Source organism: Cryptomeria japonica, chromosome 11, assembly GCF_030272615.1.
Source record: "Cryptomeria japonica chromosome 11, Sugi_1.0, whole genome shotgun sequence".
In the NCBI taxonomy this organism is placed as follows: Eukaryota; Viridiplantae; Streptophyta; class Pinopsida; order Cupressales; family Cupressaceae; genus Cryptomeria; species Cryptomeria japonica.
The window spans coordinates 422,703,404-422,847,582 of NC_081415.1; the positions used below are offsets into that span (position 1 = coordinate 422,703,404).

At 36.0% G+C, this 144,179-nt stretch overlaps 1 protein-coding gene across 1 annotated transcript; it reads left to right on the forward strand.

Moving 5' to 3' along the window:
• Positions 1-4,456: 4,456 nt before the first annotated feature.
• Positions 4,457-97,250, forward strand: LOC131073640 (uncharacterized). The gene is made up of 18 exons (XM_058010139.2): positions 4,457-4,666; positions 14,318-14,405; positions 14,810-14,899; positions 15,041-15,152; positions 40,141-40,168; positions 45,774-45,872; positions 46,132-46,201; positions 46,344-46,378; positions 70,866-70,940; positions 71,023-71,118; positions 86,544-86,607; positions 88,185-88,238; positions 88,575-88,660; positions 88,765-88,825; positions 88,984-89,048; positions 89,632-89,737; positions 96,648-96,736; positions 96,813-97,250. Exons 2-18 carry the CDS (start codon positions 14,340-14,342, stop codon positions 96,973-96,975), a joined length of 1,359 nt encoding a protein of 452 aa, XP_057866122.2. The 5' UTR covers positions 4,457-4,666; positions 14,318-14,339; the 3' UTR covers positions 96,976-97,250.
• The last annotated feature ends 46,929 nt before the right edge of the window (positions 97,251-144,179 follow it).

Below are 144,179 nucleotides of genomic sequence, written 5' to 3' on the forward strand. Positions count from 1 at the left end.
GCTACACTAGTTTGGAATTTGGAGAGGAGAGGAACAAAGGAGAAGGAGCCAAGAGTATGGTAGAAGGCATTTGGAGATGTCTTCTTGCATTTACATTCATAGTTAAATGTTTTACTTTGTTCTTGGTGTCTCTTTTGATATGCCTATTTAGGTTGATCTTTGGTTGAATAACACTAATCTTAACACTTGTTTCTTATTGTTTGTGTGTTATACTACCATAGGTTTTGATCTAACACTTGCCCTTTTTGTAGAGCATCAAAAAGTACTAGGTGTGTATTCAATTTAAATATAATAAATCAATGTGTATTGCTTTCATAAATAAATTCTAAATGTACTCTTATATCAATTGAAAATATCATAAACAAATTTCATGTCACATGTAACAATTTTAATATCTAAAAAATCATTAATATAAATGTGTCAATTTAAAACTATCACAAGATACAGATAAGGTATATTTCAAGTCACATTGAAAGTAATTGTTACAAGAATATGAGGTATATTTCAAGTCAAATTGAAAGTAGTTGTTACGGGAACATGAGGTATATTTCAAGTCAAATTGAAAGTAGATGTTTCAAGAACATGAGGCATGTTTCAAGTCCAATTGAAAGTAATTCAATTATGCCCATTTGAGTTCATGAGGTATATTTCAAGTCAAATTCATCAAGTGGAAAATTTAATTGTTTAAAAAATGAGGTATATTTCAAGTCAAATTGAAAATATTTGTTACAATCTAACATGAGGTGTATATTAAATCAAATTGTTCAGTAATTGTTACAAGAACATGAGGTACATTTCAACTCAAACTCATCTTGATCTAGTCAATTGCTTGGATCTTAGATTAATTTAATTCACATGTACATACAAATTATAATTTAATTCACACGGCATATGTATAATCATATTTTCAATTACTTGATATGGGAATCAAGGAAGAGATCAATGGTCACATATAGATTATGAAATCATGATCAAGCCTAAGTTTTTGTTTACCATCTTTGTGGGTGCAACAAACCCAAGTGAAGCACTACCATGTATCAACCTCAACCACGTGGATGTAATTATTACTCATCAACATGGTCCAATTATTGCTATCACTACTCATATATATTAAAGGTTCACATTCGATTCATTTCCAATGCATATGCAACTCATTGAAATCTCTAGTTGTCATTGGCTCAACCTAGTAAGCATTCTAAGGTGAATCATAACTAGTCTTATGATAATTCAAGGACTATTTAGTGAGCAATAACTTCATTATTGAGGATTATGCGATAGCTCTTGGTTATAGATTTTAGATAACGATGGTAGTTCTGTTGAATATTCATTGGCTATATAGCTCAAGATGGAAGTAGAGACATCTTAACAAGAATTATAACATAGAGGTACTATCCCTTATAGGTAGAAGGTTCGACCAAAATAAATATAACCAAGCTACTTGAGTACTGTTCTCAATTACCATGAATCCTTTGTATATTAAAGTCTCTACCCAGTTTTTACATTGAAGGCTTGTTGTGTCATTCATTCATTCACATTTGGAAGCTCCCTAGTGCTCTAGGTACATTATTGGGCTTAATTCTTAAAAAAAATTCTTTGATTTTAGAATACAATCATATACACAACTGTAGACACTTAAAAATAATTAATTTAATTATTTTTAATTCCTCGCATAATTAATTAAATATAATTAATATTGTCACTATAGCATATGATTGATTTATTTAAATAAATCAATCCCTTTCTTTATTCTTCTAAAAAAATCAAATCCTCACAAATCTTCCTCTTAGCTAATTAATTTTAATTAATTAGTTAACCTACATGATTCCTACAAATCATCTTCTTAATTCATTCTTCTAGAAACTCCCTAAACTCACTTAACATTATTCTTCTAATTTTTTATTTCCTCCACTCATTCTCTCTCCTAGTCAAATTCTCCCACAAATATTAATCCCACCTAACATTTCCTCTAATCCCCCTCCTAATGAGTCGTTAATGGTTAATCATCATGATTAGTCACGAAGTCAACTCTTTGTCTTTTTCATCCAGCCACTAGCTTTAAATGCTCTTTTCCTAGGTGAATGTAAGATTTTCGAAATCACACATTCCTCTAGGCATTCCCTCTCCCAAGGAATTTTTAATTCCTTTTTATTTCTCCAATCCCCATGATATCCTTTTTTGGAGAATTTTTAATTCCTCCAATGCATCTTGTGGAGTGTGGAGATACGAAATGCCTTTAAGGCATATTTCTTGGTCTCCACACCCTCTCTTGGACCTTGTGTGAGCTCACAAGTAAATCTTAGCCCTTCATCTCGAATTCATCCTAGCCATTCATTTTCCTCTCCTCTTCCTATAAAATAGGGCTCCATCTCTTCATTCAAAACATCTTGAAATTCAGTAAGTTTATGCTGCCCTTTTGAGCCCAGGAAATCATCTTGGCAACTTGATCATCTCATCCTTATCATTTTTCAAATCCATTCCATTTGTGCACAACATTGGAGAGCCATCCAAATCTAGCAATCAAAGGAGCACATCAAGTGGAGCATTATCAAGGGGCGCCTTCACTTCATCAAGCTCAATCCGAAGGAGAAGGTAAAATAGTAAGGTGAAATGGTCTTTTAATGATATTTTAGCATTTTACAGGTTTATTTTGTTATGTTTTGATCATTTGACCTTTAATCTGTTTTCCCCTCTTCAACAACTACTAGTTTATTTATTTAGGTGGTATATTGTAGTAGTTTTCTAGAAGTTGTATGTATGAGTAATATATTTTGGGGGGTTTGTCTATTGTCCTTGTTAGGATCTTCTATTGTTTCTCCATATGGGCAAATGAGCAATTATGTGTTGTATGTTTATAACTAATAAGTGATTTAGTTGCACATGCATATGGTATATACATACTAAACATGAAGTTAATTTATGTTCTTACTCTTCTCATTTTGTTTCCCAACTACTTGCAAAATGTATTAGATTTTTACTCCATGAATGGGGGTAGCTTGGTATGTATAAGGCGATTGTAGCTTCTACTCTATTGTTGGATCTTACATTAAGGTTTCCAAATCTTTATTTGAAATTAACTCTTCTACTCTATGTTTTACCACAACACGATCCTCACATTTTCAAACCCTAAATTTAGCTATGGTTTCATTCATTGGATCAAAGAAACTGCAATCATTTGAAAAACTATAGAAAGAAAATGCTATCAAATTCAAAGCTATTGAAACAAATTTATATCATTCATTACTTCAATAAAAATGCTATTAGTGTTCATTACTCTGAATGGAAAATTGAAATTTGGAAACTTTCACAACAATAATCAAACTTAATAGAAGCAAATGATACTCCAACCCGGTGCACGTCATTGTAGAGGTGAGTGAGAAAGGTAGCATAAGTGATTGAAGTGTTGATTGAACTATTGTTTGACCCCTAGGTGCGGTCGCCTCCTTCGCCTCTTTGCTTCTTTCGTGTTCGTTGTCGAAAATGACAATGTAACTATCATTTTTGACAGTTATACTTTTCTTTTGAAAAAAATCCTAAATAAAAGGGTTCGCTCAAAGGGGGTGTTCGAGCAAACCTAATTAAATATTAATAAAAAATCAAAGCCAAAATGACCTTCAAACGAACATGTCTTTTTTTGGATGTTCGTTTGAAGGTATTAAAGAAAGTATCTTCAAACGAACATATTATTTGGTTCGTTTAAAGGTTTATCTTTGTTCAATGGTCTTAAATTTTTTGTTTTGGCCAAATAACAAAATTTGTTCGTTCCTAAAAGTGTAATCCACTATCATGGGTTCACCTAGGAGGTAGTATGGCGGTTGTACTTCTGTGCCCCTGAACTTGTTGGATAGGCTCAAAGCCGCCTTGTACGATCTCCCATGGGTGCTCCATAATGACGATGAATTGATTGGATGGAACTTCAAAGGAATCTATTGAGTAACTTGAATATTGTAATAGCAAATTAAAACTCTATTGATACATTGTTGAATTTTATGTTTATTTATTTTGCCTTGCTAACTTGATTGTAGGTTCTATATCAAGATACTAATTCAACAAGACACATTTCCAAACATCATTCAAACCTTAATTGAGAAAATTTAAGGCAAATCGAATAAGGTTCCTCTAGGGGACATTATACTTTTCCTAAAAAATAGTAGCCCCTACTTTTTAGAACTACAAATTTAAGTGGGTGGAAAAGGTGGAGGCTAAAAATTGCTCCACCAACTTTAGCTTTTTTCTTGCTACTTATCAATCATCTCATATTTTTCAATATTTATCAATTAATTTTTTTATTATTTTACAACTTCCATATATTTTAGAACCTAAACTTTTAAACTTTAATTGAACTACAATTCATGAAACCATCTACTTTAAAATAGTCTTAAAATTTTTTAAAAATTAAAAATTAGATTTTTTTAAAGAACCCCTCCATGGGGTTCTCTATCCTTAACCTTTAGCAAGATTATTGTAATTTCCTTCATTATCCAATTAAAAAACAAACAAACTTCGTACCAATGTAGAACGTGGGACTCCTTAAACCCTGATAAAGCCTCTGAATTAAATCCAATATCCAATCTCCCTCTGCGTTCATGTGATGCGAAGAGACGGTGCAGCGCAAAACGTAAAGACAAATACAAAGCTTTGCCTTCTATACCGCACCATAATTTTTCAAGTAAGTTCAATTTTAAAATACATTAATCTCATGACTGCTCCACGCGTTGGTCATTCTGGATTCCTGTATTGATTTGTAGTTCCATGTAACATCAAACTTGATAGTTACAATTTATGTTGAATTTTTTTCTTTGTCCACAATACCACTAATTTTGGCTCTGATCATTGGGACATATTCCCAGTGTCTGTTTCAGCAATAAACCCTAATGCTCAGCGGGCACTCCGAAAATATGTGATTCATCCTAAGAATTGGGTTAACTAGGATTTTCGTTATTTAAGCTTAAAACTGTTGCCTTCAACTTTTGTTCAGACTGCTAAACTCTCTGGGGAAGCAGTTGGTAGAGCCCCAGGGTGGAATCGTAGTGAATGTGAAGCACCAGGTTCAGCAAGTGCTTCAAGATTATCTTTACTATACAAGGGATTTTAACTTTACTAATGCCAGAGATATTTCCTCAACGCCCCATGTTTTATACACAAGGTGTTATCCAGTGTACATGAATAGAAGAACTGAACCCTAGCCTTTAACAAACATCTGCTTTATAATGCAATTAATGAGTTTTGAGCCCTTCTTTGAAAGCATTTGTATGAAGCCTTGTGATATTCATAGCTTGTTGCCTCCACATCAATTGTTTTTGAATGAAAACCAAGCTTGCTTGCAACTGTGTCAACTTTGAGCAACTTTAATTTTCCAACGCAGGAGCTTGGGAAACTTTACAAAGAGCACTCAAATATATTCAGTCGTTCTTGAAAAGAACTGCAAAATAAACTGCAATTCTATGAGAAACTTGGAGTCAGTAACACTTCTGTTGTGAGAATCATAATCTGTTGTTCGTTAGTTCTTAATGATGATCTATATGGAAACCTCACGGTAGTTATTATTGGTTCGATTGGTTTTCAACTGGAGAAAAGGAGGAGATCTGTCTGATGGAAATAAATCTGCACAACAGGGTTACTGTTTTAGAAAACTTCACGCTTTTAGTGGGCATTGGTTGCTCTTGGGATGAGATAAGTCATTTCATACCAAGAGTGACCTCCTTAACAATGGAATCTCTATGCTCTATAATAGAAGTTTCATCAAGTTGAAGAATATAGAAGGAAAATATTTGCAGCATATTCTTTACGTGTCCCAAAATTCTGAATCCTGAACTAGTCAATTCTATGCTATGGAGATAGGTGTTGCAACTTGCAATTGCTGGACTATACCAGGAGGCAAGAGAGGAAATTGATTGTTATAGGGTAAATCGATTAAGCTTCTTGAATATACAGTTGGAATGATTCTTGAAAAGCAAAAGTTTTCTGCATTTATTAAAAACATCTTAAGAACATGAAGCCAATCACTCCATTGTGCAAAGATGATCGAGAAAATATTCAGTTTATGCTATCGCATGGAGTAGATGTAGTTGATAAAACTAGTCTAGAAAATCTAGAAAATATTCACTTCATGCTATTGGATGGAGTAGATGTAGTTAATAAAGCCATTCCAGAATTTTTTTAAAGTATAATGATGGAAGGAGGAGATTTAGCTAATAGAAAGAGAGGCCAAGTTGTTGACAGATTTTAACAGAAGCATTCTGCACCAGTTCAAGAACTATAAGTTTGGGAAAATTTAGAGAGCCTTATTTTAATGCATAAGGTGAACACTTTCTTGAAATGTAGGCTTAGCCAAAAACTTTGAAAAGATGACAAAGTTGTCAGAAGGTTTGCATACATCCAATAAGTTGCAGGAGCGATTCAATTATTTGCTGGGACTTGGATTGCCCTTTTGTGTTATTTGTAAGATACTCTGGGCGCAACCTGGTATATTCAACCAAAGTTTGTATTTACTTCAAGGGAAAGTTGATTTTCTTCACAGTTCTGTAAGCAACCCACTCCAGGTCCTTGATTTATATCAAATGTACTTGACTCATCGTCTTGAGCATAGAATTCACACCCAGATACAAATTTTATCAATGGTTGAGGGTTAATAATGTTCTTAAGTTGGAGTTTAGCATCTCTTCCATCATTAGGCCATCAGAAAAAAGCTTTGAGAATAAATATGTAATACTTCACCCTGAAAGAAGGAACTATTTCAGGCAATGCATGCTCACATATGAACATGCTTCATCTCAGGAAAAATTTCAGTTTATTTTATTGGATGGAGTAGATGTAGTCGATAAAGCCAGTCCAGAAAATATTCAAAGCTTAATGATGGAAGGGGGACATTTAGCTAATAGAAAGAAAGACTTAGCTGTTGACAGTTTTCAAAAGAAGCATTCTGCATTTGTTCAAGAATTACAATTTTGTGAAAATTTAGAGAGGCTTATTTCAATGCACAAGTTGAACATTTTCTTGAAAGTAGGCTTAGCTAATTTTTTTTGAAAAGATCAAGATGACTAAAGTTCCCAAATGATTGAATGCAAATGTGATTTGTTGCTGCAGTGATTCAGTTATTTTCTGGGACTTGGATTGCCTTTTTGTGCTCTTTGTAAGATACTGGTTGCACCCTAATATATTTAGCCAATGTTTGCATTCACTTCAAAAGAAAATTGATTTTCTTCGTTATATAGAAATGACTTCAACATTATACCTATAATATCTGTATTACTAGGTAATTGTAGGCAAACACCACTATCCATGGTATGGGCAATAACTACATAGGAATCCCAGGGCCTAACACTACAAAAAGCAACAATTGATACTGGTAAAATAGAAAGACAAGGACTAACATTTATAGCTATATTGAGAGTCAAATCATTAAATGTCCTTTGTATTCTACCAAAATTCTCTTTTGAGTAGTGCTCTAGAATGCAAATCAGTCCATACACAATTATCAGCAATAAAAGAGGAGGCTCAATTACAATCACTCTCAGTATGAAAAAATGAGCCATGCAATTGCCAATCCAATCTCTTCCACATTAACTTTAAATTTAATTTTAAACTACAAACTTTACAATATTGGTCTTCGAAAATTGTTTTTCTCAACCAACTCATTCAAACCTTTTTGGTGTGTAGGTGGATACTTAACAATCACAACCCAACCAAAAAAGGGCAAAAATATTGACTTCTTCTAAATAAATTTGTGGAGAATCTTACTCCAATGCATGGCAAAATCACATGCAAAAGACCAACATCAACTACAAGTAGGAAATGTTACTGGCCGACCTCAATTGTAAATTTAATTATTCTACTTCAAGACTATCTTTGTCATCAATAACAATTTTGTTTGCTATATTATGCATAACAAAAAATATTTGCACTTAACATGTATACAAATATTTATCAATTACATGAATTCCAAATCACACAAAATATGGATTTCACTTCCTTCTTTACTCTAACTCTAATATTACTTCTTGTTGTAGAACCAATTCTATACTCAACAAAAATCAATACTGACAATGTCGATGGGCATGCCATGACTATTGCTACAATTATGTCACTCATTTCAAGACTCAACACGTACTATTGTATCATAACCTGTAAATTATTAATAATAATTATTACACAATTATAATGTTGTATCAATTTTTTTTTAATACTACTTAGAGATTATTAAATTCAAATATAAAACTCCTTTCAAACAAATTTTATATAAAATACAATCGGCGTACCCCGTCATGACCCTGATTATGTCATAGCGAATACAATAACCGCATCCATTGTTGATTTAGAAAATTGTCTTAATTAAGACTTCACAATTTTCTGAACATCTTAAACACCAGAAAGACATATGTTATCAGCAATCTGTAGATGTGGGGCTTTACAGCGATCAAGTTGTCTGTCCACCCCCCGTGACAATCCAGTCAACAAATGAATCAGCAATTTCAATGATTACCATCGCCTGCCTTCAATGATGGAAGCATAGATCTGATATCAGTCAATAAGTGTTTGATCTATAATAGTATTTAATTATTTAAATGTTTGAATCGATAATAATATCTGATATTAGTTGGATCGATAAGACAGTATTAGTTAGCATTGATAATAATAATGGCAAAAGGATGGATTAGTTATGGGGAAAGGATGCAATGGACCTAGGGGCATTGCCCTTACAAACATGCACCACTTCAAGAGACGTTACCTTCTACACCAATGAAAGGTATATAAGGCAGATCGGAGAAGGGGCAGAGGGTAATTGGATGGACTGGTAGATCGGACTCTCTGCAGATCATATTCATCTACAGGCAGATTATTGCTATCATTACTGAGACAACAGATTGTTATGCCGTGTCTTACTTATGCATTTAAAACTTACTTACAGTCATATTATATTGGAATTCAGTTAGGAATAATGGCATATACATAGCCTATAATACCACTTGTTTCATTTGTTCATATATCTATACATTTAATAGATTTATATTTGTTAGTAATAGTGTAATCAGATCTATATAACAATTATATTTAATTTTATTAGTTTATTTATATAATCATAATACCAGAGAGATTAGCATATTAACGTTCTAATCCTTAGTCATCCTATATTGCCCCTCATGAGGGTAGGTTGGTTTTGTTGAGGGAAAGGCAGAGTAATTCCATCCTAAAATAGGTGAGCCCCAAGAGGTGGTATGGACGGGTGTTCCTGAAACCTTTGGGCCTATTTGTGGAGGTGATTTCTTAGCGCCCTAACAAGTAATTCCCCATCCTCTATTAGGGTTAGAGATTAGGAAAAGAGTAAGGATTGGGGGCTAAAATATGGTAATTGTCACTTGTATTATGATTATCAATTGTTCCTTAGTATTGGTAATCTAATTTATGGCATAATGATGTATAATGATGTATGTTAATTATTGGGAAACGGGCAGTCTCCTAGTAGGGGACATTACATACCCATTCCACCTCCTTATGGTGCAAGTGCTACTATTACTGCTATTGAGAAGTACTTGCCCGTATTTGTTTAATTTGAATCAGCTAAACTGGTAGTCTACTCTTTTTAACATTTCTGGAAGGGATTTTTGGGCCCTTCCACGAGTTTGAAGTTTGTGAAAGTGCACTATATGCCACTCATCGAACCACGCAAATTTATATCTTTTGCATATTTAGGGTGTCTGGTTTTTATTTGGAGTTGTCATCATAGCTGCAAAGAATGCTTTGAAGAGGGCTGAAGGTCAGTACCGAGCCTTGCTTTGAATGTCGATTCCTCTTGCTTTTTTATTAATTCTGTAATCTTCAAAATCATGTTTTTAAATCTTTTAAAGATTCAAACTCTAAGGTGAAAACACTGCCGACATAGGAATAAATGAAGATCTCATCCTTTAGGAAACACTTCTAGGTCCTTGAGATCCGCTCATGGAGGTCAAGTGATTTTGGTCAGAACTTATGGAATTTACATATTAGTGAATGTTTGGTCAAATATTCCTCTTGCTCAACAACCTTCTGTATCCATGATGAATTTTGGGACGCCATCTAATTTTCCCTTGTCAAGGTCATCTGTTTCAAACAAGGAACTATTATCCAGACCTAAAGGAGGAAGAAACCCTAAGTGCCAATTTGTCGCTATTCCCAAAGTTCATTGGGGCTACTAGTCGCAAGTCAGAGCCCTCTTTCAGTCGAGTGCTAAGAAAAAATGAATACTTGTCCTTCAAAGAATTCTGTTCAATGCACTGCAACATACCTTTACAAAAAAGATTGCAATGCTCCACAAATAAGAGTCTTTGCCATTCTTTCTGTGTTCCACAAAAGAACTGTAGAAGAAAAACTTAAGATGGGTGGTTAATATAAATGCCAAGGAATCTGCAAATTATAGAAAAATTTTCAGGGGTCCTTTCAACATGAAGGTTCACCATAAGGTTTTGCTTACAGCACTCTGAGATAATCAAACAAGTACACTGGAATATTTTGAATTTAAGATTTTCTAGACAGTAAAAGAGTGTGGAGGAAAAACAGATTGATTGCTCTGCCCTTTGAAATAGCATTAGTATCTTGTTGAGCCAACAATATCCAACGGTAGCTTCTAAGGATAGAGGGAGGAGCAAAATCACATCTAATTTCCATAGAAATATAAATGACAGGGAAACCTGGGGATGGGTCCCCAGCATTTTTCGAGGTGTCCCCATTTCTGAAACAGTTTGGGGACAGGGGATAAAAAAGGTAATGCTTTTTTTAAATTATTAAGGCCTAAAAAAAAATTCTCTGCAACCCCTTGACCTTTGGGGCCTTCAAATCAAAGTAATAAGCCTTTGGCCATGCCCAACTCATATGATTCACTACCATGGTACTTGCCATTAACTGTTTATTGTTTTATCAATGCTCGATATAGAAAACTGACTTCACATGCCAATAACCTCCAAATCCCATGTCGCCCTAAATGAGGAGGGAATAAAATGAAACTTCCTTTGTTTTTGAATTTTCATATTGTAGTTGAAAGTGAAACTTGCATCCTTTGAGCATTTTGTGGTAACTTGTACACTTGTTATTAAAATCACATGCATATTGACAATGAATTATGAAAGCACTTAAGTTTTGACATTTGCTAATTTGTTCGACTCTTATGTGAATTCTCAATTCAACACAAATGTTAAATTAAGGATCTATAATGTATATGATGAATGTTTATCAATGTTATCTAATGAATATTTGAAATTTCCTTATATATTTGAAATTTTTCCCTTTTTATATAGCTGCCCCCTTTTTCGTCCCCTGCAGTCCCCAAAAATGGCCCTTAAAAAGTTGTCATTGAAACTTGCTCCTGTCCCAGAAGCTTGGGGTGACATCAATAAATCATGGACAAATCCATCAATAAATCATGGACAGAGCAAAAGAACAAAGAGTCTAAAGACTGTTCTGTTACATAAACTAAACATACATCTGCAAGCTGAATTATTAATTCAACCCAATATCTAGCTTGTCTTTGCCTCAAGGAGTAACTCCCTCTGCTACCTCAAATGTATGAGATACTCAAAGCGAATAGGACAGCCCTTGGGAAAGAAACAAAAGTAAGTGAAACAGACTTTCAGATGTTGAGGCAAGGATTCATAACTGGGCTTTAGAGCCTGCATAATGGGGGTCCTTCGAAATCAGCCATTATTTCAATTTATCTCCGATTTTCTTTCTAGCCTAGAGGTTGGCATAGATGGAGTGACTATTTACACTACACAGTTGAATCCTAATAGCAATATCATAATTTGACTTGCTGTGGAAAATATATCCTACTTATTATCTTCCAACTATATTTAGCTAACAGAAGTTCGGTTCATACTTATATACATTCGTGGCTGGAAAATTTATCCTACTTTTTGTAATGTCCCCAATAGGGATATATGATATCTGATATTCACCTGAAAACAACAATTTTAACTTAAATTGAGAAATGAAATACATTTGCAAATATAAATTTATATTAAAATTACCAATTGTAATGCCCTTTATATACAAACGATATTGATTACTAGAAACCGACTAAAAAAATTGTTAAGTATTAAGATATCCATGATAGCATCTAAATCTATATAAATGTCATTCATATTTAAATCAATACACCCTAATATCATTAATATTTAGTCCAAGGCATATTCCTATAGTCAACCATATTAGGAATTTATTGGAAATGCTTGCAAATGGCAATCTCAAGGATGGTCGTCTTTGTATTGCAAGAGCATGAAAGGACTTCTAGTCCATTCTATCTCTCAGTCCACCTTGGAGGCTGGCTGTCCTCCTCAATTAAGCCCAGGAATTTCTGGTCCATTCAGCCTCCCAGCCCAGAAGCATGGCAAGATTTTTGGTCCACCATCTTGGGTGACATACTCGATAAGAAGCATGAAGACTATCCTTCTCTACCAAGCTCAAGAGCATGGAATGGATTTTTGGTCCATTTGGCCTCTTGGCCCATGAGCATGGCAGGATTCCTGGTCCATCCATCTTAGAGTGGCATACTTGATATGAAGGATTTTGGGTCCTCCATCTCTTGTGAATTTGGAAGGCTGTCCGTCCATCCTATTTGCAAGACATTTCTATCAATTCAAAATAGATTGCTAAAGGAATTTGCCATACTAATTGCTAATAAATACCTCTTAGTGGAATGCAATAAATTTACTTACAAGCTATTTCATAGGGTTCCCGAATTTTTGACTTCAGGTTCGAAATTCGGCGAACTTAAAAAAAAACGCCTTAAATTTGTCGAAATTCGCCTTCAAATTCATAGGGATATAGGTGAAGATTTTTGTATGAAAATATATGCTTGAAAAAAAATTTCGTCGGTGGTCTAACAATCAACAATGGTCGTCAGGAGGTATGAGTGCCCTTGCTAAGTTCTTAGGGTGCCACGGGCTGATGTGATATCTTGCCAGAAGGATTTTGTGGGCAATCGCTACAGGAAATGCACGGTTTCTAAGTGGCTGCAAAGGGTGGGATGCTGTGTTTTTAATTTATTTAACCGCTTTTCAAAACGACTCGCCAAATAAATGATTTCATATGCTGCCCTAAAAACACTTTGCACGATAAATTAAATATATTATATAATAGAATTTTATTGTTCTACTTTTATTTTTTACTATTAACATTAATAAATTAAAATTTTAATATTTAAGAATATTTAATTTAGATTTTTTATCATTAATATATAAAATTTAATAAATTTAAATTAAAATAATTAAAGAAATTAAACAAATTTTAAATAAAAATTCTTAATTAAATATTATTTATTTAATAAGTTTTGTGGATATATTATTTATATAAAGAATCAAATTTATATAAAGCGAATTTAATAACAATTTTTTTTTCGAATTTTTTCCCCTCTCAAATTTCATCCGAATTTTATTGTTGTCAAATTCGAACTCGAACTCGAACCTTGTAACTTAGCTTACAAGTGACTGCAATATACTCAGAGTATTCTTAAACCTTGTTTCAAAATAATACTCTTGCTGTAAACAATATTTATTCTCAATATATATCTTATGTCTTCACTTCACTTGATGCTTTCCTAAATGAGTCAGTATCCCCTTTATGTCCTTTATGGTGGGGTGAATAGGCACAACTTTCGTTAGCATCACACCTCCTTACAAGGGATGCATCTCCTCTTAATCCAAGTGTTTGCCTTGTTAATGCTAATCGCTGCCAATTAATCATCCCTGTTTAGTTTTTAATGCATGTTTTGGGAAATCGCAGTCCATTAACATTTAGTCAATATTAATCAAACATATTAATAGATCCTTTGAATTTCCTTTGCACAAGTTCGAAGGCAGTGACTCGGAGTTTTTAATGTAGCGATTTTCTTGTGAGAGTAATGTCCTTCATGGCAGGGGCATGACACTTTTTGTGGTGTACCCATTGCAAACTGAACTAGTAGTAGTAGATACTGTATGGTTAAAGAAACAATTTTGACTGCTGAAGAGTTGCACTGATTGGTTATGCATTATGCATACACAATTGCTATAGTTACTTGCACAAGGCATTTCGTGACGGGTTTTATTTCATTTTAACTACCATTACAATTTAGAATCAGGAGCAGGGTATTACCAGAGTTTTAGGACAAGTGGGAGTCAATATTGGTAAAGGGAACTTTAAGCTCGTGTTCTCTTATAGGTAATGGTACAACCTTTCAATATTCATTCAATGCCACAATTGAACTGGTTATTTTGCAAATCTTTTTACAAGTTTGAGTTTCATCTGATAACCTAAATTAGTTTTCTTTTTTTCTTTCTCTAGAAATGTGACAGTGTTTTATCCATGTTAACAGGGGTTTATTGAAGGTGAGAAAGATGAAGGTGAAGGTGATATCACGTTCAGCAGATGAATTTACTCGGGAACGGAGTCAGGACCTTCAGGTAGGCATCACATTAATATGCTTCTTGATTCTTGCTAGCTTGCAGATGATATTTGGTAACGTGTAAACACTACTTTTTCAATGAACTCAAATCTTCATATAGTTTTTTAAAGTTTAAATTCTACATATGACTTAAGCTAGTAATTCCTTAGCATATGCATACATAGGACTTCAGCTAATACTTTCCTAACTTGTATGTTGAGGAAGTGTATTATCAAGAGAAATATACCTTCTCATAGAGTTTTTTTGATTTTTTATGCGAAAACTGCCTCCTTTGTAACTGGAATACTTAACAGATATTGTTTTGTTCCACAATCTGTACATTTCAATGGATTTTCTTCTAAACTCAGTACCTTGATATGCTTGGTTCTTATATCTTTGTACTCTTTGGTTTTGTATCAACAGAGAGTTTTTAGAAATTATGATCCTGCTCTACATGCTCAGGCAAGAGCTCAAGAATACGTCAGGGCTCTCAATGCAACAAAATTGGATAAGGTAGAATTGTATTTTGCAACTGGATTTTTAAAACTAAAAGCATTATAATCTTGTTGGATATTGCTTATATAGAATACAGACAAGGTTTAGATATTTTGCAGAATTACTAGTTTTCCAAATTTGGTTTATTTGGTGAGTCAGATATTTGCAAAACCATTCTTGGCAGCAATGAGTGGACACATCGATGCCATTTCCTCCATGGCAAAGGATCCGCATCACTTGAAAAACATCTTTACAGGCTCTATGGACGGAGGTATTAATAATATTGTTTCCTTTCAGTTTTTTGTTCTGTAAATTTAAATTTTCGTGTGTGTAATTGAAGCTGCATTGCTGTTACCTGGGTTTTCTTGCAATCATGGCACATGTATTGTTTTTCAGTAATAAACTTTAACTCTTTAAAAAGCCCAAAAGTTTTCTAGACTTGATGTAATGAAATTACTTGCACAACAGAAGAATATACTAGCAATAGCATGCAAATTCTTGATAGTCCTTGATGATAATAAGTCACTTTGAGGGGGTCAAACCTCTAAAACTCTTCAATAAGAATAGAATTCATAATATGATGCTTAACAACTACTCACTACCTTTTATATATATATATATATATATTGGCATCATTAGGTAATATTGGTACCCTAATTCCAATGAGGCTAACTTAGCATTCCATTTATAGTTAGGGACTTGTAAATGACTCAATTGAGGATTATGTGAGCTATACGTTGTTATTGTACGTTCCAATCATAGTTGGACTACTCACCAAGTTTTTGGCGAGTTTTTAAAAAACTCGTGAGTATTTTTCCCTAGCGAGTTTTTAGGACTTTAACTCTCCAGGAAAAACTCGCTGAAAACTCGGCGAGTTAGTGAAAAAAACTTGCCCGCTAATGAATAAAGGCGACGGCAAAAATGAGTTTCATTTCATCATTTTGTGTCTTGTATTTTGCTAAGAAGGGGAAAAACACACTCCCAAACACTTGCAAACTGATTTCCATCGATTTTTTTTTCAAGTCAATTTCATTCTCTTCATCAAAATATATACATGAAATATAACATTTAAGTATAAGAATAACTTATATTTCATGCATATATTTGCAGGATGTTTTAGTGTTGGTAACTTGGTATGTTTGCTGTTGCGCCAAAAGCTCAAGCTGTCAACGAATGTCACAAACACCAGACTTACCCAGATCCACGGGAGGCGATTAAGCCATGTCGCGAACCCCATGTTGGCACCTCCTAATTTTTGAAGAAATTTAGAGGTTGTCATATAAAATTTGCTAAAGGTATGAAAAAGTACACCACTGAAAGCTATTTGAGAAGGCCCTTTTGAAAGCTAATAAGTTGGGATCCAGTAAACTTCATGAGAAATCACTTGGAGAATGTGTTGGACACATTCCATTAAGTCCATATATCCATCTGCAAGCTCCTACAATCAGTTTTAACATGTTTTTGATGCACCTACTTTTAGGTGTTTGCACAAATCTGCATGGTTCACATTTCCAGGAAAGCCTGAGTAGCCTACTTTGGAGGCCTATAACTTGCACCCTGTTAATTGTCATGAGGAAATTCTTGTTCCCCTGTGTTCCTTGTAAAATTATGTACTACCCTGCTCATTTTCAGATGCCTATGATTTCATTTGACCTGTTTGCCAAAGCCAAATCATTTGCAATTTGTTGTTTTCTGAAAATCAGACAGTGTAAAATAGCAGTTCAGTACCCTTTTTAGAATTTTGTATTTCACACCCGGTTGACTTGCAATTAAAAGTGGTAGTACACCATGACTCTCTATAGGTTTATCTACCATCTACCCAATTTGTAGCCCCCCAACTCTTCATTTGGTCAGTTTTCAAGGCTCATTCCATATGGACTTTTCCAGTGTTGCAGAAACAACATGTAAATGGGCCACTTTGAGCATCAATATCTTTCATCCGGATGATTATTTTCTCAAACCAATTGGTCCCTGAGATTCTTTGTAGTGAAATGAGTGTGTGTGCCAGTTTCCAGCTCTTCATGATTTCATCTGATATGTTTTCAAAACTGTTTTGAAACTGGGTTTGAAGAGTTTTTTGACAGTTTTCAGTGCAGAAACAATTAAGTAGTGAACTTTGATGATTAATATCTTGCATCTTGGGAATCGTCAAGCAAAATGATTTTGTAGGGTGATTAGCAATATATCAGACTATGTGCCTATCAGATGGCACAATCTCAGGTGGCTGTTTGAATAGTTTTTGAAAGCAGTTTCCAGGGGCCTAGAGGTGGTTTTGATCATTTTTGCAAAAAAATGATAAAAATTAGTTTCCAGTGGTTAAGTCTAACATATTTTTGATCCAGATGAGTGCATAAATGGTTTTGAATCAACGCCAAGGCTCAGTTGTCTGAAAACAAAATTGTTTTTAGCTGGGCCTGCCAGGGACCCAGCTTGCCTTACCAAACAGTGAAGTTATATTTGTAGGGTTGGTGGTAATATTTTATTATTTTAATCATTATTCTGATTTAAATAATAACTTACGTATGGGGTAAATTGGGAAAATGGTTCAAGAAGTTATCTAATAATGTTTAACATTATTAAACATATTATTTGGTATTCAAAATATCATTTAAGTCATTTTATAATGATTTTAAATGAAAATGTGTATAGCATTTGGTGGGCCCGGGAAAGTTAAAAAATTAAAATCAAATATCCATGAAGAATATAAGGCCCGAGGCAAATGATAAAATAATTTGAAAGTAAATTAAAGATTTGCTTTAAGATTAACTGCCGCGCAACTTTGTTTATATCCTAGCTATTGCGTGATCGCGCAATGGGAAGTAAGGAGGCCGATATGCATTGCGGCATCGCGAGCAAGGGTTGTTGCCCTATTTGTGAGCACGACAGAGCATTGGGGTTTCACATAATGTGCAAGTGAATGGGAGCGATAAAGACATCCACCAACGGCAGTAGAGGAATTGCATTGAATGTTATAGTTGCAGGAACGTATTTATTGAAAGAACTTTATTTTTCAAGCAAATATTGGCAGGTTAAGAGTTTGAACTCCCACGATCTTTCTTTTTATTGTATTTTGCCAACATGAGAGCTGTGGAGTAGGGTATCGACATTAGTGCTAAATTTTGAAGTCAAAATTGTTTTAAGTTTTACACAAGATGTATTTGCTGTAAGGGGGCGTTTGAATTTTTGTTCAAAGTGAATACAAATAAGAGATAAAATTAGATTCAATGCCCCTCAACCTGTGATGACATGGGAGTGTTGGAACAAGTTATATATATTCATCAAAGCATACAAGAAAGAGGATTTTTGCTGAATACTATGGTTGCTCTGGTAAATATTTACACAAACTATGGAATCATAGACAAAGCATATAAACTTTTTAATGTCTCAAGAGCACGGTTTGATGCCATGGAGCAGGTTATAGAAAGCCATCAATGCATAGATGATATAGGCACTTAGGCATATGTTGAAAATCACGATGTCAAAGTAGACTGATTTTTTGCAAAAGTGGATGCGCACACATCTACAAAAATGAAGCATTAGGGGTAAAATGGTGTATTGTGGAAATGAGTTTTACTCAGGGTAAAGTAATTGTGCATAGGAAGCAACAATGAGAAATGTTGAAAAATGCCAATTGCTTAGAGGAAAGAAGTCATATCATAACAATATTGATTTTCATTGGCTAAAATATTTTCACAAGGGACTAAATAATGCAGTAAAAAGGCTTTATATAAAATTAAGATATGGTTTTATATAGGCAAGAAGAGTTTATTCTTATTGGAAATATATTGTGAGTGAAAGAGGTAATGATGAATTGCTGTAGTAAGAAAGGTTAACAGTTTTACCGTGTATGGGTAAAATTTTGTGTTGAAAAAATATGCCAAGTAAAATGAATGAAAGCAAAGTGGGGAGAATGGTTAATATGCACCAGTTAAATGTTTTCACCCATAAGTGAAATATTTTACAATTGAAGAACTAGCATCAAGGAAGGAATTAATTTTCATGTGGAACTTAAGTATTGCACCAAATTTTTTTCAAGAATTAAAAAATGATTCCACATAAGTATTTACCCAGAAGTAGGAGGAATGCAATAATACTTTTTGTTAGAAAGAGATGTGTAAATGGAAAATAATGATTATTTGCAGCCAGGAATGAATTGACAGTGTGCAACAGATAAAATGATTTCACAAAGGTAAAACATTTTCACAAAAGGCTCTGAATATGTGAAAATATGATAGGCATCTACCTATTCATGAATTAAGGGGTTTTAAGATACTAAAAAAGAAATAAATATTTTGTCAGATGTGATATTTTCCTTGGATGTATAAAGAGAGATGGTAGTAAGTATATTATTTTATGCCAAATGAAATCATTATATGGATAAAGTTAGCATAGATACAGGTTAAAATTTTCATTATGGAAAGGGTTTTACCCAAAGCATCTGTGTCTTTTGCATTATGAGGAGAATGTAAAGTAAAAGATATTCACAGAAAGGGTTAAAGTATTCATAGGTGAGCATTGGTTTTTAATGGCAAAAGTGAAAATATAAGTGAATTATTTTCACTACAATAGAATGTTGTAGCAAATAAAATCTTTTTTCATGTGAAGAGTACCTCGTGAGAATAAGACAGATATTTGGTAATGAAATGGTAAAATGCAAAGTAAGTGCAGAATGTATTCACGAGAGAAGATATTTTTCAGTCCAAGCATAAAGAGAGCAAAAATGGAGAATATTTTCAGTTAGAAGATATTTTGGGAAAGTGCAGATCAGATTTTGAAAATGCAAGGATTTTTTCAGATGCAGAGAGATGAAAGAGATAGGACACATGGCATCAGTAGGGCAAATTGATGAAGACATGTGGCAAAGCAAGAGCAGATCTGAAGTCTTCTTCTCTTCTATTTATTCTTCCTTCTTCTTTGTTGTAAAAGTTCTGAAAATTTTCTCTTGTACATGGTTTGTAGGTAGTTCTTGTCTAGAGGTTTTAGATCCATGTAGTAGACTGGTTATTTTGAGCAAGCATGTAATGCATCTTGCAGAGCAATTTTTATATTGTGTCCAGTGTTCAAGTTTTTTGCAGGCATTTGAAGAATGGAATGTAAAGTGTTATGTGGTAGAAGCAGCATTTGAAATAAATGAAAATATGGTTTAGGTTTAGCTTCTCTCCATTGTATGATTCTATCAGTTTTTGAGTGAAATCAACCAAGGGTTTATTTTATTCAGTGCATTGTTAAATGTATGTGGTTTTTTGTTTATGCTTTGGCCCAAGGGGTCAATTAAATTGCTTGAATAGAGTTGCAGAATGATATTGCTTATACAAGGATTTAGGTAAGTAGTTCTGGATGTGAATCACTGATGAGATATGTGGTTTTTTGTTTATGCTTTGGCCCAAGGGCTCAATTAAATTACTTGAATAGAGTTGCAAAATGATATTGCTTATGCAAGGATTTAGGTAAGTAGTTCTGGATGTGAAGCACTGATGAGATATATTGTAAGGCAGTGTTATCTTGGATCTAATAGCTGCTGGATAAAATCTTGTCATATGTCATTTTATGTTTTTCACAGTTTCAAGTTGCCCAATGGAATGAGGCACTAACCACAACTAGCAATTGTGCTTACAGTCAGTGTTGTCAAAATCATTAGCTCTTGCTACAAGCTTTGTTTGAATCAAAATATCTTTTATTTTGTGTATGTGTGTTTATGAGCTGAAATGTCTCATGGCTCCAGGAAGTTGAGGAACTTTCTCCTTTTCTGTTGAGCACATATGAGAAACATTAATGTTAATAGCTTGAAGAGTTGTTCATTCTCATTACTCCACTTTAAGTTGTAGATCAATGGACGATTAGCCATCATTTAGCATCTCCTTAAATTGTTGTTGAGCCTTTTGGTGAGATTATCTGCTTTATTTAATGTTATTTACAAGTGTGGTGCAGAGATTGTAAATGCATTAAGGGATCACCCTCCTTGGTTTTGCAGAGCCTAAAGTGCAGAAGGATCTTGTATCCTTGTTAATTTGGTCCAAGTCCTTGAAATTTTTGATAATTGAGGCTGGCAACCTCATAGGAAGTGGAGAGATCAACTTGGTTGTTGCATAAGCGTAAAACCCATAATTGGGAACCAACACCCCGAAGGAGGTGCTGACAACCAAGTCAACAATCTCCCCCTCAGCACCAACTGAGGGTTTCGCACCGACGGAATGAAGGAGACCTCCCAGGATTCGAACTCATGACCCAAGGCTCTGATACCAATTATTGGTATGTTTGCCATTGCGCCAAAAGCTCGAGCTGTCAACGAACGTCACAAACACCAGACTTACCCAGATCCACAGGAGGCGGTTAAGCCATGTTGCGAACCCCAAAGGAGGTGCTAACCACCAAGTCAACATTCAGATGTCTAGGAGTTATAATGCAAATTCTAAGTTTTAGAAGATCTTTTAAATTTTCAGACTTAGTCAAATTTCAGTAATTAGTATGCTCCTATCAACATTCTTTCGCTCTCTCTATTTATCACTCACTTTATCTGCCCCGAATGTAGACCTATCTATCTCCCTTTCACTCTTCCTCTATCCCCCTCTCTACCACTCTCCATCTCACTCCCTCCTCTCTCCCCCAAGATCTAGACCTATCTCTCTACCCCTCTCTTTCTCACCCTCGGACCCCTTCGAGGGGTGCTACCCTCAACCTAGTTTTATTTTGTAGATGCTTGGTGGCAAAGTTGGGGTGGAAATACCCAAAATCTCAAAAAATTTGCCCTCAAAATCTTATGTCAGCCTTGTAGTTCATCCAGTTGTGAGCTCAATTGGAGCTTGTTTGAGGCCGTACGCACAAAGAAGAGGAGCAAGTTAGCTCAAAAATGCCTCAATCGCCTTGTTTTTGTGCAATATAATCTTTGGCTGCACATAAGGAATGTAGAGGAAGCACTAGCTGGTCCAATTGATTTGGATGATATAGATCCTTACAGTGATTGGACATCGTAGGAGCAGCCTCCATTGTTTACAGAGGATGACATCAATGATTTGGAGAGGCAGGCTATGGAGGAGGAGGGAGGTGGATTTGGTTTCACATTGGATGACATTGAGGAGGATGAGGAGTCATTGCCAGTGCCAGGTGCAGCTAGAGGTAGAGCTACATCCAAGATGGAGGAGGGGCCACAGCTTGAGCCAGTCATACCGAGCAAGGAGGCACAATCACGCCCACAACAAACTTCTAGGACTAGACCCTCTAGTTCTACCTCTCCCCTAGTTTTCACTAGAGCTGGGAAGAGGAAGATGTAATTGTATATATTTATTTACTTTTAGTTCGACAAAAACTATTTACTATTTTGCTTCCAGCCATTAGCATTCCTCATGAGGATGTGATTTTGCACCCACTTTGCATTTAAATATATCTAGACTCAACTTGTTTTTTTTGTGTTCTCATTTATTGACTTGTGGGATGCATCTTCTCATTGAATTTTGCAGAAAAAGTGCATTTCTAATTAAATTTAAGCAATTTTTTAAGTTCCCGAATTTTTTGTCGAGTATTGTCCGAGTTTTCCCGAGTTTTTTTTCGAGCCTTGGCGAGTTTTTGGTTTTGGTGAGTAGTTCAACTATGGTTCCAATACACGCTATAGGATAAGGGCATAGCATGCTTCTTTCCTTAAAACTATTATTCCTTAATGTTGATGATCCTTGGATGCTGCTAGAGAACACTACAATCTTTCCACTCTGCATTTTTGCTGGCCAGATTTTTCCTCTTGATCAGACACTTTGTAACCTTTCTCGGTTGCAACCTCTTAGTGCATGTGCGAAGGATTCCCTTGGGTTCCCAAATGATAATGCCTTCCTCATCGAGCTTTGGTAGCTCTATTTGGGTTGAAAGTGTAAATTGATAAGATGGCTGCTTAATTCTGTTCTGTGCCATTGTCGTGCTCTCCTTGAGCCTAGAGAGTACCTTTTGCTGGTGCTGAATGTGTTGTTTCATTGCTTTAATCTTTTGCTGTACCTTTGAAAAAGAGGTGATGGATGGTGGATGGTACCCTAGTACTATTTGAATGGCATGATTAGGGTCTCTTTTGGGAGGCAATAGTTTTGACACATCTACAATTGTCTACAGATTTAGTGGTGTAGGTGTTGATATTATGGTAGTGCTCGTTAACCACAGACAAACATCAGATTTGTTGCCTTCCCAACCATAGATGATAAGCTCTTATCGTCACCCCCGAGCACACTACATATCCTTCATGTTATTGAATTCATTTCTATTGATGCAATCATGACCTTGCATATATATGAATCAATACCTCCTAATAGATCTCAAGTCGGCCATATACTTATGGCACAATGGATAGGGTCAGACCTATATATTACAAGTTACATATGAGTCTCCCTTAGTTGCAAGTTACATTTAACTCAATCACAAGTTACACACAAGTGGTTCACCCAAATAGGGCCTGCCCCAAATTAGACTCATACAATTGAGATATCCAAATGCCAAGGCTGATAGGCCACTTGGCATTTTGTGCACTAGGTGGGCCCTAGAAGGGATCCAATGTAGCTACACAACAACACTCCCTCTTAGCTAGGGAGGATTCCTTTTGAATAACCAAGTCACATAGTGACTACCTCCATGGCTACTCCCATGAATAATACGTTCACCATAGCTACTCCCAAAGGGTGAACAAGCACATCATGGAATCTCTTCCATGATACCCACCATACCTATTCGCAGAGGGTGGGCTCACCATGCCTACTCGCAGAGGGTGGCTCCACCATGCCTACTCACAGAGGGTGGAACGAGGGCTCTAACCTCAGACTTCTTCCAGAGAAGAATGCATCTCCACCATGCCTACTCACAGAGGGTGGGTTGAGGGCTTTCACCTCAAACTTCTCTCAGAGAAGAATGCATTAACAAGGGATTGCTCCTCAAACTTCTTCCTCATAGAGAAGAACTCATTAATAAGGGATTGCACTTCGAAATTCTCCCTCACAGAGAAGAACTCATTAACCAAATCTTCATGATACTGTAGCTCCCTTTGAAGATGAAATGTCAGGCTTCCTCTAAAGGTAAAGCGTGAAGCTCCCTTTGAAGCTGAAATCAATCTTCTGACCTCTTCGTCCAAGGTTACTCCTGACGATATGACAGACTCCTCCCTGAATGCTGATTCTTCCTTTGCGAAGAAATGCAAGCAATCTTCCTTCCTTGAATGCAATCTCTGATTTGTCCTGGAAGCATTTCAGAGAGAGATAATGATAGTCAGGGGAAATGTCAATCCATGATTCACTATTCAATGATGTAGCATGACTTAATGAAAAAATTCATGAACATTATTCAAACATAAAGAGTACTTGTCTTTTATAATTTTGCTCAGCAATGAAATTTCCATTCACTTGGATTGATCACACCGAAACACCTAGTGATGATCTGATGGCTGCGTGGCCTTTGGCCCTCACCATCACTCATCATCCGTCCACAGTATCTGCTCTGTGCATAGCTTAAGAATCATCTGAAGAACTGCCTTTAATACCATCCACAACAAAGTGATGGGCCAACCACATAAATGCGACAGACATCCACCTTTAGTTGCAATATCATCCAGTTCGACAACATTTTTCTGTACTCTGTACTTCTTCCAGTGAAATCCAGCGGTCGCATTCTTGAGCAACCAAGACAAAGCCTTTCTACTCTTCGGAATCAAAATTTGATCGTCGGATTGCTTCTCATAATTCAGCTCCCGATTTTGTTGAAGCGAGAAGCTACGAAAGCTTCTAGAAGCCTCTGGTTGCACAGGAGCGTTGCAGGGACTCGACCTTGAGACCACCGAAAATGCTCTATTTAGCTGAAAAATAAGGATCGCAATTCAAAGGAGTCATAAAGGGTGCTGTCACAGTCCCATATTTTGCCTTCGGACTAATAGCCCTAAAAATGACTGCATAAGAATTTTCAGTTTTGAGCTTAAATATTGATCATTTTGGTTTTATTGTGTCTATCAAATTTTAAAGTTTAGGGTTTAGGGTTCATCAAATTTTCCTAAGCCTTGTGAAGAGAAAACCCTAACCTTGTTATATTTTGTCGTTACTTTTTCCTACAAAGGCCGAGGGTTGGTTATTGTTGGCGGGGCCATTTTATTTCCTAAGCGCTAAGTTGTGTTAGACCGGTCTATCTAATGATTTTCCTAAGTCGTGTGAAAAATTTCCCTATAGTTGATCTCATTTTAAATATTTGTGCCCGTGCCCATAATTTTTCCTAAGTCCAAAATTCTTGAGTGTTCAGCCGGTTGATAAAAGCAGAACGGATCTAACGGTCCGCGTTTCCCCGTGGTTGAAAGTGCAGTGAAGATAAAGACCGCGGCATCACGAGATGATGCCATGTGTCTTCGGTGGAAAAGGGCAAGCTGGCGGTGTAACTTTCCAAAACCTTATGTTATCGGTTCTCAGGCGGTATGGATCGATTTACTCATGGTCCTATCAATTAGCACATGTTCTAAATGGACGGTGATGTTATGTTCTAGGCAAAAAGGTGCCCAACTTTTAAATTTGAAGAGGTTAGCGGGCACTGTGTTGAAGCAATAAAGTGCAAAGATATCTGATGGCCCACGTATCCCCGGGATTAGAAGTTGCAAGAAGATTATGGACCGCGACATCACGAGATGATGCCACATGTCCCGGGCTGACCAGGAAGACTGACGGTGGGGCCGCTGACAGCGTTGGGTTAAGAGCTGTTATGGCACTGATTTGTCATGGTTTTTATGGGTCCACAAGTACCGATGGAAGGTAAATTGGCACATTGATCAATAATGATCGTTTGATTTGCCAGGCTGGGCAGGATCTGCGACTGAGTTTCAAACTGATTTTAAAAAGGGTCATTAGAGGTATTGGCTGTAGCCTGCGCAGGAAAGATAGGATGAGCAGGATGTAGACTTGTGGAAGGTCTTTGTTGGGTAAAGGACTGATTAGACAAGTAAGGATGATATCTCAGAGGCGTGAATGGATTGGGATAGTTTTGAGGTTTAGATATGACGGATCACGGGTTCCTCGATGAAGTCAGAGATTTCTTGTCAACAGAGGTTCAGAAGCAGAAGACTGTACGCTCAATAAGGAATAAGATCAGAACAAAATCATTCGCGCAAGGTGAACATATGCAAGTGGCAATGGAGTGATGGCCTAGAGATGACAATGACCTGAGTTGTAGGCATGCTTGCAGGAATCCATAGCTGGCAAGATGAGCAGAAAATATCAGGATGATGATTCTTCACATGGATTAGCACCACCATTTTGAGTTGAATTCTGATTATAAATTTACTAGGATGGTGATAAAAGGGTAGAAAAGGATACAAACTTCTTCATTTTCTGAGAGTGGTTTTTCATCAGTAAAGAAGATGGTGTTTGAACAGAATTATGCATGGAGTTTTTGCATGTTTTTTGACATTGGATGGATGTTTTTTCTCTGGGATGAGGTTGCTCATTGTCAGAGAGGTTGTGAAAGTTCAGAGGGGGTGTGAAAGCCTTTTCTTATTAGAAAAAGCCACCCATGACATATCCTTTGTTCTTAGTTTGCAAATTGTTGGCAGAGTGTTTGAGGAAGGAGCTCGCAGGGAACGGAAAGAAGGATTTGTTCAAGTAAGGAGTGGAAGCCAGTCGTTTCTGCAACGACATGGAAGCTGCAATGCCCTCTCAACATATTACGTTTACCCTCAAGCTCCTCTTTCCACTTCCTCTGATCCGGGGCATAAAGGTTGGAGATCTTCCTCTAATTCGGGGGCGATTTTACTTCTTGCCAGGATCTGTTTTCCTTTTCAAGAAGGGAAACGTTGTGTAGAATATACTGAGCATCTCGGGGTCCATCCGAAAGTGTCAGGGTGATATCGGCACGACTCAAGTGTTTTTGTTTCTACCGATAATCAGTTGAAGATTTTGTTTCCACCTCATTACGGACACCGGCATATGGATAAGGAATATTTTGTAATAGAATTGTGTACAACCTCCTTGGCTTGGTCTTTTGGTGACATGTGTCTTTAGGCCTAAAGCTTGTTGCTCCCTTGTTTTCTATAAAAGGGAAATCGAGGCCATAAGTTAGGGTTCCAAATTTTTTGAAGAGGGTCTCTTTAGGTAAGTCCGGTTTGCAGGATTAGGCTCCAATAGTTTGAGGAAGTTATGGAAAAATAGAAGGAACTGTAATGTCATTTTGTAGAGCAGAAATAACGAAATGGTTACCAGTTTCATTTTTCAAGTGGGTTATTTTGTGAATGAAATGCTGTTTGTTGTCTAATAGAAGATAACTTATGAGATTAATACAGGTATATTTTCAAATCTTTAATCTCCTGTGTGCAATTTTATTTTCTTTTGAGTTAATGGGATCAAGGGTTTCATTTACTTATTGCATTGTTATGATGTATGTAGTTTTCCATTCTGTGCTTTAACCCAAGGGGTTAATTAAAAATGCTTGAATGAAATTACAGAGAGATAATGCTTATACCAGGATTTTGATAAGTAGTTTGGATAAGAGATTGCAGATAGAACGATATTGTAAGGTAGTACCGTTTAAGATTAAATCAGCTATTAGATAAGTTTCTATCAATTTTCAGTAATATTTCAGAGACTCTATAGCCCAATGGATAAGGCACTGGTACTTGCTAGCATATGTCATTAGGTTTCGGTTTCTTGTTTATTTTATTTGTGACTTGTCAAAAATCTTTTAAATATCAGAACATCATTTCTAAATTTTCATGCATTTTTTAAGTTGTCCCACTCGTCTCATGCTCCAGCTTAAGGTCGAGGATCACTGAAGGGTTAGCCATCCTTGAGCATTCTCCCTTTCTGTCGAGACCTCTTTTATCAGATAATTTGCTTTGTTTTTAAGTGAATTCCTGAGTGTGGTGCAAAGATCAGGAGGTTCATTGAAGGGATTACCCTTCTGGGTTTTGCAGAGCCCGAAGTGTAGAAGGATTTGCAGAAAATCCTTGTCGCAGTTGGTCCAAGCTTGAAGGATATTGACAGTTGGAAGTGGCTTTCCATAGGTATTCGGAGGAATCAGCTTGGTCTCTGCCCTGTGGCAGTGTGAATTTTTTTTCGGGAACCAACACGAACTTTGATTTGGAAATGTGCAGGATATGCCAGGCCTGCGCTGCAGCTTTCTCCTTCACCAGATCATCAAATTTTCCTTCTTCTTTTGCCATTATTTTTTCGTCTGCAAATTACTTTGATTGAACTCCCTTAGAAGCACATGATCTACCTTCAAGCGGTTAGGCTCTATGGAAGGAACCCGCTCTAATACCATGTTGATATTATGGTAGTGCTCGTCAACCATAGACAAACATTAGATCTGTTGCCTTCCCAACCATAGATGATAAGTTCTTATCGTCACCCCGAGCACATTACATATCCTTCATGTTATTGAATTCATTTCTATTGATGCAATCATGACCTTGCATATATATGACTCAATACCTCCTAATAGATCTCAAGTTGGCCATATACTTTTGGCGCCAAGGATAGGGTTAGACCCTTAGTTGCAAGTTACATATGAGTCTCCTTTAGTTACAAGTTACATTTAACCTAATCACAAGTTACACACAAGTGGTTCACCCAAATAGGGCCTGCCCCAAATTAGAGTCATACAACTGAGATATCCAAAAGCTAAGGCCGACAGGCCACTTGGCATTTTGTGCACTAGGTCGGCCCTAGAAGGGATCCAACCTAGCTACACAACAATAGTAGGGACATTTCACTCTTCTTCTTCTTGCATATCCATCTGTCATAAAGTGTAATGTCCCTACTTTGAAATATAATTTAATAATAAACAATAATAATAAAATTAAAATACAAATGAATAAAAATAAAAATTAAATTAAAATATAATTAAATATCAATATGCTTATTTAGTACTGATTATTCATCACTTTATTTCTCTCAGCAATATATTATTAAATAATAAATAATTAAATAATGAATAACCATTTATTAAATAATGACTAAGCATATAATGATTATTAAATAATATATTATTTTATAAGACAAAGGCAGCGGTCCATTATGTTAAGGACAAATTTTTTATTAAGGTTGCGTACTAGTACACAAACAAAAATTAAAAACATCAAGGGAGACATGTCCCTCCACACAACCCTTCACATCAGCATCTAGGTGTATAAGAAGGCCCAGCAGATCATGTTGAGAGAAACTTAGGGAAGAGGAAGTAGGGAGAAGAGAATACGGGAATAGTAAGGAAGGAAAGGAAGTCTGACTGGTATCATCAGTCATCACACATCACAGCCAATATTACACACATACAGGATAGAAGTGAAGGAAAATACGGAAGGATAAGAAAAAGAGAATACGCAGGAAAGAGAAAAAAGAAAATAGGAAGGAGATCGATCCAAGAGACAAAACTGATAAGAAATCAGAATATCAGAATATATATATATATACTACGGGTATATATATATATATATAGATAGGCATTGCATCCATAGTTTAAGGAAAAAAGAGGAAATAAGGAATACATCAGCAGTAACATTGACGGGGAAAGCACTACGGGTATTATTAATACAATAGGCTGCTATCAAGATAATATGATTAATACAATAGGCTGCTATTAATATAATATAATATTGTTAATACAATAAGCTGCTGTTAATATAATAATATTGTTAGAACAATATGATGCTGATAATATAATATAATATTGTTTATTCAATATAATTAATATGACATAAGGGGGGAATGTTAAATACTGTTAATATAATAAAACTTAATGATGTATAATTTATATATTTTATCATTGTTTGCAATTGTGATAGAAGGAAGGGACACAATAAAGGGAACGGCAAGAGATTCCTCGCTAGGCTCAACACCCATAAAGATGGTCAAGGACCATTGGTTAAGGACCATGGGGCCACCTCATGATGATGGTTGAGGACCATCGGTTAAGGACCACACGAGGCCAAGGAGGACAAGGTCTTAACCTTGGGCCTAGGGTTGAGGGTCAGAGGCACCCTATTGCATCTTCCCTACTATCTCCACATGGATCAATTGTTGAAGTGAATCAATCATAAGAGATGGGAGGATGATATGATGGAGGGGAATGGTGTAAAGCCCTCACTAGGTACGCCACCTCATGATGATGGTTGAGGACCATTGGTTAAAGACCATAGGAGGCCACAAAGGATAAGGTCCTGCTGTTGGGCCTAGGGTAGAGGATACTTGGGGCACCTCATCATGTCTTCCAACTCAACCCTCGTTATGGTTGAGTTTACATGTGAGTGTTGATGTTGGTTTATACCTAAGTTACCGATTCGGGTACGAATACAGGTACAGATTCACAGATTCACGGATTCACAGATTCACGTATTCACGGATTCAACAATTTGTTTTTTCGTGGGTACGGGTACGTCTGTACATATATATATATATATATATTCATTTTATATATATATATGTATACATATATTATATATATGTTCAAACATCAAAATTATATATATGTTTTAATGCATTTCATGCATCATAAGGGGCAAAATTAGGGTTTAGATGTTAAAAAATATTAAAAAAGGTGTTTTTTTATTGTTTTTGTGTTTTTATGATTCGTGGGCCCTGTTTTTGGGAACCCACGGGCCTTAGTTCTCTTGGGTCCGCCCGGGTTCTCCCTGGGTTCCTCCTGGGTCCTGCCTAGGTGGTTGGGTTTTCTGTGGGTCCTTCGTGGCAGGTTCCACAGAGAACCCAACCACTTGGGCAGGACCCGGGAGGAACCCAGGGAGAACCAGGACCGGGCAAGAACCAGGACTCAGACCTAGCCCATTTTGCCAAGAACCGGTATCTTAGGTTTATACATATCCTAACCCTAGAATTGGATGTTAATTTTAGGATCAGACTGATAAATATAGATAACAAAATCAGAGAATCAAATCATTGAGCACAAAGAACACCAAAATACCCTGGGAAAACCTCCCTCTTGGAGATGAAAAACCCAGCCAACTAAATCCAGATCTTTATTAGACAAATCAGTATGAGACTTTACAAGTGTACTTCAACACTTGAAGTATTTAGAACAGCAGGGTAAGCACAGTAGCATAACACAATAAGAACTTATCTAGAACACAACTTGCAGATCAAGGAGAATATTCACTGTCTTTCAAGTTCGCTGACTCTAGAATGAAATCGCTGTCATTAGGAATGACTTCGCTGTTCTTGATAATATCTTTGCTGTCCTTAAGTATATCTTCGCTGACCTTGGAGTGGTGTTCGCTGACCTTAGAAGAAGGTTGCTGCTGATAGGAATATAATCTTCGTTGACCTTGGAGTGATGTTCGCTGACCTTAGGAGAAGGTTGCTGCTGAATGCAGAGTGTATTCGCTAAGTGTATATAATGATTGATTGATTATGTCATGCAAATGACTTGCTTATATACTCGACTCGTGGTGTCAAGTCTCAAGTCGGCTTGCCTTGTTAATTTAATAATAATATTATGTATATTGTCCAAATAGGTCTTGACCTATTAAGACGTTATTGCCTGATTGCCTTTACCACACGCTACATGAGTTTGGGCCCAGCCCAATTACATAATCGCTCAAAATACATATTCGATTTGGGCCACAAGTTACATTATACATAGGTCTTGACCTATCCATAGCAAGATATAATTACAAGTTACATGTATTTGATCCCAGCCCTAAGTGGTTCGGATTGCATGAGATAATACATAGGAATTTTAATTGTCATTGACAACATTAAAATCTAATAGTCAGGTATCCGAGCTAGCTACAATTTTCAACACTCCCTCTTAGCTAGGGAGGATAGTTGCCACTTGTCATGATCCATTCATGACCTTCATCTTGCATTGCCCGCAAGGATGAATGTATAAGCTCTATAGAGTGTACCTGCAATAAAAAAAAACACATAAAGATCATGAACTCATTTCATGATGTCCATCTTGCATTGCCCGCAGAGGATGGATCCACCTTGCATTGCCTGCAGAGGGTGGAAGAGGTCTTACACCTCAGCCTTCTCCCAGAGAAGGATACAATGTCACCTTGCATTGCCTGCAGAGGGTGAAAGAGGTCTTACACCTTAGCCTTCTCCCAGAGAAGGATACAATGTCACCTTGCATTGCCCCGCAGAGGGTGACTCCACTTTGTATTGCCTGCAGAGGGTGGAAGATGCAAACTAAATTGCATCACTAAGATTGAAACTCCTCAATCAATGCTGTGTTCTCCACAATTTCAAGCTTCTCTTTGAAGTACTCAAACTTCACTTGAGCTAGAAGCTTGGTGAGAACATCTGAAACCTGTTCATCAGTGCTGATATATTTCAGCTGGATGGCACCTTTTTGTGCCATATCACAAACATAGTGATAATGAGTTTCCACGTGTTTTGCCCTGTCATGAAACACGGGATTATTAGATATTTTAATAAAACTCTGATTATCCTAATAAATAACAGTGGATTCCCAAGGTTGTCCAAACAACCCAACCAAAAGTTTGCGAAGCCAAACTACTTCTCTAGTTGCCACACTTGAAGTACTGTATTCAGCTTCTGCAGTACTCAATGCAACTGATGACTGTTTCCTACTGGCCCAAGAGATCATAGCGGAACCCAAGCTGAAACAAATTCCTGAAACGCTTTTCTTGTCAATAACACTTCCAGCCCAATCATAATCATAGTAGCTTTCTAAATTGATCACTGTGTTGATTGGATAGTTTAGCTCATGTTCTACGCAAGTAACTCAGGATGTGCTTGGCTGCCACCAAGTGAACATGCTTTGGCTGGTTCATGAATTGGCTAAGTGCACTCACTGCATAGCAAATATCTTTAACTAGATACATCAAGGATCCAATCAATTGCCTGTACTCTGAAGGATCTGCAAAATTAGAATTAGCTGCAGAAATACTCAACTTCTTTAAGTTAGTTTCCATAGGAGAAGACATAGATTTACGATCCATCATATCAAAGGCATATTTCCTTGACTAAGAATAAGATCTTTGCCATACTTCTAGTCCTAGACAGTAATGCATTAGGCCTAGATCCTTCATTCCAATTTCAGTGATTAGTTCTTTCTTACATCTAATGATGAGACTATCTCCAATAGTTAGAAATGAATCATTCACATATATATAAGAAACAAAATTTAGCAATTCACTATTGAATACTTTTAAGGTGAGGATTAGAATCAATATCATTCTTGCAAGATCCTAAACTAATCAAATACTTGTCAATCTTCTCATACCAAGCTCAAGAAGTTTGCTTGAGGTCGTGAAGAGCTTTTCTTTAATCTGCACACATGAGATTCTCTATCTTGATTCTCATAACCTTGTAGTTATTCGATATAGACAATATTAAGAAAAACAGTCTTTGTATCTAACTTTCAGCCTGCAACATTAGCTATAATGGTTCTAATATTAGTATATCTAGCAGCAAGAGCAAATGTTTCCTTCTAACTATGAGCTACACATCTAGCTTCATATTTTCTCAAAAACTTCCATATGGAACTCCCTCTAGATTGAGGTAAACAAGTCTAAAGAAGATTGCATAATATAATAATCAATCAAGGAAGGCAGCCATAAATCAAAGACGAGAAATGCCAATCTTTTCCTTACTTCACTTTTACGAAATGAACCCATAGCACAATCACTATGATCAAGGCATACCTTCAAGTGAAGAAACCAAGCTACCTTTTAAGCTTGAAGGCATGGTAATTCAAGAATCAACATGATTAAATATCCCAATAGAATGAAATAACATGTAAAGTAACTTATCTCTTTGACTAGACTTCCACCATTGACAACATATGCCAATATTGCTCAAAAAGGGATATTGCTAGACTATGATCAACTTCAACCATAGTGTAAAGCTACACAACATTGTAAAATTGTTTTCCATAGTTTGAATAATAGAGAGTTAGCTATATCAGAAAACTAAGGCAAGTGTATGACTTCAGAAAACATTTTACAAAATCCATAAGCAAGGTATATAAGCCAAATTGTCTTTCCAGCCAATGCGTAAAATCAGATATGAGTATCAACCACTCAAAAGGAAACACATTGAAGTTGAGTACAAGCGTATGATCAAAAGCCAACTTCGATAAGTTAGATACCTCATTCATCTTAGGTTTCATCATCAAGAGAATACTTCAAAGAATGTAATAGGCAGTATGCTCAAATTGAAGAGATCATGTCACAATGAATATTATGTGATGATGGTGAAAACCATGACAGAAAATGCATTAGAGCTAAAGGCAATCCTCTACGCAAGAGGAGCAGAGCAAGGTTATAATAAAAGTATAACAAAGAACATGAGAGCCTTTTATGAAGAGCTGAAGAGAACCAAGTGTTCCACAGTCACAACTCTACATGACAGCCTTATCCAAACATAAAACATTCATAGAACAGAAAATACAGTCCATACGATGTTAATAGATTTGATGCGAATCAAGAGACACACCATAAGGTTATATAATACCAGAGCAACAAGACTATTGAGCATTTCAAGGCTTAGATAGAGTATGATGCATCAGAATTATGCAACAAGTTTCATAAAGGATCAGATCATAATGTGAAGATAGTAAGGTCAACATTGGGCATGGATACTAAATAGGATGACTAAGACATCTTACCTTTACATGCCTACCATACCAATGACTAAAGTTCCATGTTTCTGAATCTCCTATAAATTTATTCATCTTCCTATTTGTGCTTGCTGTTATATTCATCATAATACTCCTAGATTTACATCTGAATACACATGCTGAAGTTTTAAATGCCAAGGATGTATTTGGATCAATGCATCAATTCGGGTCATCACATATTCGTAGCAAGCCACATCAAATAGGTTGAGAGATAAACATAGGGCATAACTAACTTCAATAATTCAAGCTGGATTAGAACAAATTCTTAACACAAGAACAAGGCTCGAACTAGGGTGATTGTTACAAACCTTAGGAAGAAAGTTATGTAATACTAAGATCTGAAAACAAGTGCACAAACCGACATATGAAAGCACCCTCAGATGAAGTAGTTAACAAGCAAGAGAACTTTGTGCACTAGATAAATTGAGAATAGAGGAATGAGAACACCACACCTGAAATCTTATTCTTGCTATCGTCCTATCAATGCCTTCAATTTGTCAAGCAGACATTGCTGTTGAACTTTCTGATTCACGATAGACTTCTTGAATTGCTTTAGCTCATCCAGATCCGTAGGCTCAGTCAGATCCTTATCTTCTACAAACTGAAACAGCTCTAGTTCTTCAAGAGCATGGTGGACACGAACCTTACATGATGTAAAATTTAGGGCACCTTCAAGTCTGTCCTCTACTTTCAGACCTGTAACCATCTTGCAAAACTAAAACAGCAAACTGAAGGTGAAGGACAACTAATAATCTGATTATTTAGAATGAACTTAAAACTCTGATACCATGTTAATTTTAGGATCAGACTGATAAATATAGATAACAAAATCAGAGAATCAAATCATTGAACACAAAGAACACCAAACTATCTTGGGAAAACCTCCCTCATGGAGATGAAAAACCCAGCCAACTAAATCCAGATCTTTATTAGACAAATCAGTATGAGACTTTACAACTGTACTTCAACACTTGAAGTATTCAAAACAGCAGGGTAAGCACAGTAGCATAACACAATAAGAACTTATTTGGAACACAACTTGTAGATCAAGGAGAATATTCGTTGTCTTTCAAGTTCGCTGACTCTAGAATGAAGTCGCTGTCATTAGGAGTGACTTCGCTGTTCTTGATTATCTTTGCTGTCCTTAAGTATATCTTCGCTGACCTTGGAGTGGTGTTCGCTGACCTTAGAAGAAGGTTGCTGCTGATAGGAATATAATCTTCGCTGACCTTGGAGTGATGTTCGCTGACCTTAGGATAAGGTTGCTGCTGAATGAAGAGTGTATTCGCTAAGTGTATATATTGATTGATTGATTATGTCATGCAAATGGCTTGCTTATATACTTGACTTGTGGTGTCAAGTCTCAAGTCGGTTTGCCTTGTTAATTTAATAATAATATTATGTATATCGTCCAAATAGGTCTTGACCTATTAAGACGTTATTGCTTGATTGCCTTTACCACACGCTACATGAGTTTGGGCCCAGCCCAATTACATAGTCGCTCAAAATACATATTTGATTTTGCCGCCCAAATTGGGCCTACCCTATCTACAAGCTACATTATACATAGGTCTATCCATAGCAAGATATAATTACAAGTTACATGTATTTGATCCCAGCCCTAAGTGGTTCGGATTGCATGAGATAATACATGGAATTTTAATTGTCATTGACAACATTAAAATCTAATAGTCAGGTATCTGAGCTAGCTACAATTTTCAACAGATGTTTTTCATGAGCTATATGTACATTGTTGTCTAATCTTATTGCGGGTTTCGGAAAAACAGGCTTATCTCATCTTATTCTTAAATGAAGATTAAATCCCTAATTATGTTTGCCCTTGTTTCATTCTGGATTTGTGAATTTAGGACAAAAACTAGGGCATTTCAAAAAAGGGACATTACATAAAGTGCCTAGATCTAGCCAAATAATCATTTGTGTGATGGTCTTGCCTTTGATCAAAGTAAGACCCACAAAATTTGTCCCTTTCAAGACTATTTTGTATCTGAAGTCTTGTGGTGTGAAGCTGCTCTCCCAAATTCTCTAGAACTCTTGGGATAAGCTATATGAACATATGTGGGTTAAGTTAAATAAACTTGAGGGATTGCACCAATATCTTCTTTCTTAGCGATCCCCTTCATTCACTCTACAATCTTTCACAAGATTTCATTCTTAATCTTGATGGTTGTTTCCTTTATAGTACCTTCAATGGCTAGGGGATCTATATCTCCCTTAACAATGGATCATCCTTATCCAGAGTCTTTCTAGTAGTGACTGGGTTCCTTCCCTTGCCTCTTGTTGAAGCCCTTGCCGCACTGCTGCCAAAATAATTTTCACAATAACTTTCTCAAAACAATCAAAATAAGTTGAATTTTTTTATTGTAAGTTGGCTCTAGATCTCACTATCTTGAAAAACTCTTCAAGAAGTTTGCTGTTGCTGTAGAAGTCAATTTGGTGAAAAACTTAATTTAATAACTGAAATGATAATTTGATGTTGTTATTAATTAAGGAGAGGAATACTCCTTATATAGAAAATTACAAGATGATCTTTCCATAACGGAAATGATCGAGAATGGAAACACGAAAGACAGAAAGGAAACTTTCTAAAACTAACTAAAGATGAAAGACATAAACGAAGTTTTTAAAAACTAACTAAAAGTCTAAACGACAAAGATGACCATTATATCAATATTACAATATTTTTTTAATAACCTCCCTTAATGGTCATTCTACTAACTACCCTACAGAAGATGTGACATAATTTGCAGGTCATTTGTCCATGAATGCATAGAAGGCTGCCCCCTCCTCAGAATGCTTTGCGACATGAGCTTGCTGCTGAGACCTTCCTTGGTTCTGCAGAACTTCTGGATATGACCAAGTTTAGCATAATCCTTTTACCACAATCCTTCCAACATGATGTTGGATAACAAAGCCATCCCTCCCTTTATCCAGAGACTGAGATCAGCTTCTCAAAACTCCTGCAAAAAACCTATCATGATTTTTTTTGGAAAAAAAATCAGAAAACCCAAAAACAACACCCTTCATGATTTTTTGTGGAAAAAATCAGAAAATCTTCCAACAGAGAAAGAACCCATGGTTTTTTGGTGAAAAAATCGTGCAAAAAACGAATAGAGAAACCACAATTTTTGAAGAGAAAATCGTGCAAAACTCTTCATGGTTTTTTGTTGAAAAAAATCAGAAAAGCCAAAATTTTTTTTACTTCAAAATTTCGCTAGAAAAGAACCTAAGATTTGATACCATGAAATGATAACTTGATGTTGTTATTAATTAAGGAGAGGAATGCTTCTTATATAGAAAATTACAAGACGATATTTCCATAATGGAAATGATTGAGAATAGAAATATGAAAGACAGAAAGGAAACTTCCTAAAACTAACTAAAGACGAAAGACATAAACAAAAGTTTCTAAATACTAACTAAATGACAAAGATGACTATTGTATCAATATTACAAATATTAATTTAATAATAACAACTCTTCCAAAAATGCTTTAAATGACCCAAATCTAATGTGTCCTTGATCAACCCTCAGAATTTAAAAAAGAAACTGCACCTCTCTCACATGCATCCCATTTAATCTTGATTTGCACCTCTTTTTTGGGCCCTATTTTACTACCAACACATGGTGCATCTTTGGGCTCTATTTTCTTATTTCTGTAATTTATATAGGACCTATATGTTCCTGTAAGACCACTCTCATCAAGTAGCCTATATGTGTGAGGTTAACTTTATATTATATTGCAATGTCCCTTGATTAAGTTGTCTATTCTCTTTTCATGTGTAGGAAATGTATATAATTAGAAGGCATTCCTCTAACCGTTTCATTATCCATCCAAATTCATTTTTATCATTTTTTTATTCAAAGTTTTTGGTGTTTAAGTGCCCCACCTGCTCAGGATCATCAAGGGATTCTCTCCAATATTTGCATACATACAAAATTTTTGGCATAAGGGCACCATCTACCTATTTGTATTCTGTTTGATTTGGAGTATTTGATTTATGTAGTTTGAGTTGAGCATCTTCACTTTGTTCCTGTTGTATATGGTCATCAAATTCTTCATATTATCACGGCAAATTTGTAAGCCTTAATTGTCTACCAGTCTAAAAATAACAAGTTGAATTTACTATTAGATTCAAGTGATATGCCACTATCTATACAAGGACACATATAGTTCTTTATCCGTGTTTTTTCAAGACCTTGATCATAGATGCCTTTCTATTTTCTTTGAGATGGTTTTCTTCTTAAATGCAGATCAATATAGGTTGCCCTAGAGCTGTCAGAATGATTACTACCTTCTTCCATTCCAGTACAAGTATTGGGGGTGTCAGATTTTACCTTGATTGCAAATGATTCATGCCCAGAGGGGGACAAATAAGTGTTAGATGTACCTTGATTGCAAACAATTCATACCCAGAGGGGGACAAATAATTGAGAAGATGTCCTTCTTTCCATATTGCTCCTAGAGCAAACTAATACTCTCAACCCAGGTCTACTCTGTTTGGTTGTTTTGTGGACCTTACCATTGTTCACAGTCCAGGTCATGATGACAAACACACATGAACAATTTGTCTCATATACTAGAGATTGTTGGCCTTAGATGTAGGAGAGATTCCAGAGGTAGTAGTTGTCATCCTCTTAGGATTGCCCAATTAAGCTCCCTTATTTCTGTACATTTTGCTAAAGTCATTCAGAGCTTTCTTTGGCCCTTTTGCTGTGATAGACGAGTCATTGACTCTCTTGGGTCAAGTTGTACTTAGATATGTGACAGCATTTTACTTCTTTCACAGCTTCCTACCTTATCTTCAATCTTCATCAATGTGATATTTATTTGGGGTTTCCTTCCTCCTTAGGGATATGTATGCTTGTATCATGTCTTCAGGTACAAATTTTGTTCAGTTACTTTTCCTATTAGAGTGTCTTTCTACCCCAGGAGTTAGTTTTTATTACTGTTTTCACTTTTCGAATGCCATTATTTTTATTTCCTGATAGAAATTAAGAATTTTATCATTAATGGATTCCTATGAAAATCAGAGAAAGCTCCAAAATCTATTTGTGATCCAACATCTTTCCATAGCACGCACAAACTAATTTCTACTCATAATTATTAACTTTTTGATGAAGATAGCTCTGTCTCTCAGTCCTATAGAGAAGACGTGTATGCATACCTACATGCATGCATCCTACACACATGTATGGGAATATCAAGGAATTGGACCCAGAACAAGATTTATTTTGAAGAAATTAATGAAGGTCTGAATTTTTTTGTTCTGGTTAACCAAGCTTGTCTCTTCTTGAGGATGAGTGTGCCTTTTCTCTCTGCCCTTTTTGATGAGAGCATGTTTTTCTTGTGCTAGATTTCTGCGGTGATTAGTTAAGATGATGAGTTTTGATATCCACTTTTTCTTGAAATAAAATACATCCTTGTTCTGCTGGTTAGAAAATCATCTTTAGTGTCAATTGTTAGTTCAGTGCTTTCCTTATGAGTTACTATCTTATTACGACTAAACTAAGGTCTAAAAAACCTTGGGAGATTATCTTTGGACTTATATTTTATTGTTTGAATTGTTTTTTGCTGTGAATTTTGGGCTATTTGGAGTCTATAATTAAAGAGGGACTGATTGAGATCTTCCTTTTTGCTGATATCATTGCAGATATCCGACTGTGGGACATTGCTACCAGGTATGATTATACAGATTCATACTCTTGTTTTATCCTTGTAGACAATTATGTTTCTGTATAGATCTTTTGCTCTTTGTTAGAGACTGAAAATCGTGTGTTCATTTCACTAAGTTTTAAATAGGTTTGTGCACTTCTCAAAGGTGGAGGGCCAGATAGAGGATTTTTGTGGTTAGTTGTTGAAGTCTTAGTATGTTTATGCATTGTCTTGTGGCTTGTTTGAGTGCTATTATTGCAATTTGGCATTGATAAGTTCAATGAGCTTTGTCCAAAAGATGTTTTCTCTTATGCAAGACTCTTCCCTTGCCCATTATTGTTTGTTCTCTTCTCAAGTATGCCTAAGAGTCGCACGTTTTCTTGTATGTCATTTAAAACCTACGTTACCGATTCGGGAACGGGTACGGATATTGGTACATGTACGGATTCACGGGTATAACAAAAAATAAATTCCATGGGTACGGGTACGGGTATGTTTGTACATATAAATATTTTTATACATATATATATGTATACATATAGTATATATATGTGTAAACATCAAAATTATAAAATATAAACTATATTAGTGTATAACTATAAGAAGAGTGATACTCATAAATCCATAATTGCCTATAAATATCAAAAGAGAGAATATTTTGATACCTCATTCATAATTTGCAAAAATGAAAATACTCAAGTCTCAAAATGTCATTACACAATGAACATTCAAATTATAATTGATTTTAATATTCATGTTCTTCATCAAATGCATCAAGGTCAATATCATCATTTGGTTCAATTTCATTTGAACCACAATCAATTGGATTGGCACTACCACTAGCTGTGTCAAGTGCAGAAGCTGGTTCAATTTCATTATTCAAACATTTGACAAAATGCCAAATCATTAACAACACAAGAAAAGTGATTTCACAAAACATAAGCAAACAGCTGCTACATATGCATAATGTAAATCAACTGAAATCAATCTCAGTAATGCTGATATTAGTTTACTAACCCCATGTTCATATGTATAGCTCACAAATGCAACTGAAATGATATTTAATTGCTTGCTTGCTGGCATATTCTGATAAAAAATGATGTCACAAAGTTGTGAGAGTGAAACTGAGGTTTTAATTTATGAAACTATGCTTGGGTATGGCCCTGGGTTCTTCTTGGGTGCCTGGGTTCTCTGTGGAAGGACCCACAGAGAACCCAAGCACCCAAGAATAACCCAAGCCGTACCGGTACCCGAACAGTACCAGTACCAGGACCCGGGCTAAAACAGAAGAACCCGGTATCTTAAATTAAAACCAACTCAATCCAAGTTTTCTTAATCATTGTACAAATTTGTTGTGAGAAGCCAATTGAGAGATAGGAAAATTGAACAAAGATGATGTTTAGCAAGTTTGTTCGCTTGTTTGTTTGAGTTGAATGTTAGTTGGCTGCCCTGTTATGGTAATGGGGGCTTTTTCACTTTCTGTTTTGCGTTTCTGAATGTTTTGAACAATTCTAACCAAATGTGCCTTCTAAAATGCATGCAATAGAGCTTTACTACTTTCTTTTTTGTGCTTTTTCAGTTTAAAATTTGATTTAATTAGCTACTTGCAAATAAGAACTTCTAAATGACTTTTCAAATGAAATCCGTACAAAAGTTCTTTTGTGTTTTCGATAGAGCTTTTCAAATAAATTTAATGAATTTGCAAGGAAAGTAAAGAGATTAATATAAATCTAATAGGCAAGTGTAAGTTATCTAATTACTGACAAATAAAGCTTTGAATAAAAAAACTGCCTTTTCGAAATAAATGAACCTAGAAGAAATTCTTGTGTGTCCTTAGAGGGTTCAACTTGTATCCGTATTATCTTCTCCTTTCTTGGTATTGGGGTGTACTCCACATGATGGAAGGGGAAGTTTGGGATTGGTGAGGAAGATAGGTATTGGGCTTTATAGTGAGGTTTGCAATCTTCTAAGATGATCCAATGTGTAGGGAAGGGATGCAGAGGGTTTCCTGAAGAATTGCAGAGCCAACCTATCAATCTTTCTAATTTAGGGAGAAAAGCTCTTTAAAATGGTCCAAAATTTGTGTATGTGAAAAGCTCTTTAAAGAGGAAGGGAAGATCAAGCCAAAGAGAGAAAGAAAGCTTAACTTAAAGCAAGAAAAAAAGAAGGAAAGAAAACATGTCATCTCCTATTGAAAAAATTGAGTTTTTGGAAAGGAAATTGGAGAAAAACAGGCAAATTGGAAGGGCTTATGTCCATGCCAAAAGATGGCAGGGTCGTCCATGTTGTGGTATGGATTGCTCCTCTTACTAGTGTTGGTCGCTTGGGCGACCCTACAACTTAACACAATGCTCTTGTATGCCTTGCAGCTTAAGGCGTTAGGAGTTTCAGATGACAAAAGATCTAGCAGGTCAGACGCATAAACAACTCTCCCACATGCCTTGCAGCTTAAGGCACCAGGACTTTCGGATGATAAAAAGGTCTAGCAAGTCGGAAAGATGATAACATGGCTCTCTCGCATGCCTTGCAGCTTAAGGCATCAGGACTTTTGGATAATAATAAGGTCTATCAATTCGGAAAGATGAAAACATGGCTCTCTTGCATGCCTTGCAGCTTAAGGCATTACTTTTGGATGACTAAAAGGTCTAGCAGGTCAGGAGGATGAAAAATGGAGGGGGAAAACACTTGAAAATAGGTATGAAAGCACTAGAGGGCTTCCATCAAGTCTGAAAAGGCTGTGAAGAAAATGAGCACGCCATTTGGGCCATGCAATGTGCCACTGGATTGCTATTAGACGTGCATATTGACTCATGCAAATTTGGGTACCTATAGAAGCATGCATTTTTACTTGATCATACAAAAACATATTATGGATGAGACAGATGATTCCACGCAATAGATTAAAACCTAGACACAATGAGAAGTTGTAAATAAGGACAGATAGGGAAGTGTTCAAAATGATGTTTTAGCTAGTGGTCCCTGTGGACACGTACTCCTAGTTTTCTTCCACTCTCAGTGATTGGAGTTTCTTGGAGACAAGGTGGCAGGGATTGAAACACTGCTTTTAGCCATATATTCTCCTAACGTTTGTCTTTTGGCTTTTGCTAAAGCTGTACAATCTGTATTATTTTATTTAAGTTCTTTGGAAGATAAGTCCTCCCTTGCATCCATAAGATCATTACCACAAAAACATAAGTTAAATGGTGGTACATGTATACCCAAGAGAATGTATTGCACTCACATATCCAAGTTTGTGAGGAAGAAAAACTTATCTGAGACTGATAGTTGTAGTGATATGCAATAATTTGGTACGTAAGATGAGGTCAGAAACGTTTTTAGAAAATTAAGATTGTAGGAATTTTTTTTTGTGAATCAAATCACATAGGCGGCCTCCTCTACATAACAAATTATAGAAGTCCTAACTTTCTAAGGACATATGACCACTACTTACATTATGATTTTCTAATAAGATAGCTCATTATTGATTACATAAGTTGTCTAGGTACACCATGTGCCTTCTCCGTTGGGAAGGCTTATCTCTGAAGCTAAAGGTATCTGCTATAGAGACACATGCAACAAATTCAGTTTGCAGGCCAAAATTTGAATGTGTAAAAGCTGTAGTATTCCTTGAAAATGTGCCATATAATGGCTTAAATAACATGTCAAGGCATTTCTTTATTTGAATAATGATTGTCTAAATTGCAGAGAATTCCATCATGAACATTGCTATCTGGCCTCTGAAATATTGAACAACTTTAATGTGTGTAAAATTTGTTGTCTATATTGTTCAGGAAAAACCAAGGTGCTGATTGATGACAAACTTATGAGTTGCTGAAAATAATTCTAACCCTTTTGTGTGACTTACTCAATTTTCCAAATCTCTTCCAGCCAAGTGATTTGTGTTTTCATGATGGGTTTTTGGATACTTAGAAATAGGTCATGGAGTCGCCCTTATAGAATATGTTCCCTTTGTTTCTATTCATCCATTTGTAAGTGTCCTTATATATATGACTCTGACTTTTAGTGCTGGTTGTGATGCCAAACTTTCCCATAACAGTACAGCAGAAATTGTGTTGCCAGATTTTGGAGGTGAACAAGGGTTTTCGATTTCAGGGTTTGAGTTTGTTCCCTTTGTGTTCTGATACAATTTCCTGTTCTTTCTGTTTGAGGTGAAATGTTAGAAGGTTTTATGCTAGCTCAAGTTCTATTCTTGTATTTATTGTACCCTTAGGTTCTTCCTTAAATATCACATTATCTCTTACCTTTTTTGCATGTAGATTCTCATCCCATACCACTTTTGGCTGTTCCCCATCTTCATAGAGATACTCACGCAATACTATGTGTGGCGTTTCCTCATTTCCATGGGGGTTCTTTGTCACATGCAATCTATAGTGCTTCCTTTACTTTATATGGATGTAACTTCTTTAACGAGAGAGAAAATACTTGGAACCATATTTCTTGTGCAAGGTCAGATGATTCCTTCTGCAACTCTTCGACCTTTTTGTACTTGTTGTAGCATGCCAAACTTGTTTACATGACAAAATATGTTAAGAATCACATATTCACAAAATAAAGATATTAGAAAATTGAAATGTAAAGCTGTGAATAAAGTGAATTGATTTCTATACATATCATAGAAGCAGATATCGTTTTTCATTGGTGTTCTTTATCCCTTACAATCTATGGTGCTTCCTTTTCTTCCTATGGATGTAACTTCTTTAACAAGAGTGAAAATATTTGGTACTGTATTTCTTGTGCAAGGTGAGATGATTCCTTCTGCAACTCTTGGACCTTTTGGTACTCTTTTTAGTATACCAAACTTGTATACATGATAAATATGTTAAGAATCACATACTCACAAAATCAATATATTAGAAAATAGACCTGAAAAGCTGTGAATAAAGTGAATTGATTTCTATACATATCATAGAAGCATATATCTTTAATTTATTGCTATATATAATTTATCATCTAGGCTGCCAAGAAAGTCATGAAAATATCTCGTATTCCAAAAATACTGGTCAACAAGATTTTGACTGAGAAATCCTGATTTATGATTTATCATGTTTTATTTCCAAAGATTTTCCCAATTTATTCTGAGATTTTGGCAATGTTTTCATTTTCTACTTTATATGATAATTCCATGGAGTTTCTTGGCTGGGGAGAGGGGGAATATATACTTATGCTTTGCTAGAGACCAACATTTGCCGCCATAGTAACTTTTGAGGACTTGTTGGTAAAATGGAGGTGTTGATGAACTCAAGTCTCAAATTTTAATAGATTTTAGATCAGGACACCTCTTCTTTTTACACTGTATTGATGCTCCCAATCACACTTGTAACTAAGGGGCTGTGGTATCTGACCTAAAAACGTGGCAGGGTGCCTCCTTGCATGTAGATGCTTAATCCCATTCTTTTCCAATCGGGTCTTGCCCAATGACATTGAACTGATTTTGTAAGGTGTCATGAATATTTTTAGACTTAAGTTCTTCAAGCTGGTGAAGCCTTTGGTTTTCTTAAGCAACAGTTTTCCATGTAGGTATCTGTTATATGAATGTAATTATAATGTTTATTAGTCTGTAAGTTCCAAATTTTAAGCATTTTTTTCAGAACTAATGCACCTGTAAGTCAGGCATACAATTCAACAATTTCCAGGGCACAGAGGAGCAGTACGTGGGTTGGCTGTGTCTACAGATGGTGAATGGCTTGCATCTTGTGGAGATGATTGTGTGTAAGAATAAACACCTTGTATTTTTTTTGAATTATTACTATTGATATTTTTGAGCGTACTATAAATGCATAATCGCATTGAAAACATAATATTTTTTAACCTTCAGTTTTTGTTTACTTCAAGTTTACTGATATTTGGAATTTTTATTTACTCTTTTCTTGTATATGTTATTTTAAGAAAAGCTCTCTATTACTTTGTATAACCAGTATGTAAGATAGCATAAATTTTTGCCCTGATATATATTGTTTCTTATGTACAGTGTTAGACTATGGGAAATTTCAGCTGCTGGTATAGGGGAATCAATTGGTGGATCCAATAATATTCAAAAGGTCATTACTTGATGCAAATTTTTTTGTTTTGCTTGTGTGGAATTAAATTGGGATTACATGTGAAAATTGCAATAATTAAAACATATGTTAATTTTTTTAGCGAGATGGTTGACAAGTACTGTTTGTTTATTTTATGCCACAGCCAGCAGCAACATATGTGGGAAAAAATTCTTTCAGGTACTAATTCTAATAACAATTTCATGTGGAATCTTTTTGAAGCATTATTCTTTTCCATCTAAGAGAATTTGTCTGCATTGTAAAACATTTTAACTTTTCAACATTAACACCTGTTGGAAAACATTTTTTTTGTGTTGGTAACATGTTTGTTATTTTGTTTACACAAGAACTGTAGAAAAGTGTGTGTGCGTGCGTGTTAAGAAATAGTTTCTCAAGTTAGGTATATGGTCTCATTGTGTTTCTATGCTCCACCAGATTCTTGCACATATTTGGTTTGCCTGCTACTGAGTGGGCTACTAAAATATGCTGTATATTAGATTACAGTTTTTGGCATTCCAAAGTTCTATCAAGATTGCTTGCTTGCTTTGGTATTTGTCAAATATGATTATTGAAGCGATAATCATTGTGGGACTATGTTACCCCAAGTTTTGGGGATGGGGACGGGAGGGAGCCATTTTTTAGGGGACAGCAGGGGACTACTAGAAAAATAGGGAAAATTTTAAAAAGATAGAAAGTTTCTAATATTCTTTTGATAGCATTCATAAGGCAATTGTCATATACATCATAGAACCTTAACATATAATATTGGACTTTAATTGATATATTCATTTCTTAGAAAGCGACAAACAAATGAATTTTTAAAATAATTTGATTGCATTCATTGACAAAACACATGACATGTTATATAAAAATTATATCAAAATGCCGAAAGCTTGCAACTTTCAATTACAAATGACAAATATATAGAAATATCCAGGTGTCCCTAATCAGCCACTACATAGGATGAATACTATAACAACTTCACTAACTTCTTATCCTAAATGTAGGTGGGCTGTTCAACCACTTTGATTATCTTACTCCTATTTTCACTACTAAATTCTCTACGTGAGTTGTTAACGCAACTCGCACAATATTACCCTCTCACAATAATATAGTTTTAAGTTGTTTCTCAACAACTTAATATTAACTTACCTAACTTTATTTTATAACACATTAAGAAAGACAACTTAAACACCCATGTGGACACTAACAAATACCAACCCCCCCCACACACCTTAATGACAAACCTGATAGGTTTTGTCATTACATCATTTTGAACACACAGTCACTTCTTTGATGAACTTGGACATACAAATAGTTCACTTCTATAAATCCATCCTGAAATCTACAGACAACTTACCAAGCAACCTCTTCTTATGGGCCTATCCCGAAATCTTCAAGTTGCATCATGTGTCAAAGAGCTTTATAATAGATCCATATTGAAATCTATCAAGCTTGTCAGGTCTTCCTTAACCTTTGTGTCAAATCAAGACAACTCATTTTCTTTCAAACTACACATGTGCTATCTCAACATCAAGCTAGAGTACGAGTACACTTGCCACTGTTGTACCTTCCTAGTAGTTTATTCCACAACTTGATGTCGACTGAGATTTGGTACAACACCTCTTTTGTCCTACATTGTCCATCAAGACTCAACAATAGACTTTGACTGACACATTTTGAGAACAACTTTTACAAATAAGTAATAACACTCACACTCAACAATAACATATTAAAATGCAAATTTATCATCGAATGTTTGAGGAACACCATCACCACCTTCATCAGTGTCATGCTCTTCAATGCTTTCAAATACAATCAATGCTTCCGGCTTGAGTTTCCTGCTCAGCAATTCCTTAGCCCTCTGAAAACAGTTGATTTTAATATGACCATCTTTCTTACAATAGTAACATGCATGACGATCTTTGAATGAGGATTCTACCTTTACTATTGATGTGCTGACTTTGGTTGATGGCTTTCTGTTGAATTGGCGTCCCTTGAATTGAGCTGCAAAAGCACTTTCTGTCTTGTGAATGAAAACCTTCATCTTGCATCAGTCTTCTTTCCTTTTGCAGAAATAAAGTTGACACTTTTTCAAAGTCAAAGTGTTTGAGTTTCTGCAATCACGTATAGTGATTCAACAAAAGCTCCATAAGATGCTTGCAACCCTCTTATTCTGACCATATCTTCGTTGTCTATCTTTTTCTTCATAGACACTAATTGATCATGCACATCCTTAAGATTCATGATGTAGTCTGAAACTTAACCTCCTACCCGCAACTGAGAGTAGTATAACCGATTCTTCAAAAACAATGATATGCTTGCTTCCGAAGCCTTTCTACTTATCATGCATCTTGGTCCACAAATCTGAAACAAATTCTTCATTGCGAACTTTAGGAATCAAGCCATCTACAACAGACAATTTCAGCATCAACAAGGCTTCGTTATGACGTTCGGCATCGATATCTGGTCTCTTCTCTCTTTTTTAGCAGAATTTTTGCGAGTTTCCTATGCTCACAAATTGTGAGGATTTTATGAATCCAAACACTATAGTTGGTGCGAGTCAATTTTTGTGACTCCGGTAGCAAAAGAGCCTGGATGTTCCCCGCCATTGACAACTTCATTGACAACTTCAAGTCTGAGTCAGACTCATTTCATTAGTTGTGAAGAAAGAATATATCCTTCCCCTTTGTTGTGAACTTCTTACAAGAAGTGCCGGGTACCACTGATCATGCACTCCAATTACAATTACTATTTTTTTATTTTTGACAATTTTCGACACTCGTACATTTTGATACAGTTTTTATAACATGATAACTAATAACCTGACAAAATAAACCCTATTTTGAACCAAATAATAACTTGATTTGACTTAATGCTAATCAAATAAACTCAACTTTACATATAGTACCATTTCTTCAACTAATAAGACATCCATAAATATAATCTACAACCCAAAATGAACACCTCCACCTATGCCCATACCTTGATAGCATAAAGAAAGGGAATTTGTAACTAAGCCAAGTCAATGATGAACACTACAACAACACACAGATGTAAATGAAATTCTGACCTTGATTCGCTGCACTAGCAGGAAAGATTCGGAATATAAAATAAGAGGCCATCAAATGGAATGCCTATGTAGGAAGTGCTAGGTATTCATACAATGCATAAGAGTTGAATCCACATAAGGTGAGCTTTCACCATGACCAGCAACATCGTCCACAAAACTATGCTACAAGGATTTCTTCACTGCTAGCGGCCAGCATGAATCCTAAACACCAAACATTGAACTTGTGCCAATATTACAGCTCATGCTACCAAGACTATATCCGTACAAGAGTGGAGCTGTGCTTTGGAGAATACTCATTCTCAAGCTAGAAGTTGCGCCACAAAATCCTTATGCCCATCAATGGTGAAAAGTCAAATATTCTGAAAGCTGCGCTAAACCCGTTTCTCTTGCACACAGCAGGAAGGATTGATGCAAAGATATAATGCCTGCGTTTTAGAAGTGCAGGGCATTTGGATGCAAAAACATTCAATAGCTTGCAGAAAAAGATGCACACAGCAATATCTTTGTCCATGGTGTCTATAAAGGACCCCGATAAATCCATCTGCCCATTTTACACATTTGTCGCCAAAGAAAGAGCTGAATGCATATCGCCATAGCCTGTCTGGCCACATCTGCTAAAAAATTGAAGGCAAGGGAGCACCAAATGCAAAGCAAGCCAAAAGATGAGGGTCGAGTTTGTGCAATCTGCTGGCAGAATTAGTGTTTGATGGCTACGAGCAGCTTGATATTGGTTCTTTTGAATGGTTGTTTCAATACGAAGAAGTGGACCCCATCCTTCACTGGCTCTATTTTAACAGATCTCTGCATTATGATAATGAATTTGCAGCTGGTTTCATCTTTTCCACTGCAAAAAATATCCAAAACTTATCTCCACGACAATAGCGAAAGATAGTTCAGGTTTCACCAAAACAGTTTATGATAAACTCCATCGGCTTCAAGAAACAAAGTGCTGGCCTCTAGTTAGCAAAAAAAGATCTTTCAATAACATGTGATGGTAATTTTGGCTTCCTACAATCCACACTAGAAAAAAATGAATGGAACTTTTATGCCATTAAAAACCTAACCGACAAGCAAATGCAACTCTCAAGTTTGGAGAAGTCAGTGGGCTAGACAAGCCTTTTCCATGTTGGAATCAACCAAACACAATTATTTGAGATCAGAGAGAATACCACGCTACGACAAAAGAGGAGACATTCATTGTGAATACCAACTGCCAATCTAGACCTCAGACCTTATCCATGAACTATCATGAGAAGTGCTAGCACACCTCTGGAAGCGCCAGTAAATCTCTCCTCATCACAAAATATAGGCACAGAAAATGAACCTGCTCTGATACCATGTAATAAATTTGTGCAGAGTTCGTAGGAGTCAAAGAAATTTTATTCACAGAATAACAATGCTTCTCTATATTTTCTATTAATTATAAGAGGTTCACAATACAAAAAGTAACACCATCGAGAGTTTCACAGTCAGCAATACATCATACAGATAACCCTTGATGCTCACCTCAAAAAACTGAAACTACCAGGAATGAAGAGTCCTATTACAACACATATCTAGGATCACCTATACATATACATAGTGCAGTTCATTACATTGCATAAAAGGATTAATTAAACTGTATTTCTCCATCCAGGGAGCTAGAATCTCCCGCATTTTCCACCCATGCTGTCCAACCTTGTGATCCATCACACCATCTCAGAACTTTACCCCACAGTATGGGGTCAAGATATGGATGTATGACCGCTTCAGCCACTGGAATGTTCTGTTCCTGAGCTTGCTGACCTCTGTCATTCTGCTTTTTGAGTTCTCTCATGAAGTTTTCCAAGCCTATCTCAAAGGGAGACCTGTCACTGGAGGATCTAGACCAGGTGAAGCCATGAGAAATCTCCCTTGTCAACATCCTAGCAGATCCATCTTGCAGCAACCTTTTAAACTTTCTCTGTGCAATCCTCATTGCTATGGTCAACTGCACATTAATATCATGAAAGATGAGTCTCCTCCAAAGAAATGCGATTCGGACTCGGCAAGGCCGACTCGGACTCGGACTCAGCAAGGCCAACTCGGACTCGGACTCGGTTGGACTCGGGAAAGTGAAAAACTCAAGAAATTTAGAGATTTTTAAAGATTTAAAACTTGTTTCATGCACCCTTTATTGAATACACCTTAAGACACAATAACATCATCAAACTTGGCTCATTTGATTACATACACAAGTATACATCAATCACGTAAGCATAAACGCAAATTGTAGCTAAAGGAAATAACAAACATAGATATATAAATATTGTCAAATGTATACAATATTACAAAACTCATGAAATAAAAAATCCATGTCATCATATGATCATCATCAAATGTTCCATACAAATACCAAAGGTAAATACAACTACAAGCCTATGGCTCAGAGGAGTGTGCACCCTTTGGCCCCGACCCGTTGCGAAGGCGTCTAAGGTAGGTCCTGGATGATTCGGCAGCCATAGTTGCTGCTTGTGACACCATGCCATGCTCACCAACATCAGGAACATCTGTGTCACTATCTACCTCTGAATCTCTTGTCTTTGCTCGTGCTCTTCGCTCCTCCTTTGCCATGGCTACAGCTTCAGCCTCTATATCTACCTGGTCGATCCAATTAGTGTCATCATCACTAAAGACAGCCACAGGATCTGTCTCAGTGGCCCACTTTGCATTAGGATCAACCTCATCTAGAATGATAGGAGAGATGTCAGCTAATGCATTCTTTCTCATTCTCAAGCGAGGTTGTAATGAACAAAGACGAGATCATTCATCTTCTCCATGGATAATCTTTTGCGCCTCTTGGAGTGTATGTGCTCAAACATACTCCAATTGCGCTCACAACCAGATGCGCTGCATGGTTGGCTCAAGATACGAATGGCCAACTTTTGAAGATTTGGTGTCATTGGGCCAAAAAAGCTCCACCAATAATTTGAGTTTGAAATGAGAAAAATAAATAAATTCAGTCTCACTCATAAACTCTTTTAACAATATACAATAAAACTAAAATTAAGCCTTACAATTTTTTTTTACTTGGCATCATAGTTGTCCTACTTTCTTTGGCGATAGGACGAGAGAAGGTCCCCCCTTGTGCATTTGAGAACAATTGTAGCTCTTGAATAAGCTCTATCTGAGTAGAACCAGCAGGTGCCATCTTCTCCATGATTGAGTATAGCCCATTAAGGACCTCCACATCAGCCTTGAAAGCAGGGCTAAAATGGAATGCCAGATTCAGATAATAGGTTGGTGCATGGATGGGCCTATGAAGCTGATGATGCCATCTCCTATTAATGATCTCCCAAATGGGACCATACTTGCTCTCATCTCCTCCATAGACGGATTTGATGCCCTCCTTCGCCCTATCCATGCCCTCATATATGTAGCCCATTGCGGGCTTTTCTCCATCTGCAACTCACAACAAAACCACCAAGGGCTTTAACAAACTGCAAAATTGAAAATATTGTGTAATTTAGAAAAATGAGCAAATAAGAGAATATGATGAATAAGTTATAAAACAAAAGTTAAATTGTAGAATTTATAAAAAATTTACCTTCACTATCTCATCACAAGGGATCCAAAAGTCTCGCTCATAAAAAATGTAGTCTGCTATATCTTTCCCTGCAGGGGTGGCAGCATAGGATGAGGAAGACCACTCCTCACCAACAATCATATGTCTCAAGGTCGACTTACAGCGAAGCATGGACTGCAATGTGATGAAGTTTGTGGCAAATCTTGTGATTCCTGGATGAGCTAACTCCTTCTGCTCTGTGTATTGTCTCATAAGAGCCAACACCCATGAATGATTATATACGAATTTGCACACATTTCTCGCCCTTTCTACACATCTCTTGACCCATGGGAGTTTTCCAATATCCTCCAACATGAGGTCAATGCAATGGGCGACACATGGAGTCCAAACTATAGATGGGTGCCTCTCCATCAATAGTCTACCTGCAACAACATAATTTGTTGCATTGTAATTAATGAAGTTACAAAATAGTAATTAATTTGCAAGCAAAATTAGTTTGTAATCAAAAGTTTACCTGCAGCAACATAATTTGCTGCATTGTCGGTCACCACTTGTACCACGTTCTCCTCACCCACCTCATCAATCACCTCCTCTATCTTCTCACATAGGTAGGTGGCATTCTTGCAATGGGCGGAGGCATCAACGAACTTGATGAAAACGGTGCCCCCTGAAATAAAAAAATAAAGCAAGATCAATGATCATTCAATAAATCATTAAATGAAAAATAAAAAATTAATGACCAAATGAAACTAAAATTAATCAATCACCTGCGGAAGAAACAAGAAAATTAAGTAGAGTTCTATTTCTCCTATCCGTCCAACCATCAGTCATGATGGTGCAACCTTTAGTGCTCCATATCTGGTGTTGTTCACCTAATTCCTTCTTCACATCATTCACCAATTGAGTCAAAATGGGTCCCCTCAAATCAGACTCAGAAGGGGCTTTGAACCCCGCCTCGCTTATGGTAAGGGCATCAACCATTTCTTGCCAATAAGGAGACTTGTCACAAATAAATTAAATGAGACAAGTTAAGTATGTACGGGAAAAACTAAAACGAAGAATCAAAGTATAAAAATTAAAACAATCAAACTTAAAACATTCACCTGGCTGTAAAGAATGGAACATTGTCGTAGACCCAAAACCTGCCAACTACCATTTTAGCGACATCATGGACCTCCTTGTTCCAACCCATGCTCTCAAGCGGTTGTTGGGACCCAAGAGTAGTGCGAGGCGCAAAGAAGGTATCCAACCTAGATTTACGAATTCTAGGTCCAATGCTAACACTCCCACTACCACTGGCAGTGCTAGGAACATGAGTAGTGGCACCTGGAGAAGCAAAAGCACTAGCACCAGCAGTGGCATGGTGAGTGAGACGATATGGAGGCATGGAAGAAGGCCCTTCAACACAACCTAAAGCTGTCCCACTTCCAATGGCCGGGAGATCATCCTTTTGCTTCTTTTTGTTTTCAATTGCTTCAACAATTACATAGCACTCGCGTATGGCCTCAGTCGTTGCTTCAATGCATCAGTCGGCATCATGCCCACGCACACCAATAATATGGTATTTCAATCTATATAAGCCTCCATCGAATATTTTTTTGCAAAAAGAACACTTTGTCTGCCCCTTTTTTGCCCTGGAAAATCCTCATGAAATTTCCAAGTAGGGTCCTTTCTAATGGGGGGTCTAGAAGAACTAGAAGACATTGTATGATAGTTTTGTGAAACTTGAGGCAAATAAGAAAGTGAAGGTTGCTACAATAAAACATTACAAATACAAAAACAAATTAATACATTCATTCTCATTGAACATTTTTTTCATAAAAACTAAGGTAGGGTTTGTAAAAAAAGTTTACAAACCCTTCATACAACCCTACATAGTAACATACAAAAGATTTTGGAAGAAAATGTAGAACTTTCAAAATAAATGAATAGAAAATGGAATTTTTGCATACAAAAAACAAAAAAAACTCAAAAAAAACAATCTTAACTCTTACAACAAGCTTGAAATGAGCTGCAAACTCTTCCTATCCAACTCTTGATACACCAAATCCAAAGACAATGCAGCCCCAATGTGATAAATGGAAGAAATCTTGAGCTTCCTCCTTGCTACTTTTTCTTCAATGCACCCTTGTTTTTCTTCACAACTCACTTTACTCCTATTTTTGCGAGTGAATGAAATGAAGTTCACTTTTAGAGGCTAAGGATAAATAACAAAAAAAAAAGAAGTTCAAAAAACTTTTTAAAATGTTTTTTTTGTCATTTTGTTTAACCTAGCCGGCGGCCGAGTTTTAGGCACGGGACTCGCCGAGTTTGCCTCTTGGACTCGGTCGAGTCCGAGTCCGAGCTCTGTAGACTCGGGAGGCATGACTCGGACCCGGACTCACCGAGTTTGGGCGAGTCCGGGCGATTCTCGTTTCTCTGGTCTCCTTAGAGACTCAGTAAGGTTCCTCTCTCTGCCATTAAAGAGATTACCATTCCTATATTTCCAAATAAGCCATAATATTTCAACAGAAAGAACAAACCAAAAGATGTTAGTATGTTTCTTTAAGCTTTGGATATGACTAGTCACAACTTCTAGGATATCAATATTATTACCAATACAAAGGCCAAATATTTTCCATGTTTCTTTGGAAAACAAGCAGTCAAAAAATATACGCTTAACAGATTCAGGGACCCTGCAACAAGAGCAAGTACTGGCTTCACCATTGAATTTTTGAATAGGAAGCTTATGGAGGATAAATTGCCAATTTAAATATCTCTTCTTGGGTTCAACCAACCTGCACCAGAGAGTTTCAAAGGTCTTTTGCCAAAGAGCAACATCAAGGCTTAGATTCCAGCAAGGATTGACATGGGAGAGAATGGCTTCATCGTCAACAAGGAAACAGTAGATGGCCTTGGCTTTGGTTCTAGGCAAAGGGGACCCATCTGGTCCATTTAAATAGGCAATATCTAGAATTGTCAACAGAGCAAGGTTTGGGAAGACCGAGAGGCGAAGAGGCTTCTCTTAACATGGTTTAGGTTTTTCTTTGGGAGGAGGTCACACTGTATTCCATCATTATATCATTCCAACTCAAGAGATGACTGTTTCCAATAATATCAGATAGTTTCTCCGAACCTTTCCCTTCCCAAATCTTAGCAGAGCAGCCCTAAACTAAATCCAGAGGCTTACCATTATATTTCAAGTTCCACCATAGAGAGCGTTCACCACAAATTTCCCCATTCTCCCAAACAAAGCCATTATGTGAGATATAACTTCTTATCACCTCCCAAGCTTTCCAAATTGATTTGAAAACAGGGGATCCATAGGGTCTAACCTCAAAGTCTCCAGCAATGATGTCACATAAAGCCAAACCTCTCCAAGTAGGGCTTCTTTTAGGAGCAAACTTATTGATATTGTGTCTAATCAGGATTTTCCTAGGTTCCTCTCCCTGCAAAGCTCTAAAAATCCATTTAGCTGCAAGGGAGGTTTCTTGCCATCTTAGATCCTTGAGACCTAGACCGCCTTTGTGTTTACTCATAGCGCACCAGTGCCAACTCACACCATGTCTTTTCTTACCTCCTTTACCACTTGACCAAAGGAACTCCTTGATTATCTTTTGAATATGACAAAATTGATAATCATTGAAAAGCCAAGCTGAAGTATAACAAATGCTATAAGAGAGAATTTTCTGACAAACTTGCACCCTCCCGACCAGAGAAAGAAAATGCTTATTCCATTTCCTAAGCTTCTTGTCAATTTTTCTTTTAATCCATTCCCACATAGCTTTCAGGTTTGGTTCAATAGCGAAAGGAATGCCAAGGTATCTAACCAAATGATTAGGTCCATCCCACACTAGGGAATATCTACCGCACCAAACGACGGGTTGCATCTTCCAACCAAATTGAATAGATTTGGGAAGTGAGATTTTACTCCCAGAAGCTTCACAAAAAATGTCAAGTTTAGTCATTAATGCATCTATGTTGTCTTCTTCCAATCTAGCAAGGATGGCGGTATCATCAACAAACTGAATGTTAGATAAATCTTCCCCATTAGGTAAGGTGATTCTCCTCACCTTGGGGGAGCCAGTAGAGTCTCTCAATAGGTAATATAAGGCATCAGTAGCAATTACAAATATGGCTGGTGCTAAGGGCACCCTTGTCTAATAGACCTAGATAAGTCCAAGCTGTTTGACTTAATACCATTAATCTCTACACAAGCTTAGCATCTTTGATTAATATATTTACCATTCTGTAAAAGTGTCTAGGGAACCCTATGCTTTCCAACATCATATTAACAAAGCTCCATTCTATCCTATCATAAGCCTTCTCAAAGTCTAGTAGTAGTAGAGCAGTATCCTGTCCTGATTCTCTGTCCTGATTATCTGGCCTAATACATGGCTTCCCAACACGTAATAAGATTTTCAAGTATATATCTCCCTTTGACAAAACTAGTCCGTGTAGGGCTGAATCACCTTGGGCAGGATGCTTTTCAACCTTCGTGCAAGAATCTTGGCTAAAATTTTATATGACACATTAAGCAAAGTAATAGGTCTCCAGTTCTTAATTAATGTTCTATCCCCATCCTTAGGTATCAGCTTGATCAATTCTGTATTGATATTCTCCCCTAAAGAACCCATATCCACAGCCTCCTGATACACCTGCAGCAGATCCTCTCCTACCCAATCAATCCACCCCTTATATAATTCAACCGGGAGACCATCAGGTCCTAGTGCTTTCCCATTGCTGAGGGAATAAATGGCATCCTTAATTTCTTCCAGCGATAGAACTTGATTCAATTTCTTAGCATCTTCCATGTTCACCTTCCTAGGGATGATGTTCCTCAAGTGCTCTCTAGCCCTTGCCTTGTTCAAGGCATTATCTTCTGAAGAGAATAGCTTCTGGTAAAATTGAGCAAAAGACCTTAGAATACCTGCTTGATCTGAGATAATATTACCATCCTCCTATATATTGTCAATTTTAACCCTAGCTTCTTTAGATTTCAGCAGTTGAAAGAAGAATCTGGAACCTTTATCTCCATTTTCTAGCCAGGTTACCTATGCTCTCGTTTTGGTTCCCTGGATCCTCACATTTTGAATCCCCCTTAGTGAATTCTTGGCTTGGCACATAATGTCTAGAGCCTCAGAATTTGAAGGATTGGTCTGTAAAATCTCTTCTGCATGGTGAAACCTTAGATAGGCCACGGTTTCCTCTTTCCTTGAATCCTTGGCGAATTGTTTACCAATGGTCTGAAAGAGGGCCCTCCAGCTCTGCACCTTCTGGGTCCAACCCTTGATGGGGCTGTCATGTTTGACAATTAAATTATTAAACTGCATGATGATAAGAACTGCCTGCATTACATCTTCTCTCCCCAGAAGGCTACTGTTAAGGGCAAAGGCATTCCTTTTAACATCTCTTCTTGTGGCCAACTTATTATGGGAGATAACAGCCTGGAATGGGGTGATGATCCGAAAGGGTGTATGAAGTAACCTTAAACTTAAGTCCCTCACCGTCCTTGCAAATATTGAAGAAATCTTTATTAAAATAAAATCTGTCTAACCTGGAGTATATTCTTTTACTTCGCTTCTGAGTATTGCACCATGTAAACCAAATACCTTTATACTCTTTTTTACAGCCTGCCAAAGGATCAATGAGATTGAGCTTACTAATCATTCTGGTCCAAAAGAACTTTTTCTCCCCCTTTCAATCAAATCTACTTTCCCCCCGCTTTATCCGTAGGGTTTTCTATCATGTTGAAACCCCCCCCAAAAATCCAGGGGATATTTTTCAAATCAAACATCCACTTCCATAAGTCAATCCTGCATTTATACTCATTGGGAGCATAAACTGAGCACACCCCATACTCCATATCTTCATACTTCAAAATGACCCAAACCAACCTGTTACATGGCGAACAACCCCACCTCAAAACATGATTAGTCCATTTCTCATAGAGCAGGATAGCTGCTCCACCTCTACCTCTAGTATGCTTAGTGGTAAAGTACCTAGCATCTCTCCATATGCATTTCAGATTAATGTCCAACCAAAAATCTACTGCTTTTAGTTCTTGCAACAAAAGAATGTCCATGTTCTTGTAAAGCTTTAGAAACCTCTTAACAACATATTTCCTATTATTAGGGGTTTCCAAACCCCTTACATTCCATGATGTAATATTCAATTCCATAGGGTTTCTTATGGGGAGGTTTCCATAGGTGCCCGAAAACTAGCATAGCATTTGGGAAGTTCATCCTTGGATATACTCCCCCCTTTAGAGCTATTGGAGGATCCAGTTGGTCTACCCCTCTTCTTTTTGAAAACAAACTCCTGATCAGCACCTAAGGGGGGAGAGCTGGCCATCTTTTTGGCCTTATATATTTTCTAGAACCCTTTCTGCATTTAGCCATCTTATCCCCGAACTTCTTCATAGCTTCCTCCATTAGGCCATCTTTAGATTGACCCTTATACGGAACAACGGCCCAAGAAACACTTTTGTCACTTATCTTATCTTTCATCTCCATAGCCTCAGTCTCCATATTTATCAAAGGGTCACTACCAGGCATAGGGGCATCAGACTTGTATATCTCATCCTCACCACTGGTGGATTTGCTGCCAAATCTGAAAGGGTGGGTAGGAGAAAAACCAGCAGGAAGATGCTTTTCAAGCAAGCTATCAAAGAAACTCTGCATTTTGTGACCAGCGGAAGATTCCATATCCGAGCCTTTAGAGTGTTTGCCATCCTTACTAGGAGGGGGCGATATGGAGCACCGTTCAGTCCCCGCCCCACCAGACTTAGACATCATCCCATCAGAATTGGGGATAGGATGATCAAGGGAGCTGCCTCTGTCACGAGAAGTGACCTTCAATGTGGGAGGAGCAACTTCGTCAATTCTACCTTCCTCATTCTTAGACTTCCAACCAAAATCCAGGATGCCTTGCACCCTATGGCGAGTTTCATTCAATTTTTAAAATTTTTCCAAAATAATTTGCTGCGCATTGAGTTTTTTAATAGCTTGGGGGGGGGGGAAGGGGGGTAAGCAGTTTTAGAAACATCACGAGGGTCGCAGCAGGGTTAGGTTTAGGATTAGTTACAGGGTTAGCAATTTTGTTGAGTTTCTTAATGAGAGGGCAATTTTTCCTGAGATGTCCCTCTCTTCTACAGAGGAAGCACGCATTTAGGGCCCCCAAATATTTAATGGGGCAGACAACAGTTTCACTAATTAATTCAATGTTAATACTGTCAGGGAGATCCTTTTCAGGTTGTAAAGCCACAAGCAGTCACGCCTTCATATGCGGAAGAAGAGATGTAGTTTCATCCATACGCAATACCTTCCCCACAGGTTCAACCAAATCAGGAACAACATTCTATAAATATGGGGGAAATGTTCTTAATAGTTAACCCATCTAGGGTTTGAGAGAACCAAGATTTCTTCATCATTAATCTCAGGGTCCCAAGAAATGGCCCTAAAGCGCCCAGACCCTATAGTCTAGTACTGCCGTTGTATAACCTCCCTCTGGTTATTAGGGTTGTTAAAAAAGATCAGAAATAGATCCTTTTGCACCATCCTACAGAAGGAAAAAGAAAAACCTAGTTTTTTGCCCCCGACATTACGCAACCAGGTATTAAGATAATTCCTAGAAGGCAACTTGTTCAAGTTCAAAGTTGTGAGAAAAATAGCCATGTTCCTAAGTCTATTCTTTTCTAATAAAATAACATTAGCCATTTGCAAATTAGGAAAAATAACCAGTGAGGAGGCAGAGGGAATCTTACCTCCTCTTCCTCCGCTATCTCCATCGTCCAACTGTTCATCTCTCGATAGGAACTTCACACCTTCCGGTAGAACCTCCGTCTCTGCAACAGCCTGCTTGAAAGTTTTTTCGTTTTGCCTCTTGTTGAAATCTTCAAAGCATTGTGTTCAATACCAGGTGATTTGGACTCCATAAAGCGGTGAAATTAAATGCCTGCATTTATGTCCCTCACGCCAACAGGTCCAGCCATCCCCTGGCTTGCACGAGGCAAGGCAAGCCTCACACGAGCGGCTGGTCTTAGAAGTATAGAGCCCTAGCAGATTCCTCGGATGTGTTGCAGACATGCTTCTCTATATTTTCATTCAATGCATTTATAAATATATAGGATGAATACTATAACAACTTCACTAACTTCTTATTTGAAATCTAGATGGGTTGTTCAACCACCTTGATTATCTCCCTCCTATTTTCACTACCAAATCTCTACATGAGTTGTTAACACAACTTACACAATATTACCCTATCACAATAGTATACTATTAAGTTGTTTCTCAACATCTTAATATTAACGTATGCAACTTTATTATATAACACATTAAGAAAAACAACTTAAACACCCATGTGAACACTAACAAATACCAACAGTTATGACCTTCACAACATTTGAGATAATGGAGCAAATATATCTGCAAAGAATGATAATTATTTAGTAAATTTACAAATTAGAAACCTATAAACAAAATTAGAAATTTAATACTAAAATCCGCAATGTATTAGTTAATAATAAAATCAGAAATTTAATACTAAAATCAGCAATTCATTAAACTTAAAAAAACAAAAAAACTCTTACCTCATTGTGGACTACAGTCATCATTGATATGGCATCCTTTAAAATCTGAAATTGGAAGCTTGCATCCTTCCTCTTCCTCGAACATTCAATAGCTCTAAGAAAATAAGAGTCTGTTGCACATGTGACAATGACATTGATGAGTGGCCGATGTCTAATATTGGTTCACCCGTCCATAATGATAGAGCAACCATTCCTTATCCAAACTTGTCTCAACTCCTCCATCACTATACTCACCTTGGGATACTCCTTTGCAAGGAGGGAGGTGTGTAGCTTATTATCTCCAAGGGGAACATATGAACAACCAACAACAAATGCATCTTTGAACATTTTCTTAAAATATGGAGTGTACCACATGGAATGGTATGGCATTAGCATAGAAAAATTTGGCAACAGAACTATCGGCCACATCTCATGATTGCATATCAAACATGCCTGCAATGCTGGTGGACCTCTTGGACTCTCAAGCTCCATAGTAATAATAGCACTAGACAATGATGCACTAGGTTGCAAAGACTCCATTATATAAATGCTTTACCACAAACTAGAAGTGAGGAGTTGTCTCATGCTATTGCAACAAAAAGGGTATAAGGGCCCCCAGAACCTTTTTTTTTAATTAATTTTTGTGTTTTTTTAAATGAAACAAAAATATTGCTGAGCCATAGGGGATGGCTAGCCGTCCTAGGGACGGTTGTGAAATGTCAAGGCATCCTCTATCTGTCCTAGGGATGGCTAGCTGCCCCTTGGTGTTTCCCTCTTTTTCCTAGGTGGCCCCGACACGTTTACTAATTTTGGCAAATTTTGGGGACGGTGGGGGGACATTTTAGACCAGTCCCCACATCCCAGGATGTTGAAAACTAAATCAGAAATACTGAGAGAGGGGGGGGGGGGTTGTGAATTAGTATTTCAAAACCTCTAGACTCAATTAACAGAACTGTATCAAAGCACAATGAGAACACAATTTTTATCTCGTGGAAAACCCTCATGGGTAAAAAACCACAGCAAAAATAAACTCTATTAAAAAGAAATGGGCTCCAACCCAGAATTACAAAAAGAGCACCAACTCAAGACTCCTGAGGCTCCAACCTCAATCTAAGAATCAACACAACAAATTTCAGATTTTGAAGAGATTACAAAAGTTATAACACTGGTTTATACTAAAATATATAAAATGCTTATGACTTAGGCATGTTCGTCAACCCCTTTTTCTTGTAAAAAGAAAACTGCACAGACTATGAAATATACAATATTCTGCTTTTAGAACCACATCTGCACACACACACTGAACACACCACCTCACTGTAGACACAGTCCCTTTGTAAAAGTATAAGCAATTTTCAATTTGAAAACAAGTTATATATAAAATACAATATAGTGTATTTATTTCTTTTATTCACAATGTAATATGTCTGATTGTTTTTTCCTGCAGATGGAGAGAGAACATTAATTGATTCCGATGTCCTTCTCCAAGCAAATGAATCGGGTTATATAAGATAATGGGGAAGACCAAGAGTTGCCTTGGTCGGTTATGTCCTTTGGACATAACCGATCAAGATAACCCTTGATCGCATCCTATCATTACCCAACCGACATGATGCTAATTAACCCGATATAAATCGGTGCCTTTACGTGATTCATGTTAACCGATTGTTATCGGTGTAAATGCATAACCCGATAATATGTATCGGTAACTAAGGCATCCTTAACCGATTCCCAATCGGTGGCAGTTAAACAAGCCCGATATATTAATTGGTGCATTACTAATCACATCCGATAATATATCGGTGGCATCTTTATTAAGTGCAAATAGATAGTTATGAAGGAGTTCGATAGATCATGATATATCAATATATATTAATATACATATGAAGTAATTATTATTACTTCATATATATATTCATACATCTTCAAGATTGAACATATATATATATCTGCATTAATGCTATCTGATGAAAAGGGGTTTGTATCAGTTTTATCTGACCGATGCTATTTGTATCAACACTCCCTCTTAGCTAGGGAAGATAAAGTCATAATGTCTAGCATCTTATTTCTCATGATGGTCAGGATTCCTTATGGAGTCTTATAATCTCACTCTTCATAGGATCATATGAAGTATCACCTAAACACGTGATACAAGAGGTTCATCATTTTGAGATGACATGATATCACCTAACCACGTGATATCAGTATTGCCTAAACATGCAATACTTAGGATAAACATATGAAAATAGTTAAATCTTCAACTTATCCAAGTTGTGGTAAGTGCACTAACATTTCATTCAAATGTTATACCACAACACAATCGTGGCACATCCATGACATACCAAAGATCCAACATGATAACTGGTTTGAACATTATAAGATCGTCACCTTACAATGTCTACATACAAGTGTTCATTATCTGAGAGATCGTCACCTCTTGGATATGAACATAGGGGGTTAAACCCATAAAAGTCCTATCATGACAAAGAAGTTTACACATTAAACATCTTATTGATATGCAAGTATAGATTACAACAAATTACCTTTCTATCATACCTAAACCTTTTCTGAAGTGATCAACGTTCACTCTGGAAAGTGGTTTGGTCAAAATATCTGCAGTTTGATCTCCTGTACTAACATATTCCAATTTGATCACATTTTTGTCTACCATGTCTCGCACATAATGGTATGGAATCTCAATATGCTTGGATCTGTCATGAAATACTGGGTTTATAGAAAGCTTTATGCAGCTCTGGTTGTCACAATGGATGACAGTGGGTTTCATGGGTTCACCAAATAATCCCACAAGCAACTTCCTAAGCCATACTGCCTCTCGAACAACCATAGAAGCTGCAATGTACTCGACCTCGATGGAACTTTGAGCTACAGAAGACTGTTTTCTGCTGATCCAAGATATCATGGCTGAACCTAAACTGAAGCAACACCCTGAAGTGCTTTTCCTGTCAGTCACACTCCCAGCCCAATCTGAGTCTGTAAATCCGTGTAGGTCTAGATCAACTTTCTCATATTTGAGACCAAGGTTTAGAGTACCTTGTAAGTATCTCATAATGTGTTTCACTGCAATCAAGTGGATTTCCTTAGGCTCACACATAAACTGACTTAAGGCATTGACCGCATAACAGATATCTGGCCTTGTATTCACTAGCTACATCAGGGACCCAATCATCTGTCTGTATAGAGTAGGATCAGTGAATTGTGACTTTGCTGCTGCTTCCTTAAGTTTATGTAAATTTGTTTCCATGGGAGAGGTCATAGGTCTGCAGTTATGCATTCTGAATCTCTTCAAAATGTCCAAGGTGTACTTTCCTTGGTTTAGTATAATGTTTTCAGAAGTTTGCCATATTTCCAAACCTAGGAAGTAATGAAGGAGTCCCAAGTCCTTCATATCAAATTCTTTAGATAAATCTTTCTTGCATTGATCTATGAGGTGATCTTCTCCTGTGATTAGTAAGTCATCAACATATAGAATCAATATTAACATATCACCTTTATTTTGTTTGTAGTAGAGATTTGGATCTGCATCATTTTTAGAGAAGCCTAGTTTAGAGAGATAGGTGTCAATTCTTTCATACCAGGCCCTGGGAGCTTGTTTAAGCCCATAGAGAGCTTTCTTGAGTCTGCACACATGAGACTCTGCACCCTGAATTTCAAATCCTTCAGGTTGCTCTAGGTAGACTTCTTCTGAGATCTCACCATTAAGAAATGCTGTCTTAACATCCATCTGGTGCACCTTCCACCCTTTTGCTGCTGCAATGACTAGTACTGTTCTTACTGAAGTATATCTGGCTACAGGTGCAAAGGTTTTTTCATAATCTATCCCTTCCCTTTGAGAGAACCCTCTAGCTACAAATCTGGCCTTGTGCTTTTCAATACTGCCATCTGCAGCATGTTTGATTTTAAAAAGCCATTTAGATGAAACAACAGATTTCTTAGTAGGCCTAGGAATGATCTCCCAAACATCATTCTTCATAATGGACTGATACTCTTCAGACATGGCATCCTTCCATACTTGATGTTTAAGTGTATCTAATACATTGTTTGGTTCAGCTTTAGAGAGATCATTCATAAGAGCAACATAGCTAGTGAATTTATTAGGTCTTTTGCTTTCCCTGAAGGTTCCTGAAGGAGCAGCAAACTTCTGAGCTTCTGCTACAGTCTTGGTGGCCCATAGTGGTCTTTTCTTGAGGTTTTCTCTAGGTGGGTTTGGAGTTTCACCTATAGTTTCCTCAAGATTCTCCCTTTGAAGCTCAGGAGTAGGATCTTCTTCTATGTTAGGAGTGGGGATATAGATTTCAGACTCTATTGTATTTAGGGCTCTTTTGAAGGCTAAATCTTCTTCAAAGATTACATCCCTACTATGTTCAATATTTCTCTGACCATGTATATATATTCTATAGGCCTTGGATGTTTCACTATATCCTACAAGTATTCCCCTTTTTCCAGAAGGTTCTAGTTTTAGTCTTTTCTCTTTAGGTACATGTATATAGACAGGACACCCAAATATCCTAAGGTGGCTGATATCTGGCTTTAGTTTGGTAAATACATCCTCAGGAGTTTTATTTTCAAGATGTGAGTGAGAACATATGTTTTGTATATACACAACAGTGTTAGTTGCTTCTGCCCAAAGATTGATATTTAGATTCTGATCAAGAATCATGGCTTTGGTAGCTTCTACAATTGTCCTATTTTTCCTCTCAACTACCCCATTTTGTTGAGGATTATAAGGTATTGTTAGCTCCCTCTTAATCTCTGAGTTTTTACAAAAATCTTTAAATAATTCTGATGTGTATTCCCCCCCATTATCAGTCCTTAGGATTTTAATTTTATTTCTTGAGTAGTTCTCTGTTAGTGATTTAAACTCTTTAAACCTACTAAGGATTTCTTCTGATTCTTTACACTTCAGAAAATAGATCCAAGTTTTCCTAGAGTAGTCATCAACAAATATTACATAATACAAACATCCTCCTAGAGAGGGTACAAACATGGGTCCACATACATCAAAATGAACTAACTCTAAAACTTTGCTTGTCTTCCTAGTACTATTATGGAAGGCACCCTTGATATTTTTACCTAGGGCACATCCCTTGCATGCCTCTGAATGATATTGCTGCAACTTAGGTAAACCTGTGACAAGGTTTCCCATAGATGATAAAGCTCTATAATTCAGGTGGCCTAGTCTTCTATGCCAGACTTCATTTGCATTTGTTGCTTCACGAATTAGGGCTAGGTTGGGCTCTGTGCATAGCTCATACAGATAGCCTTGTCTTTGACCAATGACTTTAGCTTTCTTGATGGAAGAATTTCTTGGCCAAGCCAACACCTTGTTCTCCATGAAGGTTACTCTGTATCCGTTATCTTCTAGGGCTGATATGGAGACTAGATTTCTCTTGATGCTGGGGACATATAGTACTCCTTCGAGTTGCAATGATATGCCTGTCTTCAGTTTGATGGTGCAGGAACCAATTCTTCTAACTGGATGTGAGGAATCATCTCCGATAGTTACTTCCTCATCATTCTCCTCCGTCATGGAGTTTAGCACTTCTCTAAACCCTGTAATGTGTCTGGATGAGCCATTGTCGATCACCCAAGAGTTAGACTTATTTGATGCATGGCTTGTAAGTGCTGAGTAGAGGACATAGTTCTGGGAGTCATCTTCTCTTTTAGATTTTCTTGCTTTGGCAAATGTGGCTTGTTTGGCTCTCTCTGGACATTTGGCAACAAAGTGCCCGAACTTGTCGCACCTATAGCATTGAATATGTGATAGGTCTCTCTTTGAAGTGTTCTTGCCTTGATGACCCTTCCTCTTCCTAAATTGCTTCTTCTTGGTTGTCTTATTTGTGTTAGTATTTAGAACTTGAAGGTCTTCGTCTATGTTCTTTTGTTTTATTCCCATCTTGTTCAATCTTGATTCTTCTTGGAGACAATCATCCCTTAATCTTTCAAACTTAGGATATTTGGACCTTGCACCGATGCCTTGGACGAATGTACTCCATCCACTAGGCAACCCATCTAGAGCAATGAGTGTTAACTCTTTGCTTTGGATCTCGTAATCCAGAGTTGCTAGTTCATCTCTTAGAATTGATATCCGCATAAAGTAGGTGTTGATTGTCTCCCCCTTGTTCATGGTGATATGATTTATTTCTCGTTTTAATGTCAGAGTTCGACTTGCATTTGATATCTCAAATGTACTTTCAAGTGCTGTGTGATGTTTTCTTATGATGGGCATTATGTTGTTTCTCACCCCATCCCCATCAACTATTATTTTAATTGCCTTTTCATTTCCCTCAATCCATGCTGTTTTGTTAGGTTCATTTTCAGGTTGATCATTTTTAGTTTGAACAAATGAATCCACTTTGTTCTCCTTTAAGATCATTTGGATTCTGAACTTCCAGGCTGAAAAATCATCTCCACCTCCGAGTCTGTCTTCGAATCTGATAGCGCTGACCATTGGAGAAATGTGATGTAGTATATAACCTTGTTCTTAAATTATTCACAAAATTGAATAGCCTTAGGTTTGATCAACCTGGCTCTGATACCATGTAAAAGTATAAGCAATTTTCAATTTGAAAACAAGTTATATATGAAATACAATATAGTGTATTTATTTCTTTTATTCACAATGTAATATGTCTGATTGTTATTTCCTGCAGATGGAGAGAGAACATTAATTGATTCCGATGTCCTTCTCCAAGCAAATGAATCGGGTTATATAAGATAATGGGGAAGACCAAGAGTTGCCTTGGTCGGTTATGTCCTTTGGACATAACCGATCAAGATAACCCTTGATCGCATCCTATCATTACCCAACCGACATGATGCTAATTAACCCGATATAAATCGGTGCCTTTACATGATTCATATTAACGGATTGTTATCGGTGTAAATGCATAACCCGATAATATGTATCGGAAACTAAGGCATCCTTAACCGATTCCCAATCGGTGGCAGTTAAACAAGCCAGATATATTAATTGGTGCACTACTAATCACATCCGATAATATATCGGTGGCATCTTTATTAAGTGCATATAGATAGTTATGAAGGAGTTCGATAGATCATGATATATCAATATATATTAATATACATATGAAGTAATTATTATTACTTCATATATATATTCATACATATTCATACATTTTCAAGATCGAACATATATATATATCTGCATTAATGCTATCTGATGAAAAGGGGTTTGTATCAGTTTTATCTGACCAATGCTATTTGTATCAACACCCTTTACACCAACAAAGATATAATCTGTATGACTGCATCCATTCACATTTTGAATCTTCCTTATCTTAAAAGTAAAACAATATCATCAAAAGTATATACTTAATATCAAAACTGTTACACCACATCGAGACACTCTTACAAATCATCTCCACAGTATCTCAAGCCATCCACTTTGCACAGTCATCACATGAATTCAGAATCGAAACAATATGATGTTTGTTTCTTTAGCAAAGAAAGGGACTTCAACGTCAAAGTAATAGCAAATCATTTATAATTTCTTCTTCAACATTTAAGCCATGGACTTGCAATCTGAAAATCACAGTTTACAGAAGCTTTAAGAACCCAGCCGTTGTCGCATTTCCCCACAAACCAATACCTTCAAGTGCTCAGCAAGAAGAAAAAATACACTTAAAAACATGCACACTCCATTAGTTGATGACACACGAAAAGCATTCAACTTCGCACTCAATATACAAAGGCCATGTTTTTTTTAATAAAACATTCACTCAGAAAACCAAAACTCATATGAGAAGAGTTACATATCTTTTTCAGATGCCATCCCCCCAGAAAACGCCCAAGAAAATTAGGGATGAATAACGCAGCAACAACCATGCAGCTCTGCCAAGTCAGAGAGAATAATCCGCTCAGCAGCTTCAACACAAATTTACCTCAGCCAAGAAGAAAACAGCAAAATCTGAGCAAGCATGATACCCACTTGGAGCCAGAGGCGTTATAAAAAACTGAAAGAGACTGAATGAACTCAGTCAGAGAAATATGTTTCAGATTCCTCCTGACAGATTCTCTCTCGAGGTGACAGTATAGTCTTATAAGAACTGAAAATAAGCTGTGAAGAACATTCTTCAGACATGACTGCGAAGCCAAAGACATCAGATCAGTTACAGAAGGGGCCTGTCACAAACAAGCAATACACACTCAATAGCTGTCATTATATTCAACTTGAATTAAATCTGAACAATCTGAACAGGATGACCGAAATACAGACAAAGCATATTCTGCAACCATCCATATGGCAAGTAATAAACTGCGAAATAAGTGTTGGCACAATGCCATCAAATAGACAGCTGATCTGAAATCATAGACATCAATGACAATAAGTTTTACAGATGTTTCCTGCTGGTGATGCCCCCAATTTGGTTGGGGACGTTACATAGGTTCTGTTGCATTTATTTGTGTGATGTTTGACAATCTATTTGATGGAAAAAGAGCTGTTTGGAGGATATTTTAAATAGCTCCACAGACTATCCCTATGGTTTGTAGTCAAGAGTTCTAGTTTATGTAGAAACTGGTGCTGTTATTGGATGATTCAACTCATTCAAGAACTGGCGACACGCTTTGGGTATATACTTTGATACATGATTTTGTTAAGGAGGTTTAGAATATGGGAACAATGAATTGCTCCATTATCAAAAGACTGCCTTATTTGAATAATCATTTTAAGTCCTTAGCTGACTAATTGTTTTAAAGGTGGTGTTATTGCTCTGCTCCTGGCTCTTTTCTAAAGTAGTGGGTGGACACTGTGCTCCTGGAAGTAATGTGTGTGGCTGTGCTCCCCCAGCACATTTTAAAGGAGTGGGTGTTGCCAGGCTCCCACGCCTGGGTGGAAGCCAATGCTTTTTGAAAGTAGTGATTGAAATGTCATAGCTGGCATCTTATTCCTTATTTACTGATTTGTTTTGGGAATGAATTAAAGAATCTTATTATAAAATTTTGAGTTTTGAAGATATCAAAACAGCTCCTTTTTTGAATTTTCCCCTGATACTCATTTGGTGTGTAAAAATGCTATCACTAGTGTTCCTATCTTACACTTAGTGAGTATTAACTATTGTTTGTAAACTGCTGATGCTTAAGTTTGTATGATTTGAAAGACATTTTTACTTGAAAAATTTCCTTTCTGTTGTCTTCCCAAGTGGAGTAATTATTGCTATTGGCAATTTATGTCATTCAAATGACGCAGATTTGCAAATTGTTCGTTTTTTTTCCTCTTTACATTTTTATTGTGTAAACCACAAAGCTCAAGATTGTGAAAAAACAAAAACAAATAGTTATTGTTTTCAATTTGAATAAGTTATGGGGTTCAAGTTTATTATTATCCACTGTCTTTGAATATGCTGAAATTCAGCTGATTTGAAAGCTAATCATGATCATCACCTGTTTTGTTTTTAAAGTAAGTGTTACTACTCCGTTACAATTTTTATTTTATAAAATATGTTGCTCCTGTTGACAGGGCTGTAGATCACCAGTGGGATAGTGACATCTTTGCAACTGCTGGTGCTCAAGTTGACATCTGGGATCGCAACAGGTTGCTGTTATTTCTCATATTAAACTCCTAAAGTACTCTGTTGCTTAGCACATTCTGACTATTTAACTTGCTTTGAAAAAAGGTCAGAACCAATCAATAGCTTTTCATGGGGTGCTGATACAGTCATATCTGTGCGGTTTAATCCTGCAGAAAAAGATATTTTTGCAACAACTGCTAGGTATGCAATAAAATAGTGATTTTTCATTATAATGTTTGTATGATTTTTGGAACTACTCTTATGATCATGAAACTTGGTTTTGGCCTGATAAAATTAATGATATTTAGAGTTTTCTGCAGTGTATTTATGTGTCATAATGCTATATCTTATGCAGTAAACACTAAGAGTTTTAGATTCCATTGGAGACATCTTTGTATTTCTAAATCAATTGAATTTCACCTCCAATTTCTTATCTGCTTTGTTTTTGCTATTTAATTATTTTGATTGTTGAAATTGCCTTAAAAAGTTTGATGATAGTTTTTTTTTTCCGGTGAAATTGTATATTCATTAGCTTTTGCATTGCACTTAGTATCATCATCATCACGATGATTGGAATGAATACTGGTTCAATTTAATAACAATTTAGATGGGTACACATGCAAGGTTCTCTGATAATAAAGAATACTTGGGAACTACTCTTATGATCATGAAAATTCGTTTTGGTCTTTTAAAATTAATGATATTCAGAGTTTGCTGTAGTGTATTTATGTGTCACAATACTATATCTTATGCAAGAAACACTGAGAGTTTTAGATTCCATTGGAGGCATTTTTGTATTTCTAAAGCAATTAAATTTTACCTTCAATTTTTATCTGCTTTGTTTTTATTATTTAATCATTTTGATTGTTGAAATTGCCTTAAAAAAGTTTGATGATAGATTTTGCACCTTCAATTTTTTTTGGGTGAAATTGTATATTCATTTGCATATTGCACTTTGTATTATCATCATCATTATGATTGAAATGAATAATGGTTCAACTGTAATAACAATTGAGATGGGTACACTTGCAAGGTTCTCTGATAATAAAGAATTAGGGTTTTTGGAAGGGATCACAGCAGGATTTAAATGTAATAAATATTTTGTTCTCATCTTCATATCTAATTATCCATTTTATTACTCCAACTTTTCAAATTGCTTCCATGGTGTAATGTCCCCTTTTGGGATTGCCCTAAAATCACGAGTTCCATTAAAATAAGAAATGTAATATAGTTAGAGTTATAACTTTACCAATTAAAATGTTTTAAGCAAGATAAATCCTGGTTTAGGTTCTGCAATCGTGCTAGACAATATTGGTAATGTAAATCATAAGACCAATTATTTCTACAAGGGTTAGGGATCAAACATGTATATATTAATAATCATCTTTATCCATTTAGATAAATCATGTAACATCTATAATTCATTTTTAGACTTCAACCATAATAGGGGCTGAATGTGGGGAGCACGATAGGGTGCCCAAAGCATCCCTCACACTAAGCCCAAGGGCAATACAACACCCCCTTGGCCCACATGTGGCAGGTACATCAGCCATCCAACATGGGATGGTCTACCTAGTGGGGGAGCTGCCCTCCCAATTCATGTCACCTTATTCCCCTGCCAATGATTGTGACTTCTCTTAATTCAAATCCAACAATCAACCATTGTAGAGGTTGGAGAGGAAACCGCAATAGAGCGCCTCAAAATCCTCTTATCTAAGCCCAAGGGCGGAATACAATAACCCCTTGGCCCACATGTGGCAGGCATGTTAGCAATCCATCACAGGGTGGTCTGCTTAGAAAGGAATTTCGTATCTGCTCTCCCTCCTTGTATTTCCTTACTCACTTCTACATGATTGCTTGTTTGGGAATAAGTAATTTAATGACTAAGGAATAGCATTTCCATGAAATATCTGAAGTTATGCATTATATATATTATACAAGTCATTTGCAGATCTCTTTGATGAATGCTGGCTTCTGTTCTTATTTGATGAGTGCAGATTAGATAATGTTTTCTGATCTCCTTTCCTGATTCGATTCTATATATAAGACTTCTGCCTTCCTTCCCTCCTCTTTCTCCAAATGAAGTCCTTCCTCATATAGCCCTCAAGGAGGATGTAGAGTCGTAACCTCTGCATAAGAGTATCTTTTCCACAAAAGAGATGTCCTTTCTAAAATAACCACTGGCCCTTCACTAATTGTTCCTTAATCAAAGTTAATAACACGTGTATGTGCTTTATCCTATTGTATACTGATTGCTTCAGGAATGCCCAGTGCTGAAGTGATATGCACAACATGAACAACCAATAGTTCCCTGATTCAATATACAAGTTGATGCTCAGAGAAAACTGCAAACTGAATTGCGAGTACTCAGTAGCGAAGACCAGCGTTAAAGATTGGAGGAGCCACCCAAGAACAGACCTTCACCAAGAACAGTCCACACTATATTTGGAATGTGCATCCTAACTCAGAGTTGCTGCCATAAAGGAATCTCTTTGCCACAATTTAGAGAAATTGCACCAATACTCAAAACATTCCATGGACCCAAATAAGTCTAACACTTAGTAGAAGAGAAGTTGCTCACAGCCAAAAGCTCGCAAATACCCAAGCTTACACCAATAAGGACAAATAGATCATGCCAAGTAGGATGAACCTATGATTCATGCCAATATATTATGTCTGCCAGGAACAAGAGAGGATTGATGCTGAGGATGAAGCTTCATAAATACAAACAGTAGCACCAATATGTCCATGCCTTCTCATTTTTAATGAATCGGTTCAGAATAAGAAGCCCAACCTCGCTAAAGCTTCCAATGGTGGATCACGGGTTTTCCCTTAAAGAGACTTCAAACTTCAATGTCTTGCACCCTGCTATTGTCCTCAAAGACTTCAAACTTCAATGTCTTGCACCCTGCTATTGTCCACAAAGACTTCAACGCCATAGAAAGATTGAGTCCCATGCTTAAGTTAGTATCGAGTATTACTATATTTGGGTCAGTCTTGCACTAGTTAATTGTTGACTAATGTTAGCTATAAATAAATATTTATTAAGTTTGACCTGCTTAGAATGTTTTACTTCTCTCTTTACGGGAGGCATGACGCATAGGTAGATTAAGGTAATTAACACACCCATAATATATGTCCCATGCTTAAGGTAGTATCGAGTATTACTATATTTGGGTCAGCCTTGCACTAGTTTTTTGCTGTGTAATGTTAGCTATAAATAACTATTCTATTCAGTTTGACCTGTTTAGAATATTCTACTTCAATCTTTATGGGAGGCATGACACATAGTTAGATTAAGGTAATTAACACACCTATAATATATGTCAACATTTACCCAATGCTATCAAACAAGTCAGGGGATGGATAAGAAAGCTTGAGCAAGGGCCATTCCAAAGATAAACAATGTTTATGTCTAGATTTCAATGAGAATCAATTTAGAAGCATTGGTATTGAAGTGTGAAGCCATTTAAGGTCCAATGTTTATGTTTAGATTTCACTGGAAATCAAATTTAGAAGCCTTGGTATTGAAGTGTGAAACCATTATAAAGCCCAATGCATTCTTCTAACAGTGGTACTGTACACACACACTATTAACGGATAAGCACCTAGCCACAAGCATAAGCAGATATATAGTTTTTTTGCAATGCATAAAAGTTTTGATCAAAAGGATTGAATGATGGAAAGGTTACCTCCCATAGCTGGGGACATCACTGGGCCCCAGCTAGTTAAGGTTACCACTAAGGATGGGAATTTAAGCATGTTACATGTGTCCACAATTTAAACTGCTCTATCACTCTGCCCCCTAAGCGAAGGTTCCAACTTGGTTATTAGGACATATGGAGATAGTGATAATTACTCTTATATCATGACAATCTGCTTATGGAGACTAAATAATTAAAGATAAATAAACTAATTAACTAATGAGATAATATTAATTAATAATCACTGAATGTTAAAATTTGGATTCTTTAGTTTCAAGCGGAATGTATGAGTTGAAGGCTTCAAGGATTCATTGAGCGTCCAACCATTGTCTTCTACTTTTGAAGCAATCCTTATTCTTCTGATATGGTTGGAACCTCAAGTGAATCCTGACTGCCTTAAATTCAGACTTAGCCAGGAAAAAGAAACAATCCTCGTTACATTTGTTTTGGATTTATTGATTAATTATTTAATTATTAAATAATCAATCAATTAATTTAGAATTAGGAAAAAATTAAATGATCTGTGATTATGATGTATTTATTAGGATTGAATTGCATAGGTTTTGATTCAAACTCATTGACCCAAAAACTCTGCAGTTGAACCCTGATAAAAGACATCATAATTTGATATGCTGTGAAATTCATCCTATTTGTCAATCTGGGATAAAATAATGTGGACTAGTTGATTGTTTTTTCAGTTATTTAGTTATTAACATAGTTGCAGGGAGATGTGTCTCTGACCTCCTGGGACACTTCTCGAGGACTGGGATGCGTTTCTGGTGAAATGCCTGTGGAGATGTCTTTGCTTGCAGGAGATGTTACGTTGATGTTTCCCCACTTTTTGATTTAAAAAAAAAACCTGAAAAGCACGAGTTTTCATATGAAAATAAAAAAAAAGAAATTGAGAAAACTGGAAAACATCATGATATTTTCAGTGTTAACCTAGCACATTTTTTAAAATTTATTAAATTGTATTAAAAAATGGCATCTACAAGTAACCCCATCTCCTATTTTTTAAAAATAGACGTATCGGTATTGGTACTGATCTCCCATATCAATACCAGCACCTGTCTCTTGGCAACCATGGTTATTGACTAATAGTAATTATTTATAAATAAACAATTCAATTACTTAATCATTTAATTGGTTAATGAATTTACTAATTCTAAATAATTAATTATTCTCCCTAATATTCCTTTATCTAGGCCATCTTCCTAGCTCACTCCATCCCTTTCTTTTGCTCAAGTATAGGCTTCATTCTTACCTTGATTATGTTGAGACATGGACCAGCTAGGACTCGAACCTAGGACCTTCCATACGCTGCTGGAGTGCTCTACCACTGAGCTACTGGCCCCTCTCTTGGACCAGTCCATCGTCGGTCTGGGTGTGGCTTATTTCCAACACCAACACCCCCCCTTAAGCCACACCTCTCGTGTGCTTGGGGCTCCTAGCCTGAACCTGGCTCTGATACCATGTTGATTAAAATAAAAATCTGACTATCTTCTTTTGTATGGCAGGTGAGAGGAGCATTTATTATTTTCTATGTCCTTTCTAACGAATGCCATTCGATATATGTATATAACAAGCGGGGTACGATCAAGCAATGCCTTGATCGGTCATGACCGATCAAGACATTACTTGATCGTGCCTCTTTGTTAATACCAAACAATGCATATTAATTACCAATGCCAACCGGTATATGTTTATACTTTAACACTCGATGACTATCGGTGTTTGGATAATCTTAACAGACGATAACTATCGGCATATGCTTTAACCCTAACAGCCGATAACTATCGGCGTATGCTTAGCAACCGATAACTATCGGTAAACTTTATCATGCCACCCGATATTAATCGGTGCACATATAACCCAATATCAATCGGTGTCAACTTATATTAACACCCGATACTAATCGGTGTTTGGTTAATTCGATTTATCATTTGTTTACTATTAATTATGTTAACCGATATAAATCGGAATGCATTAGCATGATTTAGTAATCGGTGAACATAAATAATGATATAGGATGATTATCGATATTAAGCATTTGATCAAACTGAATAGATTAATTATATGCAAATGAAGAATGGTTATCAAGTGAAGGATTAATAACTTGAAGGTTTTCATCATAATTATCGATAGGATAAATGATTGAATGAGAGACTTCATTTATCTCTCATTCAATCATTTATCTTACCGAAGCTATCATGCATTAACACTCCCTCTTAGCTAGGTAAGATACATGCAAACAATATATTCAAGCATCACAATTCAAATGATAGTTAGCATTCTTCACTCAATCTGACACTCTAGAAGATCATATCTCCTAATCACATGATATGAAGTATCACCTAAACACGTGATACAAATGTCCATCACGTCAATCTTGTGATGACAGGATATCACCTAAGCATGTGATATCAGTATTGCCTAAACACGCAATACTTAAGGATAATCATATGAGAAAGATTTAAATTCTCATCTTTATCCAAGTTGTGGTATGTGCACAAACACCTTATACAAATGTCATATCACCTAATCACATGATATGAAGTATCACCTAAACACATGATACAAATGTCCATCACGTCAATCTTGTGATGACAGGATATTACCTAAGCATGTGATATCAGTATTGCCTAAACACGCAATACTTAAGGATAATCATATGAGAAAGATTTAAATTCTCATCTTATCCAAGTTGTGGTATGTGCACAAACACCTTATACAAATGTTTTACCACAACAAAATCATGGCACATCCATGACACACCAGAGATCCAACATGATAACTGGTTTGGACATTTTAAGATCGTCACCTTATAATGTCTACATACAAGTGTTCATTATCTTGAGAGATCGTCACCTCTTAGATATGAACCCAGGGGATAAAATCCAAAATGTCCTTTCATGACAAAGAAGTTTACACATTACACATCTTATTGATATGCAAATACAGATTACAAAGCAAATTACCTTTCTATCATACCTAAACCTTTTCTAAAGTGATCAACCTTCACTCTGGAAAGAGGTTTGGTCAGAATATCTGCAGTTTGATCTCCAAGGGAAAACCCTCCTACTTGAGGGAGAAACACCTAGCATAAAATGTCTTCTTTATATATCAAATATGTCTAGCAATAATGCAAGATACAGGCCCAATATATGTTGCTTCACTCCTTGAAACAAATTTCACAAGAACAAATCTGATTGGCCTTCTTCACAGGATTGATCTGCTCTAACTAATATATAAACTGCTCTTAACATAAATTGAATGGATCAGAGAATGAGTTTGCATCTTCTATATATATGAGGGAGGCACCATCTCACAAGGGGTCGGTCCTCAATGACACCATATGTCTCTTCACAAGGGTGGCCAATACAACATCAACACTCCCTCTTAGCTAGGGAGGAATCCTTGTTAATAATATAGTCATGAAATGACATCCACCATGGCTACTCCTAGAGGGTGGAGCACGATTCATCACGGTACTCAACATGATGAGATCCATCATGACTACTCCCATGTATGAGCATGCATATGAACACAAGTGCCCATCACGGAGTTGCTCAACGTGATGTTTTCATCTCATCATGACGTTCACCATGACTACTCCTAGAGGGTGGAACAAGGGCCGTCTCCTCAAACTTCTCTCTCACAGAGAAGAGTTTATTAATAAGGGCTTGCTCCTCAAACTTCTCTCTCACAGAGAAGAATGCATTAAGCATATCTTCATGATGGTGTGGCTCCCTCTGAACCTGATATCAACCTTTTGACCTCCTTGTCTAAGGTTGCTTCTGATGAAATGTTAAACTCCCTTTGAATCTGATATCAACCATCTGACCTCTTCTTCGAAAAACCAGATTGCAAGGACAAATTGTATGGGTTCTTCTTCTTCGATAAATACTTACCGCCATTAACTCAGTCCTATGACTGCAAGCATCGAGTTCTTTCTCCCTTGAATGAAATCTCTTATGCTTCTTGGTCTGTCCTTTCTTTATCTCAAAAGATCACCTGCAAAACATGACTTATAGAACTCTGGCATTTACTTAGCAAATTCACCACCAGTAGCATAAACAAGAGCCCTTATGGTCAACATTGCTTCCTCATGGACTGTTGCACTTCTGCAGGCAAATACTTGATTATAGAATGGAAATGCGAAATCTCAGAATCTCCACTAAAATCCCCTCCACATTCTTCCTGAATTCTTCATCACAAATAGTACTTCAAAACTCTATAGCCTAAAGAGCAACAAGCTCTTCATCACTTTTAACTGCTTTTGTTGTGATTCTAAAGATGTCTTGCATGTAAGGGGCAAGTTTCTCATAGTACGTTGAAGAGATCGAAACAAGATAATCAAATGCAGCTTGTCGTGTGCGGACACCTACTGACAATGTTGATTCACAAATAACACGCATAATGTAATTGCATGAATTAATAACTACATATGAAATTCATGACCATTAATCAAACATGGATTACTTATCTCTTTGTTTATTAGTCTTCCTCGCAATCCAACAATTGTTCATTCCTGATTCTTTTCACTTGAAGATTTAGATCTCATTTGATGGTTGCTCTTTGATACACATACTTTTAGTTGTTGTGTTCATTTGACATAACCAGGATCTGTGAGATGTTGAGCCCATATGCCATGCACAAGACACTCAACAGTATCAATGTGGCATCGATCTTCCTCAATAATCTTACCAGCCATGCATTCAAATGAAGACCCTTCTCTGCAAATCTGTACATGCTATGGAAAGAGAGCATTGAATTGGTTTTGTCTACAGTAAGACCGTCGCTTCTCATGTCGCTCTTTGACTGGCAAATATATGAGTATTGTTTCCAATGTTGTGGCACTAGTGCCAAACAACATTAAAGATAAACCTTAATGCCCACTTGAATAGATGGAACTACCAATCACAACACTTGCTAAGTGATTTGATACACAGACGATCTATCGCCGCCTCCCTTGAACTTTCGTTGTTGATCAATTTTATTTTATTTTTTTTATTACTTCGGCAATTTGCTTTAGTTTCATAAAGACATTTGTGACTGCATCTTGTTTAGATGTAATTGCATCGTCCAGAGGTGTCTGTTTCCGGTCATCTTGAACATCTACTTCAGCTCCCTTCTCAAAAACAAATGAAACGTATTTGCGTGACCCTGTCGAGAAAACAAGATGAAGAGAAGTCTCTCCATCTTCATATTTGTTTGGAGTATTTATCAACTGTTTTCCTCCATTGCATTCCTCTAGCAAAAATCCTACAACTTTTTATAATAGCATCATCTTCAATACACCTTACAACATCTAGGGTTGTCAATGCATTATCTATTAAATAGACTGATCCAACCCGAGCTTTGCAATCTAATAAACTCATTACTGCCAATATAACATGTCCTGCCTTCTTTTCCAACCGACTAGGAGCATGGCCATCGGCTACAACGATTAGAAGCTTGTTTAGAAGATCATAATTTCCGATCTGGTTGTTGCTCTTCCACATTGCATTGCTTTGCAGTGTCTGCTTGGAACATGGAAGATCATCTCTCCTGCATTTTGATGCTACATACTCTATCATCTTTGCAGTGCAATTGTATCCGTAACTGTGTTCACCGGGTGTGTGTACTATGTCATCGCCTTTGCAAAAATTTGAGACAAAAAATTCCAGATCGCATCACAAGGGTTTCAACTCCATTCACAACTAGAAGGAGATGAAACTCACAGAGCCTGCGATAATATCCATCAACTTATGCTTCAACACTCTATGAATGTGATAGACCTCTTCATGCGGCATGTTCGAACCCATCCTCGTACAGAAAGGCACTTGACAAGATAATCTTGTCTCATGGTAGGAATGCCCGACAATTGATCATACAGTCGTTGTCGTCTGATGATAACAAGGCACTGCAAACAGAGTGCACTGGTTACTCCTGTGATCTTATGGACAGTTAGAGACACATGTCCGCCATCAAACTTTGACTTGCAACCTTCCTTATTGCCTTGTTCGATTCACATAGAATTGCTCCCTGGTGATTCGACAGAGAACTTGGCTCTTAATGTGCAAACTGCAGTTGATTCCCTGAGAGTAGAGTCGATCTCCCTTAATATCCAGATTGCATTTAAAATAGGCAATCGAGATATCTAAATCACCACACTCAGAGAAGTTCCGACCTAGATGAGGAGTTGTCTGATTGCTTCAACAAATCTGATGGCGCTAGCCATTAGAAGAGTTTTGATGTTGAATATATGCTTGCTTGAATTTTCCACAAAATTGAACAGCCTTAGGTTCGATTTAACCTGGCTCTGATACCATGTTGAGACATGGACCAGCTAGGACTCGAACCTAGGACCTTCCATACGCTGCTGGAGTGCTCTACCACTGAGCTACTGGCCCCTCTTGGACCAGTCCATCGTCGGTCCAGGTGTGGCTTATTTCCAACACCAACAAATTATGGGTTAGAATCCATATGTCAAACTATTTAAATTATGAGTCACAAGTTTGGGTATGGGTATGCAATTATGGTGAGTTTTTATTTTTAATTTATTTTAATTTGGGGCGGGTGAGAGGGGGGGGGGGAGAGGGGGGGGGGGGGTGTGTGTTGGGTTCATTTTGGGTATGTTTGTTCAAGAAAACATGTAAATATATACATATTTTCAGCCTAAAAGTAGGAATTAAGTTTAGAATACCATGTACCATGCAAACAATGTACAAAACCAGCATGGAAATTTAAAAAACTATTTCAATGTCAATTTGTCGAGCTCGAATGTCATGATAAGATATTCATTATTTAATTGTAAAACAATAAAATTAGCAATTAGCATAATATCTACTCAATAATCACTTAAATAAACATGGAAATTAGTGAATAACATGAAGATCTAATTTAGGAATCAAACATTTGAGTAAATTTTTACTTTTTCGAGACAAAAAATGATTTTACAACTCTTTCTATTAGTACACGTTCATTTCAAAATTTAATAATGACTATAAAGGTCCAATTATTATCATTATGATTACAAAATCACACATCATGGGATCATGTTTAGAATGTGTGTGTGTGTGTGTGTGTGAGAGAGAGAGAGAGAGAGAGAGAGAGAGAGAGAGAGAGAGAGAGAGATCCACCCTGCTACAAAGCATAAAGCTTCCTCCTGCTACTGTATTGGAGAAGCCCGACCCATCACAAAGGTTCCAGCAGTATGTGGCAGACATGCAAGATGGATTTTATTTCACTATGCAAGTCATTGACAAGCTAGTATACCTATATGCTCATGCATCATATATCTGATATGCTTGTCCATTGCTAAACACATTGTAGGAGAGGATGAAAAATCAACTGAAGTAATGAATTGATGCATGGAATTCAATAACATTCAATGTTTACTACATAGAATAATCAATCTTACTGGGTCATTTGTTAATTATTAGGTATACAATCATTGAATAATAGTGTAAATTATACATTTAGAATCTTCGGTATTGTCTTTGACATGAAGAAAAACCTACTATCTATGAGTCAGATCACTAAGAATCCTAATCTTTGCGTAACGTTTCAAGGAAACAAATGTATGGTTAGCTGGTAACTACTTTTCTAGATAACAAAGTTATTGTCGTTGGCATTGGTGAGAGGGGACTATATAATTTGGCTGATCTTGAAACAACAAAGGCACATGCACTAGCAGTAGTTGAGAGTACCGATAAACTTTGGCATGAAAGATATGCTCTTCTTTGTTTATGCTTAGTAAGATTGATATGGTGAATTTGAATCATCTATTCAAGAAAGTTAGAATGTGTGCATAGGGTGTTAGGTTGGCAAACAAGGTCAACATCTGTTTGATGCTGATAAGGCATAGTGAGTTAAAGGGGTTTTAGATTTGGTATATGTTGATTTGCATGGTCCTATGATGACTTCTATGGTGGCTAGCATTGGGTTTTTACTGAAGAAGAAGTTAGAGTGTATATCCAACTTTGTGGCATAGAAAGCTTTTGTTGAAGAAAAAAGAATTAAACACTTAAGATCAGATAATGGAGGTGAGTTGACTCTTACCATTTAAAAAAAAATTGCAAGAAGGAAGGTATACATTAATAGTATACTATTCCGTACACTCCAAAACAAAATAGAGTTATGGATAGGAGGAAGGGGGCAGTTATTGAGATGGCAAGTTGTGTAAGCGATTTTTTAGTTTTCCATTGTATTGCATTTGCCAATATTCCTAAGGAAAAGAGAAGTAATTTAGAAGCAAAAGGCAAATCATATATGTTTATTGGCTATAGTGAACAATCCAAAGCATACAAACTACTGGATGTCGACAAGCATAATTGTAGTTGATAGCGATGTTATTGTAGATGAGAAGTTACCATTCTTTTTAGTTAATGATAATTCTATAAATATTAGTAATCGGGCAACTAAACTTGACTTTGGAACAGGTTTTGATGTTGAAATCAAACAATAAACATTACAAACACCATATTCTAGGGGGTCAATTGGAGAAGAGAGTGATGCTCTGTCTTCACAATGCAATTAGGAGGGCCAACAAAAGAGACCAAGTGGTATCATACCACAACGAAGGATGTTCGAGAGGATGAGCTACCAAAGTCAATGGAAGGACAATCAACACATTTAGTAAAACAACTTGTGCAAGGTGGTGAGATGAACATCTAAGTTTTGCTCTAACTTTTGTTCTTTAATAGATCTTGGAGCCTAGGACATTTGTAGAGGCCAAAGGGAAGTGTGAATGAGAAGCTTCCTTGATGAAAAATTAGACTTGGGTTTTGTCAATGTTGCCCTAAGGTAAGAAATCCATTGGCTGCAAATGGATTTTAAAATAAAGTGTAAATCAGATGGTTTTTGAACAAGTACAAAGCTTGTCTTGTAGCTAAAGCATATGCACAAGAGGAAGTGGTAGACTATGAAGAGAGCTTTGCCTCTACTATAAAAATGGTAAACTTTCAATTGATTATCTCCATTGTTGCTGAATTTGGATGAAAGATATATTAGATGGATGTCAAAAATGCCTTATTAAATGGAGACTTGGAGGAAGAGGGTTACATGAATCAACTGTAGGGGTTCTAGGTTCTAAGCAAAGAACATGTGGTTTGTAGGCTGGGAAAGTCCTTCTATGGACTTCAGCAAGATCCTCGAGCATGGTATTTAAAAATTGATCAATATTTTAGAGATTTTAGTTAAAGAAAAGCTATTCAGAACCTACTCTTTATGACAAAATTGGTGATGGTGACAAAGTGATCCCATTTGTCTATGTTGATGACCTTGCCATCACCAGAAGCATTGCTATTTTAATTGAACAAGTGAAACATGATATATGTTTTGTTTTTGCAATGATTTATATATGTTTAGATGTGGAATTTCGCAAATTGGTCACACTTTTTTTTAATTATAAACTATGCCAAACCTTTTTAACAAAAAAATCAAATGATTAAATGTAATCCTACATCTACACCTATATAAGTTGGGATCAAACTTTTAATTAACATTGTTTCATTATTGGTCAATGAAACTGTGTATCAACAATTGGTAGGTGATTTGATATATCTTACTACTACTAGACTAGATCTTTGTTTGGTAGTTAATTGTCTTTCTGGATTCATGTCTGAGCCTTAAGAGGAACATTGCCAAGCTATGTTAATAGGTCCCTTGAATTTGGCATTCTATAGGAGCAATTTGTTGACTGTTTGCTAACTAGATATATTGATTTGTTTGAGCTAGATTAGTCAATACAAGAAAATCTATGATAGCATATGTTTTTATTCTTGGTTTAGAAGTAATCTCTTGGCAAAGCAAGTTCCAAAACATGGTAGTAGTCAGTATAGGTAAACCATTAAGGCAATGTGGTTAAGAAGGCTATTGATTGAGATTTAATTGGATCAAACTACCACCCCACTTTTTTTATGACAACCAAAGTGTTCACAAGATGGTGAAGAATCAATTCTATCACGCCAAAACTAAACATATGAAGTTCATCATTAGTACATTGCCGGTTGGTTGATAATGAAGAAATTTTGTCTTTATTATTTTCCTACAGAGGAGCAGATTGTGTGCATAATGACGATAATAAGGTATACCACACAAATGGGTTTCTTCAAAATATTCAAGCTTGTATATTTCACATTACATCCTTTACAATTACAAACATATCCCCCACCTCTTGGAATTTGTCATTTTATGTCAACAAATGCTTCCACAATGGTGAATTTAGAGTAGTGGGTTTGGCACATGGAGCTAGATTTACCTGCCATAGTAATCTCTATAGCAATAAGTTTGGATAACAACACGTATAAGAATGAAAACAAAACAAGAGAATTTGTTCGCCAAAGAAAAATGAAGAAAAAACCAAATAAACTGTACCTCAAATCCAAAAACCTTCCTTTTCAGTCTCTTTGGTAGTGAATGGGTTCTTACACACATGTAAGAATAACAATCTAAATCTTAGGAACCTTCAATAATAAAAGTGTCAACTCTATTTGTGTAATGAAAAGCAAGAATGAAAGTTCAACATATGTGTTTGGTTTGTGTTGTTTGCTTTCAAATGAGGTAAAATGAACTATTTTAGTGTTTCAAAGTCTTCAGATGTCACTGTTGGGGTTAGGGCTCATATTTTTAGGTTGAACTGCAAATCTTTTGGTAAAAGAGAAAAAAATTGTCAAATTGATTGCCACTATTATAATATAGCTGTGGAGATCTGTTTTAGCTATTCTCCTTGTGTCACTAATATTGTTGATGACATAAAATTTCCACAGTTCATGATATTAGCTTGAGAAATGTTCTTTTGCTATCTACATCTTGATGATGGATCATGCAGTGCAATCCACAACATTGATGAAAAAGTGCTTATACACAGTCAAATCCAGAAACATTTCTCAAATTATATTGTTGTCTAGAGAATCTCTATATCACACTTTTCTATTTGAGAAAGGTGAAATGTCATGTCTTTTTCTACAAGTGCTTTATGCGGTTGTTCGCATGTGCACACACACATTTGCATTATAACATGTACTATTGTGTATATCAGAGGAGAAATGAACAATTTCTCATGGATATTCCTTCCCATTTCAAAAGACAGGGAACCGATGAATACTTACCATTGTAGCAATCTAAAGGATCAAAATTCATTAATGGTTATTTCTTTCATATCATAGTAATATACATTATTTTCAAATGTTTTTGAATTTCAACTCAACTTCCTTGCACAAAAAATGTCCGAAATTTTTTCAAGGGGGCCTTAGGATAAACATAATTTATTGGACATAATTTTTTTTTTTTTTTAAAAAACTATGCCTGGTAAACTTTTTAACGTGACTGGTGACGCTGGCATGACACGTCCTCCGGCTCCACGTGAACTCTTTTGACCCGGAGCTATGAACCAGTGAGGCCCCAAACGGGGGACCTCATCCCCACACTTTACTTGTTCAAATCTGTGAGCACAATGGCCCAGCAAAGGCACAAGGCCTTGCGAGCACAATGGCCCAGCAGAGATTTGAACCTTGGTGGCCGCTTCACCAACGAAGTGTTTAAACTGCGACACTATATGTCCGATTTTTTTTTTTATTGGACATAATTTGAGCTAGAACTCGATTCTGTTATTACAGTCTTGTTCCTAGAATTAGTTTACACTATTATAATATAATTTGCCTCAATCAAGGTTTTCATGTGTCTATCTCAGATACGTTGTTTTCTTTCATTTGGAAAATAAATCAAATGAAAATAGCAGTTCTTAAAATGGATGGCAGGGTGGTTATTGACTATGTAATACAGCTGGATGGGTTTTTTCCTCTAAAGTTTCAATCCTTTCATCTTGTAATTCTAGTTCAACATGGTTTTGTTAAAGTCAAGGATTGTATAATTAACCTATTGTACTATTTTTTCAATTTATTTTTGACACACTGTACCTTTGATTTGATGTGCCAGTGATCGCAGCATTACTTTGTATGACCTTCGCATGGCATCACCTTTACACAAGCTAATCATGCAGGTATGATATTTCTTTTTTTCTTTGTGGAGGCACACTGATAAGATTATCATAAAAAGTGGTAAAATCAGAGTTTCTTGCCTTTTCCAAATGGTATGATTGAATAATATTGAAATTTGGTCAAGATACTCGCATAAAATGTTCTATATACAGAGCTTTTTGTCTTTACTAAATGGTATTATTGAATAGTGTTGAAATTTGGTCAAGATACTCACTCTAAACATGTAGGCAAAATCTAAATTTATTAGAACCCATTTTCCTGTAGTATTCAGATTTTAGAAATCTAGGTTTTAGCAAGATCGATATTGTTGCAAGAATCAAAGAAATCATTTGAAACCATGAGGAAGTCATCTGGAGTATTAGCCATTCGACACATATCAAAACTATCCTCATGAAATCAGGGTTCCATGGGAATTCGAGGGGATGTTCCTGTTTTCCAGAACTGGACAGCCTTCTGCATTTGATGCTTAAAAATTAAAGAAATCAACTTATTAAGGAAAAAATGCTAAAAGCCTCTAAAAAAATGAAGAAGGATTGCCATTGCAAATTCAGTACACTGCATTTACTTTTTAAATTTTCAGTTGCGTTTAGTTTGTTTAAGTTATCTAAATACCTGTTCCTTGCCATCCCCAAAATTCAGCATTTTTTTTGCTATCCCTGAAACCACATCCCTATGTCCCTGCATTGCTCCATCTTGGAAACTCAGAGAAATACCACAAGCAATCAACTCAACAGGATCAAAAGAGAGTGAGGGATATGTCTTTTTCTTTGGTGGTTCCATTCTGGAATGTTTTGGAGACTGATTTGATTGAAATCTCCAACAACCCACATGAATTCAAAAGCTCATATATAAACTCATAAACATGTACAAAGAAACATTCAATAAGCATGCACAATGATGTACATTGTACCCTAAATTTGGCTCAGCCTTGGTGTTTAGAAACGCTCCTGTATAAGCTTGGTGTTAAACCTCTTGGATGATTGCATGAATATATGATATATGAAAATGAAAGTACTTTACCATGGAAGCAGCACTAAACTTGAGTGCAAGAAAGAGAGGTATTTGACATAGAACTTCAATACCAACAAAGGAAAGTCAGGGTTTCCCGTTTCGGGGAAACCCTTACTGGCATGCCGGCTGAGCAAACCCCAACACTCTTACAGAAAAACAAAAAACTAAAACAAAATTCAAAATCAATGACTCAATAACCCAAAACCAAAACATAAAATGCAATGAAGGCAGAAAAGCACAAGCAAAGAAGAAAAAGGGGGTCCCTATTTTGCGAGGGCAAAATGTTGTGTGTGTGCAAGGTACATTAATATGTAAATCCTTTCATATGTGGACTGTTCTTCTAAGGAATTGGGCATGTGACAAAACTATTTTTATCCTTTCAATTTTATTGTAGTCCTTTTTGTCTTGATGTTAAAAATAACGATTTCTGTCAAAACCTTTATATTTGTATGCTTTATTTTGATGGCATGTAAAATATTTTTGTGATTGAAGAGGTCTGTTTCCATTTGTGGATTTATGTGGCATATATTCTTGTTTTAAAATATAATTAATCTTTCTTTTGTTACAGACAAGGAATAATGCTATTGCATGGAATCCAAGAGAACCTATGAACTTCACAGCAGTATGTGATTCTGATAATTCAAACCAAAGAATTTCCTTTGATAGTGTGGTTCATTTTATTTCGTTATAAATATGTCTTCCTGACATATTTCTCTTGAGATTTGTGTTATTGTGCCTATTCTTTTTCACATCTTCGGAGTTTTAAATTCTTTGTGCATTTGGGTCATCATCCATGGCTTGGATGTATAAAACAACTGCTCTGTAAAATATTTATTTTCTCGTCCAAAGCAGCAGTTCAAAATCACAAATTCAACTTCTTGCTGCTAAATTATAATAGTTTATGGTCCTTGTCCTTTATTCTAGCTGCTAGGAAAATTACGAGAAACTCCCATTGCAGGCAAATGAAGATTGCAATTGCTATAGTTACGATATGAGGAGAATGAATATTTCAACTTGTGTTCACCAAGATCATGTTTCCTCTGTGTGAGTGCTAAGAAAGAATATCTTATTACTACAGATAAATGACATTTTGGGTTGGATTGACAATTCCTTAATTAATGTCTCCAATGTGTGATCTTAAATTGTAGGATGGATATTGATTACTCTCCAAGTGGCCGAGAGTTTGTTACTGGATCTTATGATAGAACAGTGAGTCCTTTGCATGTTGCCAAAAATGTCTTTCCTTTTCATTGGGTCTATCCTTTACATTGTTCTATAACAAAATAAGTTTAAGCCATTTCATTATCGCTTTGAATTTGCAATGCAAGTATAAATGCCATATCATTCTGAAGTGATTCCTTTTACAGGTGAGAATATTTCCCTACAATGGAGGTCATAGCAGAGAAATCTACCATACAAAACGAATGCAAAGGTAGTTTCCCTCTTTTCCTGTAGAAATTCTTCCCTTTTCCCTTAGGCTACAATCCTTAAGCCAATTTGAAGGTACAAAATTCAATATTATTTTCATTAAATGAATGCCACAAGTATGTTTTTCAGATTACTTTATGAATGCATTGTCTTTCCTTTCAACTGAACAATACAATTAAGTGAGATTAGATGGTGATTTTTCATTTTGGTGAATAATTTAGAACAAATGATGCTGGACAATCAATAGCTTAATAGGATGTAAAAGTTAGGAAATTTTAGGTGCTTTCAATGCTGGGTTTTTATCATTCTGTTCAATTGGTTGTGCAAGTTCTGAATGTTTAAGACCATGTATTTGTCTTTGATTTAATTATCATTTTATCAGTACTAATGTTCAAGGATCGTAACACTTCAGTTTTATATTGAGCTTCATTCATAAACATAGTGGCTTTTTTGTAACTTTGCGTCTGTTTCTTTTGATTTATCAGTGATGTGAGTTTGTGATAGTTCCGGTTGTTTTTGTTTCTACAGTTAGGGAAAACAATTTTCTGTTATGCATTTAAAGACTAGGGACCTTTTCTGTCTTGCAGGGTGTTTTGTGTGAAGTTTAGCTGTGATGCAACTTATGTTCTTTCAGGCAGTGATGACACTAATCTTCGGCTGTGGAAGGCAAAAGCATCAGAGCAGTTAGGAGTGGTAGGCATCTGGCCATTATCTTTACTTTTCTCATCGTATTGTCCATTTTTGTTGTGATTTTCTTGCATCGTTGTTGTTTCTAACCATTATCAATACTGTGCTCGTCCTTTTCCCCGTCTTTAATATGGTGCTTTAGCATCTTTGTAAATCTCACAATTTTATCGCCTAAATATTTCTCATGCATTTCTTGAGCTGGACTTGAGCAATTTGGAAAACAGTGAATTTGGTTAGAGTAAATACTCAAAACTGCTATACAGAAATCTGCAAGTTAATTGGCAATGATTTACTCTAAATTTACATATAAATAGCCATGGGCACATTAAGTTATTAATCATGTTCAGGAGCTACACTGATAAACTAAGCTTTTATGGAAGTTTTTATTCAGACCACAGAGAATTTCTTGTCTAAAACTTTGAGCATAATCAAACGGCTATAGATATTCAAGAAAAGGTTTGTGAGTGGGAAATGGTTGACCGTAGATAAAAAACTTGGGTGACTACTTGCTGACACATGAGCAGAGCAGGCCGGTGAGTAACTCGCCAAACAATTGCCTAAAAACTCAGCAATAACATAAGGAGTGATAAAATATCGACCAACATAAAAAATCAGGCTGTGATGATTTGCAGGTGCATTTGAGTGATTTGGAGCAAGGATTGATTGATTTGAGAGAGTTTTTCAGCTGCATTTGAGAAATGACATGCACCATGAACGTTCATGTGGTTTTGATCCTGGATGAGGGTTCTTTCTCCAGTCCTCCTATAAAAATTGTTTTGGTCACATGTTTTCCATGGATGAAATTTGTAAAATATTGATATGGATATGTGATTTATAATCATATGATACCTATGTCACAGGGTTCACAAATTTCAAACAAAGTTCAAAATCCAGCTAATTTAAAGGAAAATAAGAAATCGTTTTAGTTCACCCTACAATTTTGTCTGGAAAAAAATTAAGTTTTTTCTCAAACTGTATTTTAAGAACATGTTTTTGATTGGATTTTTAAATAAAAAATCAACGCTTTCATAGAAATTTTATTAATAGAATCAACAGAATTTGTAGCATTTAGATCTCTGTTTTAAAAGTTAAATGGCCGAACCCATGTTGGAAGCATGCGATATTGAATAGGAGGGTTTGTTCGAAGATTGATCAAATCCTCAAAAACAGACATCAAGATCTTTAGGTTTGTTAACGGTTGATTGCTGTTGCAGAGTCACGTGAACTAAAACATCTACCTATAAGCAAATATTACCTTTACAATAAAATATACATACAAATGAAGATAACAAGTTCCCTTTCCCATAAAAGTGGGACCAAACGCTACTCCACCTTTTTATCTTTACTTTTTAGGTTTTGTTTGTTTTCTTTAACACGTCAATATTGCAATGACTGGGTTATTAGTATTCTATTACTTTTATTATTGTTTCCAGGTTTTGTTTGTTTTTTTATAACATTTCAATATTGTAGTGATTGGATTATTAGTACTCTTTTATTTTTTGTCGGGTGATTTCGAGTTTGAGATGGATTGTTTTATTTTGTTTTTATCTTTTTATTATATCAAAATTTAATACATTTGTTTTCATTTTTAATTTAAATGTAATGTATTATTTCTTAAATTATTTTTGATTTTTTTTAATATTAGTTGAATTCAATCATGATGATTTTAATATTAATATTTTAATATTTTAATATTTTGTTGAATTTCATTGAAATTTATCTTTTTTGAATTCGAACATGAACACGAACCTTGTGACATAGTATGATGCTATGATGTGAATTGAGCTCATTTTGTGGTCTATAAATGAAGGAAAAAATACCTGTGACATCTGTAAATTCAGTTTTATTGTTTGTTAAGATTATTTTATAGAATTATATGTTTTTAAAAGTCCAGAAATTTTGCTGAGTTCGATTATTTTACAAATTTATGTGTTTTTTAGTATTCAGCAATGTAGCTGAGTTTTTCCCGAGTCTGAAGTTCGAGTCAAATTTTTATTTTTGCTGTGTCTGACTTATTGATATTGAAGTATTGTGGAATTGAAAGCAAGTGCACAGCTGCAGAATTTTGGATATGGTCAAACAAAAACACACCTGTCAAGCAGGAACTAGTGAAGCATTTGCTAGGTTAGGTGGTAACCCACTAACAAGAAGATTGAATTAAAGTGCAGTAGATTTAAAAGTTGGTCATCCTAGTGATTACTTGTATTAGCACTGTCACATATCCTGTTTTTCATTCAGGGCAGGTGTGGTCTGAGAGAAAGTCAACACAATGAACTAATTCTTTTCCTTCACGGATAGAAACAAGATAAATTGTGGAGTACGGGAAGTATAATGGCAATCGCATCAATGATGACCATGAAACACCATAGCATAAGAGGAAGAGGATGTGAACATACCTTCTTAATTTCTATTACATCTCATAAACAAAGTGTGAGACAATCAGAGGATGAAAGATGCTGTACTAGAATATGGATGCCAACATACTTCGGAGTATAGCAGAAAAAGTCTTTTGGGGAAAAAAAAATTGGCAAACCAAAAGTATAAGATGTTTTGAAAAAGTGGGGGAGGATTTAAATGGGAAAAAATCAAGGAAAAATTGGATTTAAAAAGGAATAAAAAAAATGTAGAAAAAGGGACAAAACTTTCCGTCTTTAATATTTGAAGGCATTTACATAGTATAGTGACAGAGAGAGCAAATAAAATTGAGAGTTTAACCCATGAATTGTAGTATATAGATTTTTGTTGTTTATATTCATATCACTGATTACATTGTATTGCACAAAACATACATCATAGTGCATAAATAATGGCTTGATGCTGATAGTTTACAATTTTTCAATTATCATCACCTCCTTTGGCCTCTCCATGGCCTCGTACAAATAGGCCATGGTTTATGCATCCTCATCCACTAGTCTCAAAGCTTTTACTCTAATGTTTATGTCAACACATTCAAGAGTTAAATCCCTAGCTTGCCGGTTCGGGTTCGTTAGTACAAAAACATGTAAATTATATATATATATATATATTTTAATATTTGTGCAACCTATAAGCATGAATTAAGATTAGCATGTCACATAGCATCATATAAACAACAAAGCAACCATAAACTTGTAATCATAGCATCATGATCATACCATGATAGCATCATATACATCAAGTTTAATATCAAAATGACAAAATATTCAAGTATCATTGTTTCAACTTTCAACAATATAAAGTTTAATCATCAAATAGATCAGCTAATTCATCCTCCTCCTCATCCTCCTCATCATTGACATCAACATTAGACGAGCCAACACCACTTGCACTTGCACTATAAGTTTGCTCACTCTCCAAGTCATCAAGTGTCAATGCAAGAAGCTGAGAAGCGGGAGCATCCAAATCAGTATGCTCAGGCTCTATATTCTACATCTTCGTTTCCCCTTGTGTGTAGTCACATTGTTTGTGTGAAGAAGATGTAGGTTGGAATGCACATATACTAAATTCTCTGCTCTTTTTGATAGCAACCTATTGCGCTTTACTGAGTGGATGAAAGAGTATGTGCTCCAATTTCTTTCTGAAGCAGATGAACTAGCAACCTATGAAGATGAAGTAAACAAATTAAAGTTATACATTAATAAAATTAAAATTAAAAATTACTAGCAACCAATGAAGAGAAAGTAAACTATAAATAAACTTGTGATAAATTTTAATTAATTAAACTTACTTGTGATAAAACTTTTACAGCGAGGGGTTGTAGGTGTTGGAAGCATGCACCATGGAAGTACCACCAGCTATGAGCATCCTTCCTGGATCTATGACGAATTGCCTCAACACTTAGACCATTTCCATTTGCAAATTCTATGAACTCATTTGTAACAATATCTCGCAAATCATCATTAGGATATAGTCTAAGAAATGTTGCCTTGTACCCATCAGATACTTCTAGATCTCTCCATGGTGGAATCCTTCCTGGTTTATCAAGAAACTGATTGCTATAGTACTTTGGTGTCAAGGCATAGGCAAGAAGATGCAAAGGAGTGGTCATCTTATTCCACCTTTCTACAATAATTGCTTTCACTTTGAAGAATTTATCCTCGGGGTCATTCTCTTTTGTATTTATAGTGAACTTTATTTTTTCAAGCATTGAGTCAATGCCATCATAAATCTCACCAATGCAAGGCCTATCCATGTCGGTATAGCGAATCATACTCATAATGGGCTCAGTGATACTTATGAGATATGTAACAAGATCCCACCATTTTTTCTGCCCTCTCACTGCTACTGTGCTTCCATACAGTCCAATTGTTGCTGATCACCATATTGCATAGTGCCACTCTAACTTTCACAAGTCGTCTTAAGATGATTGTGTTTGATGCAAAATGGATCTTAGCAACCTATAACACAAATTAATGCCAAAATAATTAAAAAATAAAGCCAAACTTTAAAGAAGAATACACAATATAGCTTACACAATGATATTTGAACATTGAAATTAAAAAAATCAGAAAATGTAAAATTAAATTACTATTTCACTTACCTTCAATAGCTCCAAATTCGAAAAGGATCTAAAAATCCCTTGAGACATGTGGTGGTTTGTGATGAACATCTGGATGTCCTCAGCCTCTGCATACACATCTCTGATCCATTTTATTTTAGTCCCAATCCTTTGTAGCATAAGATTGAGTGAATGGACCGTACAAGGTGTCCAAAAGATGTGATCATAGTGTTCCTCAACCAACAAACCAGCAGCTCTACAATTTCTTGCATTGTCCGTTATGACTTGGACAACATTGTGGGGCCCCACTGACTCAATGGCGGAGATGAGAATTTTTGTAATAAATTGGCCATCTTTTACTTGGCCCTCACAATCCACAACTTTCAAAAACATTGGCCCTTTAGGGGACACCGCTATGACATTGATCAAGGGACGATTTTTAATAACTTTCCACCCATCTGAAACAATTGTTACACCTGTCTCAACCCATGAATCTCTTATGGGTTTCAATGCATCTTCAACCCTCTTCACCTCTTTGTCCAATAATGTTCCATGTACCTTCTCATAACCTGGGCCCTTATACCCTCTTGGAGCTTCATTAACACTTTTTATCATTTACTTCCAATATGGGGAGTGAACAACATTGAAAGCCAACCTATTTGCACAAATGCACCTTTCTATATCTTGGTCAGCAATGTCTACTCTCATTCTGAAATGCGGTTTCTAAAGGTCCCTTTGTTCTTTTGCGTGTCAAGGGTGGTTACCTTTCAGGTTCATTTGTGGAAAAGAAGGGGTGGTCTTGTACTACAACATCGGGATTAGATGGGGTTTGCATTCCTCTTGTTTTCTTTGTTGCGGTTTGATTCAATCTACGGGCTTCTCTCTTCTGCCTCCTCATGCTCCCTAAAATATTTCATCACTTTTTCATTTGGTATAGGTTTTACCATCTTTTCCAAGACATTTTTTGATGCCTCTTCCTTTTATTCCACACAAATGGCCTACCACCCAATAATATGAACTATTACGTTCAATACCCACATCCTTGGCATCTCCAACGGAATCTCCCACCTCCTGGAAGTGGGTTTAAAATGTCAACATACTTCCATAAGGGAGAATTTGGATCATTTCTTTGTTTTGTAATTGTTTGTTCATTGCCAACAGAGGAAGAGGTAGATGCCATTCTAGTTCCTACGACAAGAAATAACATATATTCAAAAACAAAAACAAAATAATGAAAAACAATTAATGTTTCATGTTTGACAATTTGTGAAACAAAAATAGTTGGAAAAAAATGTTAAAAAACCTACCTCTTGTAGCCAACGGGAGCTTGCAAATGTATGGAACTGATGCTGTAACACTTGTTGAAGCTTCAAAAATCAGTCTTCAACTCCTATTTGATCTTGGAAGCCAAACTTTGTTCACCCTTTCTTCAACCTGCTATCAAAAAACTTTTGTTTGCAATACAAATGAGGAGAAATGAGCCAAGATTATGTTTTAGAAGTCACTTTTAGGGTATAAATTGACTTTTTACATGGCAGATTTAAAAAAAAATATTAAATTTTGCATAGAAAAAACCGTTTTGGGCTGCCCAAGCATCCGGGTTTGACCTAGGTCCACCCGGGTTCGACCTGGTTCGATCTTGGTCCGCCCGGGTTCGAACCAGGTCGAACCCCCTCTAGGAAATTCGAACCTTGGTCGAACGAAGGCCGGACCGGACCTGAACCAGGGACTCGGACCGCACCGGACCCGAACCAGGGGTTTAGGGAGGTGAACCCGGTAAGCTAGTTAAATCCCAATTCCTTGTCATCCCCTCATTGTAATCACGTTTTCTACATGACAAGAAATCCTAATAACTAGTGGAGGTTTGGGAGTGGAGACCCTAATGGGATTGAAGGACAGCACCCTTCATGAAGGTTTGGAGGCAACGTCCCAAATGAGGTTAAGGGGTAGCACCCCTCATGGGGGGTCTGGGGGTTTGGTATGGTGCATGCTTATTAACGTATTGGATCTTAGCTTTGGGATGCCTCGAATACTTAGAAGTCCCATACCATTACAGCTCTCGACGACTTTCCTTGGAAATACCTTCTATTCAGCTTTCATTTCTTATTCCTTTAAAATATGATGTGAATTGTTTCTGTTGAAAATTTATAGCTGTGAAGTAATTGGTTGGAAAACTAATTTTGCCTGGAACGCTTCTATTTTTTAATCCAATAAATGGAAGATTAAGTATGCTGCATGTTTAGCAATGTATTGGATCTTGGCTTTGGGATTCCTTGAATAGTTCAATGTTCACATACAACATAACAGCTCCTGCTGACTTTCTTTGAAAATACCTTTTACTTAGCTTTCATTTCTTAGTCCTTTTTAATGTTACGTAAATTGTTTTGGTCTCTATCACCCATGGTTAGTCTTTCACATACTATTGAATTAAATCCGCAGCTTCTTCCAAGGGAACGCAAGAAGCATGAATATATGGAGTCTGTAAAGAACCGCTTTAAGCATCTTCCAGAAATTAAACGTATTGACAGGTATGGTGCTGTATGGATTAGATTCTTATATGAGCCTGATCTGAAAAGGAATGTACTAACACAGCTTGTTTGACAGACATCGACACTTACCAAAGCCTATATTCAAAGCAGCTGCTCTACGACATACTATGAGGCTAGCAGAGAAGAAAAAACAAGATCGAAAAAGAGCACACAGCAAGCCTGGAAGTGTTGTTACTATTCCTATGCGCAAAAAGCGGATTGTCACAGAGCTAGAGTAAATATGTGCACTGGCACAATATTGCATGCCATTTCATTGCCCGATTAAGGCTGTTGAGCCTCGTAATTGCTTTAAGGAAATTTTTGTAGACATTGCTTACCAACCTGTGAATTAAGTTCAACCTGTTGCTATCTAGTAGAAAAGGGTGTTTCTTTATGTTCTGACCTTAAAATCAAAATAAAATTTCTTCTTTGGGCAGTTGGCCCACAAGAACACAGCACTACTAATGTACAAACCGAAATTAAAGTCTACAATGGAAATTCAGTTTTTCAAGCATATGAAAGCGGGAATTTGAAGTTTCACAAATATTACAGAAATGAATTGCTTTCAAGCAATTTTGTATAAAAAATATTTAGCATGTTTCTACTAATTAGTTATCTTCTACTTAGTTGTCACATCTTGTGTTTGTTACTCCGTTGTCTTTGCAGAGATCCCATGGATCCAGGTATGATCTGCTCACGGTTCAGATTTTAGTGTGGTCCAGCTGGGGATATGGCCAGGTTTCCTTGTGGGTAATGTGTGGGTTCATCTTGGACGTCCTTGGGCGAACCTACTTTGAACCCAATATAATATTGTAGAAGCCATAGAACCCTATGGAACTTTACAATTTATCTCTACTATATGTTAAATCTTTAGGTATTTGGGTTTGACTTAGATTTATCAAAACAAATCTGCATCAAAATTGACTCAAAAGAGGTGAGTTTCTTTAGTTTCTATTTTTAATAATTCTGATTGCTTAATTTCTTAAAACGAGTTAGGTTCTATATAGGGGAGAGGATCCAGTAGTTGAGCACCCTAACTTGTACTCCTCAAAATCTTACATAGAAATTTCAAATCATTCCTAATTTTTTATAGCAGCTTACTTGACAAGTTCCCTATTTATAGCTGAGGTTTAGGGCCACATCAGCATGTTTTTTGCCAAGGTGTCCAAAACAACCTAAAAAAAAGAGAGATTGATATGTGCACTAAGTCATGTTTTATTGGTGCACTGATGTGGCACCACATGATTTGTTGCTTTTTAGATTTAAGGGAGACATTTCATTCAATTATGGGTAGTTATCATCAGCAATAACAATTTTAAAGTCACAACTTTTGGTGTAATATTGTCAAAAAGATTGGGCATTAAATCAACAAGTGTTATCACAGCTATTGGAACATGTTCAACTATTGGGTCCTCTCCCCTATATAAGTGTTCCATGGGTGTGCATTCCCCACATCAAATCCTCATGTTTTCAAGATAAGGACATCCTTGAGATGTAGGGATTTGGAGGGTACATTTTCAAGCATCCTGTCATTGTTGTTCAAGACTCGGGGACATTTTTGTGACGTCCCCCTCAAGGAGAGAATATTATAGGACATGCCCTTGGTTCGGGGACAATTTGGGGACTTTGTGACGTCCTCGAGATGTCTAGGTAACTTTGAGGAGTACCGATTATCCTCGGGATTTCTAGATGGCCCCCATGGTGGGGAAATGAAAATTATTTTTTGAAAATCTTAAGATGTTTTCAATTTGCATGTCAATCTTTTTCTCTAATTGTCTATGGGCTTCACCCAAACTCTAAGAACTTGCAAAAATAAATATAAATAGGAATCTAACTTCTAAGCTTCGCTACAAATCACTTCTAAGTTTTAAAATTAGTAAGGATTGCTGCAAAAAACAAGTGATAAAATTGTGAAAATGACATTCACCATGAAGGTTTGTGTGGTTTAGAAGGTTGTAATTTGGGTTTGGTGGCCTTTGTCACTTAGTATTTCCCTATATTGCAATAGCGAATGGCCCAAGGGCATTGCCTTCAGACCTTGCAAGGGGGTAGACTTGTTGGGGGCCTTGTCCCCAAACTTCTGTGAGAGACGATGCCCCAGCTCAATCCCCAAACTTACCACTTGCCATTGTTAATGCTCAATGCAATTCTAGCAATCTTATTAATGTTTAGCAACTAAGGTAATGGTCCTGTTGTGGGTTTAGGGGGTTTGGTCAAAAAACTTTTGGAGGATTGAGTTCATCCTCAACAATATTTAAATTCAAAATACCACAACATCATATTTTGTACAATAAACAAAACCACCATACAAATTATAAATATTATAATGCCAATTAATCAAAGTCAAATGTTATGATTTATATAAAAAATAATTTTATAAAATGTCAACAATCAACCATCATTGAGCAAGCATCATCATATAGTACTTCAAAAATATCATTAACATCCATTTTATATAATGTAGGTATTTGTTTATTAGAACCACAAGTAGTGCCATTGGGATTGGCATTAGGGTATTCATTGACATTTTCATGTTTGCTAGCTGACCCATCTTCAACATCAAGGGCAACAAGGTGGGAAGTTGAAGCATCCAAGTCAATATACTTTGGCTTGATATCTCAGTCTCTTTTGTTCCTTATTTGTAGTCACTTTATTTGAAAGGAAACACGAGTTTGAATGCACATGCACCATCCTCTATTTTTTGTGTAGTCGATAACACTTTATTGAGTGGATGGAGTATGCATATAAAACTTATGACAAAATTTTGATTTTTAGAGGTTGTAGGTGTGTGAATTATTTGTCATGGAAATACCACCAACTGTGAGCATTGATCTTATACTTGTCAAAAAGAGCATTAATATTAAAGGCATTGGACCATACAAGATCCATGAACTTAATCCTAATTGCATGTCGCATGCCAAAGTCAATCGAGAGTACAAAGTGCTACTTTGTACTCTTAGTTGACTTCAACATCCTTATATGGGGGAATCAATATCAACATATAAAGGATCTTAGCACTAAAATATTTGGGATAATGCAAAGATGAGATGTAGCAAAGTGGTCATTTTGTTCCATCTTTGTGTAGTTGTTTGAAGAAAATTTCTTCATGATCTTACCTTTTTAGCACATATGATGGTTTTCCTCTCTCTCTCTCTCTCTCTCTCTCTCTCTCTCTCTCTCTCTCTCTCTCTCTCTCTCTCTCTCATTAAATTCAAACATATTTATTAAAATAAATTTTAATGCTTCACTTATTTTCATTAACTCTAATTTTGATAATGTTTTTAATATGCTTTGTGACATATGATAGTCGGTGATGAACATTTGGATCTTTTTAACCTCAACATACATTTGTTTGATCCAATCAATTTTGTTGCCAGTTTTTTGTAGCACGCGGTTGAGGGAGTGGATAACACAAGGTGTCCAAAGTATGTGTGAATAACACTCAACTAATAAACTAGCTCTTTTATAATTTTTTGCATTATTATGACTTGAAATACATTTCAAGACTCCACTTTTACAATGGTTGTCATGAGAATGTTAGTAATAAATGCATTGTCTTTCACCTTCTTTTCACAATTCTCTACTCTCTAAAACATCTCTCCTTTTGAGGATATTGCAATAATATTGATCAATGGTCAATTTCTTGCATCCTTCCATTGAAAACAATAGATACCACTATTTTGGCCAATAAATCCCTTATAGGCTTCAATGACTCCTCTACAAACTTCACCTTGTTTTCTAATAAAGTGTTACATAGTTTCTCAAAACATAGGCACTTGTACCTTTTTGGAGTCTTATTAATTGATTTCACTATTTGTTGCTAATATGGTGAGCAAGCAACATTGAAAGCCAATCCATTTGCATAATAGACATTCTGTTATGTGTTGATTGACAATCATTGGAGACTCTTGAATTATTATTTCCAATTATCTTGTTGATCTCTTGTGTGTAAAGGTTATAGGTAGTTCTTCATAGGTGTAAAAAATGGGAGTCTCTCTAGAAGTTGAAGGTTAGAAAGTGGTAGAGGGGGCTTCATTCCTTGATGTTCTTTAATTTTTTTAACAAAGGATGATTTGATTTGTGCCTTGCTACTTGATTTACTTTTTCTTTCTCATTAATATGTGATAGGATTTGTGCTTCTGGAATGGGTACAATATTTTTTTGTTAAGCTTTGATGATAGTGTAGGGGTGTGGCACAAATGGTTTTTCACCCCACTATATGAGCTTAAAAATTTAACATCACACCCACTACAAATCCAAACACAACCTCCACCACTTGGAAGTTTTTGTACTATCACTATATTTCTAAGGAGAGAATTTGGGTTTGTTATAAAGTGGGGTTGGCTTTTGGAGTTAGAATTAGTTGTCATTGTAATTCCTATGACAAGTTAAATAAGCAACATATTTGAAAAATTAAAGCAAATAAAAACAAAAAGAATATAAACAACTTAATTCATTTAAAAAAATTAAGCATGTGTTATAGATTCATAGAAGAATGAAAACAAAACAAGAAATTCAAAACAAAACAAGAGGTCTCATTTGTAAAACGAGAAATGTAGAAAAAAATTATTATTTTTGGATAAAAGTTCTTTTGCAAAAATATTTCTCTATGATCTCCATGGCAAGAAATGAGCTCTTGCAAATATGTAGGAATACCAAAGCAACCTTTTGGAGCCTTCACTAATCAATCTTTAATTCTATTCATGCAATGACAAGAAAGAATAAAAGTTCAATAAGGATGAATGATATTTTTGTTTCGCATTCACAATAAAGGAAGTAACTTTGTTTTTGTTTTGAATTTTTTGTGCAATCCATGTTTAAGGGTAAGGGGACATTTTTGAGCATATGATCAAAATCAAAGGCCATTATAAGAAAAAATAATAATCATAATTTGTCAGTTGAGCGTAAAAAACCAATGCAATTCATTGTGGATTCATCCCAGATGGACCCATAGTGCTAGGATAGGACCTTGGATAGCCCCTAGTGTGGACTAGATCTGTACTCAAATTCGAGCCAGACTAAACCCAATTGGGTTGGTCCTAGGGCCCAAACTGGTAACACAATTTATTAGTACTTAGGATGCTAGAGTTTCATTTTGTAATTCTTATTCTTAATCTTTTTTATAACTATTTTTTCAAGGACTATATGTATTTGCATTGTTCCCTTCTCGTCTCTAAACTTCAGCCCCTTGTTTAAATGTATTGTTTATCTTAAACTTATTGTCATATGGATTACAATAGCAACCAACTTTAGATGCATGGACTAATCTTGCTTGACCATTGACCCAAACCATCTTCTTTGAAAATATGTTGAAATGGTGCAATGGGTCCTTGATAGTGGGAGGTTATGTTTAGATTTTAAATGGATGTGGTGTTAGGTGTTTGAACTCATACAATCAAGTGAAAGCCCACTTGTATGACATTTTTAAACAGGGCATCAAAGAAAAATGGTGTATTCATTCCATCAAAGCAAGTCATAGAATATAATGGTCGCAAATGATGGAAAATGACTCTTAATGAAAAGAAACTAAGTTCCTTTGAGGCTTTTTACACCACTTACACTATGATAAATCAAATAGATTTGAACTTACTTAAACCTGTATTGATTATCCTTTTCTAGAATGTTTGGTTTTAATTAAAAATACAAAATTAACTAACTAAAACACTTAAAAGAAACAAACTGGTAAATAAACATGCTAACAAGAAAATAATTACAACCTTTTCATAATAGCCATGAAAATTATAGATTATAGGGAACTTGGAATTGAAATGAGGAAGTCATTGTCCAAGATGTTAGCACATTGTGTGGACATCTGCATGTTTTGTTGTTGTACATATGAACAAAATGCAACATATTCCATAAATCGTAAAAAAAACCAATTCAGTTGTTCACATAGCCTAAGAAATTAGAAGTAGAATATTTACCAACAAATATTGTACAATGAAAATACAAAAGAATAAACTAAATAATAAGAATTACATCATTTAAATGAATAATAAAATAAATTTACAAACAAGAAACCACTTGCAAACCTTCGTATGGTTGAGTAATCTAAAAATACTTGTAAAACACAAAGAAGAAGAAAAATGTTCGGGGTTATTTAGGATTTTGCCTTGAACAATCCCTGGCCAAGATAGAGAGAATATTGTTTCCTTACTCTAAGTGTATCTAAAAATAAGAATAGTGACATACAAGATTGAAGGATAAAGTGATGTGAAGATCCCAATGTGTTTAAGGACACAACAAATGAAAGCTATGGACTTTGTTCAATTTTGTTACAAAGGTGATAAGGCATAAATATATAGACTTCAAGTTGTGGAAATACTTTGTGTAGACGTGGGAGGAAGAGTTAGTATAGATCCACTAATTCTATCAACAACACCCATATACCAACTTGCAGTCCAGATACTCTTCCTAAGAGGTTGCAGTGTTCCATCAACAAGTCTGAAATACCACTTGGAGAACCCAAGAAGCAATTTTAGTGATAACAAATTTTCTACCACTAGGAAAGAACACGATGATATAAAAACTCCACAATTCCTATTCGAGGGCCATCACATAACCCATTCCCTTTAACATTAATTAGAGAACATCATAGTCCATTGAGGTGGAATAGCAAATAAACTCTCTCTAGCCATAGTCCACCCATCAAATTATTTCCAATTTCACCCATTGTAACTCTAAGTAGAATTAGTCTCTCTTTTCCTCCGAAACTACATAACTAGTGGCAAGAGAAAAAAAAAAAAAACTAATTAGAATTAGTCTCTCTTTTCCTCCAAAACTACATAACTAGAGGCAAGAGAATTTACAATATCCCTAATAATACAACGATATCATCCTTATCAACCTGACGAAACAATTATCAAAATTGAGAAGTGTGAACACTGCACTTAAAACTAATTTATGAACTTAAGAATGATAAATCAATTGAGCTCACCATGCCTCTTTACAAGAAAATTTTGCAATTAGCGAAGCACTTCATCATTAATTAAAGGTGATCATTACATATCCAAATAATATGTTGTCTGGATTCTTACAGAGCCTTGAAAATTGGAAATGATAACTCACACTCAAACATATTTTACAAATCTTAACTGTTGTGTATTGTTAGGATTAATGATAGTCCCAAAGATATTGAGAGCGGGGGGGGGGGGGGGGGAGGGTGAATCAGTATATAATCGGTGTACAAAATATTTAACCTTATTAAGTATTTTGCATTCCAAAACAACGTACCGGTAAATAAGAATTAATGCAGCAAACATGAACAATAAAGACAACATAGAAAACACACCATAACACAAGATGTTTAACAAGGAAACCTGGTGTGGGAAAAACCTCGGTGGGATTTGTGACCCACAATATTCACTCACTGGCCAATGAATAACTATTACTTACAATGAGGGGCCTGCACATGCAGGAAGGCCAACTGCCTAGAGCTCACTGCTCAATCTACAAAATAGAAGTCTCACTGACTTACAAAATGGATTATGAAAAGCCAATACAATGTACTGCTTTAAATCAACATCAACTATGCTAGGTTCAGTACCGGTTTAAGCTCATACTATAACCATAAACCTTATACAAAATCTGTCCTATGCATTCGCATATATCTTATCTTCTATTCCATCCACTATCCTTATATCCTATCATATCAAATGATTTACAATATCTCATACATATATGAGTCTATTACAATATGCCATGTCGGCTTTACAAAAAGATATTTACAATTAAATACAATAAACAAAAGTTTATTCATGTCGGCTGGAGTGTCGGTATGCATTGTTGCCGCTACCGGTGAAGAGTCTGCCAGTGCCGGTGCCTGTTGGTGGTTTACTAGATGAATGCCACAAGGTTGCTTGAAGGTTTCCACAAGGTTGTCGGTAGGTTGCCACCAATGAAAATAGCATCATTTCTCACTAGAGTGTAGAATGCCAACAATCTCCCCCTTTGGCATTGATGGCAATACTCATGAGAAAAGTCCAAAAACTGTTTCCAAAAATGAAGTCCAAAAAGTTACCAAAAAATATGTGCTCCCCCTGAGCAGATGATCTCCTCTGAATAGCCATTTTTCTCTGTCCACTACTCCCCCTTTGCAATCAATGACAAAGGTTGTCAAAATTTGTCAAACGAGTGCAAAATTTTACCTTAAGGTTTGTAACCGGTTGGTTACAATCTGAAATATATCAGCCAAGACCAAGTTTAAACTCTGCATGAATCTATTGCTATCATTCATGGTTGCCTCAGTTCATTGGATTGTACCGATGAGATGATGAATATGTTCCTCCGGTGATCTTTCTCCTTGAATTAATGCCTTAGAGATCTCATTCCTCAGAGAGATAAGGTTGTCCAATTTAGGACCGAGTTTATACTTCAGCTCTCTGGCATTTGCCTTGATCCTTGCTTTTTCTTTCTCCAATTTCTCCAACTTTTCCTCAAATTCTGCTATCTCTTGCTCTATAACTGATATAGGTTCGGATGAACCAATGATGTTATTAGCTATATCATCAATTTATTTTGTACTCTGCTTATCTCTTTATCAATGTCCCGGGTCAACATATGTGGCTTGCATGTTTCTCTATACAATTCCTTATACTCCAAAATTGTTCTATTCAGTGCCAGTAAAAGTCTTTTAATGTGTTCCGTGCACTTCTTTATTGTCTCCTCAAAGAATTTTTCTTTTTCTTTTTCTATTTTCTCTTTGAATGTGTCCTCATTTACCTTATCCACTTTTATTATATTTCCAACAATAAATTTAGACAATGTGTCTAACTGACTTAAAGAATCCTTTACATTATCTACATTGCATTTTGTTGCAATCATCATAAGAATAGGTATGGTATCATCAATTGCCTTGTAGGCCAAAGCATTACAATTAGTTATCTTTTTGATTGAGTCCAGAAGTACTTCAGTCACATTTGTAGGTTTGAATTCACTTAGTGAAGTACCTGATGTCTGACCAACTGCTTTTACTATCTCAGTGCTTGCAGTAATAGTAACCAATTTGCTTGTCTCAACCTTCGATGGATCAGTTTGAGTTTGTGTTTCCACCTGTAGTGGTTTGGATTTCTCAGTGAGTACCGGTTTTGCTATCTCAACATGTATCTGTGCTTCTGCCAGTTTCTCTGTTGGTTTCTCAGTGTTATCAGCTGCTGGTATCTCTGTGTTATCCATTGCCGGTATCTCTGTCTCTGTCGGTTTCACAGTGCCAGCATCTACACTACCAGTATTTATTCCATTGTCCAAAGGTTGCTCTGTATGCACTATTTGCACTTCAACCTCTACATTTTCTGCTGGTTGCTCCGCAATGTTTCCACTGCCAACAATATCATCCTTCACCTCTGTGCTATCCTTGTCCACAATAATGTTCACTACCTGAGTATCAATATTCATAGTGAATAGAATTTCTGATTCAGGGTTAGTGTCATCATGTGTTATGTCCACATTTTCAGTAGCCGGTGTATCCTCAGTGTGTACTGGTGTAGTATCCAAGGGTGGTGGTAAGTTGTTAGTTATTTTTATGTTTGGTATTCCACCAACTTTACCTTTCCCTTTGTCCTTGTCCTTCTGATATACCTTGAAAGTTTTCTTGGGTTTGTTCAATTCTTCCTGTTTTTCTTTTTCTACAAAAAAGATATCCCATTTATCTATTGTTTCCTCTGCAATTTCATTAACTCTTCCAGCCATTAGGCTCACATGCCGGTGACCACTTGCAAAAATTGATCTGTTAGCTTCACTAATTAGTTCATCAATCTCTTCTTTAGAGTTAACTGGATGAACAACTAGTATTTTTTCAATCTTGAGTTTCTTATCTAACTCCATAACTGCAATCCTCTTTGCATCTAACCTTCTATACAATTCATTTGGAAAATCATCTACACCTTCTATTAACACTTTCTTGTAAATGTCCAGATATAAAATAATGTTGTTTTCAACACTTTCCTTTTCAGAATCAGTGAACGTATTATACAGTTTGCCCACATTTGCCAAGTTGCCTTCATCAGTGATTTCACTCAATAAGTTATCCAATGGTGGTATAACTTGTTGTTGTTTCTTCTTAGGTGTCAACTTCTTTTCCGGTGGTCTTACCACTTGTTGCTTCTTCCTTAGTGTTCTTGTTTTCTTGGGTGGAGGAGAGGGTATCGGTGAAGGTTTTCTCTTCCTATCAACTCTCTTGAACTCAACAGGTATCTCACTGTCAGATGATGTGCCGACCAGTGAGATATGTGCCTCCGGTTGTAATCCTTCCAGATCACTTTCCTTTATTCTAGTAATGTTCATGATGTTTTCTTTGATTTCCTTTACTTGTTTTGTTGCACTCCTTATGTACTTTTCTCTTTTCTTTCTTTGTTTCAATGTTTGTACACCACTCTCAATTGTTTCTGCACTGTCAAAAACCTTTTCCGCTGGTTCTCTAGGTGCTTCTAAAAGGGCTTTAGCATAAGTTTTAATAATATTTACATTAGCCTCATACCCCATTTCAGTTACCCATACAGTTCTAGGAAGAACTGCTTCCATCCATATTTCATCCTTCTTAATTACAAAGCAGATTTCCTTATCATATTTGTCTACTATACTTTGTGGTAGTCTCTCTCTTGTTTTCATTTTGGCTTGGAAATCTTTGAAATGTTCAATTATATTGTTTTCCCTAGCAATACCCATGTTGGTGAAGGCTTCCTGCAATTGCTTGCCTACTGGTATGTCATATCCAAAATCTTTGTGTCCAATACCGAGAATTTGTTTTGAGAAATACAACATAAGACATACCAAAAGATTACCAAAACGAAATGTACCTTTCTTGTCTCCTTTCATCTTCTTCAAATTTTCAACTAGTTCATCCTTTAGCCATTCACATACATCTATTTTTGCATCATTATTTACCATATCATAAGCACTTTTAATGCAAAGACTAGAAACTGAGTTAATTCACTTTGCATGTGTGGTCTTGTAACCTAAGATCATAATTATGAATCTAACATTTATATCCTTGATGTCATTTACTCTCAGGGATCTGCTATCAGATGTTGCTCCTGTTAAGGTCATGACTGTGTTGTTAGGAACCTTCTTTGTTTTGTCAGGTCTGCTGCCGATAGAGGGTAAACCTGTCACTGCCCTAATTGCTTGTCGGGTGAATTTGCAAACTGAGTCTAGCCAAAGAAATTATCCATGTGCCCTACTTAGGATAATTCTCACTACCTCCTTTCGAAATTCAGGGGTGTTCAAGATTTCTACAAAACCTAAGGTCTCAATAACCTTGTGTTCGGGTTTGACATTTCCATTCTCATCACAAATTACTGTTTTAAATATCTTTAGTATTTCCACAGAACCTAACTCTTCAATATTGCAGTGAATATAAATTCTAGGGTCTTCAGCATAAGCTACTCCTTTAGGAATTTTTGAGAATGCGCCTATGGAATCATCTTGCTTAGCTATCTCGGGAATAATTTTGAAAACGGGCCTAGGGCATTTTACAATTTCCACAACAGTAGGGTTTGCAATAAATTCTAGAGTAGAAGAGGAAGACATTTGAAAAATACCTTGAGCTGCCTGATAATGTTTGAGTGCTTGAAAGGAATCGCTTCACTTCTTCCCCTTGAATGCCTTCACTTAGATTTTTGTGCTCTCTGCTAGTTTGAATGCTCGTTGAATCAAAAAAAGAGGGAAAACCAATGATTTATAATGAAATTTCATTCAACAACTGCAATAAATGCTCGCCGATTAAGTGAAAACTTAACACATCTGCCGGTAAAGAAGAAATCTATCTTCTCACCATCTACTGAGGGTAATTTGCATGATGTTCAATTTTCTGCAATACCCCCAAAGGGTTACTTCTCAGTTGGATGAACAATTTCCTGCCGGTGGAGTGATACTCCGTTCTACCGGTGAAGGAATAGTCTCATCAACATTCTGGTCTGTCTTTCTAATCCATTGTCTTGAAAATTCTTGCTTTACCTCATCAACCTTTTCTTTGCCTTTCAAACTGGGTCCTTTATTGTTTGCTGGTGGAGTCTTGCTTCTACAAAATTTTGCAATATGTCCAATCTTGTTACAAGCATAACAAGTCACATTATTCTTCTAAATAGCCTTTCCATATCCTATGCCGGTTTGTGTTCTGCATTGATTAGATAAGTGAAAATCTTCCACAAACATAACATCTTACATTCATTTGGTAGTTTTCTGAATTATGACCAACTTTGTTGCATTTGGAACATTGACCGGTGGGTGCATTAATGTTCTGATTGTTTCTAGATCTACAATGATTTTCTCTATGACCAAACTTGTTACAGTTAAAGCATTTCTCACTAAATTTGTAAGCATTAGGTTGTCTTATTGGTTTATTGTGATCATGATTGTTTGTAGTACCAGAACTTTCACCAACTTCAAATCCAAGTCCATTAGTATCTCCATTAGGTTTCTGACTTTTCAACATATCATCAAGTTCTTCTGAACTTTTCTTGAATTTCTCTTTATGTTGATTTGCAGTAGCCAACTCATTTTCAAGAATTCCCATCTGCCTCATAAGTTCAATTTTATCATGTTGCATGTGAATCAGATCTGTCTTTAACATATCATTTTCATGACTGAGTCTTAGATTTTCATTTCCAGCATCATTGAGTCTCCTAGTCAAGTCATCTTCATTCTTCTTTCTGTCTTCAATAGTCATATCTTGCATTTCATTCCTCATAGTCATGTTTTCTTGCCTCATCTTGTTTACAAGCTCATTAAGAGTTTCCTTTTCATCTTCATCATTTTGCATCTTCTCATGAAGTTCTTTTCTTTTATTTCTAGCAATAGTAAGATTCTCCTGAAGTCCTTGAATGAATTCCTGTGCAGTCCTCATATCATCTTCAAGTTTGATATTCTTCAACTTCTCTGAATCATAGTCTACAAGAGCTCCTTCCAATTGCTTTCGTAAGTTCTCCATCTGTATCGGTGTCAGAATCTTCCTCAAGCTGTTAGGCTTTTGAAAATAAAGGACCAAGCTTTGATACCAATTGTTAGGATTAATGATAGTCCCAAAGATACTGAGAGGGGGGGGGGTGAATCAGTATCTAACCGATGTACATAATATTTAACCTTATTAAGTATTTTGCATTCAAAAACAATGTATCAGTAAATAAGAATTAATGCAGTAAATAGGAACAATAAAGATAACATAGAAAACACACCATAACACAAGATGTTTAACGAGGAAATCCAGTGTGGGAAAAACCTCGATGGGATTTGTGACCCACAATATTCACTCACTGGCCAATGAATAAATATTACTTACAATGAGGGGCCTGCACATGCAAGAAGGCCAACTGCCTAGAGCTCACTGCTCAATCTACAAAATAGAAGTCTCACCGACTTACAAAATGGATTATGAAAATCCAATACAATATACTACTTTAAATCAGCATCAACTATGCCAGGTTCAGTATCGGTTTAAGCTCATACTATAACCATAAACCTTATACAAAATCTGTCCTATGCATTCACATATATCTTATCTTCTATTCCATCCACTATCCTTATATCCTATCATATCAAATGATTTACAAGATCTCATACATATATGAGTCTATTACAATATGCCATGTCGGCTTTACAAAAAGATATTTACAATTAAATACAATAAACAAAAGTTTATTCCTGTCGGCTGGAGTGCCGATATGCATTGTTGTCGCTGCCGATGAAGAGTCTGCCAGTGCCGATGCCGGTGCCTGCCGATGGTTTACCAGATGAATGCCACAAGGTTGCTTGAAGGTTTCCACAAGGTTGCTAGTAGGTTGCCATCAATGACAACACCATCATTTCTCACTAGAGTGTAGAATGCCAACATGTACAATCAACATCATTAATTATTCTTAATGAGAATTAAGGAGAACAACTAAACCCAATCGATGAAGATGACATGTCATCATAGTGCATTAGAGAATGCTTCATTTGCATGAATATCATGAAATTGTGTTGCAAAGAGGTACCATACAACAATGAGAAACTACCACTTGGAATATGGTGGCCCCATAAACGAAGATATCAACATAGATCACTAAAAAAGTAGACATGTTATGATTATTTGAATTGGCAGCACTACTTAGAAAAATGAATTAAGTTCAATATCATGATTCAATAACTAATTTAACTTTAATAAATAACTTTAACAAGTTATTTCATTAAGGCAAAAGGTGGAAGGCACCTGAAATATATATATATTTTTAATAATATTCAGTTTACAATTCATGAAAGGTCCTTTCATGACCAAAGTATCACTATTATACAAGCCTTGAGATGGTCAGACAAATTCTTTATTGTACTTAGTAAAATGGATTTAAATAAACCTAATACAAACACAACTTATAAAATGTAAAATCCTTTCTGCCTTATCATATTTAAAAATGGCACCACACCATTTGCCAATGCAAAACCCATATATACCATCCTTAGAGAAATAAAGAGACAAGTTTAAAGGGAGGTCATTAGAAACCCCTACCACCTCTTTCAAGAATTTGATGTCCTAGGGCACATTTATCCTTTGTGCCTCGATGTCACAACCAACAATTTATACCACAAAGGGGCCCATGCTGCTATATATTAGTGTTACATGACCAACCACAAACCATTGCCAGTTCAAAACCCTAATCGAGGGATCACATTCTGTAAAGCCTCATGGAATGAAACACTCTACTTTGGATAGACCAGAGCCTACATAACACTTATAATAACATATTTCTCTTCTTTGAGATCAAAGATAACAACCATAAACATAGATTTGCTATCTATGTTGACACGATAAATGCAAGACAAAACAAGCAAAACATCTCCTAGAATTAATCTAATTGCATGCAAAATGATCGGAGATGGATATTTAAAAAAATTATAAGCTTACAATCACTCATTCCCCCCCCCCTAAAAGCAACCTATAACCTATTAAAAAAGGTGAATAGTAGAATCCATGATTGATGGCAACAACTACAAGTGAGAAAGAAACCCAACCATGCCAAAATTTAACAACTATTTCTTATATGACATGTCTATGAATAAATGATCCTACAACAAGAAGTCTTTTCAATTGCAAACCTCAATAAGTTTTTCTCTTACGATCAAAAGAGGATACAATCTAAGTCTCCATCTATAATATTCGTGCATTTATGAAGTATTAGGCCAAACTTCTAGGAACAGGTTCCAAATCTATTCTTTTTCTTAGATCCTAGTTTGTGGCTCTGTGGGACATCTGTAGCATTCCGTATTTTCCAATTTACTTCAATTATCCCTCATTTTTCCCTAATTCCATAAAAACATTCCAAATCCAACTAAGAAAGAGGATGATCATTCCCAACCAATGAATCTAATAAGAATCTCAACCCTTTCCTTATTTGGATTGAGGATAGATCTATTAGGTTCACCCCTCTTTCAATGTATTTGGTTAATTTGGATTAATGGTTTAATTATCTTAATTGACCTTAATTCAAAATTACACCATTACATTTTGGTGAACCCAACTTCTTACGTCTTATTTTCCAATTCCTTGTTTCAGATGTGATTTGTATGCACTTTGACATTCATATTTGCACTCATAGATCATATTTGCAATTAAATTACATAAAATTAGATGTTAAATTCATAAAAAAACTAATTTATTACTCTAAAATTGACTTGCGCATTGCATAATTTTTTAATTACATTTTTAGATCTGATTGTTATGACATGATATGTTCAGATTTAGAAGCATTTCAATCATTGTTTATATACTTGCATTAGTGAAAAAATCATAAAAAATTGCACATTGTTATCTCTTTTTATCATGCATTTTGCATATGTTATCATTTGAAAAAGAAAATTGTTGTCACTTTGTTTTCATTTAGTTAGTTCCATGATGCATATATTTCATAGATGTGATAATGGATTAGCCTTCCTTATTTCACTCTATCCCTCTCTAAAGGATCATCCTACCCATTAGGAAGTTTTAATGCCAAAAGGAATCATTAACACTTCTTTCATAAACTCTCCCTTCTAAGGATGAATTTTTGAGGAATGATGTTGATCTTTCCCCTAAAATGCGCCTCGCCCATAAGCATATCCTAGAGGAAGAGGATGATATCGTAAACACCTTCCTTAATGTTACCTTACCTTCCATACATGGTACCTCTCCTAGAGAAAAAGTGTTTATGGACATTGGTTTATCCTCTCCCAAATTTGGTCCTACTAATGAGGGCAAATTAGTGTAAGAAGAGGTTATGAACACTTCTTTCAAAACTCTTCCTTCTAAGCATGAAGCTTTGAAGAATGATGTTCATCTTTCTCCTAAAATGTGCCTCCCCCATGAGGATCATTTGGTACAAGTGGATGATATTGTCACTACCTTTCTTAGTGATACCAAACCCTCTTTTCATTTCAATTAACTTTCCACTAGAGATGAAGAATTAATGAGTTATTCTTGTCCTTCTCTTAAAGCTTGTCTTACCCATAAAGATACCTTGGAGAAAAAGGTTGAAATCTTTAGCAATTTCCTTGATATTCTCCCTTCTAAAGATGTATCCTTGGAGACCAAACAACCTAATCAAGTCAATACCATTCATGTTTCTAGTTATGAGAAGCCTAAGCCCAAGAAACCTCACAATATCCTAAAAGTTCCAAAATACATATGTGAAATGTTGGCAACAATGCAATAGACTAAGAGGGCGCGGAGGGGGGGGGGGGGGTGAATTAGTTTGCTCACAAATTTTATTCAACTCAAACACAATATCAGATATGATAATTGATAACGAAAGAACAAATCAACACCACATCAATAACACACATAACACCAAGATTTTTGACGTGGAAAACCCGGTTAAGGGAAAAACCACCGTCGGATTGAGACCCACAATATAAATATACCCTGTTAGAAGTATATGAATATTACAATGGGGAATGAACATGCATTCAGGTACACTACCTAGAGCTCATTGTTAAAAACACATAACAAGAAGGGTTACAACCCTTGGGAAGACTCATTGTCTTACAAAAACATTCAGATTACATTTGGGAGATCATGAACTGATAAAATAGCATCTCCTCATGCCTGGTTACAGTTTCGATTAAGAACACAATCTAATATGCTCTGCCACACTTCTTCACACTTTCGAAAAAAAAAACATTTGTTTGCACACTTATCAGATCACACACATTCAGATATTCTCGTAGATACATATCCCATATGATTATTATATATATTTATACAAACCATCAACTTATCTTTCAAGGTTGCCTCAACGCTCATCACAAATTACAAAGCTATAACCATACACACTACAACAATACATGTAGACCAAAACAATGTCGGCTAATACATAGTATGGACCTAAATCAACACCTCGAACAAGAAACACCTCCAAGAATTATGTCTTGGACATCCACAACACGCTACAATCATCCGGTTGGCTGAGAATGTCGCATAACACGAACATACCAGATAAATCATCAACAACGAGCACAACGATCAATGCAGACCATCAACACAAATAGGAAATGATCTATAATCATCCACAAGCATCATGAATTACCACAACATCACCACTTACTAGGAGCTTCATCATCATTATACCAAACCTCAAGAACACTAACTGAACTGACTAGAAAACTGAAAGATTCACTCACAGACCTCCAAATTATGAACCATATGAATTGAGGACACACCAGAACATCCAAAACACTCTGCCAAATCTGCAAACCAAGATATTGCAATGTGGAGCAAAATCTAGAATACTGATCAACACTGAACAACAGAAAAACCAACTGCAATACCAGCTCTCATAACTTGATCAAATCTCCATGCAAACCATTGAAACTATAGCTGAATCAACTAGAGATACTTATCTCAAAACCTTTTAATCCATAACAACTTATTTGCAACACACTGGCCAAACCAACTCATTTAATCTGACTGCAACACTAGAAACCATAGAGGAATATGTTGACATCAATGACAACACATTACTTCAACAAACTTCTCAACAATATCCAACAATCTCCCCCTTTGGCATTGATGGAAACATATGTATGTGAAAAACAATCAATGCAAAGAAAGAAAATAATCAGCCCCCCCTTAGATCATGCATACAACTCAATAGAGGTTTTTCACATAGCTCTTTCTTCCCCTTTGACATCAATGATAAAGGCACATATTGCACAAATCTCTGAACAATCTCCCCCTTTGACCAAACTCTCTCTCCCCACAACTGAACATCAAAACTAACAAATCATGATTCTCTCCCCCTTTAGAACTAACTCACAAATCTGAACAACTTGAACCATGATATTGACTACTCCCCCTGAGTAGCAACCTCACTCAGCATTCCGGATCACAAGATATCTCTATGAAATCCACCAGACTGATGCAACTCAATGCATCTCAGTTCTCATCAGGAGGGTCAATTACCCCTAGCTTCTCTATGAGATATTCGAAAGTATCTTTAGGCAAAGGATTTGTGAATATATCTGTGTAAAGCGGAAAATCGCGATCGAACCCTAGTTGCTCTCCCCTCTTCCAACTCCAAGGAGAGAGAAGGGAGATTCACTAGGGTTGATGGTTTTCACTTAGGGGAGAGACTTTACATTCAAAAGAGGGGTTGAAACCCACAAGATCCAATCCCACACAATGCAAGATTGGATGCTAAATGTGTTTCAAGGGTTAAGAAAGCAAGGCTACCCTCTTTTGTAAAGAATGTTGATAGAAGAATTAAGCTAGGAATGCATAGAAAGTGACAAAGATTTGCTTATAAACTGAGATAGGGATATAGGATGAAGCTGCGGACCTGGAATTAGCAGTAAAATGTCGATATGGCGCTGTCCTGCAAATTTGAGCAAAAGTTGTCGGGACGATGGCGCCCGAGCGCCACGGTCCTCCGAAAAATCCTCGAAACGAAGGGGGATCTGTTCGTCTCTGCACAAGGATTCCAGATCTTCAATTTCAGCCGCGTACCTGCAACCTACACACAGAAAAGCGAAGACGATTGGGGGGTTAGGGATTAGGGGTTTTCCTTTAGGTCAAACCCCGGTTTTGGAATTAACCAAGAAATGAGCAAGTGCTGTAAATGTAAATGTCTGTAATGTAAAACAAGTACTAATACCTTGTTGTAAGGATGTTTGTATCCTTATGTGCGAAGGTATAGATGTTGCATGTTGTATGTTGTAGCATGTAGTATGTGATCTCCTCTTCAATGGTTGAATCCTTGCCTTGAATGCAACACTTAGCCTTGAATGGAGACTTGAAATGATCAATTGCTTGAAGGAATGCTTGAATGCTTGAATGCTTGAGTATAGTTTCCATGCCTTTTCCATCATATCCAAATGAGAGAGAAAATGCTGTTTATATACGTGTCAATTAGGGCTGATAGACTGATTTTCCCGACCTTAGGCCGACCAGGAAAGATAATTTTCCAATTTGCAAACATAAAGACCCGAAGTCCAAAGGAGACCGGGCCCAAAATAGGACCCAGGGACCAGGGCGCTGGGCGCTCTGGTCCCACCTCCCGGGACAACAGGGTGCAAGGAGGTTCAGGCTAGGGTGCTTGAAAAATGCAGTTTTCAGTGTCGTAATCAGGTTTCGGGGTCTCCATTCAGGTTGCGTGTTGCGTCGCCATCGTGAAGACCGAAATGCAGTCGAAATTGCAAGTGTCGCAATTTTAGGACGCTACATTTAGCCCCCACTTTAGCGGGAGTATGTATGCTCATACTTCCGGTAAAGTACAAGGAACAATCATTGAAAGACTTTCACCACGTCAAGGAGGCAAGACACACCAAGCCCCCAGTGGACTAAGGATCTTACGACTTCGATTGACAAAGTAAAAGGGAAGATCACGAGGGAGAACCATGACTGTCAGTAGTAAGGTTCCCTCACTATGAGTTATGCAAGAGAGATATCGAAAATTTTCAAGGCAAAGCTAAATTTGTCAAGAAATTTTCAAGTATCTTGAAAAGATATGAACGGGATGTATGCCCCCCTACGTTAAAGCGATCGCACACGCCTCACCGGGGGTGATTGCTTTAAGGTAGTGATACATATAAGAAATGAGAAAGGAAAGGAGCACGTTATCACAAGGATTTAGCCCCCAAGTGTGAGATAAGCCCAAGGATAATAGACACAAAACACAAAGCACAAGGTGACTTCGCTTTCCTCGGGGTCAGTATGCTGTATGATAATTCATGTATATATATCATATGTATGTATGCATAATTGTTCTTCATTCCCCAATCAAGGAAGGTCACCTAGAAGAAGGGAACACATGTGTCTTTTGAGTCAACATGAGAGAGACCAAAAGAGATCTCAATGCTTTGCATCGTCCTCAAGTAGACAACACTAAGGACAACAAATAGAAGAATGAGAATAACATATAGAAGAAGTAACACAAGAGAGGAGGAGAGAATCTGCTATGCTAATGTAACTAGTCTAGCACGTCATCTACCCCCGATCTTGCTGATCAATGTTTCGGGAAGGCAGGGAACACGCCAGAGGAGGAACATCCAACACAGCAGATGGAGCTATCACAAGATCCAAACAAGGGCTATGTTCCGAGCCACATTGTTCTTGTCTAGGAGCTAGGATAAGTGCTTTAGAAAATTCATTAGATAAATGGTTATCAATATCAACAAGTTCATATTCACTATCAGAAGCAAGAGGAGTAACATTTTCATCATGCATAACATTTTCATCTATATCATCATCAAGATTTATAAAAATAGGATCTTTAACTCGCACAGGATCAAGACCATCATGCATCTTTTGTTTTGGAGATTTTGGAGAAAATGGAATAATGCTTGTTGAAGGTGTTTTTGGAGATTGCAAAGTTTGAGAAGCAGCTGCTTGAGCTCTAAGATGACGCTTTTGTCGGTGTTCACGTGCAGAACGATTTCGTCTAGTCTTAGTAGGAAGTGGAGAAGATTGAGGAGGAGGAATGTGCTCATCCTTATCACTTGGGTGTTTAGGTTGTGGTCTCTTAGGCTGGATAATAGGAGAAGAAGAAGGTCTCTTCTCTCTATAGAAGGAAGGAGGAGGAACTGTTCCATATAAAGGAGGAATTTTTGGTTTAGGAAGAAGACCAAGTCCATCATGACGAGGAGGTATAGGTCTACTTTTAGAAGGTTTATTAGGCATAGACATAATCACATCCATGGGAACGGGTTGGGAATCTTCTTGAGGAAAGACATTAGTTTTATCTTTCAAAGGAAGAACTTCCTTCTCAAGAATGATAGGAATATCAAGTTTAGGTGTTCTAGGTTCACTTAGAGATAGGATCATATCTGTTTTCCACTTTTGATAAGATTTGAAAAGATGATCACTTCGCGGAGGAAGAGATTGGAATTGTTTAGGCCAAAAGTAATCAATAGGAATGCTAGAAGTTCTTTCAGCTGGTTTAAAGAGACTATGATTGACAGTAACAACTTCACCATTATGGGGAAATTTCAAACACTTATGAATAGGAGAAGCAATAGCTTTCATGGAAGATACCCAAGGATAGCCAAGCTTCACACGAAATTGTTCGGATGAAGGAATAATAACAAAGTTCACATCAAGGGATTTGTTATGGACCTCAATAGGTAATGTAATAGAACCAATTGCAGGAGAAGAAAATGAATCAAATAGTTTCACAATCACATCTGTTTTGTCATAGATCACTTGATTCAATTGCAAAGTAAAAAGAAATTCTTCAGTAATAACATTAACCATGCACGAAGGATCAATAAGCACTCCACGGCAAGGTGTATTCTTGACTTTTGCAACTATGTATAAAGGACCATCAGGTGCCGTAATGGTTTCACTAGAATCAAATGTGATGGAAGGTTCTTTAGGATTTTCTTGCTGCTCTACAAAGTTAATCACATTCGGAGTCATAGACACAAGACCAACAGATGAGAGAGAGGAATCATTAGCCTCAATCGCATTAGAGGTATGAGAAGGTAATGGATCAGTAAAAATCTGAAGATTTTGGTTAGGAGGAGCTACAGATGTGTTGCCTTTATCATTCACTCCGGAAACAGAAATAGTATTATTATCAATCAAATCTTGAATTTTACCCTTTAAAGAAAAACATTTTTCAGTATCATGCCCAGGCTGACGATGAAATTGACAAAAGGCTTTGTTATCAAAATAAGGTGAAGTAATCTTTGCAGGATCAATTTGTCTTATAGGAGGAAGAGTAAGCACATTTTGTTCCAATAACTTATTCATAATACTATGCAATGATTCATTCAAAGGAGTATACTTTCTTTCTTTCTTGAAAAATTTAGAAATAGGAGGCACACCTGATGCTGCATTCACATTGTTGTTGATGATGTTTTCATTGAATTTGATGGAATCTCTGTTCGGTTTAAACTTCCCAAATGGTTGTTGACTACTATCACCCTTATCACTCGGAGCCATAGGATGTGATTGTTCCATTTGACTCATAGTCAGTTGATAATTGTGAAGAGTTGCACACAACTGTTGGAAAGAAGTAAACTCAGAAAACAGAAGTTTGTCTCGAATATCTTTTTGTAAATTAGAAATAAAGATTCTTTGAATATCATTGTCAGGCACTGGAAAAGAAATTTGAGCATACAAATGCTTATATCTACCAATGAAATCAGTCACTTTTTCTTTAACACCTTGTTTACAATGCATTAAATCAATCAAAGTAACTTTAGGACTTATATTGTTTTGAAATTGTTGAATAAAAGCATTTGCAAGTTGTTCGAAAGAAGTAATAGAATAAGAAGGCAACGAGCAATACCATTGTAGGGCTTTGTCTCTTAATGTTCTAGTGAACAGTTTTGCAAGCAACCTTTGGTCATAAGCAAAATCAGTACATATTGTTTGAAAAGTCTTAACATGTGTTAGAGGATCTCCTTTACCAATATAAAGTTCCAAATGCGGGATTTCAACATGTTTAGGAGGGATAGCTCGAACAATGTCAAGAGAAAGTGGGCTCGCAACATCAAATGTGGGCACACTAAACTTAGATTGATTCATAGAGGCAATTTGTTGCTGTAAAGAAGAGACAATTTGTGCAAGATTATTAATGGTCGCTTCAGTCGAAGAATTCATATTAGATGTGTTAGATTGTGATGGAGGTGTTATGTTATTGAAAGAAGGTAAAGAGTAAGGTGGTGGGACTCTATGATAATTAGTCATAGGAGATGATTGGACAGGAGGAACACTACAAGGAGGAATGGAATGGTTAAACGAATTGCCCCCTTGCGTCATGTTCATTTGTGGAGATGTAATAGGAACACTCATTGAAGGGACGAATGAAGAAATCGGATTGAATGAAGGAATAGGGTTAATTGAAGAAGAGGGATTGCCCCCATGACTGGTGATCACAAAAGGAATGTCTTGTGTAGAAGTAGCCATTATGTTTGATGTAAAGGTAGGTATGCTAGCAATAGAAGTCATCAAATGAATAGAATGATTGACTTGAGTAGGAGGTTGTGTATAACCCAAATTTTCAGCACAACTCTTCATAGGCATCACATTCGAATCCACAATGTGTACAATACCATGCAAAATATCGATTCCATTCTTATCACTTTGAAGCATATGTTTTAGACCCTCAATTAAAGGAAGAGCTTGACTATCGGGATACTCATGAGACATCCATTGGTGAAAATCATCAAATTGGTTATCCAATTTCGAAAGTTGTTCTTCAGAAACCTCATGGAGAGCTTCTTCATCATTAGGAGGATTAGAGGAATTACCCATGTCCTCGTTAAAAAGGCTATTCAAATTAGGTTCCATCTCCTCAGTAGTTAAACCTTGGAAGGACTTAATTCTAAGGCTTCGTCTAACGGGAATAGTGTAAGTAGGGCTTATTGTTGTAAAACTCATGCACTAAAGAGAGAGAGAAAGTTTTGAATTTAGAGGTAGCAATTTTCAGTAAAATCAGCCAATCTTCTGGATTTAAGCTATTAAATGCAATCACGACAGTCTCTCGAAATTTCGGAAAAAATGTCCGGGACCGTGGCTCTCGGAGTGCAACACGGTCCTTGCAACTTTTTTCGAAATTTGCAGGGATGAAAGGTATGATGATTTTAAAGCTAATCTGAAAAAATTGAGTGATTTTACGATCTATAGATAGGCCAAATTAAAGTTGCAATCTCGAAATTGAAGCCTACCAAGATTGTCGAAAAATGCAAAAATTTGAATTTTGAAAAAGAGAGGGAAACTGAAATTTTGAATGTTATGATTTTAGAGGGAATGTCAAAAGCAATGCAAGTTTTGAAATTTAAAAATTGACTCAATTTCACGCAAAATTCAATTTTGAAAGCGGAAATTAAAGTTGTTGTAATTAAGTACTTAATTTCAAAAGTCACAAATTGTAAGAATTTGAATAAAGCACTGAAATTTTGAATGAATGCAAACACACTTTTTAGATTTAGGACAGTAAGAACACAATTTTGACACAAAATTTCAATTTCGATGATTTTTGAATGATTATAAGCGTTAATCCAAGCAATCCCTAGACCAACTTTGACTTTAATTTTGAAGGTGTTAAAATTGATAAAATCAGCCAAAATTCTGGATTTTAGCAGGAAAATACAGTAAGATCTAACTCCCGAAATTTCGGAAAAAATGTCGGGGACGATGGCGCTTGGAGTGCACATGGTCCTCGCAACTTTTTTCCAAATTTTCAGGGATGAAAGATATTGTGATTTTATTGCGGAATCCAAAGTTACAGCTGATTTGGAGATGTTTTGATCAGTGAAATTGTCGGACAAAGGTTGAATCAAGAGGGTTTTAAAAATTAGGGTTTTAACACTTAACCACTTAATTTTCAAAATTAAAGCACAAATTTGAATTGATAATTTGTAATAGAAGGGCAGATCTGAAGCAAGCATTAACAATTAAATATTTCACAAGTTTAATTACTAAAAAGAAAATTTAGGGTTTTTATGCAACCACCTCTAAAATTTTGCAAAAGATCAAACATGGAAATGTAATCAAAGAATCAAATTTCAGATCTAATCATGAATAATTAGAAAGGATGTTCATGTCGGGTTCACCAAAATGTAAAGCGGAAAATCGCGATCGAACCCTAGTTGCTCTCCCCTCTTCCAACTCCAAGGAGAGAGAAGGGAGATTCACTAGGGTTGATGGTTTTCACTTAGGGGAGAGACTTTACATTCAAAAGAGGGGTTGAAACCCACAAGATCCAATCCCACACAATGCAAGATTGGATGCTAAATGTGTTTCAAGGGTTAAGAAAGCAAGGCTACCCTCTTTTGTAAAGAATGTTGATAGAAGAATTAAGCTAGGAATGCATAGAAAGTGACAAAGATTCGCTTATAAACTGAGATAGGGATATAGGATGAAGCTGCGGACCTGGAATTAGCAGTAAAATGTCGATACGGCGCTGTCCTGCAAATTTGAGAAAAAGTTGTCGGGACGATGGCGCCCGAGCACCACGGTCCTCCGAAAAATCCTCGAAACGAAGGGGGATCTGTTCATCTCTGCACAAGGATTCCAGATCTTCAATTTCAGCCGCGTACCTGCAACCTACACACAGAAAAGCGAAGACGATTGGGGGGTTAGGGATTAGGGGTTTGCCTTTAGGTCAAACCCCGGTTTTGGAATTAACCAAGAAATGAGCAAGTGCTGTAAATGTAAATGTCTGTAATGTAAAACAAGTACTAATACCTTGTTGTAAGGATGTTTGTATCCTTATGTGCGAAGGTATAGATGTTGTATGTTGTATGTTGTAGCATGTAGTATGTGATCTCCTCTTCAATGGTTGAATCCTTGCCTTGAATGCAACACTTAGCCTTGAATGGAGACTTGAAATGATCAATTGCTTGAAGGAATGCTTGAATGCTTGAATGCTTGAGTATAGTTTCCACGCCTTTTCCATCATATCCAAATGAGAGAGAAAATTCCATTTATATACTTGTCAATTAGGGCTGATAGACTGATTTTCCCGACCTTAGGCCGACCAGGAAAGATAATTTTCCAATTTGCAAACATAAAGACCCGAAGTCCAAAGGAGACCAGGCCCAAAATAGGACCCAGGGACCAGGGCGCTGGGCACCCTGGTCCTGAAGGACCAGGGCGCTGGGCGCTTTGGTCCCACCTCCCGGGAAAGCAGGGTGCAAGGAGGTTCAAGCCAGGGTGCTTGAAAAATGCAGTTTTCAGTGTCGTAATCAGGTTTCGGGGTCTCCATTCAGGTTGCGTGTTGCGTCGCCATCGTGAAGACCGAAATGCAGTCGAAATTGCAAGTGTCGCAATTTTAGGACGCTACAATCTGCAATTTGTCCTTTTGTAGATACATACTCCAATCCAACTTCCTTCTCATTCACCTTTTCTCTCAAGAAATGAAACTTGATTGATATATGCCCAGTCTTTGAATGCAGCACTAGATTCTTAGAAATGTTCATAGCACTTGAATTATCACAGTATATAGTAGTAGGCTCATGAAAAACAACTCTAATATCCTTCAACATCTGCTTCATCCATACCACCTAAGTACAATTGCTAGCAACAACAATGTATTCAACTTCTGCAGTAGATAAAGAAATTGCATTATGCTTCTTACTCATCCAAGAAACCAATCTCTTTCCCAAGAAAAATGCACCACCACTAGTACTTTTTTTGTCATCCACATCAGCTGCCCAATCAACATCAGTAAAAGCACTCAAAGTAAAATCACCATCTTTAGGATATGACAAACAAAAATCAACTCTCTCTTTCAAATATTTGAAAATTCTTTTCACAGCTACAACATGAGATTCCTTAGGATCAACTTGAAAACTAGAAACAAGACAAACAACATTCATAATATTTGGTCTAGTCTGAGTCAAATATAGCAATCGACCAATCATAGATCTGTATCTAGTCTAATTTTCTTTCAAAGAATCATCATCCTTTGTCAACTTACTCCCGATCACCATAGGAGTACCAACTGGCTTTGGATCATCTAAACCAAACTTCTTCAACATTTCCTTCACATACTTAGACTAATATATAAAATCGCTTTAATCCAACTGAGTAATTTCCAATCCCAAAAATAAATTCATCTCACCAATCATAGACATTTCAAACTCATTCTGCATGTCATCAATAAACTTCTTGCACAAACCATCATCTCCAGAAAAAATAATGTCATCAACAAAAATTTCAACAATCAAGATGTTATCATGATCAATTTTGAAATATAGATTACTATCAACATTACCTTTATTGAATCCAAGCTTTGACAAATACTTATCCAATCTGGCATACCAAGCTCTTCGGGCTTACTTCAATCCATATAGTAATTTCTTCAATCTGCAAACCATATCTTCCTGATCTGTCAACTTGAAATCCATCTGGTTGGTCTATATAAAATTCCTCTTCCAATTGTCCATTAAGAAAGGCTGACTTGACATCCATTTGATAAAATTTTAAATATTTGTAAGAAGCATAAGCAAGAAATAGTCTAACAACTTCAATTCTAGCCACCAGAGAAAAAGTCTCCTCAAAGTCAATTCCTTCCATCTGAGAATATCCCTTACAAACAAGTCTAGCTTTATTCCTAACAACTTCACCTTTTTTATCCAATTTATTGTGGAACACCCATTTAGTTCCAATTATATTTTATTCAACTCAAACACAATATTAGATTTGATAATTGACAAAAAAGCACAAATCAACAACACATCAATAGGTGAATAGGTTTTCTCACAAATTTTATTCAACTCAAACACAATATTAGATCTGATAATTGATAAAAAAGCACAAATCAACACCACATCAATAACACACATAACACCAAGATTTTTGATGTGGAAAACCTAGTTAAGGGAAAAACCACGGTGGGATTGAGACCCACAATATAAATATACCCTATTAGAAGTATATAAATATTACAATGGGGAATGTACATGCATTCAGGTACAATGCCTAGAGCTAACTGCTCAAAAGATGAAGACTCACTGTCTTACAAAAACATTCGAAAGATCATGAACTGATAAAATAGCATCTCCTCATGCTTGGTTATAGTTCCAATTAAGCACAAAATCTGATCTGCCTTGCCACACTTTTTCACACTTCCGAAAGATAAAACATTTGTTCACACACTTATCTAATCACACACCTTCAGATACACTCACAGATACATATCTCATATGATTATTACATATATTTATACAAATCATCAACCTATCTTTCAAGGTCAGCTCAACACTCATCACAAATTATAAAGCTATAACCATACATGCTACAACATGTTGGCATTGCATGAAGGTTGCATTGATGAAGTATAGTGTTGTCATTGATGTCAATAGTAACCGGTAATGAAGTTGTATTGCAACTGGTAATGATGCAGTAATGCAACCGGTAGTAAAGCAATGAAGGAAACCGGTATTGGTAGTGTTATTGAAGCAGAGTGATCAACCGGTAACCCTAACCAGTTGATAAGCCGAACCCTAACTGATGGATCTTGGAGAATCGGGTGTGATGATCTATGACCGAATGATGATTGAAGATGAAGATGCCATGTATGCATGATGCACGTGATCAGTTTCAAAGTGGTTTTGGTGCGTGAAGATAACTGTTCATCTTGGGAATGATCAAATGCATAGCATGAAGTGAAAAATGCACGATGAGCCACATGATCCAATGTGCGGTGATCTAGGAGCAGTTGAAGTTGTCTAGAACAATGTGTAGTTGATTTCTATGTAATCCAATGATTATGATTGAACCGATATGTTTATAATCTCTATGAGATTTGTAGGTTTTTTGATGTGTTACCGACCTATTGTATTTGCTTTTAAGGTCGATGAGTTGTTTGTAATTGTGTTGGCAATTTGGTTAAGTGTGGTAGTGTGATTGTTGCCAAACCAAAAGGAGTGTCTGTAGAATGTTGTGAAGGAATATAGGAGCAGAACAGGATCTGATTAAGCAAGGTAGTGCTATTACCAAATCAGCAAAGACCCCGTTGTTCTCTAACCATTACAATAGTTAAATCCCTTAATTAGGTAAGCTTTAACAAGCTTCTTGTTTAAATCCTCTAACTAGGTGATCCATTAGCTTGGATTTGAAATCCTCCACCAAGGTTACCTTTAACAAGGTATTATAGTCAATCCCTTAACCGGGTGGTCCTTAACCAGATTTGTTCTTAACAATACATCATTGTATAAGGTTCTAACAAGGCTTGGCTCCTAACAGGGCGAACTTCAAAAGAGTTCAAAATACTTGTGGGTATTCATCCCCACTGTGGTTTTTCCCATTTGGGTTTCCACGTGAAAGATCATTGTGTCAAGTGGTGAATGATTTTGTGGATGTGTTTTGATATGGTTCATATAAATAACTGGTAGATCCACTTAGATATGTTTAGATGACCGAAAGTGATCTGAAATGAGCTATTACTGATAATAGTAAAGTAGTTTAATATTTTGGTTAAATGGTATTTGAGTTTCAGATCTGTTACATTGTATCATTGATGTTTTGATCAATCGGTAAAGTTGATAGTGCAGTTGCAGTTTTTGATACAGTGTCTAAATTGGTTAGTTTAGCAAGTTGTTTTTGAGTTGGAATTAAGTTTGGTGAAAGTTTAGTTTATTTTCTATCTACTGATTCATCCCCCCCTCTTAGTAGTTGATTGGATCCTTATAGTTTCATCATATTATCAATTGGTATCAAAGCATTTCAGGTCCTTTTGTGTTTAAGCCTAATAGCTTGAGGAAAAGACCTATGAGAACATGATGAAGAAAGAAGGTCCAAAATTCAATAGGGAAAACTACAAAATCGAGAGTGATAGGATGAAGATCTATATCAAGAGCTTAGGAAGTCAATATTGGGAACATGTTATTACTAAATATAACTTGCCTAGTGGAATTCTGACAGATGATCAAAAGAAGGAACAACAGGAGAACAATCAAGCATTGGAGGCCATCATCAGGTCCTTGTCCGATTCAGAGTATGTTGATGTTCATGGATTGGAGACTGCATATGAAGTGTGGAAGAAACTGGAAGATAGCTATAGTGGTGATGAGCATGTTAAGATTGCCAAAGAAGAGAGTCTTAGAGGGAAATTTGATGATATGCGGATGGCTGAAGGAGAAAACATTCAACAGTATGGTCAGAGGATGAAGGAGATAGTCAGAGAGATCAAAAGTGCTGAAGGTATAGTGGAGGATACCACAGTGGTTAGCAAGGTGTTGAGAACCCTTCTACCGGTCTACGCTATCCGAGTTGTAGCCATTCAGGAACTCAAATCTATTGATTAGACAAAGGTAACTCTTGATTCTATCATTGGTAAATTAACTGCATTTGAATTAAATGGTTTTGATGGAAGTGTTCAAAGATCAGAATCTGCATTTAGAGCCTCAGTCTCAACCCCACTGGTAAGGAAAATTAGAGAAGTGAGCTACAGTCATGAGTCTAGATCCAACAAAGAGGTAGATGATGAAGATAGTCCAATTGAGCTTGAAGCATTGTTGGCCAAGCGGTTACCCAGAGGTACTGGTAAGTACAAAGGTAAATTACCATTGAAGTGTTTTTCATGTAATCGGATTGGACATATTGTTGCTAACTATCCAAATGGAGATAATGAGCAAAAATGAGAGAAGTATAAGAAGTATATAGGCAAAGGTAAAAGAGTTTGTCTCATTGCAGTGGATGGAGGAATTACAGATGAAGAATTTGAGGAAGATGCAAATGAGGACATTGTCTTTGTTTCTATTAAAGAAGAGATATCAGATCAAAAGGCATCAGTCTCTCGCATGGATAGTTCAGATGACTGGATTATAGACAGTGGTTGTTCACACCACATGACCGGTGACTGAAATAAATTTCTTACTTGGAGAGAGTTTAATGCATGTGTTGTGAGATTTGGGAATGACTCACCCTGCATGGTGGAAGGAAAGGGATCCATATCTCTGAATGGTAAAAGAAGTGCAGATGATGTCTACTGGGTTGAAGGATTGAAACACAATCTTTTGAGTGTTGCTCAACTCAATGAAAAAGGTTACCCACTGGAATTCAAGAATGGAGTCTAGAAGATTTATGGAAGCAAAGGTGAGCTGATTGCAACCGGAAAACATACCAGAGGTAACTTGTTTCATTTAAGCTCTAAAGTCAACAATTGTTTAATTGCAAAAGTAGAAGATAGTTGGCTTTGGCATCAAAGATTTTGTCATGTAAATTTTGATAACATTCTAGAAGTCAGTAAATCCAAATCAGTAAGAGGTTTGCCACAGTTGGAAAAACCGGTGAATACTTTGTGTAAGGAATGTCAATTAGGGAAAATGACATCCTCAACCTTCAAGAGAAAATCTTTCTCAGGAGATCATTTGCTAGATTTGGTTCATACCGACCTTTGTGGACCAATGAGGACCAGGAGTATTCAAGGTGATTGATACTTCATGATATTTACCAATGACTGCTTAAGGATGATGTGGGTCACATTCTTGAAAGACAAGACAAAAGCATTTAGCAAGTTTAGGGCATTCAGAGCCTTAGTTGAAGATGAAAGTGGAAAGAAGTAAAGTGCTTAAGAACTGATCAAGGTGGTGAATTTACTTCAGAGGAATTCACTAGATACTATGAAGACAATGGAATTAAGAGGCAACTTTTTTCACCTAGGACACCAGAACAAAATGGTATTACAAAAAGGAACAACCGGTCATTAGTTGAAGCTGCTAGGACTATGCTAATTCAAGGAGGTGTAGCTAAGGCATTCTGGAGAGAAGCTATCAGCACAACTATTTATACAATGAACCAGATATTGGTTAAAAGAGGTAAGGAAAAAACCCCATATGAGTACAGGTATGGTAGATCATCTAATGTCAATTACTTTAAATTTTTTGGTAGCAGATGTTTTATCAAGAGAGGTGATTATATTGGTAAGTTTGATGCCAAGAGTGATGAAGGCATATTTCTTGGTTACTCCACCAAGAGCAAAGCTTATAAGTGTTACAACAACCAGACTAAGAAGATCATTGAAAGTGTAAATGTCCAAGTTGATGAGTTTCCTGAGAAATCAGGAGATACCAATAAAGAGAAGGAAGAAGAAGAACCTTACACACTGTTTTTGGAACCGGAACCAGTGAAGCCAGAAGTTGGAGAATAGAATAGAGAAGCCCCAGTTTAACTGAAACTGGAAAGTTTTGCAGAAGATGAACAAAGTGAAGAAGAAGAACTTGAAAAACAAGATCATGTTATTCCAGGGTATGTTAGATTCGATCATATCCCCGATTAGATTATTGGAGACATGAATGCAGGTGTGCTAACTAGAACAAGGCTTAGAGATAACTCTTGTATGATTTCCACCATTGAGCCTAGAACTACAAAAGAAGCCTTTGGAGATGAACACTGGAACAAGGCAATGGAAGAAGAACTTGACTAGATAGAGAAGAACAATACTTGGTCATTGGTACCCAGACCGGAGAACAAGAATGTAATAGGTACAAAATGGGTATTCAGAAATAAATTGAATGAAGATGGAGTAGTGGTTAGAAATAAAGCTAGACTGGTATGCAAATGATATGCACAAGAAGAAGGTGAAGACTATGGTGAGACATTTGCACCAGTTGCAAGATTGGAAGGAGTAAGGACTCTACTTGCATTTGCAACATACAAAGGATTCAAAGTATATCAGATGGATGTGAAGTCAACATTTCTAAATGGAATATTGGAAGAGGAAGTCTACATCGAACAACCAAATGGTTATGCTTTAATTGTAGAAAAGGACATGGTGTGCAAATTACATAAGGCATTATATGGACTGAAGCAAACACCTAGGGCATGGTATGAAAGATTGCACTCTCACTTGGTGAAGATAGGTTTCAAAGAACCAGTGAAGATAGTAACATATATCTCAAGACAAAAGGAGATACGATACTAGTAAGTGAGGTATTTGTTGATGATATCAGTTTTGGAGGAAATGATGATATGTGTCATGATTTTGCTAATGAGATGAAGAATGAATTTGAGCAGAGATAAAATTTTTCATTGGTTTGCAAATCCAACAGATGAAGGAAGGTATTTTCATCACATAGTCCAAATATGTGAAAGAAGTGTTGAAGACTTTTGGAATGGGAGACTGTAAACCAGTTGGAACACCAATGGTTACATGCTGTAAATTGTCTAAGGAGGATGATTCTGCATCAGTGGATGAAAAGGAGTATAGGTCCATGATAGGTAAACTACATTAGGTTGTCCACAACAAACCGAACATTGCTCATGCAGTAGGATTGGTTGCCAGATTTCAGAAAAGCTCGAAGGAGACACACATGGTAGAAACCAAAAGAATTTTCAGATATCTGAAAGGCACAATTGATTATGGATTATGGTATCCGTATGCATGAGATTTTGATTTAAAAGTCTATACAGATGCAGACTGGGAAGACAATGTTGATGACAAGAAGAGTACAACCGGAGGATCATTTTTTCTTGGAGGTAGACTAGTGTCTTAGAGTAGCAAGAAACAGAGTTGTATCTCTTAATCGACAACAAAAGCTGAATATGTTGCAACTTATATGAATTGTACCCAAGCAATCTGGATGAGACACATTTTGGAAGGTTTCAAGTTGAAGATATAAGAACCAGTAAGGATTTTGTGATAACACAAGTGCTATAAACATTTCTAAGAACCCAGTGCTGCATGCTAGGACAAAGCATATTTAGCTGAAGTATCATTTCCTGAGAGAGAAAATGCAAAGTAAAGATGTGTCACTAGAGCATGTATCTACTAAAGAACAACTAGCAGATATATTTACTAAACCTCTACCTAAGGCTACATTTGAGTATCTTAGAGGTAAGTTAGGGGTTGTACCCCTACAAGAAAGTCAATTAAAGTAGATGAGGAATCCATAAATCCTAGAGCCTATTGAAAATCTTGAACCAGGATTGGTGAAGAGTGGAGCTACTCCACAAGAGGAGCAACTAGTTGCAGAGCGGTGAAGCATGGAATGATTTACCTTCACTTTGGAATTGCTGTCAAAGGGGGAGAAGAACTGTATATGATTGATATCCAGTTACCAGCTGAAGACATGGAGATACAGTTGAAGGAGAGTATATGGAAAAATGTAAACTAGGATTCCTATACCTGTGTATATGCTTTATTCTCAATCATCACAATCAAAGGGTATTGATATTTGTATTGCCATCAATGCCAAAGGGGGAGATTGTTGGTATTGCATGAAGATTGCATTGATGAAGTATAGTGTTGTCATTGATGTCAATAGTAACCGGTAATGAAGTTGTATTGCAACCGGTAATGATGTAATAATGCAACCGGTAGTAAAGCAGTGAAGGTAACCGGTATTGGTAGTGTTATTGAAGCAGAGTGATCAACCGATAAACCTAACTAGTTGATAAGCCGAACCCTAACCAATGGATCTTGGAGAATTGGTTGTGATGATCTATGACCCAATGATGATCGGAGATGAAGATGCCACGTATGCATGATGCATGTGATGCGTTTCAAAGTGGTTTTGGCATGTGAAGATAACTGTTTATCTTGGGAATGATCAAATGCGTAGCATGAAGTGAAAAATGCGTGATGAGTTACAAGATCCAATGTGTAGTGATCCAGGAGTGGTTGAAGTTGTCTAGAACAATGTGTAGTTGATTGCTATGTAATCCAACGGTTATGATTGAACCAATATGTTTGTAATCTCTATGAGATTTGTAGGTTTTGTGATGTGTTACCAACCTATTGTATTTGCTTTTAAGGTCTATGAGTTGTTTGTAATTGTGTTGGCAATCTGGTTAAGTGTGGTAGTGTGATTGTTGCCGAACCAGAAGGAGTGTCTGGAGAATGTTGTGAAGGAAGATAGGAGTAGAAAAGGATCCGATTAAGCGAGGTATTTTTATTACCAGATAAACAAAGAACCTGTTGTTCTCTAACCATTACAATAATTAAATCCCTTGACCAGGTAAGCTTTAATAGGCTTCTTGTTTAAATCCTCTAACCAGGTGATCCATTAGCTTGGATTTGAAATCCTCCACCAAGGTTACCTTTAATAGGGTATTGTAGTCAATCCTTAACCGAGTGGTCCTTAACTGGATTTGTTCTTAACATGACATTATTGTATAAGCTTCTAACAAGGCTTGGATCCTAACATGGCAAACTTCAGAAGAGTTAAAAATACTTGTGGGTATTCATCCCACTGTCGTTTTCCCCATTTGGGTTTCCACGTGAAAAATCATTGTGTCAAGTGGTGAATGATTTTGTGGATGTGTTTTGATATGGTTCATATGAATAACTGGTAGATCCACTTAGATATGTTTAGATGACCAAAAGTGATATGAAATGAGCTATTACTGATATTAGTAAAGTGGTTTAATGTTTTGGTTAAATGGCATTTGAGTTTCAGATCTGTTACATTGTATCATTGATGTTCTGATCAACCGGTAAAGTTTGACAGTGTAGTTGGAGTTTTTGATACAGTGTCTAAACCGGTTAGTTTAGCAAGTTGTTTCTAAGTTGTAATTAAGTTTGGTGAAAGTTTACTTTATTTTCTATCTACTTATTCTCCCCCCTCCTCTCAGTAGTTGACTGGATCCTTATAGTTTCATCATATTATCACAACATTACATGCGGACCAAAACAATGTCGGCTAAGATATAGTATGGACCTAAATCAACACCTCGAAGCAGAAACACCTCCAAGAATTATGTCTCGGACATCCGCAACACGCTACAAGCATCCGGTCAGTTGAGAATACCGCATAACATGAACATACTAACGATATCATCCACAACGAGCACAATGATCAATACAGACTATCGACACAAATAGGACACAATCTAGAATCATCCACAACAACAACCACAACATCACCACTTACTGGAAGCTTCATCATCATTATACCGAACCTCAAGAACACTAATTGAAATGACTGTCAAACTGAAAGATTCATTTGCGGAACTCCAAATCATGAACCATTTGAATTAAGGATACACTAGAATGTCGCAAACACTCTGCCTAATCTGCAAACCAAGATATTGCAACACAGAGAAATGTGGAGCAAAATCTAGAACATTGATCAACACTGAACAACAGAAAAACCAACCGTCATACCGGATCTCAAAACTCGATCAAATCTCCATGCGGACCACTAAAACTATAATTGAATTAACTAGAGATACTTATCTCAAAACCCTTTAATCTGCAACAACTCATCTACAACCACACTACACAAACGAACTCATTTAATCAGACTGCAACATTGGAACACACAAAGGAATATGTTGACATCAATGACAACACATTATTTCAACAAACTTCTCAACAATATCCAACATGAAAGAGGTGATATGGAAAGGTAACTGGAACAAAAATATGGTTCTGAAATGCATCACACATTTAATGCTTGTGCCAAAATAAAGATCCCAATGTTCTTGTCACTTCCCTTTGTTCCCCTCCTCATCCTAAGAAACATGTTGATAAGGAACGTAATCTTGTTGAGAAACTCCATGATATCTTAGCTAAGATTTCCCTTTGGGAGTTGATTCAAACTTCACCTTCACACCATAGGTTGATCCAAGAAGCCTTACAAAGGGTGGTTCCTCATCCTTCTTCTAACTCAAATTATATTACATTCTCACAAGATGAATTGCCTTCTCTAGAGGTTGAAAATAGAGATGGCCCCCTTATGATTACTCGCATTTATGAACAAAAGATAAGAGGTACTTTAATTGATAATGGCTCAACACTTAACATTTGTTGTGTTGACTTCTAATATAAGATAAATTGGGACTATTCTTCTATTCAACCCAATCCTCGTTGTGTTCATGGCTTTCATAATATTCCTAAAGAGTCACTTGGTATGGTTATATTACCTATCAAGGTAGGACTCGTAACTTTACATACTTCTATTCATGTCATGCCCAACCATATTAATTATAACCTTCTGCTAGGTAGACTGTGGATCCATGCTCTAAAAGTAGTCCCTTCTACTCTTCATCAGATAACCAAATTCATAGATAACAATGAACTTCACACAATAAAGGCTGATCCTAATCCTTATTGTTTCATTCATGATGAAGTGGGATGCATTTCACCCTTTAATACTATGATTCCTTCAACAACACAATATTCTAACAATGATGCTTCCTTAGGAATTCGGGTACAATAGACTTTACACGCTCCTTCAATGGGTATATGATCCCTCAATCTAAGAATGGAGCCTTGCGTGTCTTTTATCCAAGCTTCTTCTAAATCATTTCACACCTTTCCTTCCAATGCATGTCTTCATAATGATGGGGGCTCTTTAGATTTTGATACTTTGAATGAACCCTCTCCTCTAGACATTTCAACATCTACACATGGATACAATGGGAACGGTCTAGGATGTGTGCAACAAAGTTTTGATGGTCATGAGAAATCTACATCATACTTTTCCAAAGAGGGTCTAGGTTTCCAAAGTCCTCTATTGTCAACATCCCCTCCCCCATTGTCTAATACATATATGTATTGTTACAACTTCTCTTTACAACAAGCGAGTATCTTGTATGAGCATCTTAAATCCAACTTGATCACTCTCCCTTTAAAAAATCAAAGAAAGAATCGTAAGAAAAATCAACACAATCCTTCTTTTTGCAAGTCAAATCGATGGCCATTCCACTAATGAATGCCATGATTTGGCCTATAAAACTCAACAACTTATTGTAACTAGTATCATTCAATTACTAGATGAAATGAGTTGGACACCCATCTTATTCCTTCCAAACAACATTTATGTTCCTATTATGTTGCTCCTCACTATGTGATTGCTAGCTTATTTATTGGGGGTACCTTGTCATTCATGGTGGTACAAACTCAGGTGCAATCATCCTTAGGTAGCAACATAGTAGCATTGTTATTCTTGTTGCCACACTTGTGGGGCAAGAATAACTTTTTGGTCATTCTTCCTTTCTAAGGATCCACTTTTCCTTTGTTGAGTGGTGTTTGCTTACGATATGATGTGATTCCTTGTGTGAAGTTGTTTGTTTACTCAAGGATTCTCTTATGAAAGATGTGTGTATCCTTGTCTCTACAACCTCTTTTTCATTTGGCAATGTATGTCGATTATAAACAAACCCTTCACTTTGGGTCAAAAGTATGTCATCCTTCATCAAGAATCCCTTTCACCTAGCAATAGGAGGAGAGCATGAATTCTTGTTCTCCTTCCTTTATTTTGGTCAATGATGTTATTTTTGTTTAAAATATCCTCTTGGAGGTAGATGTCTTTGAAAAAAGATCTCTTCCCCTCCAAGGATTCCCTTTACACTTGTTGCAAGATATCTCTTTTTCAACTATCTTTTTCTTGCTTATAAGAATAATGCCTCTATAGCTTGGATTTATGAACATTGTTGCCTAAAAGGATATCTCCTCGGTGTTGAAGGTGTGTATCCTTGTTTCTATTTTCCTTAAGACATCAACAAAGGACTATGTTGGCATCTTAAAGGGTGGCATCACATATCACCCTCTTTGTACTATATTTTGCTTGTCTTATATGGGGTGTTCATTCTCGAAACTAGACCAACAAAGTCTTATATGAGATGCTTCATGCTTGAAACTAGATGCAACATTTTTATATGTCTTAGACGGGGTACACATTCTTGAAACCAGACCAACAAAGTCTTATACAAGATGTTCCTGAAATTAGGCATATATTTATTTTATATGGGGTATACATGCTTGAAAGCAGACCAACAAAGTCTTATATGATATTTTCTCGAAACTAGACATATTTGTTTTCATTTCATGTCTTATACAGGTTGTTGTATGCTCAAAACTAGACAAAACAAAGTCTTATATGAGATGCTTAATTTTTGGAACCAAACAACGACATATGCAGTAGGGTAGTGGAACTAGCAAAACACAACTAGACTATTTCGACTCTCCTCCCCAACATGGATCACCTAGCATAACACAAATTGCTATCCCGTGGAATCCATGTCCTCTCTTTTCTCTCCCCCATGAGTTCATAGATTTTCTATTTGTGGATCATGGTTCATCATTTGATCCACGCTCTTGCTCTTTTTATGTGACCACTTGTGTTCTTGTGATGTCATTCTGAGAATGATATTAATTGCTGAGACATTTTTATTATCAAGGTCTCTTCAACTAGTTGATTTGGAGCCTTCTTGTGTTGTGTGTCTTTAGTCTTTGTTTGCCTTTTTTTTATCTTGTTTTGTGTGTCCTTGCATGCAATTGTGTGAGTTAAGATCCCAAGATTGGGGGCTTAGTTCCTCAAAATTAGCGATGTCTTATCTCCTTGTGATCTTGCTCCTAATCACTCCTCTCTCTCTCTCTCATCTTTTTACTTTATCACGAGTATTTGCATAGGCTCATACTTCCGTTAAAGTGGGGGTTAAATATAGCATTATAAATTGTAACCGATCCAATTTACACTTCATGTTTGTGCTCCTACTTTAGCGTGTCCTATCTCCATCCCCTCTCTAGGTCCGATTTGACCATATTCTTTAGCTTTGATGTCATAAACAACATTTGGTGGGTTCCATCTTAGAGGCCTCTCTCCCATTTTTCTTTTTATTGGTCATGTTTGTTGGAGGACCAGGGTGTTGAGCATCCTGGTCTAGATTAGGACACCCCAAAATGCCCCGGTCTCCCTTAAACAAGCCCCAATTTGAAATGGGATAGACCCTTTACTTCTGCGATGGTTGTTGGTCCCTGTGGTTACACATGATCGTTGGAAGTCGGCATAATTGGTAATTTACCTGGGGAACCCTATATAAAGACATCATAACAATTTATTTTCACCTAGAGAAGCAATCTAACTCTCCATCTATAATATTCGTGCATCCATGAAGCATTCATAATCAAACATCTTCAAAGATTCAGGGCTTCATATTCATCATTCAAGCATTATCAAGCAAAGTTACATCAATCTTCATGCAAGCATGTGTGTGTCATAGGATTTTTCATGTTCATGCATTACAATCAACGTTTGTGATTACTTCCAAAGAACATTACATCATCATCAATAATTGTAGATCTGAGGTATATCTTCTTAACATTTATTTCAATATTTGCATTATTTCATTTAAGGTTAATTCCTAAACTAGAGGTTGACTTAGGAAAACCCCTATCCACAACATATTTACCTCTTTTTCTTTGTGCAGGAAATAGGTGTAGGAGCTATATTCTAGAATTTCAGTAGAATCAACAGTGATGAACAAGTTCAACTTTCAATGGAGGAAAATTCAGAGGACTATGGGGGATTTGTGCCACTTGGTCTTGAAAAATTAGGCCAAACTTCTAGGAACAGGTTCTGAATCTATTCTTTTGCCTAGATCCCAGTCTGTGGCTCTGTGGGACATTTGTAGCATTTCGTATCGGTCAATTTACTTCATTTATCCCTCATTTTGCCCAAATTTCATAACTACATTCCGAATTCAACTAAGAAAGAGGATAATCATTCCCAACAAGTGAATCTAATCAAAATATCAACCCTTTCCTTATTTGGATGGAGGCTAGATCTATTAGGTTCACCCTTCTTTCAATGTATTTAGTTAATTGGGATTATTAGTGGTTTTATTATCTTAATTGACCCTAATTCCAAATTACACAATTACAGTTAGAGCTTTGACCCAAAATAGAACTAATATCATTGATCTTTGATCATTTGATGATTCATATTGCATATGTAAAACAATATTAAGTATTATTTATTTTCCAACTCAAAAATTTCAGCTTGTTGAGACATTGTATAATCGACGTTGTTAACCCTTTATTCTATGGCATAAAAGGCTCTAAGCTTTTTATATTAAAAATTAAAATATAGAGGATATTAGAACAAGATATTAATTTCAATCTCCCTCTCCAATAAATAATTTAACTCTTTTTTTAGAATAAAAGCCTATAAGCATGAACTTATTTTAAAATACAAAAGATATTACATATATTTATCCATTGAACAAAAATGTTGAGAAGGACCACACCAAAGAAAATATTGTAAAAATTTAATCGAAGAACAAAATGGTTGAGTAAAACCATGACCAAAAAATTGCATCAAATAAAAATGCTATAAGCCTAAACTTCATTTTCCCCATGATCCTCTACAAGAACCTCCACTCAAGTTATTGTCATTACAACCATCGAAGGAACAACATGAGGAACCGCCACTCAATTAATTGTCAGGGGAATTAACTGACTACCAAAGTAATGGCTTCTTATACTTGACATCAGTCCAAATGGAACAAAACACAAAGAAGATACATACAAAAAAATATGAAATTTGAGAATTGAGATGCATCAACACCCACCATATGGTTACAATTGACATGTGTGATCACCTTTTCTAAGAGCATTAATTATTAGGGTGACATACACCCAACTCAAATTCACTCAACTATAGGAATTGGCATTAATGATGAAATAATAATACCAATCACAATAGTAAATACTAAAGATCACAAACTGACATATTATTTTTATTTATTAAATTAAGACCATCAAGTTGTGAGTGTTAAAATCATTATATAGCCCTTCAAGATTCAACATTTAATTTACCACAAGCCAATAAAGTTGTTATTAAATATTATTTATTTTTCAACTAAAAAAAATAAATTTTATTATTTAATATTAGTAAATTTTACTAAATTCATTGCATTTCTATAGTCTATGATGTTTATTAGTTCCTTTCATGGCAGGAATACTTATGCATCCACCATGGTGTTAAATGGTTATTAGTTATTGTCCTTGACAACCAATGAGTATTTCAAAAATTTGAAACTAAAATAAATTTTTGTTTATTCAAAAGTTAACATGCACAATTTTTAACAAAAAAAATTTAAAAACATAATTTATTTCTCATCTCATTGATCGACATTAATTCTAGTAGGCATAAAATTTAATTTTTATCAATAAAAAATAAGAATTTTGCTGTCAAATTTGTACATTTAATAAATGATATGTATGGATGATTTTGATTTTATTATATATTTTATTAAAAAAATATGATTGACATTAAATAAATTCCATCTTCCCGTAACATTTAACTCACGTGGGAAACAAGTAAATTGCATTTCGTTTATCGCCTACTGTTTACGTGCTGTTTTTTTTTTCCACCGTTTTCCATGCACTACTATCCATGAGATACTTCATCAACAATATCGGTGGAGTGACGTCTGACATTTTTTAAATTAATGGCAGATATGATATTTTTTGGGTCCATTAACTATCATAACTTATTTCTTTTCATGAGCTTTATTTTACATATCTTAAATATTAAATATTAAATTATTAATTATATTGTAAAATTGTAATTATTAGTAATGTTGGGATCTTTAGTTTAAAATTTATATATTCATTTAAGAGTTATTTAATTTTGTTGCATTATTTATTACAATTTTATTTGAATTAGTTTATTTACAATATATTTAAGAATTATTTTAAAGTTATTTTTATTTACTTAAAAAAGTTTATATATTTTATTTGCTTAAGAATTATGTTATTTTACTTAAAATTATTTTATTTGTATTTTTATTTCTTGTTGCTGCTTTAGTTATACTTAAAAGCAATAATATTGGGATAGTATTTATGTTGAGAGGTGTTCCAAAATAGTAAAAGGTATGTAACATCATGTTGTGATGTTACACATAAAAACCAAATTATAAATGACATATATTAAAAAATTATTAAATGAAAAGGGTGATCCCACAATAGTGCATCCCATTTTTGCATCAAAGTGGAACATTGAAATTAACACTTTTTAGACCAAAATTTCCATTTGAAATAAATACTAAATATTTTTAAAATGGATTTGATTATGTAAAAATGTTAAGACATTTAAAAAAAGAAAGTAAAACTATTAAAAATATATATTTAAAATATTCTAAACTTTTTTACATAGCCATTGTAAAGTAAGCTTGTTTAAATCATTTAAAAAATAAGTACATTTATTTAAGGTGGTGAAATATATATATGTAACTTTTATTGTTAATTAATTTAAATTTATTAATAATAATTTTTTAATTAATATATATTAAAATTAAAAGTAACTAATATTAATAAAATCTATATTTTATACTATTAACTTTATTTAATTAATTTAATAATTATATATAATTATACATTAATTAATAATAACAGGTTTAGATAATTTGAATTACACTAATTGCAAACAATTAGAAACCACACCTATTACATAACTATCTGTTTTTCAAATAATGTCAACAAATAGACCTCTAATATTTTGCCAAGTTTGATGTAGAAAGCATATACAAATAGGTTTAGGGGTGATGTAGAGTAATTTCTTACAATTTGAACACCATCATAGTAAACAAATAAATTTCTTTACAAATAACAACAATAAATAATTCTCACTTCTTTTGTAATAAAAAATAAAAAATAGCTCTCCACAAAGTACAATAAGTGTAATATACTATATTTAGTGAGAGGGTAATAAATCTAGCAAAATTTGACTATAGAATCTTCTCTCTTTATCTTCTCATAAATCTATCTCTCCCCTCCCTATAACTATCTCTCCATATCTATTTCTATATCTCTACTTTCTATTTATTTGTATATGTGCTTATCTCCTTTTTTCTTTCTTTTTTTTTTTCTACTCTAAACTAGCCACACTATTGGCAGAAATTTGACACCCTCCCTATAACTATCTCTCTGCATATCTATTTCTATATCTTTACTTTCTATTTTGTATCTGTACTTATCTCCTTGTTCCTCTCTTCTTTTTCATTTTCTACTCTAAACTAGCCACACTATTGGAGAAGCTTGATGCCCTCCCTATAACTATCTCTCTCCATATCTCTTTCTATATCTATACTTTCTATTTACTTTTATCTATGCTTCTCTCTTTGTTTCTCTCTTCATCTTTTTTCATTTTCTACTCTAAACTAACCATACTATTGGCAGGAACATGACGCTTTGCGTCTCATGTTGTAAGTGATTTTTGTGTTAAATTGTGTAGAATTTAACTTTCATTATCAAAAGACATATATTAATGTAATAGTATACAAATTTAAATAAATAAAAAAATGGCTTTATAGAAGCCCGATACAGTAAAAAAATACATTGCATAACTTAAAAAACAAAAAATAAAAATAAATTGGAACTCGAGAGACAGTTAAATCTATAAAACCAGGCTGGGTAGCATCAACATATTGAATTAGTTGAGGATGTGGGTCCAACAGAGGTGAGTGGTGACTTAACAAGAAACAAAGAGCCTAAAATATCTCTTTAGTGCACTCTACAAACTCCCCCCTAACTCTCCTTTATGAGCTTGAAGTGAGTTTTGTGCATTGATGTTGCATGAGTTATGAAGGGTATGCTTGATGGATGAATAAACACACATTATAGGTGGAGAATTTTGGATATATACGTTCTTGAACAAACCACCAATAGGAGTATCACTTACCTAAAAAACAAACATATTCATAAAGGGATTTAGAAAAGGAATACTAAAAAAGGTAGGGCTCTTGAATATAATGAAATGCTAACTCTGGACTATTCTTGCATCTTGTGTTAGATATAATTCATTAGGAAATAATGACTAGGCAATTTTAGAAGGAAATAGTACTTGTGGATGGCCTAATAGTTGGTCATGGTCCGATATTGCACACAACGCCTCCCACACTTCAATGTAGTATATTTTGAAGATGGACCCCAACACTTTTGCATCAATTTCTCTATCAATTAGGGCCTCCCAATTTACAATTGAGAGGAAAAATCACTTGTTCAAATGTTTAGCTATTATGAACTCCTCTAGTTGAGATATTAGTGCTTGCAGAGAACCAAACAAAACTATAGAATGTGGATAAATATTACAAAAGCTATAATTTAATGTAGATAAATATTTTTTAGTGTGAGTGTTATATGGCATTAGGTAATGTACTTTGAAGCATTGAAAATATACAAAATCTATGGTGAGGAAATAATTAAATGTCTAGTTACGGTTTTCAATAAATTTCACTCGCTTCCAATCAAAACATGATATCATTGCTATTTTTGAAGATATCCCAATGACAGATGAAATTAAGACCATCACGTTAGCAAGTACCAACATCAATGCATAAACCTTTTAGTATTTGATTCACCACAACCCAATAAAGTTGTTGATAGTGGACACTTATCTCTATTCAAGAGACTTTATGTTGGAATTTGGCCGTGTCACAACTTTGGCCCATAATTGAACTTATGTTGTTGATCTTCGATAACCCAATGATGCATATTGCATATGCAAATATGCAATATGAATATTATTTATATTCTAATTGCCTTTGAAATTGAATATTATTTATTTTCTAATTGCAAAATTACATGTATGTTGCACTTCCTAGATACTTGTTAACATGTCTCAATTTTGAAGACTTTGTGTAGGAAATTGGTTGTGTGAGAGCTTCGGCTTGGAATATAACTTATGTCATTGCTATTAAATCATGTGATAGTGCATATGTAAATATAAATATCAAATAGTAATAATTTTCTAAATTAATTTTTTTACGGAAGAGCCACATGTCGAGTCCTTATTGCATCACATGTCCTCAGTTAAATGCACATTTTAATAGGAAGAGCCATTCAAGTTTGTTCTTCTGTGTCTCTTGTTGACACACATCATTCTTAGTGAAATGGTATGATAGCTCAACACCCATGACATCGTGTAATGAGTATTGGGTCATTCCTATGTCCCAAAATTTACTTTACAAGGATAATAAAGTTGTTGACCCTTGTCTTAATTCTAGAGACTTTATGCACAAATTTGTGCATGTGAGAACTTCAGTCCAAGAACAACCTATGCCATTGATCTATGATCACACAACAATGCATATGCAAATCTATTTAAAGTTATAAGTTTGCCAAGTAAATTTATTATTATCATTTAGCATTTGATATTCTCACTACCAACATTATAATTTTTTAAAACTTAACACATTCGTTGACATTAAATTTAGAATTTTGGATGTTTAGATCACCAATAAATTTTTTTTGTCATAATAAAAGCATAACTTGCCAACGAAAATAATTCTTTTGTTTTCAATACGAGCACGATTCACCAACAACAATATTTTATTTGTTTGAATACAAGAACAAGTCACCAACAAAAATATTTTATTTGTTTATGGAATATGAATATTCGCCAAGATTTTGTACAAATTTCAAGTGATCTAAAAAAAATCATCAATAGAGTTAATATGTTTTTTTGAAGAAAAACAAAAAAATCCACCAAAACAATTTAATATTTTTTTTACGAATAATGAAAGGTTTGCCAAGGTTTAATATTTTTTCGAGAGGGTGGGGGAGTGGGTTCTTAAATTTTTTCCTAGCGACAACTTAATATTTAATAATTAATTTACATTATATTCTATTTAACATTAATAGTTTAAATAAAACATCATGTAATGGTTAGTGTGTTCACAAAACAAGATTCTATTTAATTCTATGTAAAAATATTAAAGGTTAATTATATTTTTCAATTAAAAACAATAAAAGATAATTAGAAGTTAAATAAATAACAAAGATTTGTTTTCATGGGTCTTTGCAAGATAATCTGCTACATAATCCTAATTTATGTATCAAATGGATTCCTCCCTATATTGACACATTGAAACTTAATTTTTATGGAGCAACTAAAGGGAAACCCAATATTTCATAATTGTTTTCACCGATTTCAGCTAACTTGAATTGTGGGACAACTCCTACGAAACTTGTCCGTTTCGTGGCCCACGTCCTACAAGATCAGTTGACTTATCTCGTAACTCATGTTGGTTTGCATCTTTTCTTTGCATCATTTTCCGTTTTCATGTCTTGTCCTCTGTTTTATCCCTTAACTGCACTTCATGTTTTAAAATGCGAAATGCAGTTAATTTTTGAGTTTGTCTATACGTAGGGTTTTAAAACTCGAAGTACATTTTTGCTTGCACGTAGGGTTCTAAAACTCAAAGTGCATTTTTGCCCGCACGTAGGGTTTTAAAACCCAAAGTGCATTTTTGTCTACATGTAGGGTTTTAAAACCCAAAGTGCATTTTTGTCTCCACGCCAGGTTTTAAAACCCGAAGTGCAGTTTTGTCTACAAAATGGTGTAGGCTAGGGTTTAAAACCCAACTTGCAAGTCTTTCTAGTGATCGCGCGGGTTTTAAAACCTGACCTACAACTTATGTTTTACCACATTAGCAAATTGGGTTTTAAAACCCGATATGCTAGTATGACCTAACCTTGTGTAGATTGGGTTTTAAAACCCGATCTGCTGATTTTACTGACTTTTTTTTCTAAGGGTCATTTTTTCTTTCAGACATTGTTTTAAGTCTTTGAAGTTGGAAATTTGATGATGAACAAAAGATTCTACCCCTTTGATACCATTTTACAAGAATTTACTTCAATGATAAGCCAACTAGTGGATGATGAGTTCTCTTTAGCCTCATTTGCTAAGTTGATCAAAATTCAAGCCAACTTGGTGTTGGCATTTGCATGAAGATTGCATTAATGATATGTTATGTTGTCATTGATGTCAATTATCTGGTAATGCTATTGTTGATATTGTCTTGTAACCGATAGGA

Bases quoted from the DNA above. Each gene is read 5' to 3' on its own strand.
- LOC131073640 (XM_058010139.2), top strand. From the start codon at position 14,340: ATGAAGGTGAAGGTGATATCACGTTCAGCAGATGAATTTACTCGGGAA. The intron at 46,202-46,343 runs GTCATTACTTGA...TTTATGCCACAG, and splicing joins GATCCAATAATATTCAAAAG to CCAGCAGCAACATATGTGGG. The intron at 88,239-88,574 runs GTATGTGATTCT...CTCCCATTGCAG, and splicing joins AACCTATGAACTTCACAGCA to GCAAATGAAGATTGCAATTG.